The sequence below is a fragment of the Ambystoma mexicanum genome, chromosome 3q (assembly GCF_040938575.1).
Source record: "Ambystoma mexicanum isolate Mex_15411 chromosome 3q, UKY_AmexF1_1, whole genome shotgun sequence".
NCBI lineage: Eukaryota > Metazoa > Chordata > Amphibia > Caudata > Ambystomatidae > Ambystoma > Ambystoma mexicanum.
In genome coordinates this window covers 239968720-240112898 of record NC_090926.1, presented here as the reverse complement: position 1 = coordinate 240112898, position 144179 = coordinate 239968720, and the positions used below count along the sequence as shown (strand labels likewise).

Below are 144179 nucleotides of genomic sequence, written 5' to 3'. Positions count from 1 at the left end.
GGGAGCCGCACGTACACGGCAACATCGACAGGACTCGAACGCGCACAGCACCAACGATTCTCTTAGCGATTGTTGCTAACTCCCTGAGGCACCAACTACACGAAACCTCCAGGATCACAAACTGTTGCTCATGAATTCACTATAGAGGTAAGGCACTAAGCAGCACGACACACACGACTCGCATATTTTTACCTGAACTCTGTATTCAAAATAGAGATCAGCTTCATGGCCTCTTTTGTATTTCCTCTTCTAGTAATCTTTCGGCAAGATTTGGGTGTCTCACTGCTCAAGCAGGAATATAGATATTCTGCGCACACTGGCACGGATTCTGCAGGTAGGGTTACACCATGTCCATATTTCCCTTTGAGGCTCTATGCCCTCTACCATCTCTAGTTTACAGCATCTATTATCTGTATTCATAGATATACCAATATACTTACCGCTCCATGGGACTCTATACGTATGAGACCACCTATGCTTTCGTTGATCATGGCACAGCCTTCATAGCAAGGTGAGTGTTCTCTACTACCTCAAGATGTGAGGGACATTATTAATCCCCCCACATGTTCTTGTTCAGTGTAAACCATGTGTAATTTTCTTATGATTGTATTTTTAGCGTTTTGAGAGGCATACTTTATATATGCACTTTCGCCCAACAGGGAACAGGAAGGACGCATCTAGGGCCGACCGCCATTACTCAAGTTTGGCCTCGCCCTCTACATACGCCGGCAAAGGTAATTATTAACCTATTGCAGGGTATCACTCAAGTGAGGAGTCCGACTATATCCTGAGGATTTATAACTCATACTAGTCTTTTCTTTTTGTTTTGTCTGACAGGGGAAGGAAACCAAAAAACATGCACCCCAATCTATAGCGCAATTATAACGTCTGCACACATAAAAAAAAACAAGGTACACTCCTGATGAATGTTCTGGATTTGTGCCCCCTAGAACAGAAACATGTTGAGAGTTTATATTGTATAATGGTGAACACAATGAGAGATTAAATCAATGCAATGAACCAAAATTGTTTATGCAAGCTGACCTATGTTTTTCTGAGTTAGAGGGAAAACTAGGAACTAAAAAATGGTATTACTTCTGATCAATACGATACCCTGGCCACAGTTGTGGCAGTGCTTGTCTTGTTTGTGTATTTGTTATGCAATGATATACTTTTATGTGTTTTTAACAATGTTTTGTACTAAGATGAATATGTTAAGGATCTATGATTAAAATGTTTTTAAACTACTGAAAGTAGCCCCCCTTTCAGTGCTCTTTTGTTCCTAACCTTTCAGACAGGCCTCTATCTTTTTGAGTTTTGCATACATTCCTTTACACCTGGGAGAAGAAAGTGCAAGTTGTGGTCCCTGAGTTCAATTGAGAGGATTCCACCACTGGAGGCAGGCTGCGGGTTCAACTCTCAATTCTTTATGGTCAAGAAGAAGGATAGCATGTCCTCTTTAAGAGTAGCGTTGAGCTTAGGGCCCTTTAGGAGCGTGCATATGTAATGGATGGGATCACACAGACTAATTCGGTGTCCAAATAACCAAACCATCCCAGGAAGATGGCAAAGTACTGTTTTATTAACAATGATCTAAAACAGGGAGTTTGCAACAAACATCAACGGACATACTCTCAGTCTCTCAGTGATCTTTAATTTACATAAAACATAGTTTGTATACCAAAAATACTTCAGAGGTAACGTCATTCTACGTGGCAATAATAAAAAAGCTATCAAGGGTCGGGATTGGCTAAGATGAACATCTAAGTACAGTTTTCTATAGGAGCTAGGATTGTGATTGGCTGCCCACTATCAGGTGGACAGCATATGCCTACCTCTAAAGCATTTAATCTTCAGAAACATTAGATACACAGTTTCTCATCGGTCTTCAAACAATAAGGTCCTTCATTATATGGACTAATATAATTGGTTGGTACACTTGTACCATGTCTGGAACATTCGGCTCATTTAGCAGCACGTACGCCCAGACCCAGGTCCAAGGAGATGGGACATGACACTACCTCCCCACGCAATTATCCCAGCATCTCTCATTGCCCATGCCTTCTGCCATGAAGGTTGTCTTTGAACGTGGCCTTGCAAAGTATCCTTGTCTTTGAGAATGGACGGGAGTGAGGGCACTCACTTTCATATCTAGGACTCCAAGTTCAAACTCTATTTTCATCCTTGGCTCACGTGACAGGAGACCATGATTTGGTCCATTTGGCAGGTTTTAAATGCTGTAAATGAATTAAACTTGGCACTCTTGGTGTTCTTTCTTTGCACCTTAACAAGAGATGATTTATCCTCCGCACGTTCGCTCATTTTAAGAATAGCTAGCTGGCCTTGGCTGCTTCAGTCTTGACTCCAGGACAGATAACCTCATCTTGCAGCTCCACAACACAGTTTTCCCTTCCCGCTTCATTGGCCCTGGCTTACTAAATTCATGGTACCGATGTCCAGCTTCTATTAAATTGTGGCTTTGCCTCCGTTCTATTCCCTACGTATAGCCAACTTCTATGATGACTTGATCTACCTTGCGTTTCGGCGTCTGTACATCTATTGAACGTTTGATATTCTGCAGCACTATGTGCACATGTAATCTTCTTCTTTGTACTTAAGAGTTCACTTGATTCTGTACTTCGTCATTAGTTTCTTTAGGATCTATACATTCTCTTCAGTCAGTATCTGGGGGCGTCATACATACTTTTTATGAAATCACTAGCTTCTTTTCTCTGCTCTTTCTCATATTCCTTCAGGGAGTTCCTCCTTTAAGTTATCATGACTTCGGGGATACATTCGGTAAGGTTGTCTCAATGGAAATCTTCTTTCAAACACACGCTGCGGTATTGGCACAACGGCTGGTGTCAAACACGGAACACTCTCATGTTTCCAATACATGGTAGGAAGGGGAGCAGGGTCTCTTGTAGACGTATGCAGCTGCGCCTCTACAGCATAGTACTGTGAGTTTGGGTCTGTGGCAGTCTGTTCCTCCATCAGTATTAGTATTTGTCAGATATTATTGAAAAAGCCACATTTTGAGAGGTTTGCTGAACTGGAGAATTGTGAGGGAATTCCAAGCCGAAACAGGTTTCAAATTCCAGAGGTTAGGTGCGTGACAAGAGAATGATTTTTTGCTGGTCCTCTCTTTGTGATTTAAGCTGGTTGGTCAATTTGCTGCACAAGGAGCTCCTGCCACCAGATATATGGGTATTAGGTGCCACGTACACTGGTGTGCCACTAGTGACTATTTTGTATATGATGCATTAAGTCTTGAAAAGTATGCTGTCCTAGAGAGAAACCCAGTGTAGTTCTCAAAGGATGGGGGTGATTTGGGCAACTTTTCAATTGGGCATAATGAGGCTTGCTGCAGCGTGGTGGACTGCTTCGAGGGGAGCTAGGTGAGCGGCTGGGAGTCCTGTCCCATCAAGAGGGCATTTCCCCATTCATGTGTGAGACGACATGGGCCTGCAGAACAGGTTCTTAAGTTCTGCAGCTGGATGTAGGGTGTGATTTTTTGATCGATGGAGATAGGATGTTTGGGCCTTTTTGGCTAGGTGATTCTGGAAGGAAAGGCTGCTGTCGATGGTGAAGCCTAAGGATTTTGCTGAATCCGAAGGTTGCATATCAAATCCTTTTAGGCGCGTATCATTGCACCATTGTTGGAGGACTTGTTATTTAGCAAGAGGACAGATGAGAACGAATTTGATCTTGGAAGAGTTACGATTAAGTTAGGCAATCGACATCCAGAACTATATGATGGCTAGGCAATTGCGGAAATGACTGATGGCCACTGGCCATTTTACTCTCATGTATAACTGAGCATTGGCCTTTTATGGGTGGATGGCCATATCAGGATCTCTGAGGAGGGTTCCCAGAGGCCACCTGTAATTATTAATGAGAATCAGCGAGAAGATGGAGCCTTGGGGGACTTCACAGGAGACTGGAAGTCGGTTAGAATGCAGCATGTTCATCTGGACAGACTGTGTCTGCTGAGACATAGGTTCTAAACCAATTAAGGACAGTTCTAGTGAATCCAATCCTGTCAGCGAGGAAGGAGAGAAGGATGTGGTGGTCAATGGAGTTGAATACAGGTGAGAGATCAAGGTGGACCAGGAGGCATGAGTCACCCTTATCTGTGATGTGGAGGGCATCGTCCACCACCTGGTTGGTGGTTGCCTCGATGCTTTCTACTTTCAACTTCCACCTCCTCTGAGAAATGTTCAAAATGGTGACCACAGGGCAAACCCTGACCACACTGGAGCAAGATTACTGGCTCTGGGCAGTGGATCTGCAAGATGTATAACATCTATCTCTCTTTCGCCTCTTCATTAGAATTTCCTCTGCTTCTCTATGGAGAATGCTCAATTTCAAGTGAGAGTCATTCCTTTCTGGTTGAGAGTTGCCCATGGATTTTTTTTCTCAAGTTGATAAGAACAGTGACCTGTACTCTTCAGGGGGAGGGGTGCATATCTACCCAGACCTGGACAAGTGGTTGATCAGAGACCCCCGTCAACAGGTCCCCGGGACCCTACAGAAACTTCTGTCCCTCTTGTTTACTCTGGGTAAAATGCAACTTTGTAAGTAATCCTCCCGAATCTGTTTTCAGAGACTTCTCTTCATTGGATTTTAGTTGACATGCTTGTGCTAACAGGGCTTTTCTGTCCCTATCGAGAATTCAAGCCATTTTGGACATTTCCTCTCACCTTCATACGCTTACGTCCTGCCCCCTTTCCTCCATACTCTGTGGGCGTTCCTGCAAGGGGATGTGACCAGAGCGTTTTGCACCGCAAAATATGTACTTCGCCTTTGAAGTTTAATTAAGACATGCTTAGGCACGAGAGTAGGTGTGACCGCACGTGCTAAACCCACCCCCTATTGGCTCACGGGAGACGGGAACGGATCCTTGCACCATGTAACCAAAATATTTGCTCCACCCTTCCTCTGAGAACATATTAAGCTTTCCTAATTTTTCCTCAATCGTCTCTTAAATTGATCCCAGCCTTCGGCACCTAGGTTCCTCCGGCACATGTCGGGTTCTACTGGATTTAGTTGGTGCACCTCTGCGAGATTATGCTTCCAGCCTCAGATTCTCATTCAGTTATGTTTACAGGGTTTGAGGGCTGAGGGTTGCGCAGCCTGCAACGTCTTAACTCCAAGATCTCTCAAGAACAGGCTTGCACGATGCAGGGAAATCTTTTTAAAGTTGCCTCCAGATCATCTGAATTGATTCACCGACTGAAAATTGAGATAGTAAAAGGTAAGTTCTCCTCTATATCCTAAGGTACCCCAGAAGGGGACTCCTTTACGGGGAGTTCTCCGACTGGGAGGGATCAAAAAGATCCTTTCAGCAGTGCCAGACCCGAGGAACAGAAAGCTACCGACGTATGAGCTGAGGGGTCTTGGTCTCTGCCGGGTCTGTTACTGAGGGGAAAACACACCCTATTACCAGACGTGGTTCTGAGTGGCCTTTAGGTCCTGTCACTTGCATTGGCCTGAGGGGGCACCTTTACGCATTAGGACTGCCCGCTCTTCAGCTGAGGGCAACAAGCCTCATGGAGCTTGTGCCAAGGTCCCAAAGAGAACAGAGCACTCGGGCTCTATGCAGGATAAAGGTTCCCCGTGCATTCCCAGTTTACCTCATCAACCTGAGGTACACAGAATGGCTAGACGAGGAGGCTCAGTGGTGCATTTGAGTTTATCTGACAAAACATCATCCTCTGTAGAGTACTCTCCATTGGAAAGAATCTACATACCGAAAATTGTGGGGAGAACGACATCCTCCCAAGAACCCAAGGCCAAGGTTGAATGGATGGAGGGAGACGTGCACTGGTGCACCTAGTAACCTTCCACCTCAAACACACTGGGGTACTCAGGACTATGGAAGCAGCAGCCAAGCCTGGTTCCTTAGGTTCCAGTTACATTAACTTGTACCCCAACCGCAGCTGTCCCTCGTTCTTCGATACTCAGCTACTGAAGTAGCTAGTGAAATAGCTGGTCCTTTGGTATGCAAAGATAACATTTTTTGGAGAGTTTTCTGAATCTTGTGAAGTCCCCTCAGATGTTAGACATCCTTTAAGGTCTGATTAAGGAGGTGCTGCCACAGGACCAGCTTCCTCAAATTCTGCTGACACCAGTCCTGCCTCCACCACCGCCACCACCTACTCCTCAAACACCACCTATAGTGGTGCCAAAATGGGAACAAAACGTGGAACATCAACCTGCCGACAGAGGACAGAGATGGAGTTGCACCAATAGACATATCCAAAATCCAGGAAGCTAGTTCATCATCAGAAAGGCATTTCACGAGAGGTTGGAGCATTTAGGATAATTCTTGGGTATTCCTACACCACTGCAAGAGCAGCCAGAATCTGCTGTGTTGGCAGAAGTGTTAGCACAGCAGTCATCAAGCAAATCAGGGATTCCAATGTAGAAAGACGTGTTGGAGATGGCAAAAAAGATATGGGGGAAACCTGCCCTGCCCTTCAGTTATTCCACAGTTAGATGCGCCTTATAGGCGTTATAGTTCTCTACTTGCTTCACATCCTCATGCCAACTCGTCTGTGTTGGCAGCAGCGTCTTTATTTGCTAATACAAGCACTGCAGCACCTTCAGGGCAGTCACAAACATACTCAGCGATTTTGGACAGAGAAGACAAACGGTTTGAATCCTTTGGAAAAAAGGTTTATTTAAAACACAGCTCTACATCTACGCCAGCCAAATGCTGATGCATTATTAGCTGTAGGAAATCAGCGGCTATGGAGAGAAAACTCAAACTTTGCTCAAGATTTGCCTGTGGATAGACAAGCAGCTTTTTAGTCTGGCTTGGCAGAAGTATTGATGGCCGCACAAGATTTGTTAGAAACCACCTTAGAGCAGATTGATACAGCCAGCAGGGGCATGTGCATAGGCAGTGATGTGAGGAGATCTGCATGGATGCACATCACTAAATGCACAAATAGCATGCAAGATAGAATGCTGGGTCTTCCTTTTGGAGGGAGTGACCTTTTTCATTCATCAACTGATGATGAACTACCACGAATCGAAAATCAAGCAGCTAACATCTTTGACCATTTTAACTAAACTACCAGTTAACACCTTTACACAAAAACAAACCCATATCTGACTCTAGGACAATGGTGTTTTTTTTTCCAGAGGCTTCCAAGAAAGGAGAGTTAGGCAGCCAGGTAGATTGTCTAGTACCCACAGGCGAAAGCAACAAAGGACTAAACCCTAAAGCATTCTACTCATCCCCCTCATCAACAGCCTCCTCGGAGGCTACGCAGCAATAATGTAATTGTCCGGGTCCATGACTCTCCAGTGGGGGGCAGCTTGGCTTTGAACAAAAAGCAGGGGTGTCATCACTTCAAAGACCCCTGGTTAGTTTTAGTGATTTCCAATGGATTTTCGCTTACCCATTCCCTCCTCTCACTCCAGCATCCTAACCATTAATCCAAATGGGCTCCCCAACACTTCTCATGAAAGTGAAGAGCTTGATGGAGGCCCAATCGGTAGAAGCCATTTCTCTGCGCGAGAAAAGTAAAAGATCCTACTTGAGAATCTTTGCTATTTCCAATTAAAACCAGGCTCCCCTGAGAGTAGCCCTCGGTCAAGATTTCAATCCCCACATCACTCAAAGAGAATCTTCTCTAGTGGAGGGAGGAGGAGTGGAATGAGGAGAACAGTCTGACAAGTGGTGCTTAATGACACCCTATTCCCTACCCGATAGTAGCGATGACAGATTCATCTTTAGAGGGGTGGGGACCACAGTAGCAGTTGATACGACTCATGGTCTGTGGTCCACCAGCGACAAAGAGAGGCATATAAACTACTTCGGATTTAAGGCCATATTTCTCACGTTGAAATCATTCCCCCCTATTATAGAGGAAGGTGATGGGACAGCACAATATCAACGTACTATGTCAACAAACAAGGTGGGACTAGATCCTCGCCCCTGTGCTTGGTAGCTCTCCAGATGTGGCAATGGGCAGTAGAACAGGGTTTATCACTTCAAGCAGCTCATATAGCTGGAGTGAACAATATTGAAGCAGACAGACGCAGAGTGCACTTGTACAAATGGGAGATATATTCAGAGAGTCTTCAAAAATGTTTCACAATGTGGGCACACCAGAGATAGTTCTGTTTACAATGAGCAGCAATGCCAATTGCAACAAATTCACCTCATGAGAATTCCAGGGGAGAATTCAGAGGGAGATGCATTCCAGATGGAATCGTTGGAAAGGAATGTTTATGCATTTCTGCCAACTACTCTGACTTTGAAGGTTCTGAGCAAATTCAGAATGTTCATGTACTGCGCTCAGATCGAGCACGGATGTCGCCCACGCCTCCGATAATTAAGAAGAAGAAGAAGAAGGAGCACGGATGTCATACCAGGGTCCACTGAAACTGGAGATCTCGAAAACAATACTATCTCAGCAGTGGGGCTCAGTGCTTCACTCAAATCCACATGCATTGTCGCTAGCAGATTGGTTTCTGGGAACAGACAATCTGAATATAAAACAATAAGCTAGACATGATTCCCTCAGGTCTCAATATAGAAGTAATTGGATATGATTTTGTTACTGGTGACAACAAAATGGAATTGACCCACTGACTTGTAAGCTGGATGCTGTACTATCTTTTTCAGCTTATTTAGCTTGTTCAGGTGTCCAGGTAGATACTTGAAGAAGTTATTTAGCAGCCGTAGGGGCTTACAGGAATCCATACCATATGATTTTTTATTTGGCTAAACGACACCAGGAAGGATTGGAAGGTTATTTCCACCGGTCAGGAGAACCCAGTCTACATGGGATCTAGCAAAAACGACAGCAGTGGCATTTCAGCGCCACGTATCATGGGAAGCCATTTAAATCTGTGTAGCTAGGTTACTAGTTTCCGATACGTGTATAAAGAGGGACTGGCTTGTGGTGTGGAAGGGAGGGTTTAGCGTGCATGGTCACTCCTACTCTCGCACCTACTAGCTCACAAATTTTAATTTAAAGGGTAAGTCCATATTTTATGGTGCAAAAGGCTCGGGTCCCGTTCCCTTGCATGGATGCCGATACATTATGGAGGAAACAGGACTATGGACAATGAGTACAGCAGTTATTACGGTGAGTAACTTTCTTTTATTGAAATCATTAACAGCTCTAATATTGTCAGAGACGTTTGGGGCTTATATCTTCCTCTGCGCTTGTAGTCCACCTTGCACAGCTACCCATGCAAATCATTTAGCTTCACCTTACAGAACACTCGACCAGGAAAGTCAGCCTGAATTTTCTCCAAACCCGATTTCACCTCTATCTTGGGGGAACCTGGTGGGTGGATCCAACCATCCATACTTTCAGGTGGGAAGCCCTTTCATCTGCTTGATCCTTCAATATCTATGACCATGGATGCCTCCCTCTCTAGATGGTTAGCAACGTTGAGTTATCTGCAAGTACACCGTATATGGACTCCAAAGTAATAGATGTTACACATAAACGCACTGGAGTTCACGACAATATTTTTGGTTTATGGCATTTTTATTTTAACTGCATGGTTGTTATGGTCTTATGTAAATCGACAATATGAGAGTAATTTTTTTTATCAACGAGTAGAGGGGTGCCAACATCTCCTTGCAGAATTGCTGTTCAACTTTGGAATTGGGCGATTGCAATAGTAACGTGTCTGATGGGCTCTCTAAACATGGAAACAGATGCAATGAGCATACTGACCCTGTCTCCTCTGAATCGGAATGCCTTACTGCGGTAAACCTCGGGCTAATCTCTGGTTGACATGTTTCCCAATGCTCACAATGCAAAGTGCCCTCTATTTTATTATCTAGCAAGTCAGGAGGAGCATTCCCAGGGAGTTGCTTTTCTCCTCGTAGGAGACAACCAATTTCTTTACATGTTTCCCTCGATCCCCATGATTAGGAAAGTGGTGTGCAAGTTGAGGAGGTCTACCCATTGCCATCTCCTACTAGTAGCTCCAAAGTGGCTGGCAAAGTACCGTTATTTGGAACTTCCAGAGGTTGCAGACACCACCTCTCCGAAGCTCCCATTCCATCTCTAACTCTCCTGAGCCAGCAAGAAGGGCAGGTTCTCCAGCTGTCCCCACAATCGTTCAACTAAAGAAATTACTATTTGGTTAGTGGGGGCTTTCTGATGAAAGCTGTGAATGTTAGTGTCGGCTCAAAAGCCTTCCACCCCTGCCATGTTTAACAGCATGTGGCTGTGTTTTTCTCGTTGGTCCAAGGGAACGAAGCATCAATCCGCAGTCCGTATCGCTAGATGAGATTTTCACTACATCTCGTATTTGGCAGTATCAGGTCTGAAACTAGATTCCTGTCAAAGTTACCTCTTAGTCATTAGTACGTACCTTATGCCTGGCAAGTCCCTGTTCACATGGGCAGATTCATTGATTAAATAGAACTTAGTGGTCCTATCCAGATTTTTCTGCTTGTATGACAACCTCTTCCGCATTGTGATTTAACAATCTGACACCATGAGTCTACAAACCCTTCAAACCCTTGGCATCAGCGGAATATCAGATTGTCATTTGGTAAACAGCCTTCCTTCTGGCTCTCTCCTCTGCTGGAGCATTTAGTTAGTTCTATGCTCTATCCTGAGGGTATCGTTTAATTCATTTCCATAGGGAGTTGCACATCCATCAGGAGATCAACCTCTGAGTGTTTGTCTCCAGAGCCTTCTGATGAGCAAGAAAGGATCCTTCACAAATGTGAGGCGTCACAAGTGCTAAAATTCTATCTTCAATCTTCCAAACTGTTGAATTCTTCCGCCAGGCTCTTTCTTACATATGGAGGTATTGCACCCGACAAACAGCATCAATTGCTAGATTTGTATTTGTATTTATTTGAAGAACAGATGTCAATTTCAGAGATAATTACTCAATATAACACATTTACACATGGCAAAAGAGTTCATGTACAATAGGACGATGATGAGAAGTGGTGAACCGGATTGTCTGGTTGTGAACAACATGGGCCATCGACCAGGGACAAAATGAAAGTAAAAATAAATATACGAAACAGATCACTTACAAAGGTAAGATTGACCGAAGGGGGCAAGCGCCTCAAACTAAAAAGGCGTACTATACAAATATAGAAAATGATCACGTGGCACCAGAGGATAGTGGTGGGGTCAGATAGGGAAGATGGGGTGGAGTAGGCGAAGTTTAAGACAAGCTTCTTCTGGCTTTGATTCCAATGGAGAATGGTGAGTAGAGAGAAATAGTGAAAGCAAGAGGAGGCACATGGGGGCTGGAGTGCATGGAACAGCGAGATTGCGTGCAGAGGGGGAGTGGAGGAAACAAGATGGTGAGTAAACACAGATATAATTAGATAGGTATTGGGGAGGAAGACCATTCATAGCTTTGAGCGCTAGGAGAAAGAACCTGAAACAGGAATGGTTGTGTATGAGACTAGTGGGTGCCATGAGAGTGGAAAGTGGAGATGCTGGCACATATATTGAAATTTACCTTCTCCATGTGGTTCTTTTTTATAATCCTGCTGCTCCGGTCCCATTTCTGTAGGGACTACATCCAGCAAGAATGCAGATATGGCCTGTTCAAGACAGGCCATGATTTATCCTTGCTTGTGTGTGGGTGTTATTTGCACGCAGTAGGTGCTCTGGTTTTGCTGTTTGTGTTCAGCCAACATCCTGCCACCTGGGTTTGTGTTAGTTTAGGGGTATCGATGGGAGGTCTGGCAAGGATGGGTGATAGCTCTTAAAATAGAATCATATTAACACTTTCTCCTTACCACTGAACTCCTTCTCCCATTCCCGTCTCAGTTCTGGAAGTGGTTTGTGTTGGGGTAAACATTTTAGGTCCCAACATTACAAAGATTGTACTAGGCCATGGCGGGGCCTGATCAGATGCAATGTTGCAACTAAATATGTGTTCAATGTAGTTAGAATAATTGAAATGAGTGTTACTTTGTGTTTTAGTATTATACATTTTAGAGTTACAGTAGGCAGCAACATGAGTAGCAGTAGCATGTATACACTGTATTGTGCAATGTACAATTTGTGGCTGAGAAGTATGTAGTGGGGAGCTTTATGCATGCGAGAGAGGGGTTCATTAAAGGGGAAAGTAACATGTGGGCATTTGACAATGGTTCAGATTGCAGAGACACATTTAAGGACATTGGAAAATATCAGGTTCATCATTGTGGGTACATGGAGACATTGCAGAATGCATGTGAGAACAGAATGGAAGGCCATTTGCTCACTTTTTATGGCCAGATTTGGTTTTTAGATAGGAAGAGTAATTTCCTGGGAGCCCAAAGGCTTGTGTTTTGATGAACAGAAAGTTCCGGTTGCATGGAGAGTTAAATTGAGAGCTGATGGTTTATGGGCTTTCAGGGAAATAAGCAGAATGTATGCCAAAGGCTCTGTGATTTAAAGTGGCAGTCACAATTAGGATTACGTGAAAGAATGCAGGGAAAATAATATGGGACGCCAGAGCATCTGGGATGATAAGGATTTTACAGCTGCTTTTTTTTTAAAGGATTACTTATTTATTTCCCTCTCTTCCCTTGCCTTGAAGTATGTATGGAAAGCCTTGCACAATCACTGTCTGGTTTAATGGATTTCTGCCACATGGAAAGAATAATAAACGTAGTTATTCATGAATGATAAATGTATTATGTGGAGTTTGTCATAACTGACTATGAAAGAAGATTCACATGTCAAAGTGGTTGCACTTTATGAATGTGTCCTATGGGTTTTTGGAGCTCAAGGGATCAAATTACTTAGCATTAGAGTTAGCCAATGGGGGATTGGTGGAGCCAGAAACCTTGGTGTCATCTTCGACTCCTCCCTCGCCTTCCTCCCTCACACTCAGGACATTGCCAAGAGGTCCCACTTTCAGTTCATCTTTCTCAAAGGAATTCTCCCTTTTCTCACTTTCCCTCCGAGGCTCAATTTGACTCAAGCCCTGGTTCTCTGTAGGCTTGACTATTGTAATAGCCTCCTCCTGAATCTACCATCTTCCACTCTGCGACCCCTCCAGCTAATACAGAATAGGGCAGCAAGACTTATCCTTGGCCTTAAGCCCAGGGACCACATCTCTCCTGCACTAAAAAGTCTTCACTGGCTCCCGGTTGCTGCACAGATTAAATTCAAATCCCTCTGCATCATCCACAAGGCAGTCTGGGCCCGGGGACCACACTATCTTCAACTTTATCTTACTAAATATTCCCCCTCTAGACCACTACGCTCCTCTGGCTCTAAGTCTCTGTGTGTAAAGCGTAAAGCGTCTTGCTAAACAGAGATCAGGTGGTCGTTCACTTTCCACATCTTGTACCCTCCTATGGACAAGCCTCCCCCTCCCTCTTTGCCTTGCGCAGGATCTTCTGGAGGCTCCTTAAGACTCTCCGCTTTACCTCCTCCTTTCCCCTGCTAATCCCAAAGTTGCTGCAATTGGTGTCCTGGACCCTTATGCATCCTCGGGGCCCTGACCTCCCTTACCCAATCAGCCAACCTCCTGTCTATCAGCACTTGCACTTACACCCTCCGCCCTGGTAGCTCACACTTACACCCCTATGGCTCTAGGCCATGTAGCACTCAACATTCCTAGCACTTCATATGTGGCTCACCCATGAGTTCAGACCCCACAGCACTGACCCCCTGCCTTCTTCCTTGCTGCACTTGCACATTCTGAATACTCACAAGGCATAGTAGGTTCATCCTTTTTTCCTCTTCCCCACACTGATCTTATTTTTGTGTGTTGTTAATGTATTTCCCACTCCTGCTCCCTCCCTTGCCCTGTGGGCGCTTTGAAACAGTATTTTCTTATTGTATAAGCACCTATAAAGCAAGCAATATTAAACAATTGGAATCTTGGAGTCACTTTGTTACATTTGGTGATGGGCCAACATGATTTTCAGGCATTTCTGCTGTTTGATGCCCTGCTGCATACACTCGACTATGGGCCTCATTGCAACTGTGCCGGGCTGGTTACAATGGTGCCGGAAAGGCTACGGTACCGTTGTTACCGGACCGGCACAGTACGACTCTGTTGGCGGGTGCCGTCCCGCACGTCTGGGTCAGACCTGGTGGGCAAAACGCACCCACTCGCAGAGTTTCATAGAAGCACCGGCACCATTATTAGCTATGCCAGTGCTTCTGTGGTCCCTATTTCCATTTAGTCCTTTGGGACTCAATGGGAATGGGGACTTACAAAATTACCGGCGCCCGACTTCCCGGCCGCCGGGGTTGTAATACCCCTGTGTTACCGGAAAGTAGACGGCAGTAATTCTTTCCGGGTGTGGCGGCAAGCCGCCGGTATCACTGGCAGGCTTACCGCCAGACCCGAAATTAAGCCCTATGACTCTTATCTGGGGAGCAATCAGTTTCTGTGCACAGCAAGTGGTCTGCATGCAGCAATTTAATTGCAGTCCTGTCCGCCCACTTGACTGGAGGTCCTGCCGTCCAGTCATGCATTTGTTTTTAAAGGGCACCGCTTCGGAAATCTTCGGAGGATATCTATTTTACATGAGTGCACTCTATCCAGAAAACCAAGCGGGAAGAGGGAAACACGTTATTTCTTCATTTCTGTGATTCTACAAGTGTGGTGTGGCGTCAAAGAGGTTGAGTTTTGTTTGGAGTCAAGGGGTTAATTAAATTGAATGAAACTGAGAGATTTGACTTATCAGTACGGTCCCTTTTTCCTCATTTTTTACTTTGTTTATTACTTTAGTAGTCAAAGTAGTATAAGGCGACCTTCCTGAAGTCAGGGAAAAACAGCATTGTAGTTGAAAATATTGTACTAGTGATGAAAAGAGAGAGAACGCGGTGTTGTGGTGAAAAACATTTCATTGTTTGTACTTGGGTGAAGCAGATATATTGATGAGGAACCATGTTATTGGGTTTTAATGAAATTATGCTGTCTTTTGTGTAAAAATGGTTATTGTGGATTAGTGATAGGGTGAGTGTGGTGATTGTGGTGTGAGTAAGAATGAGGTGAGTGATTGTTGAGGGGTTTAAAAGTTGGGGGAAATAATTGGCTTTGTGTGGGAATTGTAGTAGTTTTTGGTGTGCCGCAGGATCGGCTTTTGTGAAAGTGGGTGCCCTGAGGCCTCTGGGTGTGTGGCGCCTTAAAATAAGTATTCAAATACATAAACAAGTACCACAAGGAATAGTTATTGGCAATTAAAAACCCAAGATGTTTAAACCTTGGCTGAAGAGGGCATGTGTGACAGGGTTGTTTTGGGGTATGTGTACACCTATTTGGTGGGCAAAATATAAGGGGAAGAAATTGGTAAATATGGGTCATGTTTCAGTGATCATTTTTGGGCTATTTTTTAAACTATTGCAAACTATTAGCATAAGTATCCTTAAATGACGCATGAGAAAAGTCTAGCATGAAGATAGGCCCAATGCTCTAAACGATTACTCATGTATGCGCAACTATACAACCGGGACATAGGATTAAACAAACCTACACACACAGAAGTGTGCGCACACTTACGAACATACACACATGCACACAGATATACTTATAATAGTACAACTGTACCGATATATTGGTCATCGCATTAGTAGGGTTTTAGGAATATGGAGAACACAGTTTATTTAGAATGCTATAGTGTAAAATTAGAATGTTGTAGTGTGAGCATTTCTGTATGTTTTCGACTAAGGAGCCGGGATGGTATTGAGGGGATAGAAGTAGCAGAGATAGGGTTTAAGCTGAGTTAAAGAAAAGAGTTTCCCATCTAGTGTATATATTTACTAACCCTGAAATATCATGGCAAAGTGGGTTAAGGGAAAACTGAGAGTATGCAGGCAAGGGAAAGGTTTGCCTTTTCAGTGTTTTTCTTTATAACAACCTTAACTGTCCAGTGTTTCAATTGCCCTATCACTCACACTCATACATGCAGCACTCAGTAATGTAGTATGTGCCAGGAACCCCACAACTATGTGCCTGAAGCCCCATACAGCCGCCAGACACATCAGATTCAGTAAAAGTAAGGTATTATTAGAGTTTCAGTTGAGTAGGTTGGGAACAGGCCAATATTCGTATGTTTAAATGAGGACTATTGGTGAAAGTATGTAAGGGAGTATTCCAAATGAAGGGAAGTGAATAATACGGTAGACAGCCGCCAGCCTCGGTATATGTGGTTATAGCATGTAGACCATGGGCACACGTTATTTAACAATGTGAGAAGGAAATGTATGTTTATTTTTAGGATAGTAGCCATCTGAGTAGGTGAGAATAATATACATTGAGGGAAGATGGAAGAGAAAGGATCACTATAGTGATCCAGGAGAACAGAATTATGAGGAAAGTTGGTTAGAGACAATGGATCCCTTTCTTTTCATTATTGGGGTTATCTTGGGCACACAATGTGTTTATGGGAGGGATTGATTTGGGAGACATGGGTTTTTTGGTTGGAGTGGAGGTGCCATGTTTTGTGCCTTTGGCAGTTGAGATACAGGGCCCTTAGCCTGGGCCTCTAGTTTCGTAAGGGGATGCATTCAGGAGGAGAATTGAACGGCAGGGGGAAATGGCTGTGGCCTGTGGAGGCAGGGTTGAAGGAGGTGTGAAGAAGTAGCAGTGAAGTAGAGGCAGAGTTCTGGTTGAATGGACTGATTAGTAGGTGCTAGTATTTTGAAGGAATAAGAATTGTATGAGAGACAATTTAGGGGCTCCTTACAAGTTGAATGGTGCAGTAATAATGTGCCATTATTAATGTATACCGGCACATTACTGGACCGTTTACCTCCAGCTCCGAGCTGGAATATGTATGCAAAGGAAAATCAGTGTTAGAATATAAAGAATCAATGTGACTGAGTAAGCTCTCCTCCCCATGTTAGACAGCATGGAGTAAGGTGGTCTCTATAGATAGGATGACACATTCTGGCTCAGGTTCTCAAAACAAAGGCAGTTCAAAACGTGGATCGAGGCTCACCTGGCCTTCCACGTCAAAGGGGGTCATTACGAGTTTGGAGGCAGCCATGCCGCTGTTTGCGGCATGGCTGCCTCCAAACTCGGGTCCGGGTTCCTTGAATGAGGTATTACTGGGCCATTCCAACCTTGGAGGACCCAGTAATTCCTCATTCAATTTACCCATCCCCATTCCCATTTGAGCCCCATAGGGCTCAATGGGAATGTTGAGGGAGCTAACAGGCCCGTTATTAGCTCCCTGGTCCTTTAGCGGCTCCCACTAAGTGCGCCTGGTAAAACCAGCCGCCCTTAGCGGGACCCACTAAAGGACCTTGTGATGTGGCGGTAAGGGGTTAATGGCACCGGCACACCCTTACCGGCGCAGTTAACCCCTTACCGCCACACTCGTAATGAGGCCCAAAATCTCTAATTCCAGCTTTCACAAGTTCTTGTGCAGTTTAATAAAAAGTTCACAGTTCAACAAAAAATGTACGTAAGTCTCCCTCTGTCGGGCTCAGACATTTTAATCAAAGCACTTGCAGGGGTTCCCTTCCCCAAGCTTAATTCACCTTCTTAAGGTTTTCTCTTCCCTTAACCTATCACAATTCCGGTCTCCCACACCTGGGCTCAGAACTTTTCCTAGTGTCCAAGACTTTCGAGTGTGCAAGGCTTTTACTATAGATCTCCACTTTGACCTTTCTTTCAGCTCGGGCTCAGAACTTTTCCTAGTGTCCAAGACTTTCGAGTGTGCAAGGCTTTTACTATAGATCTCCACAAGACCACTTTGACTTTTCTTTCAGCTCGCACCCTTGTGTTATTCGCCCCAGTGTCTCTTGGTCTGGGTAGTTCAATATCATAAGCACAAAAGTTCAACATTCACCTTTTACTTCCTCTTTTCCCCAGGGTTAATCTTGATTATTACACCTTTTAGAGTTCATTCACTCTGTCACTTCATAACAGAACATTTCACCTTTCGTGGAGACTTTCAAGTGGACTACTTCTTTTCACCGGACCGCTCCGGTACTCTGTATCACTTGCTTCACAGTTATCAGTAATTTTAAGTTCAACAAAGGTCTGCCTTCCTTCGTGTCTTATCGACACGCGTGTCTGAGACATACTGTTGCAACTTCAATCTTCTCTTGTTCCGCCTTGCTCAGAGTGTGTCTCTGTGTTCTGCCTTTTTTCCATGTGGGCAGAGCTAATGGGTATCAGATGTAAGTGATTCAAGTCAAGTGCCTGAATTTTCCCTGACCTGATTAGTGGGACATGTCCAATGGGATATGCAAAGGTTAGTCTCTTTACTCTCAATTACCCTTTTCCTTGGCCCAGTGTTTGTGTAGAAAAGTGGGGGAGTTGTGACATTGGAGAATCCTATAAAATAGGATGGGTCATGGGTACAGGAAAGGGGGGAATACTGCGTCTCATCATCGGTCGTCTCACCCCCATTCTGCGAAGACTCCTCATCCAAGTGATCCTCCCGCAATGGTGCACCAGCAGGGTCTGGATTCAAAGGCGATGACCATGCCCTGGCCACCTGAGAGAAAGATCCCAGGGGGCTAGTACGTGAGACACCCTTTGGTTTTTCACATTGCCCACAGTTTACTTGTTTATAATGTGTTAATGCAAACAACGTCACAAAGAGTCTGACCATTTTCTTTGAGGTTGTTGTAAATTATTTAGTGTAAATAATTTCCGGGTATCTTTGCACACAGAACATTTTGGTTGTTGTAATTTTTTTGTTTTTATCTGGGAGCATTTATTTATTTATTGGGCATTTGTAAGGTGCTTATAGAGCAAGAAATTGTGTTTCAGAGCGAGCACAAAGCAAAAGGGAAGGGAACAAGGGAATAATACAAGACCATGGAATAAAAAGAGAGCACATGACAACATCGGTTCTACTAGGCCTTCGGAGTGCAAGTGCAGAGAGAGAGAGAGATAGAGAGAGAGAGAGAGAGAGAGAGAGAGAGAGAGAGAGAGAGGACAGGGGAATCAGGTAAGTGCTAGAGGGTCCCTCAAAAGGGGGAAACGCCAAAGAGCCAGTTGCAAAGGCAACAAGTAAGTGCACAGCAGTGACCCTCCGGGAGGAGGGAGATTACCTACCAATGTAGTAAGTGCTGGCAAAAGTACAGGGGGAGGCTGGATGCTGCGGGTGATTGGACAGAAGGCCAGGACCCAGTAGGACTCTTGAGGGCCCAGACCGCCAATCTCAGCGACTGTGGTGTTTATCACAAGAGGGAAAGAGGGAAGTAGGAAGAGAATGATTGCGGAACTTGAGGAGGTCCGGCTCAAGATGGAGAGAAAGAGGGAGGCTGTACCAGAGGAGGGACCCAGCAGAGGAAAGAGAGTAGCCCCCCACTCTCTGCTTAGAGAAGCTCTTGACAAGCAGGGAGGATCTGGAAGAGGCTTTTTGGTGAGAGCAAGTTGTAGATAGCATGGTCCCTGGCCCCAGACAGCCTTGAGGATGATGCAGAGGGATTTAAATTTGATCCTTGCAGCAACCGAGAGACAGTGGAGACATGTTAGGGCTGGAGAGATATGGTCCCTGGGCTTGAGGCCAATGATAAGTCTTTCAGCCCTATTCTGGATTAGTTGGAGGGGGCGGAGAGAGAATGAAGGCAGATTAAGGAAGAGGCTGTTGTAGTAGTCCAGCCTGGAGAGTATCAGAGCTCTGGAGACATTGAGCTTCTGGGGGAAAGGTGAGGAAAGGGAGAATGCCTCTAATGAGGTAACATTGGAAATGGGGCTTCTTGGCAAGGTCCAAGATGTGAGGAAGGAAAGAGAGAGAGGAGTCAAAGTTGATCCAAAGGTTTCTGGTTTCAGAGGAAATAGAGGTGAGAGACCCCATAGAGGGTGGCCAGAGTGAAGGGTGGAAAGAGAGAACAAGAGTCCTGATAGGAAGGATCTCAGTCTTGCTGGCATTGAGACAGAGGTCATTAGAGGTGCACCAAGACTGAATGGCAGACAGGCAATCAGGAATGACAGAGGAAGAAGGAAGAGAGGCAGTAGGAAGTTTGAAGAATAGTTGGGTGCCATGTGCGTAACATTGTAAGGGCAGGGAGAAGGTGGAGATCAGGTGAGCCAGAGAGGTGAGATAGATGTTAAAGACCCACGGCGAGAGGATAGAGCCCCGGTGAACGCCACAAGTGGAGCTAGAGGAGGGGTAGGAGAAAGAACCGAGGATCACCTGGGAAGGACAGTCAGTTAGGAAGGAGGTCAACCAGTCCAGTGCCCAGCCCGAGATACTGAGGGTATCATGGAGCCGTTTTATGAGGGTGGAGTGGTTAACCGTGTCAAGGGTAGAGGAAATATTGAGTAGAATGAGAACCGCGGGTAAGTTAGAGTCAAAAGATACAAGCAATTTTTCATGGGTGTTCAGGAGAGCAGTTTCCGAGTCTCTGGATACTCGGAATCCAGATTGATGATCATGCAGGCAGCCAACAAGCTCAATATGCTGGGTCAGTTGGGGGAAGACCAAATTCTCCAGGAAAATTGTAATACATATGGTACCTCTATTGTCCTTGAATAGCAAGTTAAATATCTTATCAATGTTATTAGTCAATTTTTATTATTGTTGCAGCAATGAAAATGGATTAGTAATATATAAAACAAATGTGTTAAATTAGCAGCAGATATGAAACTTATGATCATGGTTCCCTTCCACCGTGTTTCTCAACCAGACATGCTGTCCATTTTACATATTCATGTGGGGTGTAGGAAAGTAACGTGACATCCGATATATGTAACTACAATGTGTGAAGTGTGTTATCAATCTACATTATGACAGAGAACTCGAGACGACTCAATACTGTTTTGTGGTGTTTCATTGAGACTCAGCAGTTTCTCTGAAAAACAATGACCTTTTGTACGTATTGATCTCCAGAAATGAGCACATGGTTTTAAAAAAAATGTTTTAACAACTTTATTTATCTTTGCACACAGGTATTGTACATGCATATATATATATATATATATATATATTCCACATTACTTCATCCCATTATACACAATCAGTTTCCTTCTGAGTCTGAGCTTTCGCGATCAGCCTTGTCTGTCAGGTATTGTTTGTACCTTGCCCATATGTTCCTGGGCCTGGAGGAAGGTAGCACCGAGTCTTTTGTGTCGTTCGTCCATACCATGTCCCTGTCTCAATCTGCCTTCCTTGGGGGGTTTGCATTCTTCCATTTCATCAAAATTGCTCTTTAGGCTATTAACAGGCTTAAGTTTAATAGTTTTCGCCATGTTGGATTCATTTTCCCCACTGCCCCCAACAAGCATATCCGTGGAGACCACTCCACCGTTTGGTCTGTCATCTCACCTAGAGCTTCACAAACCCCTGCCCAATAGTCTCTCAACTTTATACATGCCTAGAGCATATGGTACATATTTGCGTCTTCAGCGTTGCGTCTCGGGCATGTTCCCGGTCTGGTCGGGTATATTCGTTTGAGCTTTACAGGGGTGTAATGTGTCCTATGTACTATTTTATAATGAATTAGTTTATATCTGGAAATACATGATATTAGATTGGTCAGTGCACAGATCAGGGACCATTCCTGATCATCTATTTGTTGTCCCAAATCCTGTTCCCACTTGTTCCTAGCTGTGTGTTTCTCTACTGGGCGTGTCTGGACTATAGCTTTATACAATGCTGAGGCTGAGTCTCCCCCGTAAACATATCTCCGGTTCATTTGGGAAGGTAAGGCATGCATTTTGTATGGCGGTTTTTACACGTGTATATTGCTGCTTATGTTTATTCGTATTGCCCAATGTATCCTTGATATCATCCCAGTTTACAAGGCCCTTTTCTGGAAATAATTGTCCCCATTGGGTAATGCCCCTGGCGGTCCTCTCCATCTATGTTGAAAGGTGTTTGGGGGTCACCCCATAGTGGCATACTCGGATGGTATATCTTGTCGGTGCCATATATGTCGGCTATTTTACCCCATGCTGTGGCTGTTACCTTAGCGGGATCTATGGTATTGTAGTTTTTGGGGCTTGATCTGGTCATCTTGTGGAGTGCTATGATTGCTTCCCGTTCCTTCTGGGCCGAAGGTGGGGTCCCTCGGTTGAGGAAGTGTGTGGCCCACCGGGCAGCATAGTGCGCCTACACTGCCAGGTAGTATAATTCCAGGTCAGGCGCCATCAGCCCACCCCTCGAGTACGCATCAGTTAATGTCCTGCAGTTCAATCTAGGATGTCCTCCCCAAACAAACGAGACGCAGGCACTATTCATTTTAGCAAACAGGCAGCGACCCGGCCAGACCGGTGTTGTACTGAACAGATAGAACAGTTTTGGTAGTATTATCATTTTAATTAGAGCTATCCTTCCCATCATTGATATGGGCAGGGCGCTCCAGCGATTCATTTTTGTACATAGGATGTCAGCCAATGCGCTGTAGTTCAGGGCGCGTGATAGTTGCGTCATTCTAGCAATGTATACTCCCAGATACAAAATGTGCGTCGGGCTCCAGACAAGGCCATGTAAGTTTTGGGGTTTTATTGTATTTTCAGTGAGCGGGAATATCTCTGATTTGTTGGGGTTGAGACGCAGGCCAGAGTATTCACCCAACCTTTCAACCTCTGCCAGAACCTTACCCAATGATCGATCTGGATTCTTTAAATATAGTAAAATATTGTCTGCATACAGGGTTATAATTTGTAATTTACCTTCTAGCCATAATCCATGTGTGCCATAACGTGACCTAAGAATATCAGCCAGGGGTTCTATTACCAGGGCAAACAATAAAGGTGACAATGGGCATCCCTGACGGGTGCCTCCACTCAGCTCTAGCTTGTCTGTAAAGCTTCCATTGATTCTAATCCTGGCATGGGGGAATGTATCTAGTATTTGTATCCATTTTATGAAGTTTGGGCCAAACCCATAGGTTCGTAATACCCCAAAGAGGAAAGGCCAAGAGACAGTGTCAAATGCTTTTCGCATATCTAGGGATACTGCTATTCCTTGAACTTCGGGGGGTATTGTGGCTAAAAATTTGTGGCACCTTCTAATATTCGTTGCTGTGGACCTGCCCTTAATAAACCCTGCCTGGTCTTCATGGACCATATAGGGCATCAACGGTGTTAGTCTAGTTGCTAATATTTTTGCTAAAATCTTCGCGTCTGTGTTTATTAATGATAATGGCCTGTTCGAACCACAATCCTCTGGGGGTTTCCCTGGTTTAAGCAGTAGCATAATTACTGCCTCCCTAGTAGTTTCAGGGAGTTCTTCCTTATTTAGGGCTTCCATCCACACAGCGTATAGTCTGGGCACTAGCAGGTGACTAAACTCTTTATAAAATTCAGCCCCTAGACCGTCTGTGCCGGGGGTTTTCCCATTGGGAAGTGCCTTTATCGCCTCGATTATTTCTGCTTCCGTGATCGGATTTTCTAATGAGTCTCGGGTGTCATTGGCTAGGAGTGTCGTTGGTATTTGAGAGAGGTAATGGTCAATCTCTTCATCAGTGACATTGGATTGAGGGGAGTACAGCTTTTTGTAGAAACCATAGAATGTTTCTTCCACCTTCCTGTGATCAGTGGTTACTGTACCATCTGGTGTTTGTATGCATGGTATGGTTGTTGGACCTCTTTCCCCCTTACTGTTCTGGCCAATAACCTCCCTGGGCGTTCACCCTCCCCATAACGGCGTGCCGATGCCGGCTTATCGAAATATCAGATCTCCTGGTCCGCTGCCTCTGTATATTCATCTAGTTTAGTCTTTATGTCTGAGCTAAACTGTGATGATGGGGTGTGCGCATACTGGGATTGTAAAGAGGTTATTTGTGTCCCTAATCGGGCTAGTCTACCTTGATATCTTTGAGGATTCCACATTCTGTGGATATAGAACTGCCTCTAATATATACCTTAAATGCTTGCCACAATATTGCCTGACTAGAAACCGAGTTTTCATTTATGTTAAAGTATTCTTGTATTTGCTGCATCACTGAGACATGGTTCACGGCCCACTCTGTCACCAGCTTTGACACACTCATTCCTGACGGTTACAAGATCCTCTCCGTGCCCAGGCCCAACCGTGCTGGGGGGTTGTGGCCCTTATCTTCCCTGACTGGATTCCTGCCACTGTCACTCCTACGCAGACCTACTCCTCTTTTGAATGCCTTGTCTGCCGACTCTCTCTCTCTCTCCTAGCCATTCCCTTACCGTGGCTACTATCTATCGGCCACCTGGTCAAATTTCCTCCTTTCTCTCCTAGTGGGCAGAACTCTCCTCCTCACTCCTGTCCTAAACCACCCAACTCCTCTTTCTTGGAGACTTCAACATCCACCTTGATGCCTCCTGTCCCCCCTCTGGACTCTTTCGCGACCTCTGCGACTCTCTCTCACTCTCTATTCTCCCGTCTGGGCCGACTCATTCTGCAGGGCACACTCTTGATTCTCTGATCTCTTCTGACCTTCCCCTCTCTGTCCCTCTCTCGACTCCTCTCTCCTGGAGTGATCACTTTCTCCTTTCCTCCCACCTCACCTTCCCTACCCCTCAGGCAAAGCCACCCTCATCACTGCCACCTTCCTTCTCGGTCATCTGACCTATGAAGCGCGTGTCATTTGAGGCTTTTGCTGCCACCTTCTCGCCCACCCCTCCCCCTTCGGCTGATTCCCACCCTGACACAGCCCTCTCCACGCTCCACTCTGCTATATCTGATACTCTGGATATCCTTGCCCCTGTCATGAGAATCCGCCTGAAGCCCAAAGCCAAATGTAACTCCTGGTATGATTCGGATCTCGTCACCCTAAAACGCAAGTGCAGTGTGGCAGAGAGGAAATGGTGTGCTTCATGTTCATCCTCTGACAAACTGGCCTGCCGCCTGCTCCAACGGCAATACCGGCTCTCCGTTTTCCAAGAAGAGAGCCCTTATCCAAGCCCGCATCTCTGCGGCATCTAACAATTCGCCCAAACTCTTTAAAATCTGCAAGGAGCTGGCCAACCCTGCTGCAGTCTCTACCTCTGCTGTCCCCTCCCAGGCCCTCTGCACGGCACTGGCCCCTCACTTAATCTCTAAAACTCAGGACATCCTGTCCTCACTCTCCTCCCATCACCTCCCTCCCTCTATTCCCTGCTCTTCTTCTGGCCCTTCTGAAGCGACCCCTCCTCCCTCCTTCTCTGCCTTTCCCCTTTTCTCAGGTGATGAGGTTTCTAGACAAGTCTGATCTATGAAAGTCTTGTCAAAACAGGTTCACCCTTGTTCCTCCAAAACTATCAAGGACCACATTGACTCCCTGGCTCCTGCCTTGGTTGACTTTTGCAACCACTCCTTTGCCTCTGGAGTCTTTCCATCCCCCCTTAAGCTCTCCCTTGTGCAACCTCTTCTTAAGAAACACTCTTCCGACCCCTCCTGCCCAGCTAATTATGCCCAATCTCCATCACTCCCTTCCTGGGCAAGCTACTGGAGAAACTGGCCATCTCCCAGCTTAATCACCATGCTGAATCTGTTAGTAGTGTTCACCCCCCTCAGTTTGGCTTCGGAGCTGCCAGAAACACGGAAACTGCTCTCCTGAACACCCGTGAGGACCTGCTCTCGGACTCCAACACTCCGTGTGTTCTCATTTTGCTCGATCTCTCTTCTGCCTTTGATACTGTCAACCATGCCATCCTGCTCAACCGTCTCTGTGATAAATTGGGTATGACTGGTCAGGCTCTGGCGTGGCTGACCTCTTTCCTCTCCAATCGACCCTCCCAGGTCCAACTGGGTTCCTTCCTCTCTGACATCTTTTTCTCTACCTGTGGTGTCCTGCAGGGATCTAACCTCTCTTCCTGGCTGTTCAACCAGTATCTGGCACTCCTTGCCCACCGCATCGCCGCACTCTGCCCCAACTTTCACTGCTATGCGGATGATACCCAACTCATTTTCAGGCTACCCTCGGCCTCCTCCTCTCCTTCCCTCATCTCTGACTGCCTGTCTGCTATCCAGGAATGGTGTGCCGCCAATGACCTCTGCCTTAATTCCAGTAAGACTGAGATTCTACTCATCAGCGAACCCACTCCCTCATTCCCTGCAGCTCTCTGGCCGGCCTCTCTTGGCCCTCTACCTGCTCCTACCTGCAAGGCAAAAAACCTCTGGGTCATCTTCGACTCCACACTCTCCTTCTCTCCTCACATATCTGATGTCTCTAAGAAGTCACACTACCAGCTGCACCTCCTCAGAGGTATTCTTCCTTTCCTCTCCTTCCCCCAGAAGCTCACTGTCTCCCGAGCCCTGGTTCTTTCGAAGCTGGACTACTGTAACAGCCTCTATCTTAATCTGCCTGCCTCTACTCTCTGCCCTTTGCAACTTATCCAGAACAGGACTGCGAGACTTGTCCTTGGCCTCAAGCCCAGGGACCGTATCTCTCCAGGACTGAAATCTCTACACTGGCTCCCAGTGGCTGCAAGGATTAAGTTCAAAACCCTCTGCATTGTCCACAAGGCCTGCTGGGGCCTGGGGCCTAAATACCTTCAACTCTCTCTTCCTAAATATCTTCCTTCTCGAGCTCTTCGCTCATCTGTCTCCAACTCCCTCAGGGTCAGCCGCATCTCCAAGCAACGAGTTGGGGGTAGATCTCTCTCCGTGGCAGGGGCCTCCCTCTGGAACAGCCTTCCTGCCTCCCTGAATCTTGAGGAGAACCATCTCCGGTTCCGGAAGAACCTCAAAACCTTCCTCTTTGCTTCTGCTTCCTCTCCCCCTCTGCCCTGCTAAATTCTTGACTGAAACTGCACTGAATCAGCAACTGGGCCACTCTCACTGATCTCGGTCCTTGGCCCAGCCACTCTCCACTTGCACTGCCTCCCTGGCAACCCCTGCACTGCGGGACTGTCTCTGTATCCCTACAGTCCCCCTTCCCAGCATTTGTCTGCACTTGCCTTGCACTTGCCACCATCTGGCCCTAGTATTTATTTGTTGTTCTACTTACCCTGTACTGCACTTTCCCCCCTCCCTTTCCCCTTGCAATTTTCCCTTTCCCTCCACCCATGCACTTGCGCGATCTGAATGACACCTGGCCTAGTAGGATCGTTGTCTGTCTTCCCCTTGTTCCCCGCCTCCCTTCCACGTCGTGCCTTGAAACACTTGTGTATAGGCGCGTTACAAATGCCATTTCATATCATATCATATCATATCATATCATTGTGTTTTTATAGACCATGTCTCGCAGTGCTGTGGGTTTGAATCTCCATGGTGGCCTGTTCACCGTACGACTGGGAACACGCAGTGTTAGCTGTATTGGGGAATGATCCGAGTATGTTCTGGGATAGATATGAGCGTTAGTACCCAAGACAAGTCTGCGTTGTCAACCAGCCATAAATCGATTCTAGAGTGCATGTCATGCACTGTGGAGTAGGATGTGTATTCTCTTTTAGAAGGATTTAAAGTTTTCCATGCATCTTTTAGATTTAAATCTGTCATGTGTGTGAGTATTGTCTGTGCTGCGTTGGTCAATGCCCTGGTTTGTGTTGACGTGCGATCTGAGTGTACGTCGAGGATGGTATTGAAGTCACCAGTTTTCCAAATATTGTGGAATAAAATTCTGGGTTGTCTATGTTAGGACCATATACATTAAGGAGGACTATTTCTCTGTCACAGAACGTGCCATGGAGCAACACATACCTCCCCTCAGGATCACATTCCGTTGTCATACATTGAAACGGCAGTGTTTTATGTATTAAAATCGCCGGCCCTCTTGCCCGTTTGGAATATGTTGTGAAGTGTTGGTGAGTTCCCCAATTCGCCACCAGTTGCCCTCCTCGCTTGGGTCCTATGTGGGTCTCCTGCAAAAAGATTATCTTGGGGCTCAGTATATTGATATAAGCTAACATTTTCCTTTTCTTGATTCTAGATCCCAATCCTCGCACATTCCAGCTCAGTATTTTAATGTCATTGATGCCTGCTTTAGCCATTACCTATGAAGCAATTGTTAACATATGCATGCCAATATATCCCCGTTGTACACTTGATAACCTTTGTGGTCAGTACCTGTGTGCTTTTTATTTTAATACCGTTCTTTCCGTAACTCAACTCCAACAGTCCCAACTTGACCCTTCCCCCCTCCCTCACTGTTCCCCTAACTTCAACTGTGCTCCTTGATTCCCGACCCTCCCCACCCATCAACTGCACGTGCACCTGCTACAGGGGGGACTGCAGCATTTCCCAGTGCCCATGCCAACATTGGCCATATATAGTGCAAACCGGTTCTTTGTTGCTCTCACTCATATTGACTCATGCGGGGTAGTGCTCATTGATATAATTTGTGGGATAAGTCATGATCGCCCCCAATGAGAGCCACCCTAAGGGGGGGGCCTTAGCTTCTGCAGGTCCGTATTATATCATGAACGTGTTTGGTGTTTCATGACTGTAGGGATTTACGAATTCCCCTCTTCTCTAGGTGGGTGGAGCAGGGATGTGCGTTTCAACAAAGTTTGCCACCTCCTCTGGGAATGTGAAGAAATATATTTTGTTCTGGTGTTGGATTTTAAGTCTTGCCGGGTAAAGCATAGCATATTGCACTTGTCGTTCTCGTAGTAGTTGCTTGACCCCTGTGAAGAGTTTCCTTTCTTGTTGCTCCGCCAGTGTAAAGTCCGGGAAGATACGTATGATGTTGGCTTCCCATCTTAGCTGTAGTTTTTCTCTGGCTGCTTTCAAAATCAAGTCTCTGTCTCTGTAGTTCATCACACGGGCTATGGTAGGTCTAGGGTACGTCCCAGGTTTTGGTTTGGGGGCAAGTGACCTGTGTGCTTGTTCCACGATGAACATTGGTGACCATCCAGGGTCTCCCAGGAGAGTGCGCAAGAGGTCTTCTACTGCCTTTTCCATTGACCCTTTCATTGCGTCCTCCGGAACTCAAACAATGCGAATGTTATTCCGCCGTGACCTCGCCTCTAAATCTTCACATTTGGACTTCACCATCCCCAGTTCTATTGCCATCGTGGAGAATGTGTTTTTCAAAGCCTCGAGGGCGTCTTCTGTGCCCGATATTCTCGTCTCAGCTTCAGTCATGTGTGATGTTGTTTTATCTAGTTGAGTTTTGATGGATCCACACTTGCTGTTATCCCATCCAGTTTGTCGTTGAGGACTGAGAAGACCGCCTGAGGATCCATCATCGGTACCGGCGAGGTCTGTTGTTCCTCTGAGGGCATTTCCTCATCCATCTCAAGTTCTGTATCCTTCTGTATTGGTGTTGTGTATTTGTCAATGGTTCCTCTACCCTTCTTAGGGCCAAAGTTCTTGGGCATTGTTTTTTCGCAGAGGGGGATGCATCCTGTGAATTTAGCCCCGCAATCCGTCTTTTCACATTCTGGTAGGTACGTAGTGGGACTAGAGCTGACCCTATGTGGGGTGTTCAGGTCACCTAATAATCTGATTCCACGTGCCCACAGGTGTTAGTGCCTTTGGCGGTTTAACTGTGTTACTAGTAGGCCCCTCTTATAACCAGCAGCTGATCTCTGTATGGGTTTGCTGTAACCTCTGCTGTGATTAAGAGACTAGTCGCTGCAGGTAAGGTATGAACTTGGGTCAGTTCTATGCGGTAGGTGCATACGTCTGGTGCATTTTGGGGTTATATTTCAGGAGCCCCTTTTCTTCTTCAAACGGTTCCTCCTATTGACCAGGTGCGTTGAAGTATGAGCTTACAGGCCTTCCTGCGTGTTTCTGCTCTCCTCTGATCCCTGATTCATACGATGTGGGGTACCCCTCTTTGTCGCTTGCCTCCTGAGAGCCAAGTGTACACTTTGGATTCCTAAATTGTCTGACTTGAGGTTCTTTTCCCCTGCAGTGTTTTCTCAACGTGTGCTCAGTTGACTCCTCTTGCCCTCTCCAGATGTTCTCATAAGTGGCCTTGCGCCATTTCCTCTGAGAGTTGGGTGGCAATGGGAGGATGCTGATTAGCGCCTGTGTGATTTCATTAGGTTTATGACGCACGTAGTTTCAAGGCGTCATTGCTTGGTGCTTTGCGCGGCCGTAGGGCTCAGCGGGTCCTGCCCCGATCCCCGCGGTATGGTAAAGTGTTTTGTTGTCACGGGGGGAAATATTTTCTAATTTTCAGGGTGCGCCAGGCCCACCCAAGGGCAGCCGGGCCTCACGCCCCCCCTGGCGCAGCCCCTAACCATCCAAGGGGCGCGTCGTGTATCTGGCGGCCGTTTGCTGCTGCGGTGGCGTGACAGGCTGCGTAGCCCCCTCTCACCTCCTTGGCACCACTGCCAGGTGCCCCTCGAGCCTCGCCTCTTTCATTGCAGCATCTGCAGTATGTCCGGGGGGGTCTGCGGGTGCTCAACGGGCCCCAGAGCGCCTGCGACTCGCCGCCATTTCGTGTGGATCAATGGCAGGCTCCTCCCTTCAGTCCTCGGCGTGTCTCCGGCCTCTTTCTCCTGCCATGCGCTACATCCAAATGGTGCTGTAAGTCGGGATTCCCTCAATCGTTCGCCTCCCTGCTTTGTGTGTCCGACCAGCAAGTAGTGCGACACGTTCTATGCTGAATCCTTGAAGAACCAGTTGTTCGTTGTGATTATTTCGGCATTACGGCCCTGGACTCCGCCGGAGCTCACACGGGAGTGACCATTCTCTCCCATGCGCAACAACGCCCCCCATGAGCACATGGTTTTATAAGTGATGCAAAGCAAAATGAACACTCTCAATAAATCAATCAGGAGAGAAAAGATTAAAGTTTTCTATACTACAGGGCCAGAGTGGGACATCACTGTTGGACAAAGGCTCAGGTGTCCAGTGATATAACCCAAAGCCTAAGAGTGTCTCTGCTTGCTCACAGCAGTATTACCAACCAGGACGAATGAATGGAGTTTTAGATTTAACACTGTTGAACATCAGGCCGTACTACTCATAGCATGCTTTTTAGCACAAATAATGGCAAAGCAACAGCTGGAAGGCCTCTTGGAAGTGTCAGCACACATGTGGATAAAGTATACGCATAATGCAGGACTGTAGAACAAGTTATGATTAAATTGAAGCCAGGTGTGATTATATCAAGAGTAACGTATTATCATATGTCAAAGGAAACAGATGGGGGCATATACAAGACCATTATGTTACTATGAGAACAGGGGGAACACAGTGGCATTTCATGCAAAACAGATGGGTTGGTACGTACAGTACTCCTTCGTCCCGTCCCCTTTCGTCCCTTTCAATCTTTTGGGGACATTCCGTCCTGTGGGACAGGACCGGAGCACTTTTTGTAAAAAAAGCATCAAATTGAAAAATGTGTCCTCCTTCTCTTTCTTCGTGGGGTACCGAACGCGGCCGTAACCCCGCCCTCCCTAGCTCTGCCCCACGCATCGCCCTTCAGTCCTTTTCTCCGCGCGGATGGGGCTGGATGCACTAGCATCACCGGGAAGCTTTTTACCTTCCCGTTGTCCTCTCCTGCTCCGGTTCTGCAGTTGCGTAGTCCTCCGTCTATGCTAGGATGGATCCCCATTCTCTCTGCTTGGAGTGTCTGGGACCGGATCACCGTTGTGACTCGTGTTTCTTCTGTGACTCCCTTTCGGTCCGGGCACTTCAACGTCGTCTTCGTCGGTGGGAGGAGATCTTCCAGAAAGTTCCCCCGCCGCATTTCCAACTCTTCATCGACGGAAAGAAGGGACGCCTGGTAAATTCCTTACTTTTCAGGGCACCCCGGCCGGGGGAGTCCTTACCGGGGTCCTCCTGGTCTGGGAGGGGCTTAAAAAGCACTGGTACTGAGGGTTTCACTGAGGTGCCTCACAGGCCTAATAGGCGTACCAGTATTTTCTACGAGGGTTTCAGTGAGGGGCCTGCCTATACCGGATCACGATCTGAGGTTCACCGATCAGGTGCTAATAGCCAGCACAGTCGTGCTGAGGCGTTGGGTACCGAAGTTCTCTACGAGGTCTCCTTGTCAGGAGCTTCCCACACAGACACCCGGGTGCACCCTGAGGCCTCTGTTGAGGATTTCTGTACTGAACCACGGTTTGAGGCCCCTCTCGGGGGAGTTATTAAGACCGGCCTCTGTTCCGAGGTTCCTCTTAACGAGGCTATGGTGTGTACCAACAGAACTGAGAGGCCGGTTATGGTCTTGTCTGTGAGGTGGATTCCTCAACTTTCGAGCCCTCGTGGTGTTACCGGTTCTGTTGAGGGGGCACAGGAAGAGGTTGTCGACCGTAACTCCTGTGTTACCAGTATTGCTGAGGTTCCTCCTTTGGAGGCTAATTTCAGGGACAAGATGTCCACTAAACATCCGAGGCCCCATAGTACCGGCTCTGCCGAGGATCCTTGTGCAAAGGCTAAAATTTCAGTCAAGTCCCCTGACCAATCTGTGGAGTCAACTGCCTCATCTACATATGTGACGCAGTTCTCCTCAGATGTTCACAAAATGGCGGGCGTTCTTGTGGTCTACGGCGGCCATTTTGGATTCTTCCCTCACACCTGTCCTATCGTCGGCGGGTGCTGGGAACCTTCTTTTTGGTGGACAACCTTATCCACGCGACAGTGTGAATCCGTTCCCCCTTCCTATGACTGGCGTGCTCGGACGCCACTACCACATTCGGTCTCGCTTCCTCCTACATCTGTCCCATTCGTCTATGTAGACCTGGTTGGTGGCGGGTTCTCTTGGCAGCCCTCTTCTCTATGTTCGTGGGGTTATGAGGGAGAACTTTAAGGGCCTCTTTAGGGAAATCTGCCCTCAGACTCCGTTGCCTGCCCCAACAGTTCCTGTCACGGCACCTGTCGCCCCGGCGGTAGCACCTCCACTGCCTCCCGGCCCTCCTCCGGCTCTTTCACCTCTGCCTCCCTTGTCACCAGTGGACAAGTCTTCAGCAGAGCGTGATGTCAATCTGAAGCCTGTCGCAGTCGGGGGATCCAGATGCTCTAGACGACCCTTTGGCAGATCAGGACAGTGAGGACCAGCCCCGCTCTGTACGAGCATTTCACGACCTGTTACTGGACATGATGTCACTCCTTTACATACCAGTGCCTGAGGCACCCGCTCCGCAGGAAAGGGTGCTTTCGGGGGCACTAACCTTGTCTCCACAAGAGCATACCGGCCTGTTCCTTCAGAGGGACGTCTGGCCGAGGCCCGCATGGTCTGGGATAAAACCCACACCGGGCTGCACATAAATAAAAGAATTGATGCCTGTTACAGTCTTCACACCTCCGAGGAAGTAGCCTTGGCTTCATGCCCACTCTCGTCCTTGACGGTGGTAGCGGCCGCCACTCTGCAATCTAAGCCAGCCTCTGTGACTTCCGAAGCTGCGGCTCAAGTTCTGTCCAAGGAGGACAAATTACTCAATTCATTGGGAAGAAGATTTTTGCCAATTCTGTGCTGCAATTGCATCAAGCCAACGCAGAGCTCATCCTGGCGGTGGCAAATATGAAACTGTGGAGAGATTTGGCTGACTTCCAGGAGTTCATTCCTGTCAACAGGTTAGAAGACTTTAAAGGCGGCTTGTTAGACGCTAGAATGTTGGCACAGGATATGCTGGACGATGCTGCGCATCATGTTGATACCTCAGCTCGTGGCCTCATCCTGGGGTTGGACTGCTCTCTTCAGGCTTGGCTTCATGCAACAAAGTTTTCGAAGGAGGTCCACGATAAAGTTCTGGACCTGCCTTTTGATGGCAAAGAGTTGTTTCATTCTTCAATGGATGATGAGCTCACCAAGACTAAGGCGAGCACGCAAACTGCCAAGTCTCTGTCGCTGCTCGTGAAGGCCCCAGTCAAAGGTCAGAGATCTGGGTCACTACCTCGATCTTCTTCAAGGCTTTAGAGGGTTCCAAGATTGCAGGTCGCGCAGGACTGATCCTCCGGCGAGTAACACCTGCTGGAGGCAGCAACGTGACCAGTTTTCCTCCCGGGCGTCAGCCTCTTCTTCAGGGACAGGTAGTCTCTTCGACGAAAAGTCTGCAAAATGATATTTTTTGGCGCTTGCACGAGACTCCAGTGGGAGGACGAATCTCGTCTCATCTGGAGACGTGGCAAACCATCACCGATGACCGGTGGGTTTTGTCCATCGCTCGGGCGGGCTTCCGCTTGCCCCTCCCTCCTACCTCACCCTTAAATCCTCTCTTTCAGCAGTCGGGGACACCCTCCCTCAGAGCCGCGGTCCAGAAGCTTCTAGATCTCAGGGCTATAGAACCTGTTCCCCTAGTGGAACGAGGGGAGGGCTTCTACTCTCGTCTGTTTACGGGGTCAAAACCCAACCAGGCTGGCCTGCGCACCATTCTAGACCTTTCCCAGTTCAATCTTTCACTTCCCCAAGAAAAATTCAAGATGATTACGCCCTGCCAAATAAAGTCCTCTCTTCAGAAGGGCGACTGGCTCAGCGTTGTGGACCTTCAGGATGCTTATATGCATATTTTGATTTGGAGCCTACATCGGAAATATCTGCGGTTCTCCCTGGGAGAGGAGCACTACCAGTTTCGAGTGCTCCCTTTTGGTCTAAGTTCCACACATCGTGTCTTCACAAAGATGATGTCACTCATCGTGGCCTTTTTAAGGCTACAGGGTATTCATGTGTATCCATATTTGTACGACTGGCTTCTGCGCAGTCCTTGTCCGGTGAAAGCCTCGAGCAATCTTCAGTCTCCCCTTCAGCTCCTGTTCAGTCTTGGGCTGTCAGTGAACTGGCAGAAATCCTCCATGACGATCTCTCAGGACCTGATATTCTTGGGTTTCCGTTGGAACACGATCGACTGCAGAGTGTACTTGACAGTGGACAGAGTGGCGGATCTGTTAACCACATAGGGTCCACGTGTCAAGTCTTCATTCAGTCGGAAAGCATGCCCGCCTGGTGGTTCCAGAGGCTTCTGGGCCTCATGGCCTTGTGCGTGCTTGCTCTTCCCCTCGCGCGTCTCAAGATGCGGCTTACACAGTTGGCTCTTCGGAGCACCTGGCTTCAGGCAGTGGACCCGGGCACCAAGATGGTTCCGGTTCCACCCTGCATGATGAAAGATCTCCTCTGGGGGTCTTCTTCCAGCAATCTGTCTGTGGGTGCGCCCTTTCATGATCCCTCCCCTCAGGTGACCATTACGACTGACTCCTTCCTCCCTTATCGGGTGGGGCGCGACGATGGATCATCTTAAGGTTTTCAGCCTGTGGTCGCCGCAGGACAGTCACTTTCACATAAATTATCTGGAGCTTCTGGTGATTTTCCTGGCACTCAAAGCATTCAAGACAGGGATTGTGAACAAGGTGGTCCGCATCTGCACGGACAATGCGGTATCCATGTTTTACGTCAACAAGCAGGGGGGTACCAGTCACCCCCCCTTTTACATCTAGCCATTCAGATTTGGGAATGGGCCATAAAGCGTTTGGCTGTTGGCAGTACACATTCCGGGCCAGCTGAATGTTATGACAGACTCTCTCAGCCGGTGAGTGGTGGTCAGCTACGAGTGGGAGCTGAACACGGAGATCCTCTCCTAACTTTTTCACTGTTGGGGCACACCAGAAGTGGACCTCTTTGCGATGTCATTGACCAGGAAACTTCCTCATTATGCTTCCAGGAACTGGCTTGGAGCTTCTTCCCTGGGGGATGCTCTTGAGATTCTGTGGCACAACATGAGGGCCTTCGCCTTCCCGCCTCTTCCTCTGATGCAATCTCAGGAACACGTCGAATTGCACTCTCCTGTTCATAGCCCTGAGGTGGCCAGCCAGATTATGGTTTTTGGAGCTTCAGCATCTGTCAGTCTTTCCTTTTTTTCTTTCTTTTCTCTGTTTTGGTGCAATTTTGGATAATGATGTAAATATTAATAATATGTCTGTTAGAGTTATAGGGTTTCAAAACCCTATATGTTAAAACCCGAACAAAACGAGATACAGACCCAAATTAAATTGTAAATGAAGGGGTGGTTTGGAAAGTCTGGTGAATGTGCATGACTTTGCTCCTGCCTGTTTGTGGTATAAACACATGAAGAGGGTGGGGCGGGAAAAGGCAGCAGACTCTTGTTATGTCTATTTGCTCATCCTTCTGGTGTTCCAAGAGTATTTATTGCTGACGAGTTGTCACCACAGATAGTACATAGTGTGGTGAACCTATCTATGAGCAGAATGAGGGGCTTATTTCAGGGACAAGCATTTCAGGCTACTATCATACCAATCGAGGAACATGAATGTTTGAAAAAGGAGAAAAAGGAGCACGAAGATATAAGATGTAGAAAGCGATCACAGTAGAAATTAGATGGTTTTGTTTTCATACACAACAAATGGGAGCAGGGGTGAAGAGCTGTAAAGCCATGGAAGGGGAAAGTTTACTGAACAACAAGTGGAGAACATTAATGAGGAATGTTCAGAAATGTGGAATGTATACGTTAAAAAGAAATTGACACCGCTGGAGCCACAAGAAAAACCTTTTAAGATCCAGTTACTTACACATTTTTCCTTATGATTAGGGGGACAATTGCACAATAACAGTTGGGAATAATACCAACTGTACCAGAAATTTGTGTATTGCGGGCTTGGCCGGTGGGACCTCACTTCTGGGTCAGAGAGACCCTAGCTTACCATCAACTCACACAAGCCTGGAAGGGAGTGTGCAGCATTGCTACCACCCACTCCCCCGTCCTGGTTTTCCCAAAAGTTCATCTTGTAGTTTGTTGAAGCACATAAAACGGCTGAACATTTGAGACAGTGTACCCACAGCGAGTAACTCTCAATGGCTTCCTTAGAGGCATTAAAAAAGGTACCTGAGCACTCAGACTCTTTAGTAGGATGGTGATGGTCTTCGCCTTGCTCCTGGCTCCGGGTGTCAAAGCCATTGTCAACGTTAAATGGCTCTAGATCACCCTATATGGACTAATTCAACTGGTTAATCTGCATGAGGCCATGGAGAGAGAGGCTGGAATCAAAGATGACACTTGGTTCGATTCGCTCTTTGCCTGGGTTCCATCATGGCTGTGTCTGACTGTGAAGATACTGGTGCCCCTTTTTGGTTTTCTGCTTGTCCTGTTCTGTTCCTGCCAAGTACTTTTAAGATGCTGTTCTGCTAAGTTACTTCAATAAACCGCTATTATGTCGGTCACTCTGTCCACAGGTAGAGCCACTGCCATTTCAACTCATATAGGCACGAAGACTGAGTCAGATTTGCTTGAGCCTCCAGGTGTTGCTTTGTGTCCTCCACCCGATTTAAATAGTTATGTGGAGTGTTGGGTAGATTGTGGGAAAAATGGTGGGTGGTTGTTTTTGTCTTGTACACCAAAGGAATATGCTTGAAGTGGAAAGAGCATGCAGGATGTCTGTAAGGTTTGGGTTCCCAGAGGTGGTTCTGTCAAGGGACGAGAAATGTATTTGGTAGTTAATAAAATAACTAAAGAGGGGAATGTTGGGGAAGATGTTTTAGGTCCCAACACGGGAAAGAGGTTGACACTATGTAAATTGCACTAGGCCATGGTGCGGTTGGGTTGGATGTAATGTTGCAACTGAATATGTTCCATGTAGTTAGAAGAATTGAAATGAGTGTTACTTTGTGTTTTAGTTGGATACATTTTAGAGTTACAGTAGGCAGCAACACGAGTAACAGTAGCATGGATACATTGTATTGTGCAATGTATAATTTGTAGCAGTGAGAAGTATGTAGTGGGGAGCTTTATGCATGTGAGAGAGGGGTTAATTAAAGGGGAAACTAATATGTGAGAATACGAAAATGGTTTAGATTGCAGACACATTTACAGCATCTGGAAATATGGGGTTGATTATTGTGGGCACATGAAAATAGCAGAATGCAGGTTTCACCTACTTGGAGTCTTAATTTGCTGCATAGTCCCTGGATTTGCAGAGATGGGCTTTTGCCTGGTTTGGAAAGCTGGATGACCGAGGTCATGAAAGGGGGTTGGAAGCGAACTGCATACGGGTTGCTGTGATCACATTGCAAGGGGCTGAAGGCGATAACGGAATGCAAAGCCATTTTGTTAGGTTTTTATGGCCGGATTGGGTTCTTAGATACAAAGAGTAATTTCCCTTGGAGCATGAAGGCTTGTTTTTTGATGACCAGAAAGGTCCAGTTACTTGGAGGGTTAAATTGAGAGCTGATGGTTTATTGTCTTTCAGGGAAATAAGCAGAATGTATGCCGAAGGCTATATGATTTGAGGTTGCAGTCACAATTAGAATTATGTGAAAGAATGCAGGAAAGATAATTAGGGACACATAAGCATCTGGATTTTACTGCTGCTTCAAAGGATTACCTTTTTATTTCTCTCCCTCCATTTGTCTTGAAGTGTTTATGGAAAGCCTTGCACAATCACCATCTGGAATAATGGGTTTCTGTCACATGGTCTGAATAATAAACTGAGTTATTCAGAATGATAAATGTATTATGTGGAGTATGTCATAACTGACTATGTGCTCTATCATGAGGTTGGCGGTATCCCAGCGGTATCCCGGCGGTAATTGCTCTTGGATACCGCCAACACGAATAGCTTTACTGCTACTCGGTCTTGCACTATTAGCACCTGATTCTAAGTAGTGGTAAGGCAGTAATTCCCCATTTTTTGGCGTTGTGTGTCCATAGAGCTCTAGGGGTATTTTCTGTGATATCATCCGTGGTAATACTGCCGAAGATGGGCAGAAAGCTGGAGATGTACCTCCAACACAAAGCTCCAACTCAATGCTCGGGATTGCTCAGTACCATATGCACTTAATAAAAACATTTCAAAATGAATTTTAAAAAAAGCTCGGGATTGGACAGAGCATCAATGCAGCGGTTATAGCATTACCGCCACATTTTCGTTGCTCCACCCAACCCCTTATGAGGCCCAATGAAAGAAAATCTCATTGTACTTTGGAATTGTACTTTGTGAAGGTATGTAATGGGGTTTTAGAGCCAGGGGGATTAAATTGCTTTGTATTAGAGATAGCCAATGGCGGCTGGGGGATGACTTTGTAACAAAATATTTGTGTTTATGTAAATTGTCTATCTGAGAGAATCAGGTTAGCTTTTAGTTCCAAGGAACTGACTAGCCCATCCCGGTGGTCAGCATTCAATAAACTTGCTTTCCTGATAAAGTGCATTCATGTCTTTGTGGAATCCGTTATTTCACATTGGAATCTTTCTGTCACTTCCTTACATATACTATTTTGAGGCGACTACATTGATCCAACTCAGGGTGAAATGTGCAGGGAGAAAATGCTGCCCATTGTTAGGACAGCTTAGAAAAAAGACACATGCATGACACAACTTCCAGTCCTTTCATTTAGGCCTGAGGATATTTTCAGGATATTCTGATGTACTGAAAGAGCCTTACACTTTACAGCCTTACAGATTTTGTAGTGAGTAGTTTTCACCTTTTTCTTTATTTACAATACACTTCAACGTAGTGATGCATTAAGCTCTTAAAATTGTCTTTATTTGAATAAAATACAAATTCAAGAATCATACAACATTGGTTTGTGTCAAATAACCGGTAGCAGTATTACTGATTGCAGAAATCACACAAATGCTGCTTTCTGCTGTTTTCCATCCCCATAAAGGAGTCAAACAGAGTTTTCGTGCACACATCTTTATACGAGCAGCTGCTACTATTTCATGAATAAAAAGCAGAGGTTTGGCTTCTCTAAATTCGATTATGTTCTGTTGTTGTCTATAGGATGAATTCATTGCATGGCACTCTACAAGAGATTGCTGCAGTATTGCACAAACATTGGCAGTGGTGAATTAATATTTCCCATTTTTAATCAGACAAGCACATCTAGCTTCTAAACACTAACCACTAGTATATGGTGCAACTAAGACACAGTCGTTCAAATGGTTCACACAATGAGAGCTTACATTGCTTTTGACCTAAAACTTTGAAGCCGGTGCCACCACTGCAAGTCCAGATCCCCTTTTGACTGTGACTCTGTTTAAAGAAGGTATAGCTATATAACTGCAAGAAAATGTGGACTTATTCATTTCTGTTCAGCAAGCACAGTGCTAATTATGGCCATGGAAACATGAAATAAACATTGATTGAGCAATGCCAGGGATACAGAATGGGCCTCTGCACACTACCACATTGACGGCATGAGGGATACCATTTGCATGGATTCCCCGAGTTCAGTTAACACTGGCAATGTTTTTATATTTTAATTCCTGAAGCTTGCTCTGCTAGTAGACGATGACATTTTCATACTAGAACTGCTTCCACCCCCAGATACAAATCCTCTTCCACCCGAAAGACTGACACCACCTCCTCCTACGCTGAAACCACTCCCGCCTGTGCCGAAGCCCCCACCTCCTGGGCCAAAACTACCCCCGCCTGCACTGAAGCCACCACCTCCTGTGCCGTACCCACCACCTCCTGTGCTGATAGAACCCCCTCCTTGGTTGAAACTACCCCCAGCAGAGCTGAACCCACTACTACCAGCATTAAACCCGCCTCCTGCTCCAGCACCCATACCATAACCCATTGCACTTCGCACTCCAAAACCATATGCCCCTCCATCACCAAGGCTTCCACTGCCAGCGCCCAGGCCACTGCCGGTGCCCAAAATGCCGCCGCTGGTCATCACGTTTGTGCCACCTGCTCCAGATCTGACCACAGCTGAAAAGTAAACATTAAAAAAAAATGTTTTGTATTGTTTAGAGTAGAAACCTAACGCTACCACAGAGAAAGAATAAACATAGAGCCGTGCCACGGAAAATAGACTAAAATACTCACAAATGGTCATTGGTCCAGCTGCCGTAAGCCTGAAGTAAGACAAAGAAAGTAGAACATAGAAATTAAGCTCATTCAGTGTTTCTTCATTTATCTACATTACTTACAGGGGTCAGTGTTCATTTGTTTAACTATGGAGTAATAGTGCCAACGCAAAGGGGCAAATTCCATTATACAAAGTAATCCTGAATTGAAAAAAGGTTACAAAAGATAAGTGAAATGCAATTTCTAACATATTTCAATAGCTGTTTTTTTCAATTTCGTCGACGAGAGAAATTACGTTTTGGAGCTGTAGAGGAAAGCTGTACTAGCACAAGCAAGTGTTGATTGCACAGCCATCAAAATGACACAGTTTATGTACAGGATGGATTTGGCAGGGGTGAGAGAGAATTCTTCCAGGTGGTAAGCAAGGAGAGGCTTCGGTTGGAATGATTGGGGAATTATTTTGTCAACCTTTCCTGAGGAGCGAAGACTTCTTTTTTGTGAACTTAACTTCAAATATATATACATACTGAAAAACCTTACTTAAGGTGCTGCGAAGTTGCACAGATTTAACGCAACAAAACCCTTAAAATACAGCGGATATGAGAAGTCATGACCAGCTTAACTCGAAACGCTTCCTTTGATGTCCCCCATAATGCACATTAACTGCACCTTAACTAAGGTTTTTTCAATGAATTTCAAGGGTTTTGTTACACCATAGGTTTAATACGGTTCACGGTCATGGCTAGTGGCCACAGTCTTCAGCCATGTCCACTGTGCATATTCTCTCAATATGTTTCTTTTGGATCATCTAAGTGGCCACAAGTCTTTTGAGCCCACTAGCCAGGGCCTTCAGACTGGCCAGGGAGCACAGCTTTTCACCATGGCCACTGTATCTTTTAAAACGCAACCTTTCTTTCCCGCTCACTAGCCATGCCCTTCGCCATGACCATCTAATTTTAAAGATATGAAGAAAAACGTTGTTGCACTCTCTCTTTCAAAGAAAACTCCACTCAATTGGAATATAGAGATACATTTCTGTATTGGTGCGGGTAAGTGCCCTTTGTGATGACACATGTTTCAACGGACCACGCCGTCTTTTTCAAATCAGGGCCAATATTATAAGTTGCTTAATTTGGAACGTTGCTTTTCAGTTTAACAAAAAGATTCACGGGATCAATCCCAGCCTCTGCAGTAGCGCATTAACACCTCCGTACCATTCTGTCCGTGTTGAAACACGTGTCATCACAAAGGGCACTTACCCGCACCAATACAGAAATGTATCTCTATATTCCAATTCAGTGGAGTTTTCTTTGTTTAAGTGGCGCATGAAAGAAAGAGTGCAACAACGTTTTTCTTCTTTGATTTATAAAGCGGACTGGAGGAACCACATTTTCTCCGCTGCTGCGCAACTCATGCGACACGAAATATCGCTGCAATAGATCCAAGGGCGCTGAGGTGCATTTTGATAAGTGTCCCTTGGAGAAAGGTTCTTCAACAGGATTTACTTAAGTTTAAAGATACATCCTGAAGCAAGAAACCTATTGCAAACGTTTTAGCTACTTATGATTATTATGCTTATGTTTATGTTTATTGAATTTATATAGCGCTTTAAACCAAAGCGCTTTAACCAACGGATGAATAAATATAGTCTCAAAATGAACTGCACCACGACAGAGATGCAGTTGTTGGATATTTCCATTGAGGCCTGGTCATTACACGTCTTACACCAACAGTTGGGCAATGGTCCAAAACCATCTCCTCTGTTGAAGAATCTTTGAGTCCATATTGATACAAAGCTTTCTATGGCACCTAAGGTGGTGACCAGGGTTGTAAAAGGATTTTTTAACTTTAAAATGCTTTGTGACATCTTTCCTTATCTCTCCTTCCCATCCCTGGTTCAGCGGATGGCAGCATGAATGCTTTGTCATTTGGGATACGGCCACACTACCTTCCTAGGGCGCCCTCTGAACCTGACAAAACACTTGTGAAAAGTGCCGAGTGTGACTGCTTAGCTACTTTTAAGAATGTATTGTCAGCATTGAGATATTTGAACTGACTAAATCAGCAGTTGCGGTGACTTCAATGCAGTCTGAATGGTGTCTCATGCCTTTTAATGGAAAGTGGACAAAGATTTTGGTTGATACATTTCGACAGAAACAGCCTTTGCTTGCATTCAATTAATTGTCCTTATGTAGAATGTGTCAGCTGGGCGGCTGTGTTTTTTCATTACTTGAGCTGCAATATGGAACTTGTTTCTGCGTAATGTAAGGACCATTGACGACCATCAAACTATTCAGGAGAGATTTAAAGGCAAATTCTCCATCAATGTAGGAGCTGTTAAGAAGGTGAGGCGATTAGGGAGTTGCTATGTGTTCAGTACCAAGACGACGTTGTGGTGAAAGTTGCAATTAACAATAATCTAACGTTTTACTAATTGCTCACTTTTTTAAAAAATTGTAGAAATGCATTTACCATGCTACGTTATGGTACTGTTTCAGAGTGTGGCAAATTCCTCGCATTCTAGTGCCTGTTTTAGATGTGCCTTTCTAACCTTAATTTTTAAACCCCCAAGTTAAATTAACCATTTCTCGTGAAGCATAGCAAATAATATGTATTAATACAACGCATGGCTGTCAGCACTTACTGAGAAAGACCTTGAGGGTAGGGTAGGAGAAACAAGGCACAAAGTAGAAATGGAAAGATGGAGAGAGGTTTGGAGAAAAAAATACACAGGAGAGGAGAGAGGGAGAGAGGGAGACAAAGAAAGAGAGAGAGAGAGTAGAGATAGAAGACAATGGGCCTCATTACACAGTAGGTGGTAAACCATGGCGCTATTAGCGCCATGGTTCATGCCGGTAATTTACCGGTACCGCCTTTGAGGAAAGGGGAATTACCGCCCTATTCCAAGGTTGGGAAGGCGGTAATTCCTCCTTCTTCCATTGCCCTTCCCCATTCCCATTTTTGCCCCATAGGGCATAATGGGAATGGGGAAGGCGCTAATTACGGTACCGCAAATTGCGGTACCGTAATTATCACCCCGGTCCCTTTGCGGGTTCGTTTTTTAACGCCTGCTAAAAGCAGGCGTTAATGTACCAACCCGCAAAGGGACCTCGTAGTAAGGCGGTAAGGGTTTACCGGTACCGGTAAAATACCGTTACCGGTAAACCCTTACTGCCTATCGTGTAATGAGGCCCATTGTTCTCAACTTTTTAAATGTGCAATGTGTGACCTCTAACATTGAAATTCTGGTCAAATTCGAACTTTGAAATTTGTTGGCTTTAATTATTATTTTTAAGTGTGGAATGGGAGCTGAATGGCTAGAATGTGATTTTCACTTCTATTAGAATAGTGAGCCCCGCAAGTCATCATAAATATAGTACATGTTCACGATTAACGTCATAGGTGCATCTCTCAGGGACGACATTTGGGGGTCGCCAGGGGTCGCAGGTGCATCTCCTGATGTATCCCCTGCTACCCCTCTGGTCTCCTTTGCTACCCCTGAAAAAAATTATATTTTTGTAAGCTCCTGCGCTGTGGCCAGCATCATGTGACTCTTTGCTTCTGGAGTGGTTGGCTTTCTTGTTCAGGATTCTTTAAAAAAAAAAACAGGGGGATCCACAATTGTAACACTTTGAGCAGTGACCCTAAATACGAAAGAATTAGAATAACAAATAGTTTGTCATTCAGAAATGCTATACAATAATTCTAAAACTATTAAAGGCTTATTTCAGGCACACTTCAGGGGGTGAGTGACTGATTTAGTCTGTTCCTAAACACTTCAACTCAGACCTTTCAGGACGATAACTGAGTACCAACCCAGTCTGGGTGATTTTGTATGTATATTTGTTCTATATAAAGCGCTTAAGCGTGAGTGCTATGTAATAACACATGATCATCATTTGGCCTTGGACCGCTGTTTGCATTCACAGTAATTTGGTAATATGGGCCTATACACACTGATATAACAATAGATATGTTGATCGATTCTTGTATGAAATGTACATACCATTATTGTGATATCATAACCATATTTTTCGTAGTGTACTTAGGAACAATGCTATGCGATGCCACTTCCTGTTTTGTCTAAGGGTGAAAGGTCGTGTTTCAAAACTTCCGGTGATGCAACTTCAGGGTGGGGTCAAATGACATCACATTGACTTCAATTCCTGTGATGTCATCAGAGATCAAGGGTTGTATGATGTTGCTTCCGCTACCCCAGGCATTTTGGTGAAAACAACGTCCCTGCAATCTCCCTTTCCAGCAGGGTGATTCGATTAAGCTGTTTTCCTACTTACAGCAATCTCACGTGGTTCACATTGCTTGCTGGTGCAATTCTGTTGTTCTTACATTTGTATTTTTATTTGTGTTTATTTTTCATAGTGCACATTGTTTTATTACAAACCTTTTACACAAACAATACACAAAAGACATTTCAAAATGCATTACATTAAAACATAATCAAGATTGAACGCAGTATTAAAGCATCATACTTCAAACTCGTGAATAACAAAAATAAAACCAATCCATGCTTTTAATAATTTGTTCAAGTTCTTTCCATATAAAACATTACTAACTATTCACACACATGTTATTACACACACACAAATGACTAACTATTCACAGTAATACATTAAATCTTGTTCTCATTATAAATTTCCTTAGGGCACTACATTGTGTTTTTATGATATATGAAAATGGTCGAAGAAATGGAAACCTTGTCTCGCATATATACTAAACTTTGGTTTTTGTGAGTTGCTCAACCAAGATCTCTCTGTCCCAGAGCAGTGCGTGTCTTTTCATTTGATTTACGCACACACACAGATTAAAGGGAGATTCAATTTTAAGTTCAATCAATTCATGGAACGTTTGAACTTCCTTAACAAATTGCATGATTGTACAAGTTGGCTTAACAGTTCCATTTATCATAGCAGCAAAGTGAGCAAGCAAAGATGAGGAATTGTACTGATCCCTCATGTTCAAATACAAAGTGCTCCGCAACATTCTCCAAGGTCATTAAGGAAGTAAGTCCATGTTCACAACAAACAGTTTGATTTGAAACACATTGAGGAAAGCCTAAACTATTTTTCCAAATGTTTCCTTCAAGTTTACAGAGCCATTTTTACTTCACCTGCTCCAAAGGCCTCTAGTACATAAAGAATGCCTGGTATGATATTAGTTTTATACAATTTCATTAGTGGTTCAACCGATTATCCTCCTCTGGTAGAAATGAAGGCATACATTTTTTGGAGTGATAGATCTTTTTAGGGCCAAGTGAGAAAACTGATTTCTGATTACTACTCCCAGATATATATACTCATCCACAACTTCCAACAATTCACCCTCAATTTTCCATAAACATTTGTTTAGGCTTGTTATTACAATCGCCAATTATCATGATTTTTGTTTTAGATACATTCAAAGACAACCCATTTGTCTTGGAGTAATCTACAAGGGCCTCAATACTCTATTGAAGCCCAATAGGTGTCTTATCCATAGGGACGGTATTGTCTGCATAAGAGAGACAAGACAGCGTACTGGCACCAATACAAGGGGCACAATTTCTACAAACAGTAAGATGATCACCCAAATCAGCCGTTTATAGATTATGAAGTCATAGAGCCAGCACACACGACTACTTAACACCATGAATAGTTTTAATATTCGAAAAGTATTCTGGTGCAATTGCTTAATCATACTTAATAAGAGGTTGGGGCACGCCTGCAACTGCAGACCGACTGGAAAAAGCTGACTGCAATAGATATCTGCTGTCACTTTAAGGAAATTGAAGGTGTAGGACCTACGTCACGTGTGCGTCCCTCCGCGCGCTGGGCCCTCACCTTAGCCCTACGGCACCAACGTTCCACAGCCAGTTCCCGTTTTACTGCCTAATGGGAAGGTCAGAATTTTGCGGTGCTCTGCGACTCCCTCCTTTTTGGGGCGTTACTTTTTGCTGTCCATTCCTTTTTTTCTTAGCGATTGGTCATTCATTTTAATTAGATTTTTCGATGTGCCTCCCTCTGACGCATGACGCATATGACAGGATTCAAACAGTGCATCCATTGTCAGGTGCAATTCTCGGCAGCTGATCCCTATCATGCCGGCGTCCGGTGTCTGGATATACATCATCCAGTGAGTACCTGTGTCTTCTGCTGCAGGATTCACCCGAGGTCTCTGCGTAGTGTTCTCCCCATGTCGCAGCTGGAACTGGTACCAAAGACGACCGCAGACTTCATAGGGAACCAGAGCAAGGCCGACATCGGTAAGAGGGGAACCGTACCTTCAACTGAGGTAAGTGTTTCGGCACCGGCCTTCGGTACCCATGGGAAGACTACCACCTCCTCAGTTCTGGGGTCTTCACGTGACTGTTTAGGGCAAACCCTCAGGTGTTTTCACCTGAGGGTTCCTCTGGGTGGGAAAACACAAGTACCTCCAGGTGGGAAAGTGTTAGTACCTCCAGGTGGGAAAGGATCTGAAAAGACCCACCCGGTACTGGAAGATTTGTGTTCACCAGACAAAATCGTTACAGTACCAGGGAAAACCTCCTCTGCCTCAGTAATCTGAGCAGGAAAGGGTTCCTTCAGAGAGGAGCACGCCTCCGGAGGTTGACGTTGACTCTGTACCTTCTGATTCCCCTGTATCTGCTCCAGCCAAGGCGGTTACTGAAATTAAATCTTCCAGTTCTTTGGTACCGAAAGATAACATTTTATCGTCGGTTGCCGCAGTAAAGCCCTCAAGCTCCTCAGTACCAAAGGAGGGACATAGCTCCTCTCACAAGAGGCATACACATTCTCACTTGAGATCCAGTCTGGTACTGACTTAACCAAAGAAGCACATGTGGAAAAAATCACCCATTGTCTCTATCTCTGATTTGATACCGGAGAGTCAGAAAGATAATTCAATTTTCGTTTCTGATTCTGAAGATTTTGATCCTTCAAAATTTTTTACAGTTCCTCCAGAACAATAATTCAGTATTCCTTTGAGAGTGAATTCTCCTCAAATTTTGCCACAATTTTCTCCTCAGCTTGAGGACAATTTGGCTCAAACAACGTAAGTCCCAGCATCTCATTCGGGACCAGAGCTAGTTTTAACTGATATTCAAGTGGCTAGACCTGTGGTTTTTAACATTTATAATCCAAACCATCAGTCTACCATGATTGACTATTCTACATAACCTTTGAGGTTACAAGAGCCCCAACCTAATCCTTCACAAATGACTAATGACATAACCAATACGATTGTAGAAACCATGCTCTCGGAGACTTTTCTTAGAAGTTCTAGCTCAACCCATTAGAGACAAAATGTCTCCTAATATACCTCCTCAGTGAACAGTTCCCACTGATCCAACAGCTGCACCAATTGCTGTATCATTTGTGGATGAGGATACTGCTCCTCTTCCTGACACCAATATAGATGACAACACTGCTCCTTCACTATCCAAGGTGTTTCATGAGATTGTAGCAAAAGCCATGCGGGCCTTGGAAATTATTCCTAAGGATAAGCCTGACATGGCTGGTATTTTTGGCTAACTGCCCCCTCAGCAGTCTAAAAATCTGCTTCCTATGGAATTATCTGTCCTAGAGCAAGCATTAGCATGCTGGGGAAAACCTCATTCGGATCCTCAAATCTCACAAGCTTTAGCACCAAGTATAAAGTGCCTAAGGAAGAGCGTTTCATACTTATAGGAAATCTTCCAACACAATCTTTGCTAGTTTCAGCTGCCCTAGGAACCAAGGGCAAAGGTCCTTCTCCATCTCCATCTCAGGTTATAGATAAAAATGCAAAGGCCTGGGAAAAACAAGGTAAAATGTATTACACTTACGCTGCCCTGCAACTAAGGCAAGCAAATACTGCTACAGTTTTAGCACGGTTTGATTTAATATCCTTGATTGGTAGAACCTGGAGCACTTTTCTGATCTGCTTCCTCAGGGGGCCGCTGATGAGTTTTCCTTTTGGATTTCAGAAGGTAGAGAGGCAGCTATCCAACAGCTTCAAGTTGTTAAGGAGCTCACTGATACAACAGGAAGAGTAGCAACTAATGCAGTCTGCATGCTCAGACATGCCTACTTATCAGCCTCTTTACTACACCAGGATATTGAAGAGAAAGCACTTGACTTTCCCTTGGACGGTAAAACACTTTTTGATCCCTCCACTGCTGAGGTCCTTCAAAAATGCAAACCAGTGTCACTGCTGTTAAAGCTCTTAGCTCAATTTCGGTGAAACAGCAGTATAACCAAAACACAGGAATAGTGGCCCTTCTACATCCACAAAATCCTATTACTCTTCTAAGAACAGAAGATATATACCCAAATCAAAGTCGGGGCCCTCCCCTTCTTCCAATTCTTCGCAAGATCAAAAGAAGTCTATTCGACTTCCTCCTGGGAAGTACACAGCTCCAATTATTATCAAGGAGCATACATCTCCAGTAGCAGGAAGGATTTCCAACTTTCTTCCTCATTGGGAGAACATCACTCAAGAGGAATGGGTTTTGAATATTATTCAACACGGTTACCGTATTGCCCTTCTTGCTATCCTCCCATCCTCTCCACCAAAGTTCCAAAATCATCCCTGGAGCTCCTGGTAGAGATCCAAAAACGTCTGTACTTGGGAGCGATAGAATTGGTTCCTCAAGAGGAATTAGGTCAGGGGTTCTATTCCTGTTACTTTATAATTCCTGAAAATGACCAACAGGATTCGGCCAATTCTCGATCTTTCATATCTCAACCACTTTCTGTTAATCAAAACCTTCCTATGGCTACAATGTCTCAGATTCTAACCTCTCTACAATTTAATGATTGGATGGCATCCATAGATTTACAAAATGCTTATTTTCACATTCCCATCTTCAAAGATCACCGCCAGTACCTGAGGTTCACCATCCGAAAGTCTCATTACCAGTTCACGTCTGCCCTTCGGATTCAATTCTGCACACAGGGTAGTCACAAAACTTCTGGGAACAGTGGCAGCTTACCTTCGGTTAAAGACAGTACATCTATATCCATGCCTAGACGACTGGCTTTTGAAGGCTCAGTCTCCAGAGGAATTGCTTCACAAGATGCAATTAACATGGCGCACTATTTTCAACCTAGGGCTTTCGATAAATGTGGCAAAATCCAAACACATTCCTTCTTAAAGGATTCAATTTCTAGGAGCAGTACTAGATACTACTCTACAGAAAGTCTTTCCTCCCCCAAAAAGGGTGCTAGCAATTAAGCAAGTCATCTCAGTTTTCCAAACACATCAGCCTCTAACAGCTTAGTGGTTTCAAAGACTCTTGGGGCTAATGGCTTCTTGTATCAGTCTAGTTCCCTTTGCAGGCTACGTATGAGAACACTTTAGTAGCATCTTGCCTGCAACTGGAACCAACTACTACATTCTCAAGAAATGAAGATTCAAATTCCTACTACATTCTCAAGAAATGAAGATTCAAATTCCAAAACAAGTTTGGGACTCTCTAACATGGTGGAACTCCCCAGAAAACCTATTAATAGGGTCTCCTTTTCACCCTGCCCTTCACCAAATGATCATTACAACAGACTCATCTGAGTACGGTTGGGGAGCCCATTGTCGAAGTCTAACTGCACATGGCCTTTGGTCTTCTCAAGAAAAAATTGACCACATAAATGTCCTGGAACTAAGAGCCATATTTTTTGCTCTAAAATAAATTCTTCCCTCCTTTCAAGGAAAGGTGGTACAAATTCTCACAGACAATACCACTGCAACGTTCTTTGTCAACAAGCCAGGGGGTACTTGTTCCCTTTCCCTGTGTCTTCTTACAAAGAAGATTTTCTATTGGGCCATTCAGAATCAGATTTTATTTTTGGCGTCCCATCTGGAGGGAAAGAAAAACGTCCTAGCAGACAAACTAAGCAGGTTACAGTCTGCTGCGCAAGAGTGGGAACTGAAACCGTCAGTAGCGAAGATGGTATTTCAAACGTGGGGCCATCCAGCAGTAGACCTCTTCGCCAATCAGCACAACACTCTATTTCCTAAGTTTGCGTCAAAGCCCAGTCAGGGTCTTCAGTCCCTAGGAGATGCCCTACACATGAAATGGTCAAATCTAGTTCTTTACGCTTTTCCACCTCTCCCATTGATACACAAAACAATGCTCTAATTCCAGATGTCACAGGATCTAACAATGAGTCTCATAGCTTCACTCTGGCATTGCCAGATTTGGTTTCCAGATCTCCTGGAGTTAGCAGGGACTTCCAAATTAGATCTCCCATAATCGAGGGATCAATTGTCTCAAAAGAAAGGTCAGGTTCTTCCTCCCTCCCCTCAATTGCTGAACTTCAAAGGCTCGATTCCCGAAAAAGTAGCCTTCTCTCACTTATAATTGTCAGACCAGAATCTAACAATCATGTCTGCTTCCAGAAAAGCTTCTACGAGGAAGCAATATCGTAGCAAATGGTTACGATTCTGTCACTGGGCCCTAGACTACAACCTTAATCCTCTAGAGCAGTGGTATTCAAACTGTGGGTCGCGACCCCCTAGGGGTCCGCGGGTGCATCCCAGGGGGGCCCTGAGAGCTCAGCATGAAAAAAGATTTTTTTTTTTTTTTTTTTTTTTTTTAGATTGGAAGAAATGGGCAGGGGTGGCCCACATGGGCGGGCTGAAGCATGAAACTGTCTCAGGCAACAATAAAAAAGTGGCCCACAGTTGTAAATGGATATTCATTCCTTTAGTCACAGACTGGGCCTCATTACTACTATGGCGGACCAGTAACAACGGTTCTGGTAAGCTACCGGCACCGTTGCTACCGTTCCGCCATAGTAAGAGTTGTGCTCGTGGGTGCTTGACAGCCCCCGCCAGGTCTGACCTCAGCTCGTCGGATGCACCGGCACCGTTATTAACGGTGCCGGTGCATCCGAGCTCCCCATTCCCATTTGAGCCATATGGGGCTCAAATGGGAATGGGGATCTACCGGCACCTTCGAAAGGGCAATTATCATGTCCGCCTAACTCGGCATGACCTAGTAATTGCCCATTCGCGGGTGCCAGACCCGGATGCAACTCCAGTGGCAGCCGTGCCGGTTTTACCGGCACAGCTACCGCCAGAGTAGTTATGAAGCCCACTGTTTCAATAGTACCCAAAGGGGTGCTTTGTGTTAAAATGTAAGTAAATTGTGATATATTCAGCAACAATGGTCAACATTACTAACTGCATAGTTAAGTAACTCATCAAAATGGTCCACATTGGCCAAAATGGTGGCCCATTTTGATTGGCCCAAACTAGCATTTTACATTTTTGGTACAGGCATTGCCCTATAGGCCTGTCCGAGCCTTGCGGCTCATCCATAATGGCAAGAGGCGCCCACCCAGTGGCCCCTCACCCATTATGGAGGGGCTAAGGAGCCAGCCCAGTGAAACAGTGAGCACTCCCTCAGCTGCTTTATCCAGCTAATGGAGTGCTCCTGGTCTGGCTGAACTGTCAAAGGGAAACACTGTTTCCCTTTGACAGTTCAGTTTAGTTCCCCAGCCGCACATGCTCACTGAGCCATGCAAGTGCTGGGGCGTTTTGCTTCGCCAGCATTGCATAGCTCATTGGAAATGCTGGCTGGGGCACTGCATGTCTGTATGTCCGAGGGGGAGCTCCTGCGCCTCCTCGCACATACGGACAGAGCAGCTGGAGCAGGCCGTTTCAGCACCCACACACAGGCTAATGCAGAAGGTACGTTTATGTTCATTGTTTTTATTTAAACATGTGTATGGATGCGTTATGAGTGAGTGTATGGTGATGGATGCTCATGTGAATGATAGAGTGATTGCTGTATGAATGTGCAGCGCCTTGCATATACACATAATCATGTTCATTGTGTTAGGACCAGTGGGGCCCAGGGGACAGGGATGGTATCTTTTTACCGGACATCTATCATTCAAAACCCTCTGCCTTGTCCACAAGGCTTTCTGGGGCCTGGGTCCAAAATACCTTCAGCTATTCCTCCGCAAATACCTCCCCTCTCGAGCTCTTCACTCCTCTACCTCCAACTCCCTCAGGGTCAGTCGTTTATCAAAGAAACGAGCTGGGGGTAGATCTCCGTCTTCGGCTGGGGCCTCCCTCTGGAACAGCGCCCTGCCACTCTAAAACTTGAGGAGAACCATCTTTCTTCCTGCACTTATCAGACCTACCCTGTCTGCTGCCTTAAACGTAGCACTTGCAAATTGCTGGCTGCACTACCACTGTTTGTTGCCTTTATTATTTATTTATTGTTATTTATCTGTTTCTCCTCTGCTTCGCACTTTCCACTTCTCCCCCCTTCCATGCACTTTTCCCCTCACACTTGCGCGTTCTCAATGTCACTGGGCCTAGTAAGATCGCTGTTTTATTCTCCTCTGTTCCCCTCCCTTGCCTTGTCACGCTCTGAAACACTTGTGTACGAGCGCGATAGAAATAAAATATCAATGCCTGTCCCCTGGACTCCCAGCAACAATTGCAAACTGTTTGGCTATTTACCCATTTTTTGTTAAAAGTATGCTCTACAATGCAACATTTTAACCTATTATTTAAAAAAAAATTCACAGGGGGAAACCCCCCCGAACCTCCCCTTAATGCCCCTCCGCTTAAAAAAGATTCACCAGCCGCCACTGGCCCTCAGACTGTGTTGGGAACGGGATGGGGGAACCGAGGGACTATGGTGGGAGCACAATGGGCGGGAACCATGCGATAGTGATGGGAGCAGAGTGGGGAGAGCCCTGGGTGTGTGATGGGGTGGGGAGAGACCAGCGACTGGGTAGGAGTGGGATGAAGGAGCCCAGCGACTTTGATGGGAGCAGGTGACGGCGCGCAATATATACTGTCCATTTGGCATTTCTGGGGGGTCCCGACCTGCCCAAATTTTGCTCAGGGGGGCCCTGGCCAAAAAAGTTTGAAGACCACTGCTCTAGAGGCTTCCAATGATAATGTCATGTCCTTCATGTCTTCATGTCTCATCTAGTTTCTAGAGGTGTCAAAGTAGACACTTGTAAACATTACATATTGGCTATTGCAGCATACCTAAACAGAGAGCATAGGTCCTTCTCTCTCTCAAACAAAGCTAATTGTAGGCACTTTGAGGGCCTTCTACATTTACATCCCCCTATTTTTGAACCTCCACCTCAGTGGGATCTTAACATAGTTTTGTCAGCTCTAATGCAAAAACCAATCGAGCCTATGGAATCCTGTGAATTAAAACAACTAACCTGGAAAACTGCCATTTTCGTAGCCATTAATTTGGCTAGAAGGATTGGAGAACTCCAAGCTCTCTCCTCAAAGGAACCTTATATCATATTCCATAAGGATAAAGTAGTCCTTTGTATGGTCCCCTCCTTTCTACCAAAGGTGGTTTCCGATTTTCATTTAAATCAAGAAATCTGTCTTCCTGTTTTTCTTCCTAGCCCGCATGCTTCTGCAGCCGAGAAGACATAAGATAATCTAGACGTTGTAAGAAAAAATGTATTTAGAGAGGACCAAACCATTCAGGAAAGCAGACCAGCTCTTCATTACTTATGGTGGTGCCTCTCCTGGAAATAAGGCAGCTAAAGCTCCATCGTCAGATGGGTTGTCTCCTCTATCTCGAAGGATTATGACATGAAAGGGCTTGCGACTCCGCAGAGACTTCAGGCTCATTCCACAAGAGTCAAGTCAGCATCCATAGCCTTTACTAGGCATGTTCCCATTTCAGAAATCTGTAGAGCTGCTAATTGGGCTACCCCTCTTGTATTTTGCAAGCACTATGCTATGGATACATCCTCTAGAAAGTATGCTATATTTGGCCAAGAGGTGTTCTGCAACTTGTTAGCTTGAGTTCTGTATATGCTTCCTCCACTGCCCTTACTTATTTTAAGGCTTTTTAGTCTGGTCCCAACCAGTTCGGAAGGAAGGAGAGCCAGGACGAAAGAGAAATGAAAAGTACCTTCAAGTGATTCAGGTTCTTTTAGTCCGGGCTCTCCCTACTTCACAACACCCACCCAGCCATCCCCTATAGTAAGCATATACTTAAAATCTACCGCCATCGATGGAACCAGGAACTGGGTGTGGAACATTGGTAACGTAGGGGTAAGGTGTGGGCCCAGCACGTGGAGGTGCACACGTGTGACGTAGGTCCTACACCTTCAATTTTCTTAAAGTGACAGCAGCTACTTTTTGTAGCCAGTCTTTTCCGGACTGCCTCTGGATGCTGATGTACTCCAACCAGTTAGGAAGGAGGGAGAGACTAAGAGTAACTGAATCACCATGAAGGTAATTTTCCATATAGCTATGAACCCTTCATTATGAGAGTAGTTCTGATCAAATACAACAAACTCCAAAGACCCTAATTCCAGGTTTGGTGGCATCCAGCTGTTAATACCGGTGGGATAGCACCAAACGGAAATACCGTTTCCCCCCTTGGTCTGCCGGAATTATGTCAGATTCCAAGAGGCGGAAACACCAGTAAATCCCCATTCCATGGAATCCGATAGTACTCCATGGGAGGATTTTGCCAGTATTACTGGCAACAGCATTACTGTGCCTGTAATACTGGCAGTCTTTTGCCAGTAGGTGTTGGCTTTACCCCCAGCTCTTCGCTGGAGGTGAATGCTCCATCCAGAAAGCAAAGTTGTAGTTACCCAGTCTGGTAAAAGTACTGGTGGACTCTATTACCGGCCCTTTCACCCTTACCGGCTAACTCATAATGAGGGTCCCATAACCTTTTCTAAACCCTGTCTGCTGACAAAGAAGGCCTCTGTCAATAACCCATTCATTTAGTTTTTGAAGTATGCAGGTAGAGAATATCTTAGAGACAGAGTCAGTGCCAACATCCGATAGGTAGTAGGCTTGCCTCTGTCACCTTTTTTAAACACAGATCCAAGATTAGCTCTCTTCCAACTCCACGGTATTGCACTCGCATATGCGATCTTCATAGAAGTGGCCTGTAATATATTGGCCCAATAGGCGGCGGAGGATTTAAACACCACCTTTGGCATGCCATCAGCGCCAGGTGCCATAGACTGTTTTAATTTGAAAATGATCTTGAATGTAACGGTTTATAGTGATAATGTCGAAAACAAAATGTCGACTTTCAAAAATTGCGAAAAAAATGTCGAAAACAATAATGTCGAAATCCTATACATATAATGAAGAGTCAATTTTTAGAAAAAAAATGTTGAAAAAAATGTCATTTAGCACTATCAATAAATACATAAACAAGAAGAGTCCCCCCCAACCCCCTCACCCAACACCCCCCTGGAACCCCCCACCACCCTCTCACCCCTCATACTCAACACATTTTAATTATATATTTATTTATTTTTTCAATAAATAAATAAACAAGGAAAATATCATTTACTTGGGGGGGTCCACCCCCAACCCCCCTCACCCAACACCACCCTGACACCACCCCACCCCCCACCACCCTCTCACCCCTCATACTCAACACATTTTAATTATATATTTATTTATTTATTTATTCAATAAATAAATAAACAAGGAAAATATCATTTACTAGGGGGGTCCCCCCCAACCCCCCTAACCAAAAACCCCCCTGAAACCTCCCCCACCACCCTCTCACCCCTCATATTCAACACATTTTAATTATTTAATCGACATTATTGCTTTTCTACATTATTTTTTTCGACATGTTTTTTTCGACATTTTGACTGTCGACATTATTGGATTCGACATTATCACTGACCACCGAATATAACATCAGAAGTAAATGTATATTAATCCCCATTTTCACCAGGAGGTTGTTTAACGAGTTCAGTCGATTGTTCAAGTAAAGCCACACAGGCCTGATCTTTCCAATAAAGTGTCTTAACATAGTCAAAGCATGCATACTCCGACACTGTGTTCATTTCGGGATTCCTCCTTCCCCTCCTGTGTTTATTTGCATAATACCAAAACTTAGGGTTGTCTCTTTCTCTCAATGAAGAGAAGACAATAGTCCAATTTGCGCAGTGCAAAGACATCTTATGGTTTTGAACCCGGTTTTTATACTTTGTGCAAGCCTGTAACATCAGCTGCTGCCTCAAATCATGATCATATATCAATTTCTTTACATATCTCAAGTCAGCTCTAATATTTCACTTCCAAGCATCAATGTCAGCATCATATACTGTCCCACGTTTAATATTACAATACACAGGCCTATACTTGGAATTTCCAATGTTAAAGATACGATTATCAGCAGCTGTAAAAATCTCATCTAATTCCCAGTCCCTAGACTCACTAACATAGTTGTAGCAAGTAACACCTAAAGGGAATAAGTACTGTAACCTCCTGTTAACCTTCTGAACACCCCATGCAGTCCAGCGCAACCTATTACCATTAGGGTTACATTCAACATACCCCAGATTATTTTGCTATTTATCCTTATAGTTAATGTTTAATTGCCATTTTAACCCCACATGGTAGCTAACTGACGTTATCAGAGGTAAGTAACTAGAAACAAACTTTCACAAATTATCCGTGACATAAATGTAATGTATTCTAGACCGAGATCGGCCATTTTGCCATGTAAAGAAAGGACTGCTATCCAAGCCACGAGTCAAGGGGTCAAAAAGGCCTAGACCATACGTGTCAAGATAAGTCAACCAACAGACCTCCGCGTGGGGAACAAAAGGTTCAACAAGTTCACAAATATCATCCAGGGTATAACACTGTTAGAATTACCAACTACCATACAATAGCTATTTGAAAAATCATACGTCCATGAAGATAAAATACCATCTATACATTTTAAAATGGTTTGAGAGGAATAACCATCTGGAGGTACACTTACGTTTATAATAAATGTCAGTTGGGGCTTTGCAGTGTGAATAGACACGGCTGCTGCCACTACATTTGGATTAACTAAGTAGGCGGATATTCAGTAATTATCATGTTATTTATAACAACAATAACCAAGCCACCCTTAGGCCTACCCAACTTTTTACATGATGCAAATCTCTGAACAATGCTGGTACCATCGACACGCAAAAGCAAAACGTGGGTTAGCCACGTCTCCTGTAAAGCAAAAATATCAGTGTTAGACAGTATATCCAACCCCTCCTTTTTCACAAGAAACAAGGTGTACCCACAGGTGTTCCTCGATATAAAATCTGCACTGTCTTGAGTCTCAACATTAAGATTTGCTTCCTTCACAGGAGTTCAATCCCCTTTTTACCCAATACCACAGCAGGCCATGTCTAATTAGTATTTTCCTCAATCACATCTAAGTGTTCTAAATTCAAAAAACATCTGATAAATGGTCCTGCCAACAATAGCTTTCGCTTTTTGCAAATTGGACAGACCCTTGGGACTACCCTGGGGATTATCCTCAAATTCCAGTTCTGTGCCAGCAACTAGTAACACCTCAAAACCCATTTTCAAAAATTCAGCAGAAAAAAAGACATCACAAATGACACTATTACAGGAGATATAAAATGAATTAATGCCCAATGAATTGAACTATCAGAAGCAGGCAGTTCCACCAGGGCAATATCCTTGGAGGAAATAGTAATAAGTTGTGTAATACCAGGACTCTGTTCAAATACAGACTCTCATTTGTAGCAAAAAGTTCAGTAATCCATATTTTATTCTTACCCAGGCTACTCAGAATATTCTTTTCGTTACTAGGCATGCTCTTAACACAGGGATATATTCGGCAAGAATTGGATATGTCAATTTCCACCCGTATCTGGCCTGCTTGTACTTCTTCCACAGAATCCATGAAGCAAGTTGAAGGTATCTGGAATTCGAAGACTCATCAATCTGATTCACTGGGCTGTCCTTTGGGTTTCTGAATCCACTTGTCCATAGGGCCAGAGTTAATAGGTCCCTTACAGACCCTGAATAAGCTATCAACCAAGACCAAATCAGGACTCTCCAAAGTTTCAACACATGCAACTTTAGATGAACGAAGTGGCAGCCAAAGAACTAGCATTAGACCTAGGATTGCCCACATTGCCTAGAATTGAGCTAGAGTTAGACATTTCTCCTTGTTTGTGCAATTTCTTACGCCTTCTCCTGCAGTGTTTGGCATTGAATTCACCAAATATGCCTGCAGACTCCTCCAGTGAGTTAGACAGGATATGCTCAGAAACAATAATCTCAGGACGAAGGAACCACAACCGAATCACCCGCAGAATTACTCAGGGGCAAAGCCTCATCAGACCTAATGGTTACGTCTAGCTCATCAATATGGACAGAGTTTCCAACCATAGCAGCTTTGCCATTTCTAAGCACTACGGAGCAGCTATTTTCCAATACAACATCAACGATTCTGCTATCTGCTATTTTCAAGTCTTTTTGATCCTGTGCCATATTCGAACAAAGTATAAACAAAGCCCTAACTGTTGCAACCAATTGCGCTAATTCCGAGCAAGATTCCACAGAATGACCATAGGAGTCTTCCTCTTCAGCCACCCCATAGGGGCTTTCTGCAATTCTGACCAGATCCAGCGACTTTAATGCATTAAAGCCAAGAATATTGTACACTCCACAGTAACACTCACAGCAGCTTCCAAGTCATGTGGGCAAAGAGAATTACACTGCAGCGTGTAACTAAGATTAAGCAAGGAGTTGGTAATGAAAAGGCTACCGTACCTGCTCTCTTCTCCCTCCAGTAATTTCCTGTAGGTGGCAATTTCAATGTCCAAAGAAAGCTTGACATTGAGGAGTTCTTGATACTCGCGCAGCTGCAGAGCCATGTCCTCTTTTGCTTTTTGCAGAGCTGCCTCCAGGTCTGACAATTTTTCCTTGGCATCCTTCAGGGCGAGTTCCCCCCTCTCCTCTGCCTCTGTAATGGCCGTCTGCAGTTTAGAAATCTAGAGCAAAGAAAGATTGTTTGTATTTATTTTCTTATAACATACGTTTGTTCTACCATACAAATAAAACATGTGATTTTGAGATCCGATTTAAATTATTCTCAGTCTCGTGATAGAAGCAGAACATTTTCGTAGCACACTGTTAATGTTTAATTAGTAGGGAGGCTGGTCTACACATCCTTCTTATATAGTCGCCCCAGCTTCTACAGTTTAACATGGACCACTTTCTCCATTCTTCTGCTCTGTCCTGATCATCAATGGCTGAAGCCTGCTTCATTGTCACTTCGACTGTATCTTAGGTTTAGGTCCAGTACAATAACCTTTGCTTTATGGAATTGATGATTATCAACTAGGTTTTCTAAACATTGTTAATTTAACAGTTACTTTTTGTTTGCCTAAAATCAATGCAGCATGGTTCCATTATATGCACAACATTTTAAACACCCACTGCTTTAGCTAATCTGCACAGAGTCTTTGTTGCTTCTGGTGTGCCCTTTTACCAGCTTTTCAGGGTGCATTTACCCCTGGTCTAAAGGAGAGTATGCACATTGTTTGCCCGACGCAAACTGAAACTCTACAATAATGCAGGACTTTTCAAACCATATTAAAATGCTGCTGTTGAGGTCACAGTATGTACCCTCCAAAAGTAGAAAACATCCTGTTGGTCCAGGTTTGCGCAGTCTCAGCCGATCCCACATGAAGATGGATACTAAGGATACTAATCATTGTCTAAATGCATTCACTCTGGTAGGCTTCTTCTGCTGACTCTGATTGATTGGTAGATTTATCCAAAATCCTTCCAAAGTCGTGAGTTCACAAAAATGTCTATCCACTTCTATCCATAATCTGTCCGCCTATCATATTTTTCATACTCTCTGATGGTTATTTTCTTTGTGATGACTCACATATTATTTCAACCTGGTGACTTCTTAAGGGTCTGCCTCCCCGCTATAACATCTGTTTACCATGTGGCAATGAAATTGGTCACTGGCACGTGCCATTTGGACCGTACCACTCCAGTCCAGGTGTAAAGTCTGGAGCGGGGTATCTGTGCTCCTACTCTCTATATGGCAGAGCAGAGGCACAGAGCAACCTAGCCAAGATTCTCTATTTGGTAAAGGTGGACGAGCAATCCAGGCTTTAGCTCTCAGGAGGTGATACAGGCTGGTTCTTAAGTACAGTGTAGTCCCCAAGTACCCACAATGGAATGTCCACACACTATGTTAGTGAAAACACAGTTTTTTTTATATAAATAAGGCTCAAGTTATGGACACAATCACAATAACACACGTTGTGCTCAAGATAATCTAAAATGGTAAATATACGCAGTTTCTATGTGGTACCACAATTACTCTTTGATTCCATTAAAATGCATCAACTGTACTCAGTTCAAATGTCATACAAATCAGTTAATAAAGTGAACCAACAATAGACATAGGAGGTAAGCAGGTTGGTTAAAACAATAGGGAGAATACTGGCCCCTACCGATAGAGACAGTTCTGTGTGAGGATCCCCCACCAGGGCAACCTGTAAATAAAGATATAATACAAGCCCAGTCCATATATTGTTTATGAGTCTTATTTCCCTTTTAAAAAGGTTCTACTACCCCAATGTGCTTGGAATAGCAGAATTCAACGTCGGGTCGTCGATGGATCCTTCTTGAGTGGCTCCCGTTAAGGCAGGAGCCACGGATCGTCGAGATCCCATGAGGAAATGGTGAGCAAAAGCATTGAGGCAGCAGCTTCGGTCCTGGCGGTGCTCGTCGACAATCATTCGCGGACGCCCTGCAAAGATAAGGCGTGCAGTGCACCTCGCCAACAATAGTTTGCTGCTGCAAAGAGTTACTGAAGAACTTTGGCCCAGCAAGGGTGTCAGGTCGTCAGTGTCTTTGTGGTCTTCGGGTGGCGGGAAACCCACCGGCGGATTCTCCTCAGTGCGTCGTCTGCCTTTACTTTCTCCGGCGGGACAAAGCGGTCGTCGGTGATGAGCAAAGGAGTCCTTCTTTCGAAGTGTTCTTAATCAATGGAGCATTGCGGCTCCGGTCGACATTGATCGTCGTTGACTGTAATGGACTTCAATGTCCAGGCACTTCGTTTCATGATTCCGCGGCTGTCCCCGTCGACGGTCGACAGTCTTTTGAGGACTGACTTCCAGGGCACTTTGGCGAAGGTTAGCTGGTTCACGATGGTCCCTCGTAGCTCAGCGCGAGGTCTCCAGCCAGGTCCTCTCTTGGATCAGTTCCTTGAAGGCACAGCAGCTTTGAGATTGGCGAAGGACAGCAGCAGCAATTCTTCTTCTTCCTGTGCAAGGTTAAGCATCAAGCATCGGATTCAGCTTCTGAATGATTTCCATCAGTCAGAGGTCCTCAGATATACTGTTTGGTCTCTAATTCACTCTGCTGGGGCACACTCAGGCAACCAATCATTCAGAAGGGCATTCATACAGGCGGAAGCCAATCAGGCTAGCAGTGCATTCAGGCCATTCTCCTCCCTCCAGACACTCACAACAAGGAATGTGTATTGGGACAAGTACCAAGCCATTCAGCACTTCACACTGCATTCATACCAGTTTCGGACAGGGCTGTCTCAGTCTTTGTGTCACATACCAGAAACCAGACACCCATAACATGAAGGGCATATTTGTCACACTCTCCATTCACCCAGGCCCACCCCAAGGGCGTACCCACAACATACAGTCAGTGGGAATGCTCCAGCCAGTCTGGCCTGGACTTCCCCACAATACGATATATATGGAACTTCCACCCAACAGCCAGTCCGGGGAAGGGACAGAGCCAGGGCTTCCCAGGACTTTGGGAAAACAAGGTAACAGGCAATAGAAAGCAAGAGGCCACAGAGACCATCTTGTCTCCTATCATGAATCAGCTGATTCCAATGGCAGGACTTGGGTATCCCAAAATGGAGGATACTCAGAGTACTTGTCAAATTCAGCATGGAGCTGCCACTAGCTCATACCATGCTCTGTGGGTCACACACAGGTGCCCAAAACATACACCAGGGGTACAGGGTGCCAAAAGATATCCCAAGGGTCTGTACACCAAACCAAAAAGAGGAAGAGCTGCACTGCCAGGAGTACTACATGGAATCCTGGGCATGAGATACCACAGAACATACACGACAAAGGACTACAGAACAAGGACAGGGAGGCCCTGTCCCTCCAATGCATTTCCAGCACCACACCAGGTCCCTATATTCATGGGATCCCTGTAGAAAGGAATTTCTTCCAAACTGATCTTCTAACGTTTAAAGGTGTCCACAGAAGCACTTGTGAGATTCCTCTCTTTGCAGCAGGAAGGCCTTTTCCTGAAGATCCATAGCTGCAAGAGGAAACTTACTCTTAACATGTTCTTCTGGCACTGCACCCTGAGAATAGTTGAACTGTAACATGCCCCATCTCTTATCACGTTCATGAAAGAAACGAAAAACTTAAAATTGTCTTTGTGTTAGAAATGACTATGCTGTTTGATTCTACTGTTTTATTCTACAGAGTACTGAGAATAGAAGTGAGGCCTCCTTGATACATTTTATAATCTTAACATGGGCCTTCTCTGCTCACTTGGAAACTCCCCATAAATATTTTGTATATAATCCCTCACATGACGTCTCTTCCTAGTCGTGCGGTTAAATCTGTAGGGGATAAAACCTGTACCTTTTGTTCTTTCACCCAATTGAATTTCTTGCACCTCACACAATTCCAAGGTCCCGAGGGCACTTTTATGCCTCAATAAAATCTCATGCTTTGGTCCTTTCTTTGTCCCCAGCCTTTTTTGATCACCGAAACTCAAATCCAGAATAATTTAATGAAAGAAACGCAAACAACGTGTCAATCTGAATTTCATATTAACGCAAGGTCTGGGATTACTAAATGATTTCTGTCGTTACATTCATTTGAATCGAAAGCTATTCGACTTGTCCGAAGCACTTTTCTTCCAAAGCTATTGGCCTAGCTCTACGAATGTATGAATGCTGTGCCTGCGAGAGTAACATCCCCCTTCCATAATTCTCTTTAAAGCCTGGTGCTGGAGAAAGTTACTGGATCTATCATCAGCTACCAATGTTGCAGCCAATTGTGGATAGATATGCCTCATCGCAGTTAAATGACACAATGTAGGTGGTTAGTGGTTATCCGCGGCAGTGTACTACTACATTTGAATGATCGAATTCCCTGAGAAATTGTATAAAATGTGTTATGGGTTACATAACTGATCCACATTGTGTTTTAGTTCCTGGGGTTAATGTTCAGTTTGCTCCTGAATGTACAAAGTGGATGTAGCAAGTATAGGCAGTATGGTAGGATAGCCCCTTATAGGCATGTTAGTGAAAGATGACGTTTATTTTACCTCACAAGACTTCAAGCCTATAACAGCCTATGGCAGTAGGCAGTGGTGAAACCTACCTTCGGAGTGTGAAAGATATGTGTTGTGGTCCCTTCTATTTATTTTCTAAAGTTGTCTTGGCCTGTTACCCACGATGGAGTAAATGCGCTTTTACCATGTGAATCCTTTAGGGGACTTAACATGCACGTTGGGCATGTGAACGTTGCTAGCTGGTTCCAGGGCAATTGGTTTTGAACACGCTATTCTGTAGATCTGGTGCAGCTTCTGAAAACTGGGTTAACTTCATGTTGAAAAAGTCGGATTATGTGTGAAGCCTGCTGAAATTGTAAACTATGGGGACGTTTTGTGGTTTTTAATGGTATATCATTCACCTTGATGTTGTGCTGTGCGATTGGATGGGTTATGAATATTGTGCTTGTGTACTTATGTGCACCGACCTGTATGAACCTTTATGTGTTGCATTAACTTTAAATTTGATATGAAAATGTAATTGGATTTAATTCTTTGTCCTTCCGACTTATGCCTTATAGACAAATTCAGGCTGTCCAATACGGATAGGATAGCCATTGTCGCACAGGGCAGATTGACCCGCCTCAGACGGTATACCGTTCTTTTGCCGCGGGATTTTTCGTCGGGGGACTTTTCATCGCTGTTTTTTATCGAAAAAAAATCGTTTTAAAAAAAAATAAGGGGGTTTTGGGGGGTAAACCCCCACAAAAAAACAAGTTTTTTTCGATAAAAAAACGCCGATGAAAAGTCCTGTGACGAAAAAATCCTGCGGCAAAATAACATAGAGCCCCTCAGACACGCTAGTGTCATCTTCCAAGCAAGGAATGTTGCTCTCATATGCCATACCTCCTCTGGTGGCATCATGTGCATCCCTTGAAATGGGCTGTCTACTGGACGCACGTGCTAACCCTGTTTCCTGTCTGGCACCCAAAGATGACGCAGCTCCTTTTCAATGTTCCGATGTTCTTAGGTATTGAGCAAACTCTAATGGCATTTCATGTCTCCCCCCACACCCTCCTGTTTAGGAAGCTGTACGAAGGTGGGGGGAGGTCTTGTGCGGATAACGACTTTACTATTGTGATGCTGGGAATGATTACAAGGATTATGACCCCCGCCACCTTGGACGTGCACTTCTGTTCGCCTCAATTGATATCACATGCCTCCCCCTTTAATTGGAGGTGCGCCAGAGCCGAAGGAAGGCATACAGCCAAGACGGGATGCCATTGTGCTGCTGGAGTGCTAGACACGTAAAACCATTTGGCCATTACCCAGCAGTTGGAGATGCAGCCACTCCTCTCTATGATCTTCCAGTGGTGTGCTCTGCTGATGACATCTCCCTCTCTTTAGGGATACATGTCTGGTTGGCAGTGTTTTTCGCTACATTGTCTAGATTATACTCTCCTATGTTTTTCTCTCTAGAATGTAATGGTCTTGGTGTATAGACTGTAGTTTTCAATCTCTTATTCCGATTGTTCAGTGTCAAAGGCTTATGTTCGCCTGTCTGATTCATAATGCATCTGCCTTCACACTGAGAGATGAGTCTATGATAGTCCAGCTTGATATAAATGACAAACCAAATCACCCAATCCTTAGCTTGAATTCCAAGATGGTTCCTTGGCATTCTCTGGGCAAGACCAAATAATATAAAAGGCTAGTTAGGCAGTTCAAAGTTACTTGACCTCTAATGTAAAGAGAAAGGCACTTTCTGAGCAATTTCTATCCAATTCGGAAGTCTTATGCCTCATATTTTGCATTTAATTGGTAAATTAAAGTCTGTATGGACTTACGGCTTATTGAATAAGAGTTAAGGCTGTTTTTGCAGCACTATTCTTGAATAAGCCTTTTGTTGAATCAGGTAAGACTATAGAGAGGTTCAGTTCAGACCTTCTGAAAACATAACTCTCTCGATTCTGCTTGAGAGGTTCACAGCTGTGTGAGGAAGTTTTGAAAACCTCTTCAGGAAAACCCTTGTTCTAAAATATCCTCCAACATTTAGTGTTTTCTACTTCATACTACACTTTTTGAAAATGATGCAACTTGTAAAGAGAATTTGAAGATTTTGATGTTACTTACATGTAACGCTGCTCATTTGGTGCCCAGCCACCACCATTCACAGTGGGTCGGAACCCTACGATTTAGTGACCATATTGCCCATATGAGCCTGCCATAGTTTTCAGCTTTATATGCTTTGTGCCTGCCATGGTTAAGGAGGAAACAACCGGCCCATTTCCTGACATACATCCTGCCCTGAGAGTAGCACTTAAATCCATTAGAGTTGATTTGGCAATGAATCCCTCCATGACCTCGAGAAATATGAAGCTGACATGCTTGATTCCTTTAGGAGATATGTTTCTCTTTAGATCCTGGAAGATTAGGACTTGAGACTGTCAGCCCAAGTGCCTCGAGGCCTTTAACCATTGCCCATTTAATTTGATTAAGCAAATCCTTAGGTGATATTTCTAATTAAATATGAGCTAATTCAATGTGTATGGGTCATGAAGGAGAAACCTTACAAACCGTAGAAATGTGCACACACACTGACACAGACAGTGAGGACTCGCACATCTAAACCCATAGGTATGTATAGGTGCGCCCTGGAAATGTATAGAGTCTTGCACATTTCAGTGCTGCTGTGGGAAATAACAGTAACATCTCAAAAACACTCCCAACTAAGAAAAGGTTAGTTCGTTTCTGTGCTGCAAGAGAATTCCTCTGATTCACATTCAAGCTAAACTTATCTGGTGACATTATTATCTACGGAAACTGTGGAATAAAAGAGGTGTATCACTGATGAGCGATTGGGTCGTAGAAATAAGGTTGGAACACTGAATCTGTTTTGCACTTTGCAGTCTTGTAATTGGTACTTTTTTCTCATGCATTGACTTAAGTAAATGTAGAAGCCCTTCGATAAACTGTATCATCTTCGGAAATGGAGAATTATATATTGTCTTTTAAAAATGTTTATATCTCAGTGACTCCACCCAAAAGCAGGATAGTCACTTCTTTATGATTTAGTTGTTTCTGGGCCAGGGACACATTCTAAGTTTTTTAGACTATTTTGTATTTGTTTTTATAAAACGTTGCCTTGTGCATAATAAAAATGTATTTTGACATTTGTATAGCTCACAAAGCCCAGAGGCACCTAGGCGCTTTTTGGCTTAAGAGATTGGTTACATTTGTTTCTTACGAAGAAGACCGGTTACAGTCATAACATGCTTTATCAAACATACGCAGTCACAGATAGGTATGAGCAAATTATGTTAGGGCACACACTTTGGATAGCCTCACCTCGGGTACGAGGTGTTACATCAAAATATGCAGTTACGAGTAGGTAAGATGCGATTTAGTCATATGAGCACACTTTGGACAGCCTTGCCTTATGGTATGGGGTGCTACATCAAAATATGCAGTTACGGATAGGTAAGATGCGACTTAACTTTAGGAACACATTTTGGCAAGCCTCGCCTCAAGGTACGGGTGCCATCTCAAAATATGCAGTTACATAAAGGTGAGATGTGACTTAATTTTAGGAACACATTTTGGCAGGCTTAGCCTCATGGTACAGGGTGCTACATTAAAATGCAGCAATATAAAAACAGGCAAACATCAAATACATGTGCCTATGAAGATCTACCCCATGCTTTCTGAAATTACTACGGTCCAATATGTTCAAGAATTAAGACAGTGTTTACCAATTCTACTGTTATTAGCCATTGGCAATACGCCTTTGACATAGTCATGGAGGCCATGAAGTCATTGTGGGGGAGAGATATAAAGTAAGAAACTTTACAAATGCAAAAATCCTTGTTGTGAGCCGTGGAGAACGCACACTTCTCCGGAACTGGTCACGGTGGTTCGTGTATGTTTTCCCTCCGCTCCCTATAATGCCAAAATTACTTTCTAAATTCAGATGCTGACATCTTTATAGGATTGTCCTGATTACGTCAATGTGAGCAAGACATTTTTTATTTTTGAATCTCCTGTTTTAAGACAGGAGGAATTAAGACAGTACTCCAAAAATGTGAAACCTTCAAGCTTGGAGCTAACCGAAGAAGGTCAGATCATGGGACAAGCTGTACTTTGATATTCATTGGTGGTGGAAGGAACAACGTGTTGTCTTCTGCCAGAGGAAAGGGGAAACACTGCCGGAGAGTATCCATTACAGTTGATTTGACAATGAATCCCTTCTAAAATGCTCAATTTAAAAAGGGGCCTCATTCCAATTGTGCCGGTCTGGAAACAATTATTCTGGTAAGCCTACCTGCACCGTTGTTTCCAGAACGGCACACTACGGGTTTGCCTGCCGGAGCCACTATGCCCGACAGGGCTGACCCTGCCGGGCACAGCGGCCATGGTAGGCAAGCCGTCACGGAAAACCGGCACCGTTCGTCACGGAAGCACCGGCACTGTGAAGAATGGTGTCTGTGCTTCCGTGGTCCCTATTGCCATAGAGTCCCATGTGGGAATGGGGATTTACAAATTAGCGGCGCATGACTTCCAAGGCCGCTGGGGTTGTAATTCCCCAGTGTTACCGGGAAGTCAGGTGCCAGTAATTATTTTCGAGTCCGATGGCAACCCGCCGGTATCACCGGAAGGGCTACCGCCGGACCCATAATGAGGCCCCTTCTCTTGATGTTCTAGCCTATCGGGATCTCAGTTCTAGGAGCATATCAGCCTTCCACGGGCACCCTAGATGCCAGACTATCAAGTCATACTAGGCATGGACTGTCTGTCTATCTTATACCTCAAGCCTGACATTTCGAGGAAAGCAGAGTTACGTCAGAATTTGCAAACTCTGTTTGGCCAGGTTAAATAACAAGAGGAAATTCTCTACAGATTTTATTTTCTATAGAAGCAATGTCTGTAGAAGTCAAGTTCCCAAGACCTCATCATCTGTTCAGTAGTCTTCAGTACTGTCCAATACTATGGTTTAGAGTTCTGCTCTTTAATTGAAGGATGCATGCCCGTCCCTACAAAGCCAATGCTGTTTCATTGACTTTCTAGGCGCCACCCTTGTTGAGGTGTACTGTTGTTCTATCGAAGTAAATTACCTTGTGCAAATTAACATCGCCAACATTATTTTGTGGCAATTAAAATGTACATATGTATGCTAAGGGGAAGTGATACTGGTAGTGGGAATAGGAGTGGTGAGAATGGTAGAGAAAGGGGTGGGTAGCAGGTCGGTGGGGGAGTATGGGTGCAACCCAACATTAATAAACAAATTAAAAAAAAACGTGAAAAGTGCACAAGGCAATTTCAACGCAGTAAGTTTCCATTATGTAATTGATGGAATTGAAAAGGCAGCCACTTTAGCTATTCCATAACATTTCTGTGAGCACCACTCCAGAATCAGGGCAGGCATATTGTTTGGCAACACAGTACCGACGATTCAGTTTAGGCTTCACTTCTGACATTTCCAAGTTTGTCTACTTCTTATATGGATTTTGAAGGCAGGATGTACGTATGGTAACCATGTCACCAAATCTTAAATCCTCATTCATTTGCAATGATCCACAATTGGTGTCCCATAACTTTGATGTAGCCATGACTCCAGCATTCTGGCTGCCAGTTGTTAAAAAAAAGGAAATATGAGGCTCGGGGGAGATAAGCAGAGGGTAGGACTTGACCTGTAAATTGGAGGACAATGCACGTATCTTTGATCTTATTATGATTTTAACTCTGCACTGGTTCCATATCCAGTTCGTAGGTGGGTGTACTTGCACGCAATGTTGATGGACAAGGCTTGCGACTGAGACTGTAGAAGGCACTCAATCTGGTGAGTGCAAATTCTTGTTCAACCATAGGTACCCTCCTCAGTGACATATGACACTTGTATGTGCTGGATATTATTTACCTGGCTAGGAAGCATGAAGCATTGTACAACAAGACAATACATTATTATGGTACCATAATATGGATGCCATTACACGGATACGACATTAAGAGTATACCTGAAAGGACATGAAGAAAGAGGAAACAGAGGAGGTTAGGGAGGGGAAGGCAGTCCCAGTCTTGATTAATCAGTTGGTGGATCTGCAGCTGTGCTCCCATTGAATTCCTGTGTGTTTCACAAGTTGTACTCTTCCTAACGTAACTCTTTCGGTTACTGGATTTGCATCTGCAATTGCTTCCTTACTTCTGGTCCCTTGGATATATATGTGACGCCCCAAAAAAGCAATTGAAGATGCAAGAGTGTAGATTTTGGTACTTCACATTTGCAGTGTAAAGAGAGTGGTAGGCCGTATTCCTTTCCAGATATTCTGCGGATAGAAATAACTTTTTCCCCCCTCTCATTTGTTGATATTGATATTGATATTTTATTTATATCACACTTATACACAGGTGTTTCAGAGCGAGACAAGGCAAGGGAGGGTAACAAGGGAGAACAAAAACAACGATCTTACTAGGCCCAGTGACATTGTGAATGCGCAAGTGCATGGGAGAGGGAAAGAGGGGAAAAGTGCAAGGAAGGGGGAGAAGTGGAAAGTGCAGAGCAAAGGAATACAGATAAATAATAAATAAATAAATAAATAATAACAAGCAAACAAACAGTGGTAGTGCAGCCAGCAGGTGGCAAGCACTAGGTTTGAGGCAGCAGACAGGGTGAGTCTGGTATGTGCAGAGGGAAAAAAGGGGGGGACTGTATGGTTACAAATATAGGACCCAGTGCAGGGGTTTTCCAGGAGGCAGTGAGGGTGGGTGGCAAGGTGAGCGGGTGCCTGGGCCCGGACGTCAGAAGGTAGGCCAGGAGTACAGTGCCAGGAGAGAGCAGATCAGCAGGGGAGAGGAAGGGTGAAGGCAGAAGCAAAGAGGAAGGTCTTGAGGTGCTTTCGGAGCAGGGGATGGTTTTCCTCAAGTTTCAGGGTCGCAGGAAAGCTGTTACAGAGGAAGGCCCCAGCTGAAGACAAAGATCTACCCCCAGCATGCTTCTTTGAGAAACGACTGACCCTGAAGGCGTTAGAGGTAAAGGAGCGAAGAGCTCGAGAGGAAAGATATTTATGGAGGGACAGCTAAAGGTATATTGGACCCAGGCCCCAGAAAGCCTTGTGGACAATGCAGAGGATTTTTAAATTAATCCTTGCAGCCATTGGGAGCCAGTGGAGAGATTTCAGGGATGGAGAGATACGATCCCAGGGCTTGAGGCCAAGGACAAGTCTCGCAGTCCTGTTCTGGATAAGTTGCAAAGGGTGGAGAGTGGAAGCAGGTAGATTTAGAAAGAGGCTATTACACATGTTGTGCATTGAAGCAAAGTTCTGCTGAAGAAAACCTTGCTTTTTCAACTGTGGTGCACTAAAGCTCTAGAAAGTTCTTACTCCAGTCATCTGTAAGGAATATGGTGTCTGTTTTTTTAAATCCTTACTTCACTGGGGACACCAGCGAGAATTAATTAAGCCAATATTTCTAGGAAGTAGTCTGATGAAATAAAAAGGAAAACATTTGTTGACCTGTGATTCTTTCAACTTTACATATAGCACTATCACAACAGCGAATGCCTTAAAATATATGCTATGCGAAAATGAAAAATGTACCTGTTTTTTCACATTTTCAATCTCAACCTTGAGCTTCTGGGTCATTCGATTCAGCTCCGAAATTTCATTCTTGGTGTTACGCAGGACATCAACATGCTGGTCGGCAGATGACTGCAGCTCTTCATACTGACAACACAATACAAGGAAACATGTTTTTTACAGAATAGCTCTTGTAGCACTCTAAAGTCATATCCATATCCTTGTAGTTTAGCACTTTGGTCTTTCAAGGGTAAGAGAAAAGAGCCGATTAGTAGATGTATCTAATCGAAAAAAACATTTTCAGATGATTTGAAAAGAAATATCTACTAAAAATAGTAATGGTTAGAGGTAAAGAAATGCAGGTAATTTCCTACCTTATGTGTGTTGTTCAGACACTGTAATGGGACCTGGTGGCTGGAAAAACCACTGCCCACATTTTCTATAGAGAACATGTAATTTCGGGTTGCTTTCCTATTTTTTTCAACCACATAATACTTCCTGATGGAACCGCAGCTTGAAGCGTATATCGCCCAACCCGCACCTGCACAGTCTCTTGCCTTTTCATTCAATAGCTGCTCTGCAGCGTTGACAGACAAGTAACGGCGAATAGTATGTATCATGAGCCCTAGAGTATTGGTGTAACTTAAAAAGTATATGTTTTTAAGAATATTTCCTTACAATTTCAGACGTAAGCCTTTTAATTGTTGATTCCCTTTAAGAATTGACCTCCAATGTGCGACGCAAGGCCTCATTATGAGTTTGGTGGTATTTCATTCAGAAATGCCACCAAACGTGTTTTACTGTTACCACTTGTAGTGCGCATGCCTTAATGAGAAGAGATCCCATGACTCAGAGCCATGCACACCTTCAGCTTGTCCCCATTTTGGAGTCCCATTGGATTCTTTTAGAGAAATGTGCAATATCTTTATGGAGATACATTGACCCGATGCACAGTTCTGGGTTCCACACTTGGACACCTAAAATGGACAGAAATCCATCTAGGAAAGGGCCGGACAAAAATAAGACATTACTTTCCAAGGGCCACCATCGGATGAGCACCATGGTCCTCATAATGCCCCCATAACATCTGACCCTATTGTAAGGGATAAGGGGCATCACACATCTTTGCAATGGCCTTGTTCTATGGAGATCACCAGGCATGAGAAGTGGCTTCAGAAGGAGGGACCTCAATCCCCAGGAGATTGGTTTAATTAAAGGGATGACAGGATGCAGGTCATTAATAACAAGGGATATAGCTCAGCGATGTGCCCAGTCCTTTGGCCTCTGGGCAGTTAATAACCTGTTGAGCTTGTTCACAGTGTTATCTGCACAACAGACTGACACTTCACACTATGGGCCTGATTTACAAAAGCGTTTTTGAATGGGCAATCCCCATTGAAAAAGGCTTTGTAAATCAGTCCCTAGCACCCTTCAACACAGAGGACAACCCACAGTCATAAATAGATAACTTAGAATTCAAATCACTGGGTTTCATCATCAATAGCAGCCTTTCCTTCAAATCTCACATCACCAAGAAGGCCAAACAGGCTGGTTTGTACCAAGACTCATGTGGAAAATAAAAAAAATGTTCTTCCATCTTCTGACTTCAGGAACATAGTCCAATCGTTAATACTGTCACATCTGTGTTAAGGCAATACGCTCTGCTCAGGTGTCCCTGCCTCAGCACACATACAAAACAGTATAACATGTCACTGCAGACTAACCACCAGCATCAGGAAATTAAACTACATCTCTCCCACATCCAGAAGCATTTCTAAACTGCTTGAATTATGTTTAAGGCTTATATACCATATCACGTGCTGCCTAACCTAGTCTAAAAGCAAGCAGTTTCCTGGGACAAATGCAACATTCCAATATTGCAAAATTTCCAAAGGCTGAAAAGAGAAAACAACAAAATTGGCCTTTTTTGTTTCACGCCGATTCTGTGGAACAACACCTGCTCTAACACTATTCAGAAAAGAACTCTACTGTTCAGGAAGTTCATTTTAGAGTGCCAGAAACCTCTTGTCCTCTTACTCCCCCCGTCATTTTAGGAGACTGGCACACACATAGGCCCTGATTCATAGAATTATTTGCGTGGGCAATAAGGTACTTGAACGCCAAACTGCGTGCAAATCCACGTTCATCGAATCATGGAATCGAATGCATGGGACTTTTCATGGACTTGTGCGGAGTTCGCGCAGGCCTGGCACATCTCTGCGAGCCCCCGTGCGCCTTGCACGAGACTCCACACAGAGCATAGGCGTGGCTTGCGTGCAGGGCTGGGAAGGAAGTGGAACACCAAAAATGGGGAAGAACTTGCTAAAAAGTGGGCGTTCCGAAGGACGGCATGCAGGCAGTCCCTCACACGCTCACAATAGCGCGGCACGAGACATATTCATGGTTTCGATCGTGTAACATCTCGGCCGGGAATTGGCCATGCAAGTCCTTCATATTATCCGCCACCCGAAAGCAGGCATAAGTACCCTTGCGCATAGGAATCGCAGTGCAGAGATGGGTTAGCATGTCGGATTTTGGGGTGTGTGTATGCAACCGGGGTACCGATCCAACATAGGGGTGCACATACGCAGTGTAGCGGGGTGCAGGAATGGTTTACAGGGGTTTGAATGCAGATTTTTGAGATTTCTACTGAGTTCAGATTTTTCATAGGCATGTTGTCGGCGTGACAGATACATTTACCGGGGATGCAGGCCTGCTTGTGGGGGACCCCATGCACTGTTTGAAGGGTGCGTGTATTCACCCCCCGGGGAGTGCGCAAAGGTAGCTGTTCTGGCCTTTTTTGCTTTGCGTGGGGGCGTTTTGGGACGTTCCGGTGCAACCTGCGAATACGGTTACGTTGCGCAGTAAATTCCATGAATATGCGGGGCGTGCATTTTTCTAATCTGCATGCAGGCTCGCGCAGTGTCCTTCTCGGTTGGATTTCTGCACACATTTCCATGAATCCGGCCCTTACCCTAGTTGCAGGCTCACATAGTTTTCCCTGGACATTTCCAATGACTGTGCATTCTGTGCATCACAGGCTGCGGACCACTACATATATTTGTACTCTCTGCACACATGCGTTATTGCTGAATGGGATAATGAATGGGCGTTCTCATTGTTGCATTTTGGAAAATGTGTGTCCGGGTTTGTTGCGTCAGCGAAAAGCAGGCGCAATCTCTCAAAATGGAAGGCAGAAGAGAGTGGTTTCGTTCTGTGGCCACCACTGCTAATATCCACTGCTAATATCCACTGCTAATATCCACCTTTTGCATGCCCGAGGCCAGTAATGACCCAAGGATAAATGGGGGTTGAGGCAGTGCCCCTCCACTTTGCATAAGTTGCCACTGTGTAACATTCCCCCAATAATAAACACGACAGATGAATGCTGTGCATGACATGCCACTGTGTGCCTGCAGGGACAGTGACCCTTGCTGAGACCTTTGTGAGATGCCATGCAGTCCCACATGATGGCCTGCAGGGACCATTGTCGGTGCAGGCAGAAGGCGGCACCATTTAGCCCTTGTCCGAGGAGGCCATCAGGCTGTCAAATCTGGAGCTGACTGAAGGAAGTGGGCTGATTGTTTTTATTTTATTAAGGACAAAATGGTTGCAGAATTGTAAACCGAGTGCAACATACACGTATTGATGTGTCGAGACAAGGTCTGGTATTGGTGAGTGTGAAGTGAGAAAGGTTTGTACTGTAAGAAAGGTTTGGGGGCATAGGAAGACCTCACAACAGGTGGTGAATACCTGTAGGGGTGGAGTACATTTGATTATACGTCAGGCAACGTGACATGCACCCACCTTTGAGGCCTATCAGAGAAGCTTAATGTTAGGAAATCTTTCCATTTACCCTGTGGGCCAGTCTGAGCGTTTATGGAAAGATACATGTGTGGACTCAGCATGGGGCACTGTGAAATTAGTAGAGGAGTTGGGCAGTGGAAGACCTGAATGATTGGATTTTTGAAGACTTCCCAGCATGCATGTGCCGCTTATGCTTTTATAGGGCTTGGGAAGATTCAGCTATATGTTGGGTGCTGCAAGATGTGGATAACATTTTCCTATCGACAGTGGCCTCTGAGGAGAACTTGCTTATTGGCAAATCCCTTCATTACAGTTTAGGCCAGTCTGCTTCAATGGGAAGGGTGTGAGGTTTGAGAACACTGTTTTGTGTGGACAGAGAGAGAGCCCTATATCTGCTGATGTTTTGAGCATTTTTTCAAAATGACTTTAAGGGTTCCACTGGGAGGAATTCAACCATCCGCACGGTGGGTGTGCGCTGAGCTGGACTTTTTTTTAAATTTTAAATGAAATTGAATGATGGTAGAGCAACCTCTGGAAATGTGTGGGGCTAATCTGCACACATTTTCCTATGCTTACCGCACAACATACACATAGACCGGTGTACTCTGGGTAGACACAGCCTGCAGGCGCAGTCCTCCCTTTCACATTTAATTGTAATATGACAGCCAACAGTACAACAAGGCATCTCAGAAGAGGGAAGGCAAAACCTTCCTCCTTCCATGGCCAGCGAAATTACCTAACAAATGCTCCATGGATCCACCCTATCCTTTGTTAGCTGATGGTGGCAGCTTTGCATACTAATCAGTTAATTCAAGCAGGCCCACTGGAGGCCTGGTTGCAAGACTAACAAAGGACAGGAAAACTCAAACAACGTTTGGTATGCACTGTGTCAACTTGAAGCCAGCTCCCGCCTCTCAGTATCAAGGGCAGTGACTTGTCATGTCTGTGACTATGTATTTACGATAGTCATCCCCACGGGGGACCCCATTCAGAGGGTACGAGTATGTGGTTTGGCGATGACCAAAAGTCTGGTCTCGCCACAGCTTCAAGGGAGACCTGCCACTTTAATCAGGAACCACAGAGAGCTCAATTAACCAGAGAAACCCTTTGTTCCACAACAGACATGAAAATGGGTGGGACTTAGTTGTACATGTTTTTACCCCTTTACCTTTTCTATTGCAAAGCACACTGGTTATGAAATCAAGCATACAGGTTGGTGGGGACCCAGGATTGGTTCATTAAGGTAGACTTAGCTTACACCAATGACTGGAGCCCCTCTTTTTGGAAGATCATCTGAAGACTTTGCAAGGAGTAAAATGAAGAACTCAGCATTGGACCATGGCTGAAGGTACAGTCTGCCTTACAGCTTCCGCCAGTGAAGGAAGGCCATGATTTTCAAAGTGCAAAGCAAGATCCCTCCCCAAAACATCTCCGAGGGAACAGAGGGAGATACTGAATCCAGAGGACCCTCCAGCAGCTCCTGAACCGGTACCCAGCCAGCACACAGTGTGACCTGCTAAGCTCTGCTGCAAGTTTACTAGGTGGTAAGTGCCAGAGAATCTTTGAACCAAACCAAGGACAAAGCAGTTGCCTGCAACACTTTACTCAGCTTTGGGCCGTCTGCCTTAAAGGACAACACAAGCCCAGTGAAGAAGCTGGGAGGAGTGCATCGACAAGCATCAACCAGCGTCCGCCTTAAAGGACATTTTCGAACCATTCGAACCCCTTGAGATGCAACTGACTGCACCACTGACTGTTGTCATGCCGCAGTTGCTAACGTCGTCCGAGATGCCTCGACCAGTGCTTCAGACCCGCCAACCAGCACTGAGACAATGATTCCTGACCCCAAGGCACCATGTTGTCAAGCCTGCAGCCATCCGTTCAGCCTTGTTTGACGAACTGCCTGTCGCCTAGTATCGACAGATGTCTCACGTCTTGATCTCTGTCGCAGGAGCTGCGAAGTGGCCTGAAAACGACTTGACCCTGTCGAGCACCAAGAACTTCTACAAGCACAAGGTACATTGTGGTTCTGTCACCCTGGTCCTTCTCCGAAGGCCCCTAGTGACATTTTATGGCCCATTACTTCCTTTGTGCTTAAGCCAAGTATTCTTCAACTATTGCGATTAACTACTTTAGCAACTACCCTCCTGTCAGTATCCAGATTGCATCCCTTTTCCTTCTTGAAACTGTCTGTTCTCTGCATTCCTGGACTGAAAATTCATTCTAAATGCGTTCTCAACAATGAGAAAAGTTTTTCAGAATTAGTTTTTTGTTTGTTTACATGTTAACTAGAGTTGACGATTGATTGCTTCTAATTATTTTTCTATTTCTAATTTTGTGTAAGCGTGATGCTGATTTTAAAGTATTTTAATCTCTTTCAGATTATGAAAATATTCTTTTTTTCAAAATGTATAGTTTAAGGTTTGGCAAGTGCATGTCCTTTTTGCTCTGCAAGTATTTGTTGTATCGGCCACAGAGCTGGAATGCATATCCATTTCCTGTAGGTAGGTTAAACAATGAAGATACTGGAGTAATTGGTGATAGCAATCATGATTATTTATACATACTCCTATTGGGTTTTGCATACCTTGAAGCGGTAGGTGAGCTCTGCATCATTCCGACTCCTATTAGCAATCTCCTCATATTGGGATTTCACCTCAGCGATGATGCTATTTAGGTCCAAGACTCGGTTGTTGTCCATTGATAGTATGACAGATGTATCTGAAATTTGTGCCTGTAACTGAGAAAGTTCCTGCCAAGAAAACCAAACCTCAGTCAACATGATGCATCACAACATTTTGTAGTTTGCTAAATCAGCTCTCCTACTACAGTTCTGATGTAAGGAATAAAGAGAAAGCCTCTTTGAAAAGCAGAGGGCGATTTCAAAATACACAGGAAAAAGAAATGAAACCGCAACAAAACTTGAATCATTTAAAATCATATAATTAATCTGAATGCAGATCTCTTCATGAATATATATATATATATATTGTGAGCAAGCGACGAGTCAGTCGCGAAACGCGTTAACGCCTCGAAATAGGAGGAGTGTTGCACTTGGGAGGACCCATACTGGGGTCATTTTTCTATTTTGTGGAAACGAATTTCCATTGTTTTTTCCCCGTGTAAATCAATAAAGGAAGATAACAAGAAAACGAGAAAGCGTTGGTGTGGACTTTAAATCCCCCCCCCCCTTTTTTGTGTGGAAACTGGGCGAACATGGCATTGTGGAGAGTGCAGCTCGATTTTGCTACCTGAAGGTAGAATTTGCCTATATATATATATATATATATATATAGATTGGTTTATCTTTATTTTGAGAAATAGTATAGATGATTACATGTAAAGTTCTTAAAAAGGAAGATATCAGTCAAGCTGTTCAAATACTAGGCTTTCTTACCGCATCAAAGAGAGTTCTTGAGAAGCTGGTTTCGTCACTGATAGTATCCACCTTGGACTCCAGTTCTACCTTGGCCATATAGGCAGCATCCACATCCTGCAAAATGGAACATACATTAAACAGCAATTCTTACCTCTCTATAAAACAGGAGCCATCAATAAAAAAACAGTTTTGCGAGATAAGCGTGTCTCTCTGACATCTCTTTGCTACCACAGTCGCATATTCTAATCCTAGCAGAGGCAACACAGTCTATCATCTACACAATGACGGTAAATAAAGTACCATTACGTTGGTTAATAATAATGCCTACCATAACAGTGCGTATAGACAGGATTATATGATTTTATTGAGAAGCCTAGTAAGGCTAATGTTGTAAATACCATCTGTGCAAAGGATAACGCAGGGTTTATGAGGATGGACTTTTTAAAACTATGGTTGTCACTTTTACAATACAGTTCATATATTCCATTCATGTCAGCAAACAATTCCTAGGGCATGAGGGAAAATAGGCAAATGGGGGAGATCTGTAGGAATGGTAGTATATTGCAAGGTTTCATCTCGTATATGTCTACCCTGAGTTGATTCTGTGTTTTTGTGGGCAGTGGATAGGGATAGTTTAATGATGTATGTCATGCATGTCATTCTAGGATAGGAAATTCGATGACATGTCATTTGTTTGCTCCCCTACCCTTGAAATCTGGTCACATTTGCTCTGTGCAGGGGGACACAGTTACCCCACTCACTATGGCATTCATCTTTTATTTCCTGGCTCCAGAACTGGATAAGAGGGCAGGAGGTGGAGGTGGATATCTGTGGGTGAAAACAAGTAGAAAAGGGAAATGCATGTACTGGGTGTCTGATGGATTGCCATCTGTGAGGGGGTAACAGGCCTTGTTTTATTATATATTTCAATTAAACTGATGCAGTTCATTTTGTTTCAGAAAGGGAGGTCTGCTAATCAGAGCCCCCTTTCATAAATGCTCCATGCCAAAAACTATAGTGTAAGCATTTGCCCTTATTGAGATAGTCTACTGACATCTTCAGCACAAGCCTTGCAGTGGCACAGGACTAGTTCACACGACACATGTGCATTCTTGAGAGATGCTGGAACACAATGTGACAGCGGGCAGAGGTATTTTTTTTTTAAAACTGTCTGCGCCTCTGTCACTATGGTCATTTATAAGAATATAACATTTTTAATGATTTCTTTTTGTTAAATGTTGTTGTAATTTTAATCTTAAATGTGTAATGTTTTTTTGTATCTTACATTTATATGTGCTGAGTAATCGTTTGTCATAACCTGGCTTTAGGGTTGTGAGGTCTGTGTATTTCAACACAGTCACCTTGCATGAAATTATTCATATTTTTTTTATAAAATATGTGAATTTTGTATTTGATACGGTTGTTATTAATTAGGCATTGAAGCTACACCATCGAATCTTTGGAAATAATCAGTTTGCTTTCCTTATATATTGTACAGCATTGTTGTGGTGTCCTCAGACAGTGGAAAACAATAGGTTTACCCAATAGACCTTATTGAGGGGCCTTTTGATTTCTGAATCTAACCTATTTCTGAGTGACGTACAATTATACAGCCACAGAAATGTGATATTATATGAGTGTCTGCTTTGTGGGAAGGGCTCATCTATGACAGGGCAATGCATATTAGCACTCAGGCCAGTCTCTCTCCACAACCATTGTGTGGGTCAATGGCCAGGTATTTGCCTTCTTTGATTGTCAATACAAACAACAAGATCTTCCTCTCTTGGCACAGGAAGCCTCCCAAGGAGATCCCCTGGTGCGTGGTGCTTCAAGTGCAGCACTGGCATGACACAGCCATATTCACACCAGGGTGCTGGCCACTGGATTTCCTTTGAAGGCAGCAGACATGGGAAGTGGCAGAGTTAGAGTACCCAATGGAGAAAAGGACACAGAGAGGGGCGTTGTCATCTTTATTTCTGCTTGGGCTCTCTAAAAGTTCCTGTCACCCCCATGTTCTGTAGGACAATGCACTCTATGTAGATGTCATAAGGCAAAGGGCACTTGTACAGCAGCCTTGAATAAACCCCTTATGGTATCCCGTAGTTACAACGTCAGTAATTACTTCTAAGTAATTTACTTTGATGTAATTACTTTAAAAATTCATCGAAGAAATGTAAGGGGCTGTGGGTAAAGGGGTGGGGAGGGGCTTGGGGTAGATTTAGTAGTGTAGGGGAATGGTAGAATGGGGGAAGAAAATGTCAAATGATTTACTTCAAAGTAATTACTGGTGTCGGAATGACATGGAACCCCCTTACAGCAATCCTGCCTTTGACCAATCCCTTGTGCATTGTTGCCTTTATAGGGAGGAGAAAGACTCCTTCTTGGGATTTGTCTTTGTACGTTCATGACAAGACCAAGCATTCACTGGATCTCTGTTTAGAGTTCAGTCTATTACAAACTTAACTTCAAGGCATATGAAAACAGAAGGAATCCAAGTGGGAGGAGACCATCCCCAGGAAACAGTGTGGGAGAAATGCTGAGAACAAATGCCTCTGCTGGCTGCACTGGAACCATGATACTGTTCACCAGAGGTGATGGACTCCCTCTAGGTGACAGTCTTTAGCCTAGAGTGGAAAAATATATCTGAAGGACTCCCCTTGTCCTGGAGACATTGGAGTGTGCCTCCCAACACCCTATAAGTACAGAAGCAGCCAGAATACTGTTTCATTATCCTGAGACCTCTTCAGGCCAGATTTAATGCACTAAACACCCGTTGAGCCACAGCAGGATCCAAGGTACTACTTAGTGCATTTCAAGCAATCCAGACGCCTGCTCGACCCATTGAAGCAGACCAATTCATCTTGACCCTATCACAGGCTCTGCATCGTGGGTGCAGCTGACTCGAGTGGTGACTGTACTGCTAAAAGTCACTGACTCATCTGTCATGTTTGCCAACTTGACCCAGCAGAGTCATTATCTTGCTGTTGATTCGTCCATTGCCCGAACCGTTGCAAGCCATGATTTCAACACTCTTAAATTGCAACTCGACCCATTCGAAGCCTGCACCTTCAAACCGACTCAACACTAACTGGCAGTGAGATCGCCTTGAAATCATCTTGACCATCGCATCAGTGTCTTGAAGCTCGGCACTCTCTAACACAAAAAACATGATTTAATGGTTCTGTGAAGATGCCATGGTCTTCATTTTGGGACTGAACCATAATGACTTTTGAGACACCGACCAAACTTTCCAGAGACAATATCATTGGACTAATTACATTGTTGCCATGTCTCTTGGCGGAGCACCCCAGCTTATCAACCAAGATTGCATGTTCACATGAAAGTTCTGCAATCTCTTATTTTTTTTTTTTTTGCAGGAGAAGTGTTTTGTGTCTTTTAAATACTTGTTTGCATGGATTGTTTTTAAAGTAACTATATTTTCATAGAACCTTGATAGGACCTTCTTTTATTTTGGAACCATTGTACTAATGCTGTTTGGGTTGCTACTGTTATCAGCTTGCACCCCTCCTGGAGAGTATACCCTGACTTCAGCCCATATTACCAAGAGGCACAGGAGGCATACCTTTTGGCATGTGCCTCTTTCACATTAATGATGAGGATCGCTGCTAGTTTAGTAGTAGTGTAGGGCTGAGTAGCTGGTTCCGCCACTACTCAAACATGTACTTCCGTAGAGCAGTAGTCCTTTTCTCACAGGGATTTTTCACACTTATGCGCTATATGAGTAAATGTCAACAAACCATCATCACACCTATTGTTTCTTTTTAATGAGCAGACAGTAGAACTGTCAGTGAGTATGCTGTAGGTGAAATGTCGATATAAAGAACATGCTTACCCTGCTAATGATAATTGGACGTTTTGTACTTTTAAGAGAAGCGATTGGCATTTTTATCACATTGAATGTCCTTGTCTGCCCTACCATGTCTTGCTTAGGTGTTCTGGGGGTGTCCACTCCCCCAGTGTTAAATAAGAGACACTTGGAATACTCATTGCTCAGTAATCTTTGCAGTCACAAACATTCTGTTATTATGTCATTACCAAAGACATGCTGTTGGTGATTCAAAAGCATTTCCAGGGATACCCCATAAAAGGATCTTATGAACATGGCATCCACATCCAACTCACCATCCAACATCAACATTCTGCTCGACAAGCTCCACCGCATGCTGGTTGACAGAGCTACAACCAACGCAGTGCAAGAAATACAGCCCAACAAAATGAATCCGCCAGAATCCTGATATACATAAAAAAAACGAATGTACAGCATTGCTCATCCTCAAACAAGAAAAGATCTTGAGAAAATCCCTTTGCTCAGCCCGCAAGAGCTTCATCACCACCACCAAACCACGCCACAATAGAGCAGCTATGGCAGAAGCATTCAGTGAGAGCAGAGCCCTCTTCAAAGCCTTCGGACACTGCATCAGCTCCATGCCAGCTTCCACATTAGCTGAATCAATGGGCAAATATACCACAATCAACACATTTCTTTCACATGTAAAATTGACAAGATTTGATGCCAGATTGATATCATCCAACCTACCAAAACTGTACTTACCATCCCACCACTTCCTATGTCGAAGTGCTTGGAATATAGGGCCATATGACGGGAAGAGCTCACAAAGCTTCACAGAGCTCATGTTCATCTCTCATGAGGAGAAGGTTATCTTAGCTTCCACCCAGAAGAGCATCACAGGAAATGTGATCAATGCCTCTCTCAAGACATCTTCACAAATATACTGATAATTGGTCAGATTAGCCAACTGGTAAAGAAGCCAAACCTCAACCCTGACAACTAATGGGCTACAGACCTATCCCTCATCTACCCTTACTCTGGATGCTTATAGAGTAGACCGCCACTCTCTTTCTACCCTCAAAATGATTAGCCAACAAGGCTAAGCAGTGTTTTGTGATCAACTCTGTTCAATATGGCAGAGAGGGTGAGCTGCACTACAAGGCAGGGATCTTCTTTGGTACTAAATCCATGAATGCAACCCTATCATTAAGTCTGAACAAGATGCAACACGAAGACTTTTGCAGTCCGGTTAATTGACAACCCACTTCTCATTAGTAACAAAGGAGATCCGTGCCTTGTGGTGCATCTCACCCTCTCAGCCATATTGAAGAGAGTTGAACACAAAATACTGCTTACCTATCTTTAGGTTTCAAAGTATTAGTTCTTTACTTAACCCTTGCCTCGCTTACTTGACTCCTACCTCACCAATTAACACAAGTCCATTCAGACTTGTGTTAATTGGTGAGGTAGGCCTCTGCAGATACTAACACCCCCCCGGTGCTCTCTAGGGTGTCAAAAGTATCCATCCTCTTCCCAGCCATCTTTAACCTGTACATGAAGCAACTGGGCATATATGAAACATGAAAACGCACCAGCATGCTGATGACCCACAGCTTTACCTGAAGTAAAACTACATGAATGACATTCACATGCGGAAATACTGCTTGTCCCACACTCAAGTTTGAATCTCAAATGCCTCCGAGAAACTCACCCCAGCAGAAACAGAGACAGAGGCATGGGATGGTGTTTATCAGGCAATGGTGGAGGAAAACAGGACTCTTGACAATCAGGCCAATATATGATGTGTTTGAGTGTCAAAATAAATAGGTGCATATTTCAGTTGGAAGGAATGTAAAGTGAATGCCACAAGTCACGAGAGACACGGGACCATGTCAGGATCACCTCTGAAAGGCTGCCTTTGCTGGGGCAGGCCAGTGACCCTGAAGGATTTGTAAGGTGGCAGAAATGTCTGTAACATATCAGGTTCATCTTTGAAAGACTTGGAGAGTTAAGACAGAGATAGTCACATAGCATGCTGTAAGGATCTGTCTTCCTCTTGCATTCTAGTGGAATCTAGAGTAGGTGGCTTTGACTGTGATCGGAATGCTGACGGATGGAATGTTTGTGTATGACTGGTGTTCTCTGAATTCTGTGTTCTGTAGGCCTGAGAGAGAGGATGCCGGCGCTTGTCACTGTGAATCTTGTAACTATAACTCTATAAACTGGATGTTACACTTGGAAACTTAATAAAGAAGTTACCTATTCATACCATGAAGTCAGAGTCATCATACCCGAACCCAGATCTCCACACATGTCCATCTCTAAGTGCCTTATACATGTTTGAGGGATTCTCAGGTCTGCCTCAGGCACCCTAAATTGTCACTGATTCATCTTATGCCCCGTAACAGTCAAAGCATATATTAGTTGTAGTAAAACTGCCTAACAAGGTTCACTAATGTAATTTTCCTTCATTTCTAGTCAAATATATTTGATTGCAATTTGTATTATCTTGAAAACCACTGATAGTTGTTGGTATCTGAAACATATGTGCAAAACATATGACACGCATGTGTTCCGAAGCCAGTACCACATAGATTTGCATTGACAGACTGTGGTTATAACAAGACAGGTTAGATGAACATTTTATTTGCAGGCAAGAGCACAGTTTTGGCAAAACCTACCAAAATTGAAACTAAAGAAAGTCAGGGTAAATAGCAGGACATATGCTTTTAAATTTCATGTCTGCACTGTGTGGGGGAGTTTAAAGATGTTTAATAACGGTAGAGCAAAGTCCGAGGTGAAGACCAGTTAGAGCGTATGATTTTGAAGCAGGCAAAGGAATAACAACTGGCTGTTCATAAAGTGCTACATCACCTACGTCACAAAGCCCTGCCATAATAGGTTTTGGCATTACTCATTTTATTGAAATCAGAAATATAAAAGTGGAGTGGGCCTTCCATTAACACACCGTTCTCTGCAATGGATGCACCACTCTGCTGAGCTACTTTACCAGGATATAATTGTGAATGCCACTTGAAACTCTTTGTATCTATTAAGCATTTAATATACGCCCCATTCATAAAATAATAGTAAGAGGTAGTCTGGAAAAATATAGTTTGTGTGGTGTTACAGCAGGCATTGGCATGAACAGACTAGATTGACCCGTTTATCCTTACGTTACGCATATATGATGTTAGCCATAAATGCATGATGTGTTGATACTCTCAAAGTAAATCTAGAGCTGGAGACGACAGAGTGGTGGTGCTGTTAAAGGTACGAAACTGGGTAAATTATATCTGGGCGAAAGAAACGTGGAATCCCTTGGACCCTTTTGAAAACCCTCCTAAACTACTTGCATGCACGTAAATGTGTTGCTTCCATTGTTCTCTCACCTTCTTGAGCATCACAAACTCATTCTCTGCAACTGTCCTCCTGTTGATTTCCTCTTCATATCTGTTGGTATAAGAGAAAAACTTAGATTACTGATACTGGCCCAAAATGAATCGCTCAATGGCGAAGAGAGGATCTGGACAAATAATGTCTAGGTAAGAATATTAAATACATGCTAGTGGATTTTTTTTTCTTCATTCATTGACTTTCAATCATGTATCTTTTTCTCTTTTCTACGTTGCAATAACATAAAATTGACTATCACTTTTACTTGGCTTTGCTTGAACAGCATTTCCTGGTTAGTTAGGAATCCTAGTAGAATTTACCATGTCAGGAATCTATAGCGTCTCACACAGGCCGCTAGTGTCACACTAATCAGTGTCTTTCTTTCTGAGGGCCATCTCGAAGAGTCAAGATAGGCTTGTTATACCTTCAGGCAATCGGAGCAAAAGCATATGATTGGAAATTCTGGCTGTCGCAAGAGCAATACGCCTCCTCAAAGACAGCCAGTGCTGAGGCTGCTTCGATGTGTAATGGTTATTGTGAGACTTATGTGCTTATAAAGCTGCATGGGTGCTTAGCTTTGTACGGAAATCTGTTCTGCTGGCCTGAGTCCTCAACACAGCAGTCATGACCAGCCACTGCAATGTGGCTCGTGGGTTTATCACTGATTTGGTGTAGTTATTCAAATCACTTTATGAGCCACTGTCTTTGCCAAATCTTGGTGATAGTGCAGCAGCTCTCACTTTTCAAAGTTGATTTACTATGAAAACTATTGCCAGCAGCCATTTTAAATTTGGAGTCATTCTGCTGTCATTGGACTTCTCGACTTGTTGTTTTACTACCTCTGACAGCTTTGCTTAGTGCCACACTCCATGTCATTGACCGTATAGGTTCGAAAATCCAAGCTCTATTATCAATATCGAACTGGAATTCTGCAAATATGGATAATAAATCCTGTGTGGGAAGTCTCTATGAGTAAAGCTTGCTCCTCTCTGCAAAACACTGAACTTCGAGAAGCCTCTTCTTCTCTATTTATCTTTAAAACCAGGTTAAAGGGCTATTACTTTCATAATTATTTGCAATTTATGATACCTGCAAGTATCCAGCATTGTGGTGGTGCTGTTGAGGGCTTGCACTATGGAAAAAGTAATCTTTCATGGGAATCTGTGAATCTAAAATGTGTAGATCAAGAGCGAACAGAGAGCTTACCAGCCATCTTCTTGGGTTCCAACACCCTCTCTGAAAACACTACTGCAGTGTACAGGTTAGCTGGAACAAGGAGCAACCTTCACTGCAACACAGTGCGTGTCAATAACTCAGCCAGGCACTAAACTCGCTTCCAGCCCTATCTCATGCGTTTGACTCTCAAGTTAAGGGTAATTTGTGTTAAACGTGCAGCCTCCTTTTAATCGGGGCGTGAGGGTTCATTGCTCGATGACAGCCCCTAATGAAAATATCACTTGACTCCATTTAAACATTTCACTCTAAGGCTTCAAAGAAACATCCTAGGGGTCCCTCCTCCATCACCTCTCTTACACACCTTCAGGATCGACCCTGCTTGTAGCTCAAGGTTCTTCTGCTCTACCCTTCACCTGCCTCCGTTTTCTTAACAGTGATAATGATTTTTTTTTAGCTCCTTGGTACCACGGTTTCATTTCTTCACGTCATTGTAAACATATTAATGTATTCGTGCAATTTTATAGAGCTCCGATCAGACCCAAAGAGCATTGCATAGTGTTGCTCAGGTTCCAACAAAACCATTTATAATGATATGGAATAACAAAGGCAGAATGCCTTTATAGTTCCAGGTTGATGATAGCACAACATGTAAGAACATGCTACTGCTAGGGCACTGCCCAAGCTATAGAGGAGAACACATGTATCTATAAAATGACTAAAGTGACATGAATAGTTACTGATAACCGATGCTACTATTACCAAAGTCAGTGGTATACATTTGTTTTGACTGCAGAAGAAGGAAAGGACCAGCCGGCCCCGCCAGAATGCGAACCTATACAATTATATTGCACACATATCGCTCTAAACCTACGCATTTGTGCATTTGGACACAAGGGACCAACCCACTTAACTAACAGGAGTGAATGTGTTCTCTTCTGCTACAGGACAGCTGAGTATGACTATTCGAAAGGCCTCTAACGCTATTAATAGGAACAATGCTTTTCCAACTTTTCCCAATTAACTTCACGACTTTCTTAACACTATTGTTTCTAAAAAAGAATATGCAGAAACTGAGCTCTCAAATCAATAGTTTTTCATGTTGTATTCCTATACACAATACAGGACTACAAGTTGTGGAATTCAGTAGGATGTAAGCACAAAATCCAGAAATAGCACATTATTTCACAATTTGAGATCTTGGTAAGTCATGAGTTTGAAGTCATTTTATGAAACACCGAACTTCCAACATCCACCATGACAGGCAAGTGTAATCCGCCCAGTGGTTTTTTTATTCTTTGTTTTCAGAAATGTGTATTTTGTTGTCAATTATAAATTCCTGACTTCACGTTCCATAAGATTAGCAATAAACGGGACTGAATGAAGCAGACTACCCTGAGAAGGTATACGTTAGAGCTACTCACAGACATGTAGCTATGTATATGCAATTGTCATAAAGACCCACAAAAACAAAGGAACACTTTTTGTTGTCAAATCAGGGAACACCACCCAGCAGGCAGTTATATATAGTGATCATCACCATTATCATAGGCTTTATTTCGGCTGTTAGCCATAAAATTGCATTTACAACACACAATTTTAAAAATGAGGTTCATATATAAAAATAAAATGTTCCAAAAAGAATTCATAAATATTACTAGTTAAAAAAAACACATTCAAAGTATGTATACAAATTAATTGAATCTAACTATTAATTACATAAAAACAAAAAAAATGTGAGAGGCAACTTGTTTCACACCTGTCACGCCAGTTCAAAACTATGGTGCTGTTTATTTATGCTTAAATAAATAAACGAGGTTTATGTTTGAGACTTTATTATGGTTACATTGTTTATTTTAATCAGGAGTTTTATATGATCTTGGTTTTTTGTCATGTCACGTGTAGCTCTTCAAAGCTAAAAGTGCCAGAAGGTAGTTGTTTCAAACTTTATAAATAAAAGAATGAACAAACAAATGCATGATCAGTTTGTACATAACCCTTAACCAATATAGCTAAAAGGGTCATTGCAGCAACATCAATAAAACCCTTTTTCACAGATCTTATGGCAATATGGTAACTAAAAATGAAGAAGTAACCCTAGGACAGGATCTGGCCGAAGAGCAGCCCTCTTGAAAACATTGTAAGAGGCATAATAGTAGGTGTTCAGGAATCCATTGTAGTTGATCAACAATGCTGTTGTGGCTTCCCCCAAGCTTGTTTTGTTAATTTAGTGAACACTGCAAGTTTTAACCAAACTTTAATTTCATGCATATTTTGTTTTCATAAAGCAATATGAATAATATGAATAGCCCATCATAGTACACCTGCATCAATAGACAGAGTTATATGACAATCTTAAAATATTTCAAAATTCTGCCATCAATTCTACAGTTTTCAATTTCCTATTCCCACTGTCAGGTGCGGCATTGGGATTTGTGGGACAAAGGACATGCAGGACTGGCATTGCAGTGAGTGATATCACTGTCTTTGATACTTGAGGGCTCAGTGGCAATGCGCTCGCCTTGGAAACAAGATGACGCAGGGCAACATCAGTTTGAATCCCGGGTCCACGCATATAAACCTCTTCGGTATAAAGTGCGTTATAAATAACCAATTATAATAATTATATGAGACATTTGCCTAGCAGGTAACAAAGGAGGGTATTCAGAAATAGAAAGAGTTACACGACAATCTTAAAATATTTCAAAATTCTGCCATCAATTCTCTTCTATTAAAAGTGTCCTAATCTTGTGTATGAGTTTGTATTTATAAAGCTCCACTAACAACATCAACTGTAACAATGTACTGTACATCACTAAACATTAGACAACCATGCCAAATGTATGAACAGAAGAGCCAAGTTTCCAATGACTTACAGAATAGTGAATCGTTGTTGATAAGCGCGAGATAGGGGAAGAGAGTTGCAAAGAAAAAGGGGCACAACAGCAATCTGTGATCTCCTCTGTATTTATTTCTAGATTTAGGCATTGCAAGCAGATGAAGTGCCTGTGATCGTAACGTTCGAGATGGGTTGAAATGGTTAATTATGTTTTGCAAATAAAATTGTGCTTAGCCCTTGCTGTATTTAAAGACCAGCCCAAACACCTTGAAAAATGACGAAACATATCACTGGTAACCAGTGTAAAGATTGGTGAATAGGAGCATTGTGAACGGAACAAGGGAGTTGAAAGATCAAGCATTTCTTCTAATTGATAGTTAGGGACTAGGCAGAGGGAATTACAGTAATCAAATCTGGCGTTAAAGATTAGACAAACTTTTAAAAATGTGTTTCCTAATATAAGGAGAGATTCTGCAAAGAAGTCAGAGTTTGAAAAAAAGATTTTTTTACAAGATGATTTATCTGAGCATTTATGTGATTTATCATGTCCATAAAGACTTCGACATATCAATAAACATAAAAATTGCTTTTCAGTGCGCCAGCATTAATGCACTCATTGCTGTAGATAAAGATTCTCTTCATTTTCTTGCTTGATGGTTCTCGCACAAATATCGCCATCTATAAATCAATTTTACCCACGAAATATAATACCAATGTACCAAAATCCATTTTTCTTAAGCCTCCTCATGCTCTAGCTCTCAAAGCGATAGGTAGTCTTTCCCTAGAAGTGCAGAAACGATACTGTTTGACAGGCAGCTTATCTGGCAGACAGCAACTGTTGGTGAAAGGCCGTAGCATCTTTTTCAGCAGTGGAAATTAAATACTTTAAGAATTGATTCCATGGCATAATGCAAATGCAGTTTTCAATTTCCTATTCCCACTGTCAGGTGCGGCATTGGGATTTGTGGGACAAAGGACATGCAGGACTCCAAATGTGTGTATGAGGTGACATCACAGAACATGGCAATGCAGTGAGTGATATCACTGTCTTTGATACTTGAGGGCATCAATAAACCAAGAGATATATAACATACAACAAACTGAATCACATGTATGTACTCCCAATGTAAGGAACAGTAGGATTAAAAGGCTTGCCCATGTTCACTCACTGGTTAAGAGGTGCAGCTGGAATTATAGTCCAGTCTGCAATTTAGGCATGGGAAACAATTTCTCTCCAGCTATAATTAGTACAAATATGTATTAATATTTGGATTCCAGGAGCTAAAATACATAACACCTCGTAGAAGCAAGCTGAGAAAATAGAGTATGATTGTATGTTTAGTTTCTATATCCATGATTGAAGAGTACTAGTACACAATGCAAAGTATTGTGAGCCATATAGTTATCTGATGGGCTTTACATTGGTAATGTCAAGACTTTTAAGGCACACAAGAAAGAAACTGCGTTATAACTTCTCAAGATTATAGTAATTGAATAACATAGGAATTTTAGTGTGTTATAATATATGATGTGAAGAAAATGTGACGTTCTACAAAATAGAACGTGTCATATGATATGATAGGTTATTTGCATGGACCCGGGGATCGAACCTGTGTTGCTCTGTGTGGTCTTGCTACCAAGGCGAGCATGCTGCCCCTGAGCTTCCCTACCGAGGCCAGCAGATGAAAGCAGATATCTTGGAAACAAACCAGGAGAGATTAAATACACCATTTATTTTTTGTGATCCAGTGTAATTATCTTGGAAGTAGGCATTGGCTGGGTTGCTAACAGGAGTTATGTAGAGGCATTGAAGCAAATTCACCTGTCACATTTCAAGTCAATCATGCACACAAACTAGCAAAGGTGCTCTGATAGTTGCCACTCCAATGATACATTTCCCACTGACTGCAGCTATCCAACGATTTTAAATTCTCCACTGATGGCAAAGAGCCATGTTTAAGAGGTGTTTGACAGTCACCAGTCGGAAGCGCTTGGCTAGTGGTGCCCGCTACACAACCACTGGCACCTTCCTCATGATGGCTCTAGCCTTGACAAAGGTGAACGAGTGCTGCAAGGCCGCCCATGCTCACTGTGCCTTCTACTTCTGATGCCATTGATAAAGGAAATCCTCTCCATCCTTTTTTAGTTCATATAAATGTAACATTCCACTGCACAATTTTGACTTAGACTAGATGCGAAGTCATTCACCTTAAGCAACACTTGTAGCCGATTATGAAGAGCGGTCATGTATCGTTTTATTGATTGCTGAAGCCATTCCCCATTCTTCCTGGATGTGTATGCAACGATTGGAAACAGGATCGGGATTTAAGTGCGGGGCATTCATTAGTTACTTAACCGTTAGTTTTAATTCCAGGGGGGCTTGGTAAATGCAGGTTACCACTCCATCCTTCTTACTGTGCTGGAAGCTGCGGGATATTGCGCATTGTTACCCAGGGTGGCTGAAGTGAGAGGACTCATATAGTCTATTTAATGCATTTATGTATTCAGCATTAGTACATATTAAAAAGAAAACACGAAATGTGCTTTTATTATTTTTAAGCTTCCGGTTTTTGCGAGTTTTCGTATTTTTATTTTTTTAACTTCTGTATATTTGCATAGGTATTTATTAAACCTATTAACTGTATGTTTTCATAGTCATTGTTTTGCTCTAAACAACTAGTTTTATTTTACAGTACTTAATTTGTATTTGTTCAGCAACAGTACAAATCTTACACAATTTCACGTGGCCAATAATAGTAATGAGAGTTTATAACGGCCAGTAACGTCACACATGAATAATAACAGAAGCTGATACAAGTCTGTAAGAGGCCAACAACTGTGAATAATACTGGCCATGTGGCAATACCAACGTTTCCAGTGGAAGGTATGACCCGTCCACATATTACCCAGTAACATATGTTTCCAGCCCCCATGCTGAGTAAGAGGTATAAGCTGTCGCCACATTGCCGGAACTGATATGGCCTCTTCCCACATGCCCACTAACGGATACAATGATTCGGCCAATCACCTTATGGTTCCTGAAAAGGTATTGCTAGTTCTGCAGTGCCCATGAACATGTATAGCCATTCAAACAATTAACATGAAGTGGTATGTTTAGTCCTTGCATGTCTCAGATGCATCGGCAAACACAGCGAGTGTTGCAGCACCTTTTCTCTGTTACACTTCATGATTCGTCATGAAAGTGTGCAAGACATTTCCTCATTGCCTTTCCAGTGTGAGTTGCATTGTAGCCTAGGAAGTAGTCACTACGAGCATCAGCCTGGCATCACAGCTACCACTGTTGGTACAGTGACAATAGTGTCCCCAAGGTATTCTTTTTTTTTTTAAAAAAAACATTTTATTGGCTTTTACAAATGCATGAAACATGCATATTAAAGGTGAGGAGAAGGCAGTTAAATCGGTGATGCTTACAATCATGCGGCAGCGTTATGTGTGGGCGGGGGACTGCCGTGGGCCGTCGGGGTGGGGAAAGGGGAAGGGGGCTGGGGAGGAGAGAAGGGGGTGTGGGAGGGAATGAGAGGATGGGAGTATCACTGAGCGTCCATCCGTCTTCCCCACACCTTTTGAAACTTGCGAGGGCAGCCTGTTGCTGTATAAATTTGTCACTCCAAGGAGGCTCACCTGGTAACTTCATTAGACCATCGGGTTAGGCTCAATCCTGCCGCAGATCCCCAGTTTTACAGTGATCAGTCTCTTGCCTGCCCCCAGTGCCACAGCCGTGAACAGTTTTTCATGCTTAGTGAGGCCCAGTTCCCCCCATATCCCGAGCAGTATCAACTTTGAATTTAGTGGTATTTGGGAACCCACCGTCGCAGAGACTGTACCCGTGCAGCCCACCCAGAAGGTCTGTACCACGGTGCAATCCCAGATTGTGTGGAAGAAGGTGCCCATTTCGTGTTTGCATCAAATGCAGACCTCCGTGCCCGCCCCTCTCAATCTAGCCAGCACGGTATGGGAATAATAGGATCAGTGCAATATCCTGAGCTGGATCAGGTGTAGTTTTGCATTTATGCCTGTCTCACGAGGGAACAGCATTCTTCCGGTTCCAGCCTGTCTATGTCCCTTTCCCATTTCCCTTTCAGTGTGGAGAGTTATGTGGTGCCACAGGAGTTAAGGGCCTGATATAGTGTGGAGGTGACCCTGGAAGGAATACGCTCTACAAGGACGTTGGTTTCCAGAGCGGAGCAAGTTGGGATTTCCTCTAGGTCCGGGAACTGTGCATTAATGGCGTGAGCGAGTTGTGTATATCTAAAGCGGTCACCGGGTCTCAAGCCAAAATGTTCCCTCAGGGTGTCAAACTCAACCATATTCCCCCCACCCCCTGAACCACCTGCTCCAATGTGAGTATCCCAAGCCTTTCCCAGTTCCCCAGGCACCCCATTTTTTGGATTTCGGGGAGGTGTGAGTTATGCCATATAGGTTGGGCCAGTGTGGGCCTGGAGCCCCAGCCGATGTGTTTATGAGCTTCTTGCCAGGTACAACGGATTTGAAGTGACATACAGGACCTGGAGGGGGAAAGCGAGGGCATGGCAGACATTTACCACCCCAATCTGTGCCGCTAGGTAATATGTGCGGATGCATGGTAATACTATCCCTCCCTCCCTCCAAAATTGAACGTTGCAGTGTCGTAAGAGCAATTCTAGGTTGTTCCCCCCCCCTAGGAGAGTTCGTATGTGTTTGTCAATTGATGCGAAGATTCCAGGGGGGATGGGTAGTGGGGCTTTCTGTAGAACATATAATAGTCTTGGAAGTGACATCATCTTAAATAATTCGGCCCTGCCAATTAAGGAAAGTGGCAAGGAGTGTCAATGGGAAATGTCTGTGGCAAGCCTGTCGATGGCAGGTTACAAGTTCAGCTGAAGGAACTCCTCTAGCAAGGCACTAATTCGAATGCCTAAGTACGAGATTGGCCTTAGCTGTCTTCGGCCCTGGCCTCGAGGGTGGCGAGTTTTTTTCTCCACGTGTACCAGGCGTTCCTCCACTCTTTTGGTCCTGTCCTCGGTGTCAGAGATTCTCTGCTCTGTTTCCCCCATACGGGATATCAGGTTCCGCAAGTCCTGGCAGAGGAAGGAGACCTCTGAGGACAGGCCATCGATTTTCATTTCCACGGACGTCCTGGACTCCCCAATGGCAGTCATTATGTCCGTGAGAGACAGTGTTTGACCTTTTTCGCTAGCTGGGGTGTCTTTTCCAGCATGGTCAGCGGAAGTGGGGACCTTCGCCGGGACAGACATGGTGTGTCTGTCTAATTTGTTCTGTGCTGCAGTCTTATGAAGCATATGATGCCCCATTCGGGTCTGGCGGCAGTCCGACCCATGGGGGGTTGTGGGGGGCATGCCCCTCGGGTCCGGACGGCAGAGTCTGTCTGGTGTTGAGCGGAGCCAAGCAAGTGTCCCAGATCCCAGTTTATGATGAACATGTTGATGGGGCCGGGAGAGCCTGGGGTCCCTGTTAATGGTTGCCGCGGTGCGGTCTTGGCCACTTTCAAGTCAATAGAGGGAAGGAGTCCCAGAAATATATGCCGTCCATGGTCTCTTTGTGCTAAGCAGCTCTTCTATTTGCTCTATGGCCCCCTGGGTTTCTGCCTCTCTCCTCCATGGGGTCCAGTCCTCCACCTGCCCCACTGTGCAATCACTGTCTCAAGGGCGCTGCGCCCCCTCTCGGGTCCCGGGATGTCCCCCTTGTATGCCGCTGCTCTGATTCTCAGAGCGTGCTCCTGTGTTACTCTGCATCACTGCCACCCTCGGGGCCTGCCCAGGAAGTCATCCACCGCCTGTCGGGAGGGTAGGGGAGTGCAGGTGCCCTCCGCGTGTTGTCACTATGGTGGCCTGGAGGGTCGTGGCAGCCCGGGTCTGCCGCGTCAGGATCTCTCCTCGGCTGCGGGGGATTCCGCTTGTCGCTGCCGGTCTCCTCCTATGCCCCGCCTCACACCCTCAGAGGCCACGGCTTCTTGGCAGCAACCAGCGTGGTCCACTGAAATCAGAGGGGGGGTCCCTCACAGTATTCCCTGCTGCAGCGTAGGAGACAACAGTGCGGCTTCCAGGGGAGTCTCAGTCCTCCTGCGCATCGGCCAGCGGGGTTCCCTCCGACACTGGTGTCTGACCTCCTTCCTGCGCCGCCTCGGATGCTTGTCGGCATTTCTGTTGCAATGCAGCTCCGATTTTCCCCCAAACTTCGGTGGGTTGATGCCGGTCCTCTCTGCCGTCGGCAAGTCGCTTCCCTTCGAAATTAATTTCAGTGTGGATCAGGATATTTACAGGATTACGGGCAGCCCAGACGGAGCAGTGGAGAGCTACGACTGCATCCATCAGCTGCAGAACAGCACCCCCCAACCCCAAGGTATTCTTTTGCATGCCCAGTCTCTGTTTTCCTGTAATTACAAATAAATACACAGTGGAAAGCAAATTGGTCCTGTCTATACTTACATGTACAGTGAAAACTGAAATCTGGAAGCCTGCAGTGTCTTTTATTTTACTAGCGTCAGGAATTGAGGGGTGAGTGATTCAAATGTGGTGACATATATATATTGCAGGGATATGGGAACAATGTTAGATTTGACTTTTAACAGTATTCACCAATACATCAAGGATTGCTTGCTCTGCAATCCCCTCCACTGAAACATCTTTCACTCTTGACACCAGCCTTCTAGCCACTGCTCTCTACACTCACCTCTCTTCTATCCTCATGCAGTTCTATCCGACTTCTCTTCAGCCTTTGACACTGTGCACCATCTCTCCCTCCCACATTCTTGCCCCTCCCTTGGCTGCAAGGATACCATATTCAACGGGGTGCCCCCTATCGCTCCAAGTGCTCCTTGTTCATCTTCTGGTTCTAACACCTAACTCCTCCACCTTCATGTCCCTCCAGTGTGAAAGTCCACTAGGATCAGTCATCGGTCTACTACCTTTTACCCTCTACATATCCCCCTTGGCCACTCATCTATGTCTTTTACTTCCACCTCTTCACTGTTGATACCTAGATCTTTTCCTCCTTGCCCTCCTTCACCCATGCTATCTCTGAATGTATCACCATCTGCCTCACAACCATCCGCCACTGGATGGTTTAACACTGCATGAAGATAAAATCCTCCAATACGGATTCCATCTTTCCCCCAGCCTCTAATGCTATCATCACTCTTCAGTCTAGCATCTCCTCTCCAGACCACATTGCTCAGTCACTCAATTCTCAGTGTCCTTTTTGACATTGACATAAGACTCCACCAACGTCCACTGACAGGATTAACTGTAAAAGGAAATGCTCCACCTCCCCCAGAATTTCACCAAAACCCTGATCTCAATCATTGTGCGCAGTAAACTGGGCTACTTCTATAAACTATGCCTTACTCCCCCCTCCCCTGCTCATAAACCCACTTAAAGACTTTTCTCAGCATTTCTACATGAAACCCTCTATTACCTGAATGGGTGTTCCCGCCATCATTGGAAGTGTTTCAAGATCAGAATTAAGTTCCGCCTATTAGCCAGGGAATGTGTGTAGGAGCGAAGGAGCCTCTCACACTTCCTCACTACTGCTCACAAATTGACCCTAGTCTTTGCCTCCCAATAACGTCACACACATCATGGAAATATGCATATTTTTATTTTGGAACTATACTCTTAATGCATAACCTGTTTATGTCCGTCCCTTGTCACGGTCTCCCCTGTTTGTTTCATTATACTGGCCTTTCACCAACTGGTTTTACTCTCATTCAGACAGGCAGCCACCATAGTAAAGGCACGGAACCCAGGGATTGCCCCTGTCATCTGTATGACCTTCTAGATGCATCATTTCTGTTAGATATTACATCCAACATGTTTTGTGGCTCTGCTATCGTTCACATTAAATCGCGTGTCAGCTCTAGCAGTGCTTTCTGTTACATTGTGCCTGCAATGACCAGGTTATATTACTATTGCCTAGATTTTGATCCTTAGTACACACCATTTGTAAGCTACTTTCTACTCTTTATTGGCACAATACTGTTACACTTAGGGTCCTTCTGGGAAACCTCTGGTAGTAGGTGCTGAATTGGAATTGGAAAGCAGTATAACCATTCCCATTTCAAGAGAGTTGGGGGCTGGGAGCACCAAACCTTGACTTAGGAGGCTTATATCCTTGTTCCTTAAATTGTTGATTCCTGCCTTTCCTCGTACCTCTAAACATGTTCAGTGGCATCTTTGGTTTATGGCCTGGCAGTGTTCATATGTTGTGCTAGTGGCAGGTAGGTGTGTTCCCCAACCCTAACATGCAAAAAGGTTTCAGGCACTATAGTGATACGTATATGGTTTACAGCTTAAATGAAAGGACCAGCGTGTGAAGCTGAAGGTTCAGAACGCTACACTGAAAAACATACTGTTCTAAGGGGTTCCCCAAATGTGGAAAGGGTGTCACATGGATAATTATGCCTCAGGGCTACCCACACCTTATCAGATCCCCGGTAGGCAATTCCAGAGAGGATTTGGGGCTTACCTGCTTATCCCCCATCTTGGGGGATGGAGGACTCATGCTGCCCGGCTACCAATGGCACTGGCTGCCCGCCATTCTGGAAGCAGTGAAGTAGATGCCAGCGGGAATGACTCCACTATAGCAATTGCTGGAAGGACACCTAGTCGCCTTCAACCATCTCATGCCCAAATTCAGGGGGTCACACAGGAGCCAACCGGGGTAGATCACCTACCCACATACATCTGGCACAATGGCAAGACTGGGGCAGCCCTGTAGATCAGTTCTTATTCACTCAGGACAATGGTTCATAAATGGAATATCGTGGTCAATGCTGGAGTATATATCATAGGGCGATAGTTAACTAGGCAGATATAAAGAACCATGTGCTAATAGCAGCACCACAATGGATCTATGACAAAGTGGCTGCTGCGCTGCACACGATCTCTATGCTGAAATAGTTTAAATACATTATTGCACCTCTGTGAGCAATCTTCCTTTTAATTGGCTGGAAAAGTGAGAATATAGCATGTGAAACAAAACATAGGCAGGGACAGCTGGCTGCCAATTCGAATAGTCAGAGCAGTCAAGGTCACGGGGACTCCAAATGGATATGCACTTCAAAACTTCTCACTGTAAGTGGTGCCTTTGAAACTGCTCAATTGCCATCTGTCGCATCTTACTATTCTGCAACAGGAAGTTTCCAAGATGTGATACACAGGAGCAGTACAAGAATTCCTTACTCATCAGAAAACATGTATTTTTACCAGACGTTTCCCTGTTCAAAACCAAGGCTTAAAGAGTGAGAGTTCAGGCCTTTTATGCAGTTGAGATTTGCCAATATGTTCATCAGGAAACATAATTTCAGGATTCTATCCTTGTAAAACAAAACTCCAGCAATTCAAATTGGGGATGTGGGGCGCAATTCAAGTGGGGATTGGCAATGCATGATAGAGCCTTATTATCCAAAACGTCGACGTGTCCCTGTCATCATCCAATAGGAATCCCCAAAATTTCAAGCAGGAGCCTGAAAATACCATTTCAGGCTACTTCCATTCTACCCAAGGTCATCTCAGGGGTCAAGTGCATGGCTATTTATTTAGGGTTTTAATTATTGCTTATTTTCTTTGGTCATCATGCTATAATGGATTCCCTTGAGCATCTTGCCTGCAAAACCATTCCCACCAGAATGCTAAATGACTTGGCCCAGAGGATTGTTGTGTCTGAGTGTTCTTGTGCAACCTGACCCATCTGCGTTCTGCAAATTGGAAATGCTCAGATGAAAGAAAATATAAAACAGAGTCATTTAGGTGGCCTAGCTAGGAGTACTTGGGATATACCAACTGTTGGCCTATTACTGGAAACACTTATGTCATGGATGTTTACCTTTGTCTTTGAGTTATGAGATTTCTTTTGTAAATCCTGATCTGTGTAAGAACATTTTGCATTTCTGCTTCTTTTTTAACATTGGTCTTGTTTCTTTCTGAAAATGCTTTTTTTATTCGTCCATTATTATATATTTTCATTTTTGAATGTATGAACATTGTCTTTGATCATTTACTTAATTATGTAATCTCTTTTCTATGATTTTTGCTGTACACATTTGTACCTTGCTGCAATGCCATCTGTATGTGCTGCACTATAGAAAATCATTAAATAAATAAGTAGGGTGTCAGTGAGTTTTACCCACCAGTGCTTGCCATTTCTTATCACACTATCCCGCCATTCTTTTTTTGAATCTGTGCATTTAATCATGCCAAGCCACCAGCGAGATATGTGTGCTGTACAGAGACGTCTTTATGGGAGGGCAAAATGGGCACTTGCCCCGGGCCCCCACCTTGGAGGGGGGGTCCCACGGAGTTGCCTGAGCTAAAGAAGTCTGTTTCAATTGTTCATTAACTTAAATAGCAAGTTAGGATATTTTATGGCATGCTGCTGAGGGTCTAAACCTAATGCCTACCTGTTGACAAATACATTCTCCTCTGATCAATTCATCCTGTAATGGTTTGTGTTCACTGTGTTATACATAGTTGGGGTATTCACTACGGCTCATTTTGATTGCTATGAGGCAGCATATCAAACTTTGGGTTGTGATCGGTTCGGTGGAGGGGGGCCTTTAAGAGGTCTGTGCCCCGGGCCCCAAAAGTGCTCAAGATGGCCCTGGCCTAACATCAGATTTCTGACACTCGCCTTTCATCTTCAACAGAGATAAGTGTTGATGGCTGTCTGTATAATTTTGGAATAACTCACATAATAAGGCTCGTTTGGTGCAGAACGCTGTAGGAAAAGGCAAGCCCAAGTGGCTTTAGAAAAAAAGATAAAATGTTCAACCTCCCTGAGGCGATTTCTATGACCAAAGAATGTGTTTTTTTTAAATTAAGAAAACAAAACAAACATTGTGGCACTTTTACTACTTAATAAAACATTACATTAAGTATTTCTGGGTGCATCATGATGGCAGAGACTCAATCTAGAGCTTTGGAATCGGGGAATCAAGATAAGATTTCTTTGTTTCCCAAAGTAGTAATGTTTCAATCTGTCTTCCAAAGCAGCCTTGATAGTAATTACTTTAACTAGAGTACAGGACAAGATTACTTTTCTCACAATTGGCAAAACATTATTTTGGAGAGAACATTTATTTTAAGATCCATCCTGTGCTTCTGCCTAAGTTGTTTTTACTAGCCAGTCATTTTGTTCCTAATCCTCCTCTGCCATCTGAATAGCATTTACATACTGGCGATGCCGCAAGGACTTTGCATAAAAGTAGGAACAGGATCACATTTTCAAATTGCGTGCTTTGGAGTAAAGGCTCTGCTAGGAAGGCGGCAACGCTCTCTACAAACGAGGCACGCATGGGTTGATAGTGTGCTATATCAAATGTTGCTTTTATCTGACAAATACCCACCCACCTTCTCCTTCATCCAATGGCACATTTAACAAGAGGTAAAACTACAGAGCAGTAGTCAAGGGCAACATGTCTCCAGTGGAGCTCATCCTTTCCTGCAGGCTTTACTGTTAGAATACCGAATCTAAAGCTGCCACCCAGATGGACCGAGCTCGACTCCAAAAGTCCAAACTCTGCAGCTGGGTTTTCTTTTCATTACCCACTTCCTGAAGTATTGTTTGACCTGATTGCTAGTTTGTTAGAATCGTCGGTGTGAGTATAAAGACCATTCTACAAACCAAAAAAGTTTCTTACATCTAATAGTAGTTCTGCATCATGAAAAGGCCCTTCTCCCCTCTCCATTTACCTAATCGGAAGAGACCCGTGGTTCTTGTTGTAACAAAAGGCCTTTTGAGCTTGCACTGGGGATGTAGAGGAGATTACGGTATGTTGAGAAAGGCACCAGTGAACAAGTTTTAAATTGGCTGCATCCAATGAGCTCAATGAGCTCGGACCCTTAAAAAGGATAAGTCTACATGATGTTAGTAGATTGTGTAAGTAAAGGGTCAATTCTAAGATAAGTATATTTTGTATAATCTTGGACAGAAATGCAGGATAACTGCCTATGTTCGTCTCCCCACCCAATTACTTAAACCTTGGACAAAAATGTGCAGTGATTTGCTGTCAGTGTTGTGTTCTGTAATTTGTAAGTTCACCTACTTTTGCTTGAACTCCTCCACCATATCCTGCATGGTCCTCAGTTCTCCGTCCAAGCGACCTCTGTCCCCGTTTAGACCCTCCAGCTGCTGCCTCAGGTTACTGATGTATTCCTCAAAGATGGGTTCAATGTTGTCTCTTTGAGAACCAGTTGTTATCCCTCCTTGTTCCTGCAGGAGGCTCCACTTAGTTTCTAGCACCTTATTCTGTTGCTCCAGGAAACGCACCTAAAACCAATATTATGTAAAAATGTTCATATTTATTTATGTATGATGTGCATGTGGTTGAAGTGAGTCAGAGCTCAATACAACCGCCACTGGAAAAACAGACATTGTGCTAATACAAAATAAAACAAAATAGACAGATAACTAAACGAAAGAAGCAATTCCTAATATAGCTCAAGAAATGTGTGTTTACAATTAATCTCATGAATACTAATGGCAGATATGGGAAAATAATATATGGGAAAAGTGGGGATAGAAATGGCATACTTTACACATCATCCATTCTAGATGCTCAAAATAAACAGATGTTTTACTGAAGCACAAGTATATAGAGAGATTTCTCCAGAGGGTGCACGGTATTTGGAATTAATTAAAAGATCATCTAATTGATAACTGCTACATCTCCTTTCTAAGGGAAAAATTGTGAAGAGGACCCACACACAATCAGTGTCGTTTCTAAGTTAGTTTCTGAGCTTCCAGAAGCAGCACAGCTCACGAAGTCTTAGCTAAACCTATGCTGACCTGGAGTGGGTTGTGGGGAAGTGTATTCCTCAGTTCCTACGTGGCTCAGGCATCAATATCTGACAGAGCAGACCAACAATCACTGACTGGAGGAGGCTGTATGCTGGGGCCCTGGACCAGCGGAGCAGACAGCAGTGTTTGCAACTGTGTTTGTTATTTTTTATATGTTTTCAATTTTTATTATTATTGTAAGTGTTAACAAAGTGTGAGTTCTGAAGCACTTCCAACCAATCAGTGGCCAGTGTGCAAAATTCAAAATTGCCTTTGTGCTGACAAATGAAACAGATTATTGGTTTTAATGAGGGTGAGGCCCTTTGTGCATCCCTCTGTTGCTTCCCAGCTAGGTTCATACTTTACAATCCTATACATAGATACCATTTCTGACATTTTACCAGCCAACAAGCCATTTACCACTTTGCAGCCTTTCGCCACTCTGAGCCTTTTACCACTGTGGGCCTTCGCTATCAGGAGTCCCCCCAGTCCCCACTGTGAGTTTTTACTATTGGAAGACTCCAGCACTGGGAGGATTTCTCTGATGTGAAGTATTCACAAATTTGAGGTCTTGCCATCATTAGGCTTTAGACCTGTGAGATTGGGCCCATATAAGGAACTACACCTGTGACTCTTCACCACCTTGAGAATCAGCTATTGTGTGTTTTCTGCTGTTCATCTGGCTGGCACTGTGACGCTCTGCCACTTGGAGATCCTGCCACTCTAATACTCAAATGCTTTGAGGTAATGCCCCTGTGACATTTTACCAATGTGAAGCTTTTCCACTGCAAAGTTGTACTGCTCCCCTGAGATTACACCGGCACCGCCACCAGGCAAAATTATGCTTGGTGGATCCTCTGCCAATACGACATTGTGTCCATGAGACTCTGAGACCCTGCAACAAAGCTGCCCTGCCATATTTCACCCTAGTCACACTGGGGCCCCGCCATACTGCGCCCTGCGGTAACTGTCCCTGTGATGTTCTCCCCACACTATCCTCCCTCTGTGACACCCATCCCATGTGGCACCCAACTGCTGCGATATCCAGTGCCTGCAGTATCCACCCCCTGTGACTGCTTAACCCTGTAATAGTGCGACCCTCTGGTACCCTTCCCCGTGGAATCATTTTCCCTGCAGTATACTGCCCAGCGGCACCAAACCTAATGTCCATAAAGGCTCTATGACTGAACAACACACAATTAAATCTGTTGAGCTCCAGACAACCAAACATGGAACATTAACCCAGTCAAAGCACGTCCAATTCAAAGAGGGAACTGACAACCAACCAGCAAACCCTGGACCTAACAACAAAAAACCTCAACAAAATGTCACACACCAGGGAAGACACACAAGAAGACATCATGAAAGAACAAACTAGACAGACGGAGACAAATCATCTCAACCCACCATAACATGGAACCAACAAATACCATGAAACACTTCATTATACCACTTCCACGAAGAAAGGTCTTGAGCAGGAACTTGACCGAAATCGCTTTTTTTGTTATGCTACCTATTAACATACAACACACCTCAACAACCAGCCCACCATAAATGCTACAATGACACATGACACAAGCAGATTCGATGGAAACACAAGGGACAGACCTGAGTTGGACAGAAGAAAAACAACTGAATGAAGTGACTACAACACTTCGTTCATCATTGAAAACTGCCGATATAACAAGCTTGATGGACACAAACCTGCAGACAACCCGGAAGAACACATCGACCCAAAATGCAACCTTCTTGAATTTCTCAATGAAGAAATGGAAGCAACAAAATTCTCACATAGAACTCACAAATCAAAACCTAACGCAATATCACAAGGAAAGATGAACCCATGCCACACCAAATTTCCAACACTGTCCCCAAATGACAAACTAACCTACAACAGAAATATTTGCTGCAACCTAGTCAACACCAGATCAATGTCAAAACACAGCACAGAGATACAGGATCTTTCAATTCATGGTGGAACGGACATCCTATTCCCAATCGAAACTTGGCTAACTGAAGAGTCAATATAGTTGCACACTCATTCCTCCCCAACAACTTCAAACTAAAACAAGCAAAGAGAGAAGGAAAAAGTGGAGGAGATATCACTGTTGCACACAAAGACCACTGAAAGAGCACAACAGCACCATCACTAAATAACCCAAACTGCAAATCGCTTTACCCCCACCTAGCCATAGACCTGCAAACCAATGTTTCAACAGACCGCTCACTTACAACCCATTTTACACAGGCACATTTGTAGACACCATAACCAACGTCGCCAAAAAATATGACCAGCTGATCATATTAGGAGATTTCAATATATGGTTTGACGAAGAAAATATCAACTATGCTAAATCACTAGCATCCCAACTATCAACGATGAAACTATGGCAAATGGTGAAGGGAGCAATCCATTCAGCAGGACACACCCTAGATGCGGTTTTCTGCAAAAGAGGTCACAATGCACCCCCGATAAACATTCTCTAGAGTGACTATGGCGAGATGGTTCACACCCCACCTCAGAGCCCTGAAGAAAACAAACAGGAAACTGGAAAAAGCGTGGAGGAAAAACTACGACCAAAAGAAAAAATTGAATACCATAGAAAGATACAACTTTATAGAAATGAAACCCTCAAAGCGGAATAAACATACAACAAAGTCACCACAAAGCAGGCAACACCCAGAAAGAGATGTTCAGCATCACTGAGCTAAGTATCCCAACAGCCTGCAAGCCACTGACAACCTTGCAAACCACTTCAAAAATTAAACCTTAAACATTAAGAGGATGCCTAGCAACGCAAAAACCACCACCACCAAACACACAACTCTGGAAATAACTACAAGACTAAACTACTTCTTAGTGATCTCGAAAGAAAAGTGTACTAACATAGGGAATCAAATAAACAAAGCAGGATCCCCAGTAGACCCTTGCCCACAGACCACCCTCACCCAAGACACACCTGCAGAATACTTCCGGAACCTCATGCACAAATCTCTAGCAACATGAGTTTTACTGCAAAGCTTCAAAACAGCATACATTAAACAACTCCTCAACACTCTTCGGAAAACACAGAAGACCTAACCAACTACTGACCCTAAATCAATCATCCCTTACCCGGCAAAACTCATACAAACCTACGTATATGAGCAAATCCTGGAACATGTAGAAAGCAATCAGTTACTAGACCAGGTACAAGTCGGTTTCAGACCCATGAGATTAACAGAAACAGCATTATTATCCATCTGGGGTGGTCTAAAAAACGAACGCTGACTCCAATATCACCCTGGCACTAATACTACTAGACCTTTCAGCAGCATTCAACACATTCCACATCGAAACTCTCATCAAAAGACTGCAAGAAGTAGGGATTAAAAACACAGCTTTTCTATGGGTAAATTCTGTTCTAAGAGAAAGAATGGAAACAACCTGGCTAACCTCAAAGTCAGCACCACGTACACCAAACTCTGGGGTCCCACAAGACTCATCCCTCTCGTTGCTCCTCTTCAACATCTACATGACCCCACTATCAACCTCATCAAAAGACATGGACTAACGTGCCACAAATATGCACACAGCACACAGATCATCTATAAAAATCAACACTACTGGAGAGCCAGACGAAACCCTCACAACTACCTCATCCAAATAAACAAATGGATGAGAACCAACAGCCTTAAACTTAACCTGAACCAAACATAAATCATCAATCAATCAGACCAACATCACATTCTATAGCTTAGTAAAAATCGGAATTGACTGCAACCTATAAAATTAGTTAAAAACCTCTGAATATTAATGGACAATGACCTAACACAGGAACCAGAAGTCAAAGCAGTCGTAAAAAAAGCCTCTTCCACTTACGCACAAACGGATTTTACCTTTCCTCACCTTCCCACCCAGAGCACTCACCATCATCTCCCTAGTCATGTCAAGAACCGAGTATGCCAACAGCAATCACCTTGGAATGCTGAATGACCTCACCAAAAAATTACAGCGAATGCAGAACGCAGCAGCAAGACTACTCCTCAGATTCAACAAGAGAGAAAACATCACACAATCAGTACAGCTCTGAGAACCCTACAGTGGCTACTAGTCACGAAAAGGATTTGCATCAAAATCCTTTGCATGGAGCACAGAGCAATGCATGGTTGAGGAGCGGAATTCATACAGGAAAAAATCTCAATCTACAGACTAAAACGAATACTTAGATCTAGCAATGACATACGCCTCCAACCAAAGCAATACACAAAACTGAAATATGGTGGAACAATGCTCTTTTGCATCTTGGAATTCACTCCTCAAGGAACTAAGAACTCCTAAAATTCAGGAAACTACTAAAAGCATGCTTCAATACTGAAGAGAAACACCCAGCCTCGACACAAGGAAAGGCACCACAAACCATTGCAAAACTAAATCGAACCAAAACCAACTGGGCTGGCCGCACGGAAGGAAGAAATAATATTGCCAATCATGAAATAAGGAATTCAGCCTAACCTAAACAGTCCAACCTACAAAAACCCACAGACCACCCTCACCACTATCCCTACTAAAACCTTTAACTGTTCTACAACCCCACCACTTAAACACCAAATACAACACACGCATAACTCTAGCACAGCGCAAACCTGAAATCACGCTTCAAAAGGCACACCCCCTCCAGAATCACACTAAACCAACATACTGAATCTCTAGCACTATGTGATAGTCCCACAAATCAATCCTGTATAGACCCACACCCCAAAGGGCACCAAACCTATACCATCTAGAAGCAAACCCAACACTCAACTCTTGTTTTTTTCTGAACTGAAGCTATCAACAGCTCAGTAAAAGCTCTCATGCGCTATCCCTCTCCATCCCACTAACAAACGCTTCCCAACCCTCCTTCCTTTTCTGATCCCCCTGGGCTCCTGGAGAAAATGAAAATGGCAGCAGCACACAGTATGAATCTCAATGACATAGCATGACACCCCTGAATGTGCCTCCCTACCTCGGGAACCAAATGCCATTGAGGCGCATTGATCACAATCATACACACCAAACTCTGGATCACGCTACCAAAGGAACATTGTGGGGCCATCCTGACATGTGGAAAATACTCAAGATCTGGCTTTTCACCAGACCTTAAAGCGATCCTATTTAGAAAAAGGATCGATCCAACCTGATCACCTATCTAAAACCAAACCAAAATGGGAAAATTAAACCTAAACAGGATTACTGGGGTTAGCCAGTCTACGGCGTTCAAAGCTAGGGGGGTGGCGTTGCCTGATGGCACTGATCCTATAAGATTACCCCTGAATGTCCACTTCGGGTGGAATTGAAAGGGCGGGATGGGGTAAGCAGATCTTTCATGAATTCATAAGACCTGCCTCATTGACGTGTTCATGACACTTTGGATTTCATGGAGACGGGCAGGCTTGAGGACTTGGGTGTCAGTTCCCGAATATTTGGATTTGGATTTTAATGCTTCCCAAGTAAATAACATATCTGCCGAAGTTACATGTTAGTCTGCCTGGACCATGTATGGAAACTATCACTAACCACCTGCAAATCAAACAACCTCTCCCCCTTCCCAACACAATATCTTAACACAACTCAGCACCAAAATAACACAGGCCAGCAGAAGGAACAACACGATCCCAGGGCCAATACATGTCTCTGCACTTATTTGACCTAAAGATGAATCAAACACAGAAACACTAACATCACTATCCCTACTCCTTCAATCTAGTCTATTCCAGATATCACCAAAAAACACACAAACAATTTGCATTGTTAACCTGTTGCACACATTAACCAGTGCCCCAGGACAGTGCACAAAATAGTGCAAGCGTAAACACCACACAGAACCGATCTTTGCAGGTGCGGACACATCAACAAAGCAGCAAAATATTTTTGTCTTGCTTCCTCTCCTTCTAATATACCCATCGTATACCTCACCATTTTCTCTTGCAAACTACAAGTGCCAAGACCATGAGAAGAGCTTAAAGAGGTGTATGCGGTATTTGACAGCTAGTTAATACAACGAGCAGATGTCCCTTACTTTTGGAATGATTTAAAATGCACATATCTTTATTTCCTCTCCATATCACAACACACAGCAATTGAAAGTATATTTTGAAAAAGATGGACGGGCCTATTTCAGCATATTTCTCCATATGTTATATTGCATCGAAATGGCTCTTCACGCAGTGAAAAGAAAGCATGGAATGCGCACAATGGAAGGAAAGCATGGATAGAAACTGTACACAAGTACCAACACAGTAAAAAACACACTAAAGATATAGAGAAATCCATACAGACGCACACAAACAAAAGGAGCGGCAGAGAGTCTGATGGAAAGAATGAGGGCGAGAGACCGAGACAGAGAGTGGGCAGGGCTTTAAGTGGGTTGATGCTAACCGGGGCAGAGCCCTGACAGTCTACTAAAAGGCCGGGACTCCCCCCAACCCCTCACTATCCCCAGATATGCCGCCCCCCCAGCAGGCAGCCCATTTAGCCAAAGATCTGTGTATGGTTAAAGGGATGTCTGCATGTGTCGCACTTCTGATTAGGAAAAAAGGGGGATGCCTGTGTTTCTATGTCTATACAACAACACCAACTGTGATGATTCAGTGAACTGAAGGACACCTGCATATGTAGTTAGCTACCACTGCTGGATCCTGACATAGGGATTGCCAGTCCATTTGCCCATTCTGATCCACCATTTTACATGGTGTAATGCCTAAAATGGCAAGGGATTTGTCTCATAATCTGCTTGATTTTGGAGTGGTTGGACTGGCAAACCAGGCAGATATGACATTACAGTGAAGTAGCATTGATATTGATATTTTATTGCTATCGCGCTCGTACACAAGTGTTTCAGAGCGCGACAAGGCAAAAGAGGGGAACAGGAGAGAACAAAACAGCGATCTTACTAGGCCCAGTAACAATGAGAACGCGCAAGTGCATTGGAGAGGGGGAGGGGGAAAGTGCATGGAAGGGGGGAGAAGTGGAGAGTGTGGAGCAAAGGAGAAACAGATAAATAATAATAAATAAATTAATAATAAAGGCAACAAACAGTGGTAGTGCAGCCAGCAAGTGGCAAGTGTTGGTTTTAAGGCAGCAGACACGGTAGGTCTGATAAGTGCAGGAAGAAAAAAGGGGGCACTGTATGGGTACAGATACAGACCCCAGTGCAAGGGGTGTCCCGGAGGCAGTGCGGGAGGGTGGCAGGGTGAGAAGGTACCTGGGCCCAAAGGATAGAGGGTTTCAAGGTGCATAATGCCAAGAGAGAACAGATCAGCAGGGGAGAGGGAGGACAAAGGCAGAAACAAAGAGGAAGGTATTGAGGTGTTTCCAGAACCGGAGATGGTTCTCCTCAGGTTTTAGAGTGGCAGGGATGCTGTTCCAGAGGGAGGCCACAGCCGAAGGCAGAGATCTACCCCCAGCTTGTTTCTTTGAAAAACAACTGACCTTGACGGAGTTAGAGGTAGAGGATCGAAGAGCTCGAGAGGGGAGGTATTTGCAGAGGGATAGCTGAAGGTATTTTGGAACCAGGCCCCAGAAATCCTTGTGGACAATGCAGAGGGTTTTGAATGTAATTCATGCATCCACTGGGAGCCAATGGAGAGATTTCAGAGCTGGAGAGATACAATCCCAGGGCTTGGGGCGAAGGACAAGTCTCACTGTCCTATTCTGGATTAGTTGCAGAGGGTGGAGAGTAGAGGCAGGTAGATTTAGAAAGAGGCTGTTACAATAGTCCAACCTAGAGAGAAATAGAGCTTGGGAGACCATGAGCTTCTGGGGAAGGAGAGTAAAGGCAGAGTACCTCTGAGGAGGTGCAGTAGGAAGTTTGACTTTTTAGAGACATTAGAGATGTGTGCGGAGAAGGAAAGTGTGGAGTCAAAGATGACCCCAAGGTTCTTAGCCTCACAGGTGGGGGTAGGAGGAGGGCCAACGGAGGCCAGCCAGAGAGGGAGCAGAAAGGATAGTGAAGGTGTGCCGATGAGGAGGATCTCCGTCTTGCTGGCATTCAGACGAAGATCATTGGCGCCACACCATTCTGTACACACATCTATAATCCAATCTTAAGAGCTACTGTATAATTTTTAATAGATTTGAATGAGTCTTACCTTATCAATGAAGGCAGCAAATTTGTTGTTCAAATCCTTAATCTGTTCCCGTTCTTCAGTTCGCACTTTCTGAATTTCAGGGTCAATCTCAACGTTGAACGGTGTCTGAAGGCTTGGGTCCACAGTCACCTCTTGGATGCCGGTAGATGGGAAAACTGGAAAGCCTGGGCCACCACCAGGCCCACCACCAAATCCACTCCCCGGCCTACCCCCACCTGGTCCAAAGCCACCACCTGGTCCAAAGCCACCACCTGGTCCAAAGCCACCACCTGGGCCAAAGCCTCCACCTGGGCCAAAGCCCCCACCTGCCCCACCAGGCCAATACCCCCGAGCACCACGTGCTCCACCACCAAATCCGGTTACTCTTCCAAATGCCGGGTTATCACCAGTTCCTGCACTAAATCCACTTTGAAAGGGGATGGAAATCCTTTTGTTGCCCCCTAAGCAAAAGAGACTCTGGGTCCCAAAATTTCCTGCTCCTCCTCCACCACCTCCTCCACCACCTCCTCCACCACCACCTGCACCCCAACCTGCACCACCACCAAACCCATGTCTCCCCCCAGCTCCAGATCCTCTATGGAATGCAGAGAAGGAGCTGAAACTAGCTTGGTTTCTGCTCCCTGCCCCAGGGATAATCGACGACTGTGCGCTATAGCGGGAGCGCGCTAATTGATTCATAGCGCTTACTTTGGAAGAGTAATAGAAATAAAGTCAAATTGAGTTGCAGGAGAGCTGAAGACTGGAGCCCTTTACTTAGAGTCGTGAGGCTTCTTTTATACCAACTGTACCTGATTGTATCTGGGAGGACAGCCTCTTACCGAATTAATGAGCTTGCTATGCCCAACAGCAATATAACCACACCTAATCTAACACACCTACAAAATATACAAAGTAATAGTGCTGTAGGGCTTCAATAATGCAAAGCTCTTCAGGCAACCTCACCACTCCTTTTTTTGGCCAGCTCCTAAAAACCATTGACTTGAACTTCTTGTTACTGTTTTTAAATTAACAGCTTTCCAGGTGACAGCATGAGTGTCTTTCCTATAAAATTCACTTGCGAATGTTGGTCAATAACGTAGTGTTCTTATGCAACCTATAAGTCACTTGTTTGCGTCTTGGAGCCTGCAAACTCACATCAGTTACTTTTTGTCTGTCTTCACCCATAACGTAGAAGCCTCTTTGCAACTCAATGTACACTCTTTAGTGTTCTGAACAGTCGACTGCTTCCTTGCAAATGCTTCTAACTTTGCTGCTAATCTTAGCACAACACACTCTTTTTTTAAAACAGGCCCATTCCATTCTCTTTTTCCCTGCTTGCCAGCCTACAGGACAATTAAAGGTCACATTGTTGGCAGGGACGTCATTTCAACAAAATGCCAGGAGTAGGTAGCGGAAGTGACATCACATGACCCTAGAACCCTGAGGACATCACAGCAAGTGATGTCATTTGAACCCTCAGGAAGTGATGTCACACAATCTTTCACCCCTTAAAAAAACAGGAAGTGGCATCACATAGCATTGTTCCAGTACACTAAGAAAAATATGGTTACGACCGCCAACTCTGGAAACACTAATAAATCAGGATATTTATAATTTTGCTTACGTCTGAAGAGGATTCCCAGCCAGATACTCCTTTGTTTGGGATTTGTATCTGCAGAGCACTCACCAACTAAGTTCCTCCCACCAGCCACTGTATGCATGAAAGTGATCTTAGCCATATGCCCCTACATGAAACCCTGTTTAGGAATGAAAGACAGTGTCACCTTTACAAGTGGTTCTTGAAGTCTATACACACACATACGCATATCTGAGCAGCAAGGGTGTGAACCAGCTGAGCTATCTCTCCCAGACCTCAGCTTCTCCTTCTGCAGTCTTGTTTTGTGTGTGCTCACTGAACAGAAAAAACAGCGCTTGGAAACGCATTCCCTTGTTTCTAAAATGATCAACTTTGCAAAGTAGCTCTATTAAAATGAGGTGCCTATTTCTGAAATTGTAAATACCTGGTAATGAAGTGGGAGCTTTCTAGGGTGTGATGGGAATTGCGGTTTCCTAACAAATAATCTAGCACACACCACCACACACCGACAACAAAGTAATAACGAGCACGTTGAATTTCAACATCAGTTGTGAAAACATATAGCACTCCCACCCAGCAGCAATATGCATTGTGCTCGCATTGCATAAACACAGAGACAATCAGAAGTGCATGCTTCAGGGAGCGCACTGTCCGTCTGATTCACTCACCCCCAGACCCCCTCACTCCAACAAATCCGACCCTCCTCTGATGGTCAACCCAAAGGACTCACTGGATCCTGCCGCACAGCAGCCTGTGCCATATAGTCACCTAATGCTAAAATTAGAATGAAACAAATAAGCGCATATATGGCCATCTTCATTACTCATGACATATCTCAACCTATTAACTGACCTGGACCCATGGCTGTAGTCCCCACCAATCTCCATTGGTCTCAGTGCTGCATAAATGGTAACGTCAAACCAAAGATGGCACCATTCAAGTTTATGGAGAAACAGGTTTCAACAGTGGCTGCATCTATACTTTCAGATCCCATGTACTTAGGGAAACAAACATGCCAGACATACAGACTTTAAAAGCACCATACAAATTGCTGCGTAAAAGACTTTTTAGGCATCTATATTTGCGGATCTCCAATGCGAGGTGTGCCGGGCAGAGCTACAAACGCGGGGTTTATAATTCATGCAACATCTATGTAGATACGACTTTCTCTTATGCAAACTACGATTATACTTTGTAATCGTAAGTACGTCATCAAAATCACCGAAAGTAACTGCGCGCTCCAATTCCCACCCAAAATGTTTTAACAAATACCCAGTCTAAAATAAAAATACTCCTTAGGACCTACCTCTTTTGGACATGTGATTAAGTGCGATGCGATCTCTGTAGTGGACTGTAGAAAAGCAGGTTGCTTGGACACATCTGTCAGGTTCCACAGGTAGGGTTTATTCCAGTACAACTTAAGATGATAACATTAAACCACTGGGTCCCATCACCCAGGATAGGCTTCTCCAATGGACTCCTCTTGGAACCTTCATGACAGGCATTCCTGCACTCACCCACAAACATTCTCTCAAGCACACCAACATTCCCTCAGCATTATCATGCTCCTGCATTCACACCCAGCACAACACAACATGGACGCTTTAGAATCATTAGCCGATGTGTGTTGCCACCACACCTGCTAAAACCCACAGCAGTCACCATTAGTACTTACTAATTCTTCTGTTGGCCTTGCCATGCCAACCCTCCCGATGTAGGTGGGAGATTCACGACTTTTCAATGAAAAATATTGCAATTTTTCACATTCGCCCGCCTAAAATACTTCTAGCCCCAATGAATGCATTGGGGAAAATTTCCATCTCCCGATTTCTATGACGAAATCTCTTTACCAGGTGCGTCAGAATGTTGGCATGTCTGAGTCCAGCAACTGTCTCCCCTTCACAATACATCAGTACAGTTTCTACCCAGTGATCAAACTCTTACAGGGAGCAGGGGCCGTGCACGCACTCACGCTACTGCCATCATGGATGACAAATGCAATTAGCCACGAGACCACCCACCGCCGGTGCCGTGTGCTGGGAGGGGAGCGGAGGGTGCAAAGGAGAGGGCCGCATCTCTTCAAGAGCTCTGTAACTTTTAGTGGTTGCAAGAGAGACAGATCCAGTGGTGCCGGCCACAACAGCACAACCCAGGAAAACCACCTATATTGAAAGAAACGGAAGCTCTGAGCTTCCGCTTTTTTAATATGGGCAAAGTTCTCTGGAGTCGCAAAGTCAAAGTCACGGGTCGGCAGGGAGAACGCAGTGGATCCGGCTGCGACCTCTGGCGACCCCCAAATTACGCCCCTGTGTTGGCAAGCCTTGGAGATTGTCTGCAGAGGTGTGGAACCGATAATGAGTGAGTTGAGTGGCTTGACATGATGGGCAAGTTTACTACTCGTGCCCTTAATGTTTAAGGCGCTGCATGCATATGCATATAGGTGCAGTCCCCTCCGTTTTAATTTGATTGTGCACTACAAAGAGCAAATAATGCATGGAAAACCGGGCGGACCTGAATATCTCTCCATGTTAAGGCTTCATAGTGAATGCTGTCCTAAATGCCTCCTGCTATGTAAGAGCGTCTATAAACATCAAAAACAGAATTGTCTTACATTCCAGACTATCACAAAGCAAAACTGATTATTCGACTTTGCTTGCAAGACATGCAGATAGCATCCTAGCCATTAACCGATTCCCAAACAAATAACCTGCCCCACCCTCAAACCCGCTTTTTTTTATGTATTCTGAGACGATCGACCCTGAAACTTCAAGTGACACTTAGAGGGCCTTTCCGACACGCTATTCCTGCCTCTTTCTTGAACTAAGATTCCCATCGTCCAGAGGGACCAGTCCATCGTGTTCATCTTCATAACATGTCACGAGGTGGTGTGCTGGGTGAAAATGGCGGCTCACACTCACTTCCACTGAGATCCTCCTCAAGGGAGGGACGTAGGGCCTCCACTCCATGACTACTGCTGGCACTGGTGTGAAGTCCAATCTCATGGCTGATTCAGACTGGTGCCATCCACTGGCTCAAGTTCGGTCAACTCGCTCCAGTAACACAATTCAGGCCAAATGTTTGTGCTGAGCAATATACGCACACACGCCCAGTCCAAATTATAGCATCCGACAATACCTGCAGTGAATGTGGGCTGAAGGACACTCTAATCAAGGTTTGCTAAGATTTAAATGAAACATTAAAACCACTAGCCTTATGGCAACAGGGATGATGTTGTGAAGGGGCAGAAAAGAAACGTGTTCTTCACTTAAAATCAGTAAAGGAAAACCCCCTAGCTCTGCCCACTCATTTCATGGTTCACCCTGTGCCTGATGGACGACACATATATATTTTTTACAATGACTGGGGGTTTCACACTTCCATAGAGACCCCTTTTTTGCTTGCAATGCATCTACCATAGTAACTGTAATGCAAGTTTTCTTCTTCGTTTTCACAGGTGTTGAAATTTATCGCAATAGGGCCGTCAATTTTCAGCCTTTAATTCTCCTCTTTACCACTATCTAAGCATCAGTCAATATTATTAAAACCCCACTTAAACTTGCATTAGCTCATTCAGTTCTTGGTGTAGAGCATGTGACTCCTTGCTTATTTCATGGGGGAAAAAGGACGAGTACATGTCATGGGGCAAGCTGTGTCTAGCAGAACTGGAGGGCTCTGTATTAATAACCGTGCCAGGGAATTATAGACCCATTACTACTGTCCCTTTTTTATTGACAATCCTGGCCAAGGCAGCTTAGCTGCAAGTCCAATAATTCCTTGAAGACAACCGTCTTCTTGGCCTTCGGCAGTCAGGATTCCCTCCACGACATGCCACTGAAACGGCTCTTTTAGACCTAAAAAATCAAATGGACGATTTCAGAGACGCAGTCAAACCTGCGCTCCTTCTGCTCCTTGATTTTTCCGCCGCATTTGACCTGGTGGATCACAAGACACTATGACACCACCTCTCCACTGCGGCTAACTTCTCCCTGAGGGCATGTGCTTCGATCACCTCATTTCTACAGGAAAGGGCTATGAAAGTCTTCTCTGACTCAGCCTGTGCCACTCCAAGTCACATCAAATGCGGAGTCCCACAGGGCGTATGCATTGCGCCCACCCTCTACAACCTATTCACGAGGACTCTGTTTAACATGCTGGATGCCCTGGGCATCGCATACACCGACTATGCTGATGACACCCAGGTGCTTATCCCTCTCTCAGGAGATAACAAGTCCAACAGGAACACCCTCAATTACATTTACTCAACGATCCAATCCTGGATGGCAGACTATTGGTTATGCCTCAACAATGAGAAAACTGAACTTCTGTTAAATGGATCCCCAGCCACTCTGAGTAAACTATACATACAGTATAGTTCCTTCACCAATGATAACATACCTATCATGGTGTCTCAAAAAGTCAAGACCCTGGATGTCTATCTTGGCTGTAATCTGACCATGAACAGAAAGGTGAGTGCTATTGCCTCCTCCTCAGCATACTACTCCAAATTGCTTAATGGAGCCAGACCCTTCTTATCTCAACAAAACTCCCTTACCATTGCAAGGGCAATACTTGGATCTAGACTGGACTATTGCAATGCCCTACTTGTGGAGTCCTCTGGCAAAAATATTGCCAAACTCCAATTGCCACAAACCAATGCCATGAGAGCCTCCGCCAGTATTTCTAAAAGGGTCCACATCTCAGAGGTGAGGAGACAGCTTCACTGGCTTCCCGTTAAAGAAAGAATTGTCTTTAGAACCCTCACCTTTATGCATAAATGCGTACATGGCCAGGCACCCCATACCTGGTCCAAAGGTATGGGGTGCTAGGCCTACCTCATCCAGGCCCACTAGAAGGGCCTACGCCAACTTGATTTCCATTCCTAAGACCCGTAGAGTTTGTGCAGGCAGTACCAGCTTCCCCGCTATGGCCGCTTCACATTGGAACGCTCTACCTGCGCACATTAAACTGATTGACTCTCACATAGCCTTCCGCAAAGCAATTAAAACTAGGTTATTTGTATGATTGTACACCGTACCCGCTCTTATCACTATAGCTCATGTATGTGACACATTTTCAGCACCAGCTGAAACTTACAACATCACTCAGTGTATACTAATGTTATAACTACCTTTGTATTAATTAATTCAACCACATGTATCTGTAACTAAGAATCTACACTGTTGGGCCGCTGTCAATGTAATCCTGAACCAAGCCTTCTTACATTTTCCTGTAACAGCACCTCAAGGCCTCTGAGCTGTAGGTGCTCTTCAAATAAAAATAAAAAAATACATTAATGATCATGGTCGACTTCTTACTACAATATCTGGAGGAGCAGAACATGGTAGCTGCTAATAAGAAGAAAAACAGGGTTAAACACACGGTTGTGATGATATAGGTTTGTTCAGAGACTTCTTTACTAATAGCACACATTATATCAGCAGGAGTACATAGAATGGATGTAGTGTGAGGTATTTCAAATTCCTTCTTCTGCTCATTAAACCATAACTCTAACACCTGCAGAGTTTTCTGAATACTTGTGATCTTCTTGACTTTTGGCATCAAGGTCTCTGAGTTTTCAAAATGCCTAGGCAGTACCTGGGGCCGTCCCTTTAAACATGTGATTTGGATGCATACAGATTTCTTTAAATATTAAAACGTCTACCTACTGTCTGCAAAAAGAAATGTATGACTCTCATAGGAACTTTAAGCAACTCTACACACTTGTCCTCACCATGAAACAAGAACCTACCTAGGGATATCCTAGTTTCCTTCACATCCCAACAAATCCTATATGCTCCCAGTTACATCCAGTCCAAGGGCCAGGCATAAATCTGATGTCGAGGGCCCAGATGCCGTTGAAGCCTTATATCGTTTCTATGCATGGACTGTCAACAAGACCTGAGTGTCATGATTGCATGCGCCATAAGAAGGTGAGTCGATCAGTACGAGGCCCACATACTGGACTAACACTATTTTTCCATGAAATGTTATATAATCTAGATCTTTCTTCAGTTGTTGCGAGAAGAAGGTAGGTGACTCAGAATAACCCTGGAGTAATCTGGTCCAGGTGTACTGAATTCTTATTTGTGAGAATGCAAATAGGTACTGGCTATCTTTGTATATGGGGACAGAGGAAATTGCCGAAAACAGGTCTACTACTGTGAAATGGGTAGATTCAGTAGGCATACATGGCAATATTGTCACAGGATTTGACATGTCCCGGAATGAAGGAAATACCACAGCATTTACTGCTCTTGGGTACTGGCTAAAATGATAAGTGGGCTTCCCAGGCTGTCATTTTCTCGAAGAGGCAACGTGGAATAGTTGCAACTGCTGGTGTCAAACATGGCACAATTTCAGGCTGCCAGCATACAGGTATTAGGAGGGGCGGGACTTCCTGCAGAGTCATTCAGCTGCTCCTCTACAATTTTATTATACAATTCCTCAAAATGTTGTTTCGATTTTTTCCCTGAAATGTGTTCTTCCGTGTCTAAATATGCTGATAGTTCCCCGTTCAGTGTAATCGGCCAAGAGGCTCTACAATCTTTGCTTCTGCAAGCCTGCATTAACGGCTCCCAATTCCATTTCTCCTACTTCTTTTTATGATAAGTTAGTGCTTTGTATTTTGTACTATTTCTACATTCCTGATCATATCACCATGAATTGCTTTAAAGATCCTGGGGTAAGAGGCCTGTCTGGGCATTGCCAGAGCCTGACCTAACCCATCTGGTAGGGTAGTTGGAAGGGCACCCAGTCCCTGACTTAGCAGAATTCATGAACATACATGAAAACATTGGGACAAGTGATCCCTCTGCAATGCCTATCAGCCTTTGTTCTGGCCAGGTTTATGGCGTTTGTATTTCAGAACCACATCTCCCAGACATGCCCGGGTAGCAACCGAGCAAGGCGGGAGTGGAGATGCAGAAATGAACTGATTATCCCAAGCCAAGCCTCACAACTCCAGCGGAACTGTTCCCGCCAAAAGCCCAATGACTGGTGACAGGGAAAGTCAATGGGAGATGTGAGGAGCAGGATTAGTGTATCGGTTAGGCTACAAAAACCCAAGAAGACCACACCAAGTTGAATGGTGTTAAGATGAGGTCCTTAGCAGAGACCGAGAGGGCGAGAGTGGACTGTGGCAAAGAGTGGTGGAGCGAGTATGGCAGTGGTTGAGAGAGTGCAGGTAAGGTATTGTGTGAGAGTTGCACAGTTCAGATAGTGAAGTTTAGTGCTTTGTGTGGCTGTGAGGGAGTGTATTGTAGAAGATAGAGTAGATGGTTAGGGAGCGGTGGCGAGTGAACTGTGGAGAAGAATGGGGAGAGAGTGTGGTGGAGGTTGGGAGAGGTGTTGAATGAATGAGAGAGTGGTACCAATTGAGATTGTGTAGTGTGGCGTGTTGTGTTAATCTGAGCGAGTGTATGGTAGAAGACATAGTAGCGGTTTAGAGATAGTGTACGTGTGTGCAGAGAAGTGTGTAAGATTGAAAGATAGAGAAAGTGTGAACAGGGGTAGTGGGAGTGTGGGGATAGTGACAGTAGTGGATGGGAGGATATTAGAGAATGGTGCAAAGGAGTAGAGAAAGCACAGTATGGTGGGATCATGACCTGGAGGGAGAGGAAAGAGTTAGAGAGAGGATATGGTAGTGTGGTGGGATCTATGTGATTTCGCTGCAGCCCGATTACATTTTGGCGCTCTGCAGAAACATCTATTTGTTTCTGCACCCCTCCCCTCTCCATTTCAGGTGCGGGGGACACCCACACAACCCCTGTGCCCTCCCGCGGTGCTCTCCCCCAAGGCTGACTCTTCTTCTCTGGTCCCCCGCCACTCCCGTCCGAAACATAAGAAAAAGTAATGCAGGCTGGGGAGATGGCTGAGCCTGGGGTGGGAGGGCCGGAGCAGGGAACTGGAGTTGTGATACACACATACACGAACACCGATACCCCTCTCCCAAACCCCTGCTTACCTCATAGTCTGACTGCTACTTCTGCTTTGCAAACTGTGCAGTCAACACACGCACAGTTCCCAAAAGGCCGCCTTTTGATGAAAGGGAATTCTTTGCGAAGTTCTTACCAATGACGTGTGGTGAGATATGGACATGGAGGATGAGGAGAGAGATAGAGCAGGATAGGGAATGTGGTGAGATGAGGACGCAGAACGAGAGAAAGAAAAAGATAAGGAAATAGGGATTGTAGGAAGATCAGAATATGGAGGGAGAGAGGTTTAAACGGACTTGGTGCAAAGTGAAGACCAGAGAGCAAGGGAGAAAAAGGGGGTCAGTAAGAATCTGGGGAAGGAGTACAGAGATAGAAAGACGGGATAGCAAGGAGAAGAGATTGAGAGGGAGAGAGCAAGAGAGTGAGAGGGAGAGAGACAGACAGAGGGAGAGGGAGAAAGAGACAGAGATACTTCGGTGGTGAAAACTTGGAAGACTGACACTTGAGAGGGAGAAACCCAGAAGACCAGGCATTGTTAGAAAGTCCCAAAAGGCGAGAGTTAGAAAAGGCCATAGCCTTTAGGACCTCCCTAAGAAAGAGCCAGAAGGCAGTAGGGGTAGGGGACACTGACTGATATCTTTAACCTATGGGGAAGTATGAACACCTGGGCTAGGGTCGAGAGAACCCACAGAAAGTTCGAGGGACTACACATGAGACCTTTTAGTGTTGCCATCTTCAAGGTTTCTGAAACACCTGCTGAAACGTATAACTAAAACCCTTGAAACTTCATACATGGTTTTGGGATTCTTTTGGCTATCCGTGACATTAAGCATGTTTCACTTACAGATGCCGATTTAGAAAATACTCTTTAGGGTAGTAATAAGTGGTTCCTTCCTTAAACAATGCATGAACGGTTCTATGTTCATTCATCCCCAGTATTTTTTTCACTGTATTTTATGGAGAACATTTTCTGTCGAAATAATTCAACTCATTTGTTTTTATTATTTGGGTGTCGGAATTGAAATAAAATTATGCCTCCTATCGCAGCAATTGTATGTGTATTGGCTTATGCCAAGTTGTCTAGAACATCATGCGAATAAACTCCGCGGCAAGGTCTTGACAATAGAGAAAGTAATATAAGTCGCCATCTTGGATTAAGCCGCCATTTTAGGTTCTCTTGTAATATGGAAGTCACCCTGATCATCAAAATGGAGGCCGAATGACATTCTGAGTAAGATTCTGGCCGTTGTGACCTCCGCACACACGAATAAGTAATATGCCTGCAGGCCACCTGTTGGGGTCGCGAACTGAGACCTTGTCCTACTGCTGACCTATGTGTAAATGTACAACTATATCAGCGAAACTGATCAAAATGCATAAATTATAGGATTGACCTGGCTAGAAACCCTTAGGCCCGACCCCAAGAATGGTTAACCCGCGAGAGGGTTGGCCAAGGGCTGGACAAATCATATAAAAGACACAAGTATTCCAATGTACGGTCTCTCTTACTAATGCATCGAACCTTCGTTGAAGTTTGTTACGTTACTCTGAGAGCCGAATAGCTATCCGTTTGTCAATTGACTTTGGTAACTGTTGTAGCTTTTAAATAAAGCACTTGTATGTCCTTTGTAACCTGTGTTGGTGTGTTTCTTTTGGGCTTCCCGGCCTCATATTATTTTTATGTTTTCACAGTTGGCGCCCGAATAGGGACCCTCAAGATTGATGCCGGATCATTGAAGGTTCACGCAGACTATCGAACCGGGATCGGACGGTGTGATACTGCGGGCCCGACCGAACGAGATGCGATACCTCGGCAGCGCTGCACGATCCGATCCTTGAACGATAGTCGTGTGGTCTGACACGGCATCTTGACGAGGGTCAATTTTTGAGGCGGGCAGATTTGTCGAAACCACCAAACACAAGGTAAAATTCGTTAGGTAAGTTCTTTGGTAAACCGTACGGTCCTCCTTAGGTTTGGTCAGGTGCAGTCGTGACCCGGCTCTTAATTTAACCCTGAAAATTTGAATTTGGTGTATTGTATCTGCAGACACAATTATTGACCAGGTAACACCAATTTTTTGTGAAATGCCTGGGAAATTGTCTAGCTGCTTTAGGGCTCTGTTCCGCAGTGATCGACAATCTTTGGAATTTAGCCGCCCGGCACCACAGGAGGGGTCGCCGGCATGTACTATGTACTGTAAGTATGGCATTGGAAGTATAGTATTTAATGATATTTGGCACAGACAAACCAGACATGCCTCCAAATTTCAATGGCCAGTCAATGGTAGTTTTGAGATTCCCCGTATTGAATACCTAGAATTGGTCTTGCTAAAAAAGAAGGCCAGACCTGCAGCCTTTGATGTTTTTCAGAATTGGAAAAAAGAAGCATTACAGCAGCTTAAAAGTAGGGATAAACATGCACGCTGTCATAAAACAAATGCCGAAAAGGCGTTGTTATATGATAAGGAAAAACATTCAGCGTCAGTTAAAAATATGGATAGGGCTTTTTCACTCGGAATCCAGAAAATGTATCCCTCTAATCCATGTTTCTGAAGAATTCATTGAAAAATTGTTAAATGAACTCAGGCCTGGTGCCTCTGCGCCACCTCCGTATGTTCCTCTCCCGGGTGCTCTGCCCATTCCTGCTGTTGTCCCTGCTGTTATTTCTGTTCCCCCTGTACAACCTATTGTTCCTATTCCTCTAGTTGTTGTTCCTCCACCTATCGCACCACCCCTTCCTCCCGCGCCGATAGTTGCATCCTTATTAAATTTGCCCGCACCTCTGCTCCCGAGTGGTTCCGTATTGACTGAAGTTGATCAAGGTGCGGGGTCAAAGATTGTCACTCGTAATACTGTTTCTGCAGATAAGAAACGGGAATTGTTTGCATGGGCTAAGCACTGAATGGAGAAAGGTGATCAAGTTAATGTTTTTTCCACATTATCAAATTTCAACAGTTTTCCCGAGAAAAATGTTTTTATCGAAGGTTTGGGGACTCATTTATGTGTGATGTGGGGTAGATTACAAAATTCGGATCTCCCACAAGGGGTGAGGGATCTAAATGCTTTAGCGCTTCGAGGGACACAGAGAAGAAAGTACATGGTCATGTTGAAAGATTGTTTGAGTATAGGAGGGACTTTGAAAAATCACGAGATGAGGATGATGAAGACGACAGTATGTATGTGCAGAAACGGTTCCTTCCGTGTCGTAGATCGGCACCTGAGGAAGTACGAATTTGTACCAAAGATGCGATTCGATGGATCTCGGATTCATCGATTCCGGCAGACAAAGTATATGACACGTATAGTCAGTATACAGTAGAAATGCAAAGGAAGGTGATTCAGGTAATGGTACAGTACCTGCAGGAAGAATGTTTAAGGAAGAAGGGTAGTTGTCCTATAGAGTTGTTGGGAATTTGTAAAAGGGCTTTTTCGCCCGACACTTCTTCGACTGCCTTAGCGCTCGACCTGGCTCTGTTGCTTAGTAAGCGGTCGGAGTTACCTATATCTCAGTTGCCTATGAGAGAGGTTCCTCCGACATTTGTCCCAAAGGATGAGATTCCCGCTAACGCTGGGACTGGTGCACCCATTGTGGATATCCCTGCGCATTATGTATCGCAATTTGTTCACGTCCCATTTTCACGACAGGAAGTGAACACTTTTAAACAATCAGTTCCCGATATCAGGAAAAACCCTACAGGGTTTTACAAAGAGATAGAGTCCGTTTTGCAGTCCTCTGTGTTCACCTTAAGTGATATTGACTTGCTATTCCCTGTACTCCTACCCGTAGATGTATGGAAGCAGGTTTGGACAATAGACGATGTGCCAGGGTTGGGAGATACGTGGGCTAACATGACCAGGTTTGATGGGGAAAGACCAGCTGGTGAGAAACCACCTCAGGTAATACTCACTTTGCCTTATAGAATCGTCGCAAAATTAAAAACTATAATTCCAGAGAAAAGAATTATTTGGGACAAGCTTACGGCCTGTGTTCAAGGAAAAACTGAAGGCGCCACAGAATTCTTTAATAGATTCGAATGGGTATTTTCTGACTTCAGTGGACAAGACTTGGGTACAGAGTCTGGGAAAAGGTTGTTCGTGGACAAATTTGTACGTGGATTGTTGCCCGACATCCAGTCACAGATTATGTCCTCTGAGAGCGCTTGGCAGGCAAAATCTCAATCTGAAGTTTTGCACATGGCTCAGTATTATGAGAACCGTGTTAATAATGAAAAGGAGAAAATAGAGAAGAGGAAAGGAGATCTGAAGACCAAAGTATTATTACAACAAATTTTAGAAACCCCAGAGGAGGTACGACACGGACCAGAGGTCAGTATGTCGCAAAAGGAAATGCTCCTTTGGGTTCTGTGAACATTAATCAATGCGCCTATTGCCGCCAGGAAGGTCATTGGCGAGCACAGTGCCCCGTCCTTCGACAAAGGTCAAACAATGCGTTTGGGAGTATGGGTAGACGACCTAGAAGTCACCCTGGAGCAGGGGGCCCTGATAGAGGTCAGTTTTCACAAGATCCTCAGCAACCTTTTTCAAGGGAAAATCAGACCTCGAGTGTGGACGCAAGAAACATATTTGATCACCCTTCTGCTGCCTACCTTTCTGAAGAGCTTCCTTCCGACGACACTCTATTTCGTTAGGACTGCCCGAAGCAGGGTTTGGAACCTTCACCTATTCCCGTTAATCAGAAAGGCCCCTACGTTGAATTGTTAGTGGGGAATAGGAAACACCAGTTTTTGATAGACACTGGAGCACAGAAGTGCTCCATTGATCATTCCCGGGTTCCAAACATTCTACTGTCAGGGCAAACAAATGTTTCTGTAGGGTTTTCTGGTATACCAATTGTTTGTCCGGTTTCTTCACCGATGTCTGTCTCTTTGGGTCCCTTTACGGACCATTGTCCCTTCCTTCTGACATCGAACTGTGGAGAGAATTTGCTGGGGTTGAATCTGTTGAAGAAATTGAATGCACTAATTCATTGTTCCTCTGATGGAGTACGACTGACGGTTTCACCACAGCAACTTCCCAATTCTCAGTTTCTGATTCGACCATTGCCTCCTGAGTTTAGCGTTGTCCCGGAATGTTTATGGGCGGTTGACGACAATGATGTCGGGGTACTACAGATTGAGCCCGTCAAAATAGTTTTGAAACATGGAGTTAAATTACCACGCATTCCGCAGTATAAAATATCAGTTGAGGGTGAGCGTGCTTTGAAGTTCATTGTCTCCGATTTTGGCATCGTGGGGTGATCGAGGAGATTGCAGGTAGTTTATGTAACAGCCCGATTTTGCCTGTATACAAGAAAGGCGACAATGCAATCCCATACCGGTTCATAATTGATCTTCATGCTATTAACAGAGTCGTCGCCCCACAATTTCCAATTGTGCCTGATGTAACAACGATACTGACAATGATCCCTGCTACGGCTACGCACTTCAGCATTGTGGATTTAAAAAATGCTTTCTTTAGCATTCCTATACACAAAGAGAGTAGATATTTGTTTGCGTTCACCTTGGGGGGACGTTCATTTACATTTACTCGGGCACCTCAAGGGTATACTGAAAGTCCAAGAATTTATAGTAGAGCTTTGAAAGAGCAGCTCGACACCCTTGAATTGCCACCTACTTGTACACTGCTTCAGTATGTCGATTATTTGCTTTTGGCTGCAGATTCTGAAAGTGCTTGTAAAGAAGGCACTGTAGTGTTGCTTGTTCATCTAGCTAAAAATGTTCATAAAGCTTCGCTCAAAAAATTTCAATATTGTTGTCAGAAGGTCGCCTATTTAGGCTACCTCCTGTCAAAGGAGGGGAGAAGATTGACACCTGAAAGAATAAAACACATTTCTGGCATGTCTGTTCCAAATACACAGAAGGAAGTCAGAGCCTTAATAGGTATGGCTTCTTACTGTAGGTTGTGGATCCCGAACTTTTCACTAGTGATAAAACCGATGTTGGCTTTGACGAAGAAGGGCATTTCTCTGCCACTGCCATGGAAATCGGAACATCAACGATCATTTGAGCTTCTCAAAACCGCGTTATGCTCTGCACCGGTTCTGGGTACTCCAAATTATGACAAGGCCTTTGTGTTGTTTGTGCATGAATGTGATGGATGTGCTTTGGCTGTGTTAACACAGGAACACGGAGGGAAGAATAGGCCGTGCGGCTACTACTCCTCCGCCCTTGATCCTGTCGCATGCGCTTTGCCAAGATGTTTGCGAGCTGTCGCTGCTGCTGCCACGTCTGTAAAACAGAGTGAGGGAATGGTCCTAGGCCATGATTTGATTTTGATGGTACCTCACTCTGTAGATATCCTATTGAACAAAACCCAAACGCAACACCTCACCTCTGCACGGTGAACAAGGTATGAATTAATTCTGTTTGCCCCTCACATTCAAATTAAGAGGTGTTGTGTTCTTAATCCGGCTGAACTCCTACCTTTCCCGCAAAATACTGTTTGCGGTGACGAAGAATTACATGACTGCCTGTATACCACTGAACAGGAAACGAAGGGCAGGATAGACCTTATAGATACTCCTTTGGACAATGCAGAAGGGGAGCTGTTTTGCGATGGCTCCTGCTTCAAACTTCCAGATGGTACATCTACAGCTGCTTACGCAGTTACTACGTTGAGTACGGTTGTTGAAACTAAGAGAATTTCGTATAACTCTGCGCAGGCCGCAGAGATTATAGCGTTGACCCGAGCTTGTGAACTCTCCGAAGGGCGTATAGTAAACATATATACTGATAGCCAGTACGCCTTTGGGGTGGCTCACAACTTTGGGAGGCTCTGGTCGGAAAGAGGGTTCCTAACCTCACATGGGACCAAGATTCAGCATGGTCCCCTGAGAGTGCAATTGCTCTCGGCACTCTCACTCCCTAGGCAGTTAGCGATCATGAAATGTGCAGCACATCGTAAGGTCATAGATGATGTGGGAAAAGGGAACGCTTTCGCTGACCAGATAGCCAGGCAAACGGCCACAGACCTTAGCGCAGACATGTATGCTCTAAGAGAAACAAGAGATGCCTATGTAATGGATGAGGGTATTGGGTCTGTGCGAGATATTCAAACTGATGCCACAGTAGAAGAGTCTAAAAGGTGGGCCGAAGGAATGGGGAAGCTGGATGACAATGGGTGTTGGGTGGATGCATCTGAAGGAAAATGGTTGCTCCCTGATTCATATGTGCTGGCAATGGTTACGATGGCACACGGTCCTACGCATGTGTGTGCTCAGCAGATCACGAAAATGTTAGAACAAGTTTGGGTGAATGATAAAATTCTGAAGACTGCACAACGACATGTTCAGAATTGTATGATTTGCTTACAGCACAATGTGGGGAAGGGGACAGTAACTCCAAGGGGAAGCTTTGAGCCCCCTTCTCTTCCCTTAGAGGTCATCCACTTTGATTTTATTGAGATGGAACGGTGTAACAATCTAAAATATGTTCTTGTGATTATTTGTGCTTTTAGTAAATGGGTCGAGGCTTTCCCCATTAAAGATGCTACTGCCATGACCACTGCAAAGACTATGGTAAAAGAATTCTTTCCGCGATTTGGGCTCCCAAGGGTAATTTGGTCGGACAATGGTCCCCATTTTGTTGCAGCAGTAATTTTGCGGATATGCACAGCGTTACATATTGAAAAGCGATTTCACTCAGCTAGACATCCTCAAAGTGCTGGGTTGGTAGAGAGACATAACGGTATCTTAAAGAATAAGCTTGCAAAAACATGTGCCGATACCAAATTGAAATGGCCAGATGCCTTACCTATTGTATTATTAGACATGCGTACCACACCTCAAACTAAGACAGGGCTTTCTCCATTTGAGGTAGTGATGGGGAGACCTGCTAACATTTGGGGTCTTCGAAAGCCTAAAGCCCTGAGGGAGGTGTAAAATGTATTGCTTGTAGACTACTGCAACCAGTTGACTAAAAACCTGTATTTCATTTATCACCAGGTTCACTCAGCTTTACCTGTACGGTTCACGGGCCCAGGACACGATATTCAGCCTGGAAGTTGGGTCCTAGTGAAGGCCTACGAAAGGTCTTCCTGTCTCGCTCCTCGCTGGAGGGGACCCTACCAGGTGCTGTTGGTCACCCGGACAGCAGTGCGGGTGGCTGGGAAAAAACACTGGATCCACGCGACACATGTCAAGAAACTTCCTCACCCGACGCCACACGTTACAGAAGAAGCAGAACCCCTCGCTGATGCTACAATCTCTGATCTTGGAGTAGCAAACAGCGCTCTGAGTGCGTCAGAGAATTTCTCTGAGCCCGTGGAGCTTGGGGAACAGTCCATTTCGTCTCCGCACTCTTTTGAAAAGTCACTTTCAGAAAACACTGTATCAAGTTCTGCAACTTCCGTCGCCTCCGATACGTCGCTTCCCTCAGGAAGTGACGACACCTTGTTCTCGGATCAAACAGTTTTGGGTACCACCAGGTACAACCTTTGACGAAGAAAATAGAACTGCGGCACGGGTCTTTCCGTGCATTTTGAAAGAAGAAGTGATTGAAAGTTTTCTCTGGTATAAGAAAGTTCCTTTCGAACAAAAGGAGCAAAAAAGGGATTCTGCTGGCTAGGGTTGGGAAGGACTAAGAAGTCGCGCGACCGTAGTGTCGCCAGCAACGAACATTGGGGTCGTCAATTGGGAAACTGCAATGCCTTCCACCTCCACCGCTGCTCCCCGCACTGAACTTGTAAATAGGGGGGTGACCAACTCGGACAACGAACAATGTGCCTGGGCCCCGAAAACGTATTGCTGTGTTGTGTTAGTGATAATTGGTATTTGTGTGATTACTGCTGTGGGACTTTGGTACTTCGAAGAAATTTACCCTCTAAAACCTCTACTGCCAATTGAGATTGTACCTACTGCTTTGACTCCCTCTATACACCTTCACACTCTGTCACCTAGAGACTCCCAGCATAGACGAAAGTATCATAATAACACTTTAATGATAGTAATGAATGCAACGCATGCCATTTTTAATAAGAGTAATTGTTGGATTTGTACCCATTTACCGCAACATGGGAACAAGGGGCTAGGATGGTATATTCACCCTTTACCTTTAACGACTGCTTGCTATGCCTCTCTTAGAGCACTATTCTTTGGCCGTTGGAATGATAGCATCTCAGGGAACTTTGATGGAACTAATTGAAATGATTTTGAGAAACGAGAATTGACTCCCCTGGGATGCTCGCTTTTTGCAAATAGAAGTAAACCTAATGTTGCTTCTATTAGGCCGTCTGATAAACTATCTCTTCCCTTTCAAACTCTAATTTCCTTTAAAATTGCTCTGATAGGCAATAAGGACGCCATGCCTCCTTCCTACTCTATAAATCATAGCCCTGATTCAGTCCCCTTTTGTGTACAAAGAAATGGCACTCGGCCAATGGGAGATTTTGAAGGTTGTATAAACATTGTAAATTTGACTGGAGAGAACAAGCCTCTGTAGGTAGGGGGGCCTGTTTATTTTGTTTGTGGTAGTTCAGCATTTCCCTGGTTGCCCAAGGATTGGCAGGGAACCTGTTATTTTGGAATCCTGCTACCTGGGGTATTTGTAGCTAGTACATTGGAGGTTTCTAAGGCTCGCCCACGGCGGGACGAGAACGGAGATACCCCTGGGCAAGTATTGGGAGATATAGCAAAATCAGTTGTGCCCTTTTGGGGACAGATAGCGAACTCTGAAAACATTAGGGGACTAGCAAGAGTACTGGAGAGAACCATCAACCGGACCACGGACATACTCTACAATATGACACTAGAACAAAAGGCAATAAGATTGGTAGCACTCCAAAATCGGATGGCATTAGATGTCATTCTGGCAGAACGTGGTGGAGTATGCAAATTAGTGGGGTCCGCTTGTTGTGTTTTCGTTCCAGATTCCTCACCGACAATTTTCAAAGCAATACAGAACTTGCACATCCTTAGTTCTGAAGTGCATGTTCCTGTAGGAGATTGGAATATTAGCGCCTGGTTTTGGGATTCTTTACGATCTTGGGGTTGGAAGGTGCTTTCTGTCATTCTGGTTATTTTAGGGATCCTGCTATTTCTTTGTTGCTGTTTTCAATGTTTACCTAGTATATGTGTAATGCTAGGGGGATGTTGTGCTCAAGCAGTGAGCACAGTATGGCACAGAATGTATGCCCCTGATACAGCATCTAAAGAGTTTGTGTTACAAGAGGTTCTGATGAACAACCTAATGGCTATAGACATTACAGATAATGATTCAGGATGTATGGACGACAATGCATGGAGTTATTTTCAAAAGTATTAGAAATTATATTAGCACTTGGCATAGGTCAAAAGGAGGGTCTGTCGGAATTGAAATAAAATTATGCCTCCTATCGCAGCAATTTTATGTGTATTGGCCTACGCCAAGTTGTCTAAAACATCATGCGAATAAACTCTGCGGCAAGGTCTTGACCTTAGAGAAAGTAATGTAAGTCGCCATCTTGGATTAAGCCGCCATTTTAGGTTCTCTTGTAATATGGAAGTCACCCTGATCATCAAAATGGAGGCCGAATGACATTCTGAGTAAGATTCTGGCCGTTGTGACCTCCGCACACACAAATAATTAATATGCCTGCAGGCCACCTGTTGGGGTTGCGAACTGAGACCTTGTCCTACTGCTGACCTATGTGTAAATGGACAACTATATCAGCGAAACTGATCAAAATGCATACATTATAGGATTGACCTGGCTAGAAACCCTTAGGCCCGATCCCAAGAATGGTTAACCCGCGAGAGGGTAGGCCAAGGGCTGGACAAATCATATAAAAGACCCAAGTATTCCAATGTACGGTCTCTCTTACTAATGCATCGAACCTTCTTTGAAGTTCGTTACGTTACTCTGAGAGCCGAATAGCTATCCGTTTGTCAATTGACTTTGGTAACTGTTGTAGCTTTTAAATAAAGTACTTGTATGTCCTTTGTAACCTGTGTTGGTGTGTTTCTTTTGGGCTTCCTGGCCTCATATTATTTTTATGTTTTCACATGGGGGTCCCCCCAAACCACCCTACCCTATTATTTATCCCCTATACCCCACCCTAGCCCTTATATGCATTATACCCCTCCATATTTTTCATTGATTTTTTTTCAGCAAAAAATGTTCGGCAAAAAGTGCTGTGAAAAAATAAATGATGAACGTCGTACCACAGGACCAATACAATCTTTATCAATGTTTACCCACCTTAAATGCCTTCTATTGTTTGAAGATGTTACTAATACACAGTATTATTAAGATCATTTATGTCAGCTGCCCCAATCCAAAATTAATTAAAACCTACACCAAGCCATGATCACTTTGTAGTTTTAAATGGACATCGTATTTCTGAATTATAGACCAGGTCTCTATGCCGGTTATGCAACTCTATATCCCCTTTCCTTCCTTATTAATTCTGGAGAATAGGTATATGAACATCTGGTTTCCCCAGGGATTCAATTGACAGTATGAAACACCTCAACAGGATTAACATAATTTGTTCCCCCTAGTTGGGATGAGGGACGTTGAATCTCTAAAAGGATGGTAAGGAGGAACCCTGTACCCTTTTGGTCATAGTTTTTATTTTAACTGAAACAACGACTTGGCTGTTTAAATTGTTGAGAGAGATAAGGCACCTGAAATTGAGGGTCCCTGCGCTAGATTTATTCAATCTTGAGAGAAACTCTGCTGCCTGGCACTAAGTTCTTGTGAGATGGTGCCCTTCCATCACGTTTCTTGGTTTAGACAGTGTGGGTATTGAACCTGTGTCACAATGGCACTGAGTTGGTTGTTAGTTTCCTTTAACTTAAGGTGTTCTCTGATCTTGAGATCTTTTGAAACAGTCCAGTTCTGTGTCTTTAAAGAAACCCAACATAAGTTCAAATGCTCAAAAGTGAAAATCAAACAAAGTGCATTAACAATAAGATATGTTAGACAATACAGCCAATACAGTCACACATTTCCGAAAATCATCAAGAAGCATTGGCACCTATTGACCATAGATGAGGACATTGCTAAATGGATATCAGACAAAACAGAATTTTATTTTATGAAGGCACCGTCTTTAAAAAACATATTAAGTCCTTTATACCTGGCATCAATATCAGTTAAACCACTTATTGACCAAAACAAGAACGGTGGGATTCCACAAATGTGGCACTTGCTCTATGTGCACATATGCCTTAACCAGCAAACAAGCCACCTTTAATGGTATCCAAAATCACATAATAGAACAATTCACTAGTTGTAAATCTAAATATGTTGGATATGTAGTTATCTGCGTATGCAAGTTGACATACATTGAGAGCACTATCAGAGAACTAATAACCAGAATACATGAACATCTCAGCCTCCCCAGCACCCAGGATGCTAGATACCCACTGGTGGACCACCAGTGGGAGAATAAAAAAGACATCCAATTTGTAGGCATGGAAACAGTGAAATGTGATGCAAGGGGAGGTGACAGAAAACTGAGATTATGTCAAAGGGAAGCATGATTGATTTATAAACACAGATGTGTAAAGAATGGATTAAACAATAACCACAAATTAAATGTGTTTTTAAGAAAGAATATACACCTTACTATTCAAATGCCACTCCATCCCATAGGATGCCCCCACCTATCTGCACTTAGAATAGTTATGGGCCTAGCTCATTACCACATTAAATTGTTCCCATCTCTCCTTCCCGCATATTGGACCCCCTCTGAACATTAGCCCCAGCAATCTGGCTGCCCGATTTCCCTGTAATACTTGTGTGCACTTATTATTTTTAGATCATTGAATATATAATCAAACCAGTCTGTTGTTGCCAAAAAAGGGACCTTTACCCTTGAGATTCTGCAGCACCGGATCTGGGCATGCATGCATCCATTCCCATTCGCATTACCAAATGGCTTAATCCAAGCAGGGGCACCCTTTGGTCCTCCTAACAAAGAGAGCACTCCTAAGCGTTTCCATTATGGGGATACGAATGTTTTCAAAACAAACTGTTTATACATTTTTTTTCATGTACTATTTTATGTATAATTCTCTGTGTACCTGCATGCGTGTACGTTCACCAAATTTGCTGTTTCAATTTGCCTTATAAGGCTCCTGTTATTGTTACCTTTTCATTACACAACCGTATCAACAAATCACAACCGCCGCTGTCATTTTGGTCAGTGATTTTAGTAACCATTTGGATTCACTTTTAAAAAAGCCAATCCAGTGCCTACACTGTTAATTTATAACACAGCAACCAAGATGGTGTCCAGCACTTTCACATTGCAGAGACCTCTCAACTGATTGCAGAGGCCCTCCGGGCCTTACACGTAAAACCTCATGAACTAACCATTAATATTAATGCAGCACTTTTAAGTTCACGGGTCCACACACGTGGCCTTATCCCTTAGTTTTACTTACTATTTTCCTTCAGTGAATTTAAACATCCTGTTCTTTTGTTAAGTCTCTGTGACTGTTCTCCCTTCGGCAATCAATGGAACCCCAGCACTAAGCCCGTTGAAATGCATAAACAGGCCACCACTAGCAGCACTGTTGCTTCATTTAACTCCTTCAGCCATCGAATTAAAGGTGTTGCAACGGCATGATTCGTGTGTTTCTTATCTCCATTCAGTAATTGCAGCCTTTCACAGCCGATTGGGCAACACATACTCAGATGCATGGCCATATTATAAACACATGTGCTTTCACAATCCAACACTCCTAGAAAAGTATTCCGTCACGTTTTCCCAATTTAACCCTTCAAATGTAGGGTCCGCCACAGCTTGACTCACCTTTTGTAATTTAGAATGTGGAGCAACTGTTTAAACACTGCATGTATATATGTAATACTGTTATTAGAATTGCATGCGTCCCGCTCAGTCATAATCATTCCATGCTCATTGATTGACCGTCTCTCACACAGTTAATATGCGCATTTTCACACAGCAACTATTAGTCAACATGTACAATAGCATGAAAACACGGCCATTTGGAAACTCAACCCACATTTCCTGAAGGAAATACAGATCTGGCTCCCTCCTGAAAACATTAAGGCGATGTGTAACAGCACTTGACATCCACTGTGAAACCTAGATAACTGGTGGTCTATTTTAGGTCCTTGCCATCCAATAATACACGCCTGCATCACATGGCCAAAGGAAACACTTAGCTTCCCCTGGCACCAGGTGTCAAAAACAAACCTGGGGGTACTCATCAACAACCGCAATGGGATGTGACGTCGCCAGAAATTAATGTGAAATATGCACATTTCATTCAATTGGCTTTGCATAACCACCCACATTGCACAGGACGAATGGCATTTGCCTTTCATAAAATCAACACGCACACAAAAGCAAGAGAGGATATTTTCTTCTGATAGTGTTTTTGAAAACATTAAAAAGTAATTCCTTTCCTGAAATAATGCCCAGGTCTGATGAGGGGATTAGTCACAGGTTGTGGTCGGAAGCGGCTGACACTCTGTACACCAGTACTCATTGGTACAGAACCTCAGTGCGGCTTGACTGCTGGGATCGAGTAAAGCGTACGCACGCTGGTATGCACGCGGGTGTGGGTCCTTTCCTTTAGCAGGAAGTTGCAGGACCTGCCTTGACTGAACAGACGACGACGGAGATTGAGCTCAGGGAGCTCAGGGCAGCCTTGACTGATCTTGTGTGTCGAGTACACCCGTGAGGTTGAGACGGAGGCAGCTGAGGCTCAGAGGCTCGGAGGTGGGTGCCTGAGGCAGGTCCGTGTTACGGTGGCAGCGATCTGAAGTAGCCTACGGCCACGACCCCCGCCTAGCGCTCTCTGGTTACGCTCATGGCATTTACAGACCCGCGGGGGACCCGCGAGGCACAGAGGCACAAAGGCATAGAGATATGGAGGTGAGTGCTCACAGCGGCCCGAAGTAGACCGCGAAGTAGACCGCGGTGGTGACCCCTGCCGTATCCGCCATCTCCACAGATAATCACGTCCGGTGGGCCATGTATTAGCGTTAGTATTGGTATTAGTATTAGTATCAGTACAAATCGCGTAGCCAACTTGCCAAATAGTGACAGCCACCCAGACAGCTACCCCGACCGGCCCAATTGATACCAATAGCACCCTTACATGAGCCTGAGACTGTTGGAGAAACAGTGAGTGAACCGGGGCTTGTGTTAATATATAAACATTGACACCGGTATTGATAAAAGTGGGCTGTTGTCATTTATTTTTAGACAGCAGTGATCTCGGGCCGCAAGTCCCTTTCATAAGCCTCCTTAAAAGAGAGCATCAGAGACTATTCTGAGACAACCCGCAGCTCTCTGACAGAAATCTTGGAGTGGATAGCGGAAAGGAAGTGACCAGGGCCGGATTTAGGCTATATAAAGTAAAAAAGGGGGAGACTGTGGGAGATTTTACTCCTTTGATCCCCCATATTTTTTTGGCCTAATCTTCGGTCAACGAAGGGGTAAAATATGGCCCGTTATAATCTAAGGAGTGGACAACATGTTGATGATTTAAGAGCTCCAGAATGGGATGGTTCCTATATTGAAAAGTCCCTGCACGAGGATGTGAACCCCGAAAGTTCTCAAACTCCAATTGCCTCAACAAGAAACAACAACATAATAGAGGCACAAATCCATCAAGAACTTCAAGTGGACAAACTAACGGAGGGAGAAATCTTAAGGGACTCAATCAGGAACACCCCATTTGGACGGGTGAAAGACTTTACCATGACATCAACTAATATAAAAGGGACTATTGATTACTACTTCCAGAAATCTGCACAAGTAAATTTAAATGAATCTATGCCACATTCCCCAAAACCTTCTAATCAAAACATCAATTTACAAACGGAGACCAGTGGATCTGAACCACTCATTCCAGTTATGGAATTCTCAAGAACCCCAAATCATCTGTTGAATTCGGTGCAGAATATACAACTGTATGAGGAAAGATTAAATTCAACAGTGGCATCAAGAGGGGACACGATCGCGTCTGATGGAATTTTACTGAATGTCCCAGTGCAAGCACCAAGTACGATACAGGGAAACAAGAACCAAGCCCCAAATGATGGTGACTCTTCTCTCTCGGCTCTAAATTTTGTTTTAAACTCCTTGGTGAAGGTTTTTGACCTTCTAAAAAGAGATGTGCAGACCCATACAGGGATTTTAATGGAAATGACAAAAGATATCGTACAACTCGAATTCTCAGTTGTAGGCCAAAATAATGTAATAAACTGTTCGGTTCTGCCCCTGATGATAAAGATGGAAGATAACTACACAAAGCATAGTGGAGATTTAATGGAAATTAAGCACCAAATGACTTCTCTTATGAGCGAGAATAAGGAGATTAAAGATCTGTTATTGCAAATTAACGAAAGAAATGTTCTGACTTCTTCAACAAACCAAGACCTAGTAATTAAAACAAAAGACTCAGTCCCCGAATTGAACGCCTTCGGGGATGATACTCGCCTATCAGAATCAATAATGGAAGAATTCTGCCGATTGGCACAGATTGCTGAGTCAACGGCGGAGCAGTTGACGGAAGATCTACAGGAAACTACAGAGAACCATGAAGATGAGGCAGAAAATAACTATATGTGGAAGAAGAGTTTGCAACAATCTTACAAGAGAAGGAGGAGAGAAAAGCGGAAGACCCAAAAACAAAACAATACAGACTCAAATTCACGAGGTCGACAAGAAAAGAAAACAAAAAACGTGAAGAATATTAGATCAAAAAAATCAAAGGTAAATAGCTTCGTTAAGGGGATTTCAGATCCTGCAGAAATTAAGGAGAATCAAAATACCTTGGATAAAGATGGTAGAAGCAAAGGTAAGGACTCTCTACAACAAGAAATAACTGCCGGGGTAAACAAACCCAGAAAACAACAAAGGAAAAGATATCAGATTGATAGAATCCCCAAAGTAGAAGGAGATGAACACCCGGCAAAGAAAACAATGAGTACTCAAACAGAAGGGAAAACTGCCGACCTGGACAGAAATCAACCTCGACATGATTCGACTAGATCAGAGACTACAGGGAAGTTGTTAAAAATAGCCCCTATATTTCTTCAAAAACAAAAAAAGGTTTTCAAAGTACCAATGCAGACCCAGACTGGCCTAAGAATCGCCCCAATATTCAACCAAATAAAAATAAAGACTGGAGATTTGGAGATTGCTCAGGATTCTAGGATGGGTCATGCAGAGGATATAATATGCATTCAAACATCAACATCGAATACGAATACCTACGATCAAACCGAAGAGGCAAGAAGAGAAGAGACTGCAAACATCTCAGTGGAAAACTCACCCTCTAAAATAGTAACAGAAAGAACCACAAACCCCCAAGATGATCCGAATCCATATGCAACCCCGAGACTGTGGCTTACAAACGAGGAAAATCGAAAGTCTGGTAAACCATTGAATAGGAGCTCGATTCTATCATTGGTTAAAAAACTCCCAGAACTATACTTATTTTCCACAAATGACATTGAATATGTTTGTTTCCCGGAGCCAGAATGTATTAGCTTAGTTGAAGTTGGATTTGCTTCCAAATTGGGGGTAAAAGCTTTTTTAAACCTACAGGAAAGATTAAGGGAGGTGGGTTTGGAAGTATACGAGCAATTGCCATCTCAGGTAATAGAAATGATTGAAAATGAGGAACAAGAGTTAACCAAGGGAAACACCTCCTTACTGCATGAAACCAATCAGGGAAAAAATGAAAATATTATTAATGATGGGTTACAAATAACATCTTGGTCAATGCTACCAGAGATAATTTTGCAAGTCTGTCAGAAGCTGGGTGTATCACAGAAGTCTCTTTAATAGTGACAAACTGAGAATCACTAGTTGGAACTCTCGGGGATCCAGTTCATTCAAAAATAATAAAATGAGAGCGTTGTTATTTAGGGGAAACGATTTGATCTTGCTACAGGAAACATGGTTAGTAAACACCCCGGAACTTGAAGGCTTTGCATTGATAGCTCAACCAGCGAATTGCAAAGCCAAGGGTAGACCGACGGGAGGTTTGCTGATCGCCTGTAGAAAGACTTTGTTTAAAGAAATAACAATGTTACCTTGTAAACAGGAGGGAATATTGGTGGGGAGAGTGGTCACTTCCCCCAAAAGTTCTCCAGGCAAGGAGATAATAATTGTAAATCTGTATTGGAATCCCGTGAGGGAAAAACTCTCAGAGTGTCTAGAGTCAATTGCAATAATTCTTTGTGACATTAACATAACGTACTCTGGGGCACACCTATTGGTAGCAGGAGATTTAAATTCGCAATGTATCAAATCCAAAAGCCATACAGGGAAAACGACAGAAGCAACAAATAATGGGAGAAAATGGTCGAACTTCTTTAAGGACTGGAATTTAAAATTCCTAAATGGCTCCATAGAAGGTGATGTTCCATCGGTCACAACGTGGGAGAGGGGTTCCTCGGAATCGACACTGGATTACATGCTTTTATCAACCAAATGTTTCGATATCTGTATATATTTTTCAGTGGCCGATGGTGGAACAAGTGATCATAAGCAATTAGTTGCACATTTAAATTGGTTTAGTGAGGAAAAAATAGATATTTGGGACCAAAAAGTAGAAATCAATGCACAGAAAAATCGGTTGATAAAATACAAGAGGGAAGGAGAGCGGTTAAATAAAGCTCTGAATGGAATCGCCAACTTAGGAGAACAAAATATTTTACATCAGCACTGTGACCCATCACGGTTTCATGAATTCTTATGGTCAATTGATCCCCCATCAAGCACCCAAAAGAGCTCGCAGCGAGTACACAAACACTTTTTTGATGAAGCAGTCTGGGTTAAAAAACGCAAGACGCAAAAACAATTAAGACTCGCCAAGAAACAGGCTAAAAGTTTACTAGACCTAGAGATAATATCAAAAAAAATTAAGAATGATTTGAAGAGTTGGACTAGACAACACAGAGGAAAACTATGGCAGAAAGATGGGGAAGAGATGCTGTGTGCATTACAAAATAACTCCTCGCGAAATTTCTGGTCATTAATAAATGCGCCTCTATTACATCAAACCATTGTACAGACGGATAATGTGTCAGAAGCTAAATGGTTAACTTATTTCAGCACAAAATATCAAGAACCAACGGGAGGACAAAAATATAGAAGTGATAATGGAAATTGGAGTTTAAATTTTGACAAAGAGGATATTTTAAATTTGATCTTAAAATCCTCGGCGTCGAGATCTGCGGGCCCAAACGGACTAACTTATCAAGTCCTCAAAGGAAATGGGGCATTGTGGGCGGAAATCCTATATACCCTGTACAAGAAAGTAATTGCTAATAAAATAATTCCATCTTCTTGGAAGACAGCAATTATAATCCCGATCTTTAAGAAGGGGGACTGCAAAAACCCCATCAGTTATAGGCCGATAACACTGCTTGATGTAGAAAGCAAGTTGTTTACAAGTCTGATATTAAAAGAACTTGAAAACATTAAAAAGTGTGCATGTTTTAAACACCAACAACCATTACAAATGTTTTCCTTGGAACATACAGTAACAAAATGAGACATTTCACCTTTTTCATCCCGTTCTATAATAATAATAAAAATAATAATAATAATAATTTGGCACTTATATAGCGCTGCTGCTTAATAATACCCACGGTGTGTGGTGCTCATTTTATCGACCTCGGAAGGATGAAAGGCTGAGTTTGGCCCTGCCGGTTAGCAGACTCTGCACAGATGTCAAAGCGAGCGCTCTACTCGCTGTGCCACTATAATGCTGTGGTGAAGTGTCCGGCCTGCCAACCTGACTGTAGCTTCGATCCATGAGGTCGGCTTTAAGTCTTAAATTCAAGGAAGACTTTCAATGTTTCTCATTTTAGCTGGGGGGGACTGAGTACACCCTCTGAAAAAAGTGGGGGGACTCTGTGCCCCCGCGTGTACCCTCGACTTGAGCCCTGCCTGGCACTCTCTTAATTAGCAACCACAATTTCCTTCGAACAAGGACAGCCTTTGCACATAAATTATTGTTGAATGCTTTCCATTTATGTTCAGCCAACAGGCTACCCTAATCGAGTCTATCCCAGTACACCACTACTAAAATCTAATTTACCTGCACCCACAACTACTAATCTCCTATTACGTCACCATTGACTCTATGTTTCTTGTTACCTACACACAACCGAATGCACATGATAATTAATGGTTTCACTCTGGTGCCTAATCCCCTGAAACACTAAAATGAAATGTAATCCCCCACATGGAATCCCTTGTATCCTTATCACACCCTTGAAAAAGACCCTGGTTGAGTCAAAACACATGTCGGCTAATCTGTGCTATTATAAATCACCAATATGTACCACAACATTGAGCATTTGAATTTACTTCAGGTTTCATTAATCCCTTAACTGCAGAGAGTTCTCCCTCCCAGTGCTGAGCCCTTTTTTGGAGATTTCAGTATGTCTCATTCAATCCCTTGTAACTTCTTTGTTACAGGAGATATCTCAGCCAAATGTGCCCCTTTTCTTCCCACATGTGGGCAGACATAACACTACCAAGGAATCCTAGTTTGTTGTAGGGGGTGAGAGAAAATAACAAAAAAGTGAGAACATTTTGTGTTTTTTCAGAAAATGCCAATAAAATGATGTACACAGAAGCCTGTGGTTTTCTTCTTGTAAGAGCTAGGAACAAATGGTTTGCCATTCTGAATTCACCATTTTCCAAGAACAGGTTGAGTGGAAACAAAAAAAACATTTGTTCGTAAGGTTACCATCAGTAATTCTGAAAAGTAGACAACATTCTAATTTCAGGAAGGGGTGATATTAGCAGGTCAGGCAACAACTATGTGCCTACAATTTCTATAATTTGGGAAAAAAATTGAAAGTGGGTGAAAAAAAATGATGTGCTGGACATATTTGAACTGATAACGTAATGGCTTCTGTCAATACTGAGAAAAGCAATGCATGGCTATATTCCCATGACTCATCTAGTTAGGAAATGACACATTTTTGGTAAGGTTTCACAAAACAAGCAATACCACAAGCCAAATACTGAGCCATGGTACACAGGCTTTTTAGGGTGACGGACTAAACAGACGCATTTAGCATTTGACAATAAGGAAAACAAATGAGGTGAAGAATGACAAGCATACATTTTTTGAAAGAGCACAGGCAGACCTTTGGAAGGATAGGTGACTTTTCAGGTTACCTAAGCGCAGTGGGTGTAAAGCAGTCACTAAATGAAGGTGACATTTGGGAAACGAAAGGGCTGTAGGAAATGTGTGAAAACGTTCTGAAAACCAAGAGAAAAAAAGAAATGTCCTACCATCCCACGTTCCTAAAGGTGTCGCGATGAAAATGATAGCTCACTTGTGTTGGTGCACTAACCGGGGCGCAAAGGGAATAGGCTAAACCACTGGTACATCAGACACCCTAGGGTCTATTGGTTTTGGCCGTCTGGACAAAGCCCACATTTGTGCCTGGGCTGTTGCAGCCACCAAGGAAAATGGGCACCCCATACATTTCTGAAAAGAAGACACCCGGTGGAATCCAAAGAGGTCTGACTCTCGCCAATCGCCCTAGAATGTATTACCCAAAAGGCCCAGGAAACTCCTAAAAGTGGAGAAAAAAACAATTTTCAGATATTTGCTACCAGCAAACCACCGAACCACGCCGGCACCACCAGATGTCCTACATTTCCAGGTTCCCACAGGTGCCTTGACAAAAACGGTACCTCACATGTGTGGGTGCACTTACACGGGCACAAAGGAAGAAAGCTAAACCACTGGTACACCAAACACCTTGGGGAAGATTGGATTTTGCCTTCCGGGCAAACCACAGATTTGGGCCTGTGGTGTCGCAGCCACCAAAGAAAACGGGGAACCCAATACATTTCTGAAAAGAAGACACCCATGGAAATCCACATGGATCTGACTTTTGCCAATCGCCCTAGAATGTATTACCCAAAAGGACCAGCAAACTCCAAAAAGTGTCGAAGAAGCCCACAATTTCCAGACATTTGCCACCAGGAAACCACCGAAACATGCAGGCAACAACACATGTCCTACATTCTCATGTTCCCACAGGTGTCATGACAAAAACGGTACCTCACATGTGTCGGTGCACTTAACTGGGCACAAAGGGAAAAGTCAAAACTACTCGTACACAAAAGAGGACATTTCTATGGTATTTGGTGTGCTGGACAACCCACAGATTTGGGCCTGGGGTGTCGCAGCCATCATGGAAAACAGGCAACCCATACATTTCTGAAAAGACACCTGGGGGAATCCAAAGAGATCTGACTTTCAACAATCGTCCGAGAATTTACTACTCACTAGGCAAGGCAAACTCCAAAAAGTTGTGAAAAAAACTAAATTCTCAGACATTTGCCACCGGGAAACCACCGAAACACATCAGCAACAGCACATGTCCTTCCTTCCCATGTTCCCAAAGGATTCCTGACAAAAACTGTACCTCATTTGTCGATGCAATTACCTGGCCGCAAAGGGAAAGGCTAAACTACTGGGACAAACAAGGGTTTAAGAAGAGGACATTCTTGTGGTGTTTGGTGTTGTGGACAACCCACAGATTTGGTCCTGGGGTGTCGCAGCCACCAAGGAAAACAGGTAATCCCATACATTTCTGAAAATAACACACCCAGGGGAACCCAAAGAGGTCTGACTTTCACCAATCGCCCTAGAGTTTTTTACCCACAAGGCCTGACAAACACCAAAAAGTGGCGAAAAACCCCACAATTTCCAGACATTTGCCACCATTAAACCACTGAACGACAATGGCAACAGCACATGTCCTACATTCCCACAGGTGTCCCGACAAAAACGGTACCTTACATGTGTCAGTGCACTTACCTGGGCACAAGGGGAAAAGGGTAAACCACTGGTACACCAAAGGGCCTAGGAAGAGGACATTCTTATGGTATTTGGTGTTGTGGACAACCCACAGATGTGGGCATGGGGTGTCGCAGCCACCAAGAAAAATGGGGAACCACATACATTTCTGAAAATAAGACACCCGTGGGAATCCAAAGAGGTTTGACTTTTGCCAATCGCCCTACAATGTATTACCCACAAGGCCTAGCAAACTCCAAAAAGGGGAGAAAAAAACACAACTTTCAGACATTTGCCACTAGGAAACCAACAAAACACTCTGGCAACAACACATGTCCTACCTTCCCATATTCCGCCAGGTGTCCCGATGAAAACAGCACCTCACATGTGTCGGTGCACTTAACTGGGCGCAAACGGAAAAGGCTAAACCCCTAGCACGTGAAACGCCTTGGGGGAAGATTGGATTTTGCCATCGGGACAACCCACAGATTTGGGCCCGGAGTGTTGCAGCCACCAACGAAAACTGGGAACCCCCTACATTTCTGAAAAGAAGACACTCCGGGGAATGCAAAGGGGTCTGACTTTTGCCAGTCGCCCTAGAATTTATTACCCACAAGGCCTGCCAAACTCCAAAAAGTGTAAATAAATCCACAGTTTCCAGACATTTGCCATGAGGAAACCACCAAAACGTGCTGGCAACAACACATGTCCTTCCTTCCCCCGTTCCCACAGGTGTCCCGACAAAAACGGTATCTCACATATGTCGGTTCACTTAACTGGGCACAAAGGGAAAAGGCTAAACCACTGGTACACCAAAGGGCCTAGGAAGAGGAAATTGTTATGGTCGGGGCGATGTCCCTGGCCTTGGACGGCCCTCTCCCATGTTTGACCATCGCCAAGGCCAGCCTGGAGCTCTAGCTGGGCTGCGTTACAGCTTTTCCTTCCGGGAATGGATGGGGACCCTCTCAGCGCTCCCTGGAACTGCCGCTGCATTTGGTTGACCCAAATCAGAGACAGCCGCCCAAGGCCAGGGACATCGCCCCCGTCTATCCTGGAGTTCTGCCTGACTTGCATTACATCTTTTCCCTCTGAAAGGACAGGGTCCCTGCCGGGGGTCCTTGGAACTGCCGCTGTGCTTTGGGATGGTCGACCCACATGTGAGATGGATGTCCAAGCACACTGACAGGTCTCCCTGGTCGGGAAAAACTGTATCACAGGCCAGCCAGAGCTCCAGGATGGTTGGGGGTGATGTCCTTGGTCTTGGTCTTGGGCAGCTGTGTCCCATGTGGGTTGACCGTCCCCAAGCCCAGCAGCGATTCCAGGGAGCCCTGGCAGGGTCCCTGTACTTTCCTGTATGGTGAAGCAGTAAAGCAGGCCAGCCAGAGCTCCAGGATGGTCAGGGGTGATGTGCCTGGCCTTGGGCGGCTGTCTCCCATGTGGGTTGAACATCTGCAAGCCCAGCAGAGGTTCCAGGGAGGCCCGGCACGGTCCCCGTCCTTTTCCA

The 144179-nt window shown here is 44.3% G+C and overlaps 1 protein-coding gene across 1 annotated transcript; it reads right to left on the bottom strand.

Annotated features, from left to right (window-relative positions):
• Positions 1-39147: 39147 nt before the first annotated feature.
• Positions 39148-111153, bottom strand: LOC138582386 (keratin, type II cytoskeletal 5-like). Its single transcript, XM_069653651.1, has 9 exons — positions 110389-111153; positions 101543-101766; positions 85466-85526; positions 78281-78376; positions 77471-77635; positions 71098-71223; positions 58985-59205; positions 40463-40491; positions 39148-40345 (listed from the first exon to the last, which is right to left on the bottom strand). Exons 1-9 carry the CDS (start codon positions 111064-111066, stop codon positions 39888-39890), a joined length of 2058 nt encoding a protein of 685 aa, XP_069509752.1. The 5' UTR covers positions 111067-111153; the 3' UTR covers positions 39148-39887.
• Positions 111154-144179: the final 33026 nt, after the last annotated feature.

Excerpts from the sequence above, each read along its gene's own strand:
- LOC138582386 (XM_069653651.1), bottom strand. The coding sequence starts at position 111,066 with ATGAATCAATTAGCGCGCTCCCGCTATAGCGCACAGTCGTCGATTATC. Across the intron at positions 78,377-85,465 it reads AGTTTGTGATGCTCAAGAAG|GATGTGGATGCTGCCTATAT; the intron begins GTGAGAGAACAA and ends TCCATTTTGCAG. Across the intron at positions 40,492-58,984 it reads CTGGAGGGAGAAGAGAGCAG|GCTTACGGCAGCTGGACCAA; the intron begins GTACGGTAGCCT and ends GTCTTACTTCAG.